The 144,179-nt window shown below is 47.0% G+C and overlaps 1 protein-coding gene across 6 annotated transcripts; it reads left to right on the top strand.

Moving 5' to 3' along the window:
* Positions 1–44,143: 44,143 nt before the first annotated feature.
* LOC134351829 (sodium/myo-inositol cotransporter 2-like) lies at positions 44,144–117,362 on the top strand. 6 transcript variants are annotated; one of them, XM_063058588.1, is made up of 18 exons: positions 44,144–44,296; positions 44,439–44,618; positions 47,283–47,354; positions 47,438–47,542; positions 49,342–49,401; positions 52,213–52,317; positions 56,276–56,381; positions 56,968–57,048; positions 58,340–58,545; positions 58,802–58,937; positions 59,016–59,123; positions 62,770–62,920; positions 83,173–83,341; positions 97,183–97,398; positions 104,922–104,988; positions 106,158–106,208; positions 114,167–114,235; positions 115,331–117,353. In XM_063058588.1, exons 2-18 carry the CDS (start codon positions 44,463–44,465, stop codon positions 115,537–115,539), a joined length of 2,067 nt encoding a protein of 688 aa, XP_062914658.1. In that variant the 5' UTR covers positions 44,144–44,296; positions 44,439–44,462; the 3' UTR covers positions 115,540–117,353. The 6 variants fall into 6 exon arrangements, 5 of the variants coding, with proteins under 5 accessions (XP_062914658.1, XP_062914655.1, XP_062914657.1 ...); XR_010019271.1 differs by lacking the exon at positions 106,158–106,208 and adding an exon at positions 113,805–113,910 and having other exon boundaries at positions 58,802–59,123; positions 115,331–115,410; XM_063058585.1 differs by having other exon boundaries at positions 58,802–59,123; positions 115,331–117,362.
* The last annotated feature ends 26,817 nt before the right edge of the window (positions 117,363–144,179 follow it).

Genomic DNA, 144,179 nt, shown 5'->3' with positions numbered 1-144,179 from the left:
AGTCAACCTGCACAGCAGCTTTTAGTGTCCTATGGACTTGGACCCCAAGATCCTCCTGATCCTCCACACTGCCAAGAGTCTTACCATTAATACTATATTCTGCCATCATATTTGACCTACCAAGATGAACCACCTCACACCTATCTGGGTTGAACTCCATCTGCAACTTCTCAGCCCAGTTTTGCATCCCATCAATGTCCCATTGTAATCTCTGACAGCCCTCCACACTATCCACAACACCCCCAACCTTTGTGTCATCAGCAAATTTACTAACCCATCCCTGCACTTCCTCATGCAGGTCATCTATAAGAATCACGAAGGGTAGGTGTCCCAGAACAGATCCCTGAGGCACACCACCAGTCACTGGCCTCCGTGCAGAATATGACCTGCCTACAACCACTCTTTGCATTCTGTGGGCAAGCCATTTCTGGATCCACAAAGCAATGTCCCCATGGATCCCATGCTTCCTTACTTTCCCAATAAGCCTTGCATGGGGTACCTTGTCAAATGCCTTGCTAAAATTCATATACAAATCTACGGCTCTACCTTCATCAATGTGTTTAGTCACATCCTCAAAAAATTCAATCAGGCGCGTAAGGCATGACCTGCCTTTCACAAAGCCATGCTGACTATTCCTAATCATATTATGCCTTTCCAAATGTTCATAAATCCTGCCTCTCAGGATCTTCTCCATCAATTTACCAACCACTGAAATAAGACTCACTGGCCTATAATTTCCTGGGCTATCCCTACTCCCTTTCTTGAATAAGGGAACAACATCCACAACCCTCCAATTCTCCGGAACCTCTCCCGTCCTGATTGATGATGCAAAGATCATTGCCAGAGGCTCAGCAAACTCCTCCCTCGCTTCCCACAGTAGCCTGGGGTATATCTCATCCAGTCCCAGTGATTTTATCCAACTTGATGCTTTCCAAAAGCTCCAGCACATCCTCTTCCTTAATATCTACATGCTCAAGCTTTTCAGTCCGCTGCAAGTCATCCCTACAATCATCAACAACCTTTTCCGTAGTGAATACTGAAGCAAAGTATTCTTTAAGTACCTCCGCTATTTCCTCCAGTTCCACACACACTTTTTCACTGTCACACTTGATTGGTCCTATTCTCTCACGTCTTATCCTCTTGCTCCTCACATACTTGTAGAATGCTTTGGGGTTTTCCTTAATCCTGTTGGACAAGGTCTTCTCACAGCCCCTTCTAGCTCTCCTAATTTTATTCTTAAGCTCCTTCCTGCTAGCCTTATAATCTTCTAGATTTCTATCATTACCTAGTTTTTTGAACTTTTTGTAAGCTCTTCTTTTCTTCTTGACTAGATTTACAACAGCCTTTGTACACCATGGTTCCTGTACCCTCCCATCTTTTCCCTGTCTCATTGGAACGTACCTACTCAGAACCCCACGCAAATATCCCCTGAACATTTGCCACATTTCTTCCATACATTTCCCGGAGAACATCTGTTCCCAATTTATGCTTCCAAGTTCCTGCCTGATAGCCTCATATTTCCCCTTACTCCATTTAAATGTTTCCCTAACCTGTCTGTTCCTATCCATCTCCAATGCTATGGTAAAGGAAGATAAGAAAGCTCAATGGGATACCTCTAAGTTAAATAAATAAATACAATTATTCTATTGTACTATTGTTCCCGCGTTAACATAAGATGCAAAATTTATCCTGAAGAAGCCATGTTCGGAATACTCTGTAAAGTTCTGCTCACCCTGATGTAGGAAGGATGTCATTACACTTGAAAGGGTGCAACAAAAATTTACGTGCAAGTTACTGGAACTGGAGGGTTTGGGTTATAAGGAGAGGCAAAATAGACCTAGAATCTTTTGTTTATCTGGAGTGAAGGAGGCTGAGGGTGACCTTCTGGAGGTTTATAAAATCTGAGGGGCATAAATAAGGCGTGTGACGTTGGGCAGTGAAGCGCGGAAGATTTAAAAGGAACACAGCCTTATACAACGGGCAGTGTCGCTTGCGGGCTGTGGAGTGAGCCAGGAGCAGAGTGAAGGCCTAAGGGCTTTGGCTCAATGGGCTTAGGCAGAAGCGGGCAAGGGGGCGAAGGTTTGGTTTTCATTTTTTTCTGTTATTTGAGGAGAGGGGGAAGTATGATTGTGAGGGCAGCTTGTTGTTCTCGGTGTCTGATGTGGGAGGTCCTGAAGTCTCCTAGCCTTCTGGACGTCCACATCTGTGCTAGGTGCGCCGAGATGCAGCTGCTAAGGAACCGCGTTACGGAACTGGAGCCACAGCTCGATGACTTTCGTCTGGTCAGCAAGAGTGAGGAGTTGATAGAGAGGAGTTACAGGCAGATGGTCACACCGGGGCCACGGGAGGCAGACAAGTGGGTTACGGTTAGGAGGGGGAAGGGGAAGAGTCAGGTACTAGTGAGTACCCCAGTGGCTGTGCCCCTTGACAATAAGTAATCCTGTTTGAGTACTGTTGGGAGAAGCAACAGTGGCCGTGCCTCTGGCACAGAGTCCGGCCCTGTAGCTCAGAAGGGTAGGGAAAGGAAGAGGAGGGCAGTAGTAATAGGGGACTCGATAGTTAGGGGGTCAGATAGATGATTCTGTGGATGCAGTCCGGAGACCTGGATGGTACTTTGCCTCCCTGGTGCCAGGGTCCGGGATGCTTCTGATCGCGTCCAAGAGATCATGAAGTGGGAGGGAGAGGAGCCAGAGGTCGTGGTACATATAGGTACCAATGACATAAGGGAAAAGGGAGGAGATCCTGAAAGGAGAATATAGGGAGTTAGGAAGGGAGTTGAGAAGAAGGACCGCAAAGGTAGTAATCTGAGGATTACTGCCTGTGCCACGCAACAGTGAGAGTAGGAATGGAATGAGGTGGAGGATAAATGCGTGGCTGAGGGATTGGAGCAGGAGGCAGGGATTCAAGTTTTTGGATCATTGGGACCTCTTTTGGCGCAGGTGTGACCTGTACAAAAAGGATGGGTTGCACTTGAATCCTAGGGTGACCAATATCCTGGTGGGGAGATTTGCGAGGGCTACTGAGGAGACTTTAAACTAGAATGGTTGCAGGGTGAGAATCAAATTGAAGAGACTAGGAGAGAGGAGGTTAGTTCACAAATAGAGAAAGCTAGTAGACAGTGTGTGAGGGAGGATAGGCAGGGGACAGAGATCAGGAGCACTCAGACCAAAGATGTAGGGGACAAGGAAGAAAAAGATAACAAAGTTGTTTGCTCCATTAAGGATAAACAGAGAGTAAGAGGTGGAGAGTTTCTTAAATGCATCTATTTTAATGCTAAGAGCATTGTAAGAAAGGTGGATGAGCTTAGAGCATGTAGTAAAATGGATTCATCAGTGGCTGGATGGGAGACGACAGAGATTAGTGGTGGATAATTGTGTGTCAGATTGGAGGACGGGTTCTAGTGGTGTGCCTCAGGGATCTGTACTGGACTTGGACAAGTCAAGTAAAACATACCAAATTCTTCAGATCTTTTGTTTTGCAGTATCAAATTCTGTGCCAGGCATAAGGATGTGGTCAGTGAAATACCCAGAGAAGTATTGCACAAACCTTCCATTGACTGAACAAATAAATAAATCAATAATGGATCAGAAAACTTGTCTGAAAGGCTGAAGTATCTGTCAGTAACCCTTGGAGCTACAAATTCCTAATGCGACACTATTGTAAGCAACAAGGAAGGACACTGAATGTGACAAAAGAGATTACATGAGGTGCTGGTAAGTCCATAAGATATAGGAGCGGAATTGGGCCATTTGGCCCATTGAGTCTGCTCCATCATTTCATCATGGCTGATCCAAGGTTGCTTATGTACCAAATTCCTCAGGTGCCATCTCTGTGGTGCTGTGAGTAGCACTCAGGAGAAAAATCAGAGCTCTGTTTAAAACTATTCATTTATATTTTCTTTTATAGTTTAATAACTGTGGAAATTTTAACAGAGGTTAATTGGACAGAGGGGTCTGTAAGCAGAAGATCATTTAATAACCTCCAGGAAAGCATCCATACATGGTTCCAAACAAGCATTTGCATCTTGTTAATATTGCATGTTGCTGTTGGTTTAAATGGTAAAAGTGTAACTAGTTATGTGTGTGAACCCCATGGTCATCTGGAAAATAAATGTTCCTTTTCCAAAGGCCGAAGTTGCTTTACACACCTTTCACTGACTGTGCAATGAGCCATATCTTGACTGCACTTTGAACTGTGCTGATTGTATGGACTGAATTCCATTATAAATTACAAACAACCCAACCTCAGCAGTAACAATTCTAAGCCAACTCATGGGGCAATAAACACATTGAAATCTCTAGAACTTCCTTAAATACCTCTTTACTCACAACATGTTTTCTGCTTAATAGCTCAAAATATGCAATCTAAATGTGTATGCATCCATACATTTGCTCTGTTGCAGCAACAATGCTGTCCTGTGTAAGTAAAATCATGTTGTATTGACACTGTCTGGAATAGAGTGTGCAGTTCAGCTGATCTCTGAAATCATCTCAAATGTTCGCTTGTAAACACAACTCTGCTGTAAGCATTTTATTGCAGGGTTAAAAATAAACTATAGTCAGCAAGTGGTTAAATGCACACCCTTCCAAAGGTTGTATAGGCCAGAGAGGGCCTAATTTTCTTTGCTGAACAGGCATTCAGAATTGACGGTGAACTCTGAGATGTTGATCGGCCGTGAGGGGTTAGTTTTTAATGGGTGGATGTGTTAGTGAAATCCATCTGAAAGAACCAATTTACATCATTATTACATTGCCTGAGAACAGAGACACTTTATGGCATCTTAAGGCAGTGCAAGCAGTGGAACACTTTGGAACCAGTTTCAAGATAATAACTGCAAAAAAAATTAGGACTGGACCCTTACCTAAATTGGAGGAATGCTAATTTTGATGTTATTCAACTAGAATTTGCAAATATTGACTGGGAGAGGATGCTTGCAGGTAAAAGAGTATCTGGCAAGTGGGATGATTTAGGGCCAACACTCCTGCTGGAGTGAAGGACAAGTCTAGGACAATCAGGGAACCTTGTTTGATGAAGAATATTGACGTTCTGGTCAGGAAAGATTATGTGGTATATGTTAGCTATAGGCAGCTGGTATCAAGTGAGTCTCATCAGGAATACAAGGGATACTGGAGAACACTTAGGAGGAGAAAGAAGAGGGCATGAGATATCCATGGCAGAAAACCTAAAGGAGAATCCTAAAAGATGTTATAAACATAAAAGGGTAGATAGGGAGAGAGACAGTCCCATTAATGATCATTGTGTTAATCGACTCTCAGTGGCCACTTTATTAGTTAACTCCTGTATCTAAATAAAGTGGCCACTGAGTGTATGAGTGAAACACAAAAAATGAGTAAGTTCTTAAATGAATATTTCCTATCTGCATTTACTCTGGAGAAGGAGAGATGGACATGGAAATTGGTGAGTTCAGCAGAGGAAGAAGTGATGTATTGGACTGTATCAATTTTACAAAGAAGGATGCCAAATGCACGATGCTGGATAAATCACAGAGTCTGGCTGAGTGTATTCGAAGATGTCAAAGAAAGTAAGGGAAGAAATTGTTGGGGCCTGGTGGAGATTTTTGCAAACTTGTTAATAGTGGTTGAGGTATTGGAAGACTGGATGAAGACCAATGTTGTGTCTGTTTAAGAAATACAACAGAGATGAACCAGGGAACTGTAAGTTGAAGATCCTTACATCAGTAGTGGGAAAGTGCATCTCTGAATGCACAGCATGTTGAAGTGGATGGGCTGTAGTAGCAGAGGCCATAAAACATAGAAAACCTACAGCACAATACAGGCCCTTCAGCCCACAACGCTGTGCCGAACATGTCCTTACATGTTGAAGGGACAAAATTCCTTTTTTGTACAGATTGAAAAGTCTAGATTTGGACAAGCTCATCATCTCCCCATCAGAGGTTTTCACTAGTTATGTGTGTGAACCCCATGGTCATCTGGAAAATAAATGTTCCTTTTCCAAAGGCCGAAGTTGCTTTACACACTGACTGTGCGATGAGCCTAGAAATTACCTAGGGTTACCCATAGCCCTCTGTTTTTCTGAGTTCCATGTACCTATCCAGGAGTCTCTTAAAAGACCCTATTGTATCCACTTCCACCACTGTTCCTGGCAGCCCATTCCATGCACTTACCACCCTCTGCATAAAAAGCTTACCCGACATCTCCTCTGTACCTACTTGCAAGCATCTTAAAACTGTACCCTCTTGTGTTAGCCATTTCAGCCCTGGGAAAATGTCTCTGACTATGCGCATGATTAATGCCTCTCATCATCTTATACACCTCTATCAGGTCACCTCTCATCCTCCGTCACTCCAAGGAAAAAAGGCCAAGTTCATTCAACCTATTCTCGTAAGGCATACTCCGCAATCCAGGCAGCACCCTTGTAAATCTCTTCTGCACCCTTTCTATATTTTCCACATCCGTCCTGTAGTGAGGTGACCAGAACTGAGCAGTGTATTCCAAGTAGGGTCTGACCAGAGTCCTATACAGTTGTAACATTGCCTCTCGACTCTTGAACTCAATCCCTCAGTTGATGAAGGCCAATGAACTGAATGCCTTCTTAACCACAGAGTCAACCTGTGTAGCAGCTTTGAGTGTCCCATGGACTTGGACCCCAAGATCCCTCTGATCCTTCACACTGCCAAGAGTCTTAACATTAATACAATATTCTGTCATCATATTTGACCTACCAAAATGAACCACCTCACACTTATCTCAGTTGAACTCAATCTGCTACTTCTCAGCCCAGTTTTGCATCCTATCAATGTCCCGCTGTAACCTCCACACTATCCACAACACCCCCAACCTTTGTGTCATCAGCAAATTTACTAACCCATCCCTCCACTTCCTCATCCAGGTCATTTATAAAAATCATGAAGAGAAGGGGTCCCAGAACAGATCCCTGAGGCACACAACTGGTCACTGATCTCCATGCAGAATATGACCTGTCTACAACCACTCTTTGCCTTCTGTGGGAAAGCCAATTCTGGATCCACAAAGGGATCCCTTGGATCCCTTGTCTCCTTACTTTCTCGATAAGCCTTGCATGGGGTACCTTATCAAATGCCTTGGTGAAATCCATATACACTACATCTATTGCTCTACCTTCATTAATGTGTTTGGTCACATCCTCAAAAAATTCAATCAGGCTCATAGAAACATAGAAAATAGGTGCAGGAGTAGGCAATTTGGCCCTTCGAGCCTGCACCGCCATTTATTATGATCATGGCTGATCCTCCAACTCAGAACCCCGCCCCAGCCTTCCCTCCATACCCCCTGACCCCCGTAGCCACAAGGGCCATATCTAACTCCCTCTTAAATATAGCCAATGAACTGGCCTCAACTGTTTCCTGTGGCAGAGAATTACACAGATTCACCACTCTCTGTGTGAAGAAGTTTTTCCTAATCTCGGTCCTAAAAGGCTTCCCCTCTATCCTCAAACTGTGGCCCCTCGTTCTGGACTTCCCCAACATCGGGAACAATCTTCCTGCATCTAGCCTGTCCAATCCCTTTAGGATCTTACACGTTTCAATCAGATCCCCCCTCAATCTTCTAAATTCCAACGAGTACAAGCCCAGTTCATCCAGTTTTTCTTCATATGAAAGTCCTGCCATCCCAGGAATCAATCTGGTGAACCTTCTTTGTACTCCCTCTATGGCAAGGATGTCTTTCCTCAGATTAGGGGACCAAAACTGCACACAATACTCCAGGTGTGGTCTCCCCAAGGCCTTGTACAACCTCCCTGCTCCTGTACTCGAATCCTCTTGCTATAAATGCCAGCATACCGTTCGCCTTTTTCACCGCCTGCTGTACCTGCATGCCCACTTTCAATGGCTGGTGTATAATGACACCCAGGTCTCGTTGCGCCTCCCCTTTTCCTAATCGGCCACCATTCAGATAATAATCTGTTTTCCTGTTTTTGCTACCAAAGTGGATAACTTCACATTTATCCACATTAAATTGCATCTGCCATGAATTTGCCCACTCACCTAACCTAACCAAGTCACCCTGCATCCTCTTAGCATCCTCCTCACAGCTAACACTGCCACCCAGCTTCGTGTCATCCGCAAACTTGGAGATGCTGCATTTAATTCCCTCATCCAAGTCATTAATATATATTGTAAACAACTGGGGTCCCAGCACTGAGCCTTGCGGTACCCCACTAGTCACCGCCTGCCATTCTGAAAAGGTCCCGTTTATTCCCACTCTTTGCTTCCTGTCTGCTAACCAATTCTCTATCCACATCAATACCTTACCCCCAATACCGTGTGCTTTAAGTTGGCACACTAATCTCCTGTATGGGACCTTGTCAAAAGCCTTTTGAAAATCCAAATATACCACATCCACTGGTTCTCCCCTATCCACTCTACTAGTTACATCCTCAAAAAATTCTATGAGATTCGTCAGACATGATTTTCCTTTCACAAATCCATGCTGACTTTGAGGGCATGACCTGCCCTTGACAAAGCCATGCTGGCTATTCTTAATCATATTATACCTCTCCAAATGTTCATAAATCCTGCCTCTCAGGATCTTCTCCATTAACTTACCAACCACTGAAGAAAGACTCACTGGTCTATAATTTCCTAGGCTATCTCTACTCCCTTCCTTGAATAAAGGAACAACATTTGCAACCCTCCAATCCTCTGGAACCTCTGCTGTCCCCATTGATGATGTAAAGATAATTGCCAGAGGCTCAGCAAACCCCTCCCTCACCTCACACAGTATCCTGGGGTATATCTCGTCTGGTCCTGGTGACTTATACAACTTGATGCTTTCCAAAAGCTCCAGGACATCCTCACATCCTCTTTCTTAATGTCTATATGCTCAAGCTTTTCAGTCTGCTGTAAGTCATCCCTACAATCGCCTAGATCCTTTTCTGTAGTGAATACTGAAGCAAAGTATTCACTAAGTACCTCTGCTATCTCCTCCGGTTCCATACACATTTTTCCACTGTCACACTTGATTGGTCCTTTTCTCATGAACATAGTTGGTGGCCACTGAAAAGGTAATGACTAAACAGAGATCGTCAGCATAGTGTTATGGATGGGAAATTATAGCTTATCAATTTGGATAAGGTCTTAAAAGAAGTCACGAAGAGCTTTGACAAGGACAGGGTGGTAGACATTATCTACAATGATTTAGTAAACACTTTGACAAGGACCTGCATGGTAGGCTTGGCTGTAAGACTGGTTCATAAGGCATCTAGGGTAAGCTAACCAAATGGATACCACATTAACTTGGTGGACTGGAGGCCTGTAACAAGTCGTTTATTACAGGGATCCATGCTGTGACCACTGCTTCTGTCATTTATATTATTGATTTGGATGAGAAAGTAGGCAACATGGTTAGCAAGTTGCAGACAACAGTAAAATTTGTGATAAAGTGAATTTGAAGAAGGTTGACTGAACGTATTGAGGCTTTGGCTCAAGAGGCCTCAGTAAGAGGAGGCTGAAAGACCAGTAAGGTCTATTCAACTTTATTTTCCACACAGTGCAGCTTCGTGGCAGTCAGGCCAGTGGTAAGCTCCTCCTGCTGGAATTGGGAGATCAGGGAACTGTTCAATGTCCCTGCAGCTGCAGATCCTGCGCTAAGGAATTAGGACTGGAGTTGGATGCACTCAGGATCATGCTGAGTGCTGAATACATTATAAATAAAAGAGTCAGTGAGGTGGTCACAGCTAAAGTGCAGGTCGTTGGGTGACCACCAGGAAAGGCAGGGGAGTAACCAGATAATGCAAGGCTCCTCTGTACATGAAGGCTGGGTAGCACCTGAACTGGAGGGAACCTATCTCCTGGCAAGAAGTTTTGCTAGCGCTATTTGGGAGGATTTAAACTAGATTGGCAGGGGGGTGGGACCCAAAGCAGTAGACGGGCCAATGAGAAGCTGTAGGAAAATATTATAGTCAACAAGAGCAAGTTTAGTAGTAAGGTTAACCAGGGCACAGTAAAGGGAGAGGAAAGACTGCTGGATTATATTTCACATATTTCAAGCACATTTCACATGCTTCACAGGTGGATGGATTGGCTCTGAGGACTAGGATATTACGGCCATTACAGAAATATGGCTAAGGAAATAGTTTAGCATGGTCTAGATGGGCCCCAAAGGGCCTGTTTCTATGAGTGTTCTATGAGAAGGGTTGGACTCGTAACTTAGTGTTACAGAATACAGATGCTACAGGCATGAGAGAAGGTGAGGCAAGAGAGGAGGGAAAGTTACCTTTTCGATGAGGAAGGAAATAACAGCGCTTCGAGGGGAAATTCTTAGGGGAATCATTGAGTGAGGCCTTATATGAAGAACCTAGAAACAAGAAGGGAATGTGGTCATTTTGATGGGTCTGTACTGTAAGCCTCACAATATTCAGCAGGAATTAAAGGAGCTGATATGTAGAGTGATTTCAGATAATTATAACAATAATAGAGTAGTAATAGTGGGAGATTTTAATGACTGCAACATTGACTGGGCTATCCTCAATGCAAAGGGTTTGGATAGGGAGGAATTTGTCAAATATATTGAATAAATTGTCCATTATCTTTATATACAAGGCCCTAATAGAGAGGATACAACACTCTTGGTCTCATCTTAGGGAACAAGGTGGGATAAGTGGCTGATGTTTCAGTGGGGGAGAATTTTGGGTACAGTGACCATAATTTTATTGGTTGTTTTTCAAATTATTTATTTATTTATTTATTAAGATACAGGGCGGAACAGTCCCCTTCTGACTCTTCAAGCTGTGGTTACTCCTAGCCTAATCACAGGACAATTTACAGTGATGAATTAACCTACCAATCGTTACATCTTTGGACTGTGGGAGGAAACGCAAACATTCACAGAGAGAATGTACAAACTCCTTACAGAAAGTGACGGGAATTGAACTTAGGTTACTGATACTGTAAAATGATGTGCTAGCCATGATGCTACCGAAGGATAGGATGGGTCCTAGGTTAAGGTCCAATTGTAAGCATTTTCAGGATCTTGCTGAGGTCATTTGTGTGAAACTGTTTGCTGGGAAAGGGACAACTAGCAAGTGGGAGGCTTTAAGAGGTGTGAGAGCAAGAGTTCAGGGGCAGAATGTTCCTGACACGGTGAAGGGCAAGACTAGCAAATTTAGGGAGCCCTGGCTAACAAGAGATATTTAGGCCCTGGTCAGGAAAAGTAAGAAAGCATACATTGGGTTAGGCAATTGGGGATAAGCAATGACTATACATAACTAGTGAAAAATACACAATGGAAATTAAGAGAGCAAAAGGAGGGAATGAGATGGATCTGGAAGCAGGATTAAGAGATTCTATTTGAATATTAAGAGTAATAGGATGCTTATGGTCCCCTTAAAGATTAGTGAGGATGGTCCATGTGTTAGGACAGATAAATCCTAGTCCTAACTGAGTGCATCCACAGACTTAGTGGAGGTCGGGGAAGAAATTGTGAAGCAAATATCAGATATTTGCTTCAGCCACAGATGAAATTCTGGAAGACTAGAGGGTGGCTAATGTACCATTATTTAAGAAGGACAGCAAACACAAGCCAGGGAACTACTAGCCAGTGAGTGTGGTATCAGTTGTGGGTAAGTTACTGTATGGGATTCTGAGGGACAGAGTCTATCAACATTAGGACTGTCAAGGTCTAATTATGTCTGAAATTCTGTATTGCAAATCTCTCAGATTTTCATGAAGAGGCAACCAAAAGAATGGATAAAGGATGTTGTCTATACAGATTTTAGCAACAATTTACAGAGCAGCTTATTCTGGAAGGTTAGATCTCATTGGATCCAGGAAGAGTTAGCTAGCTGGATTTGTATTTGGCACTTGTATTTGCATTTTTTTATCAGTATTACAATGGAGTAAAGGGAACTGCAATAGCAAGAAAGAATAACTAGCCAAAGTTGATTGAAAGGGGACACCAGCAGGGATGAGGGCAGAACAGCAATGGCTGGAGATTCTGGGAACAATTTGGAAGGGGCAGGAGGAATTCATGTCAAATATAATAAGTACTGTATTATATATAAATAAATTAACCAGTGCAAAAAGAGAAGGAAAAAATACTGAGGAAGTGTTTATTGGTTCATTGTCCGATTAGAAGTTGTTAATGCAAAACCACTCAACCAGCTGATCTATCTCACTCCTGTGCACCTCCTTCTTACCATCTGAAATTCAACCAACAATAGTTGTGTCATTGGCAAATTCATAGATGGCATCTGAGCTGTGCCTAGCCACACAGCCATGGGTTTAGAGCAATAGGCTAAGCATGCATCCAACAATGAGAAGATGTTATTTTAGATCCACATAGTCTGTGGTTTCTCAATGAAGAAGTCAAGGATGCAGTTACAGAGGGAGGTACAGAGTACCAGGTTTTGGAGCTTTTTGATTAGAACTGAGGGTATGATTGTGTTGAATGTTGAGATATAATCAATAAAGAGCACCCTGACTATTACTATTACTATTGTCCAAGTGATCCAGATTGAATGGTGAGCTAAAATGCATTTACTCTAGACCTATTGTGGCGATAGGCAAATTGCAGTGGATCCAGGCTCTTTCTTAGATAGGAGTTGATTCTAGCCATGACCAACCTCTTAAAGCACTTCATTGCAGTAGAAGTGAGTGCCGTTGGGAAATAATTATTGAGGTAGCTCACCCTTCTCTTCTTGAGTACTGGTACAACCGTCCCCTTTTGAAGCAGGTGGGAGCCTCCGACTGCAGCAGTGAGAGGTTGAAGATGACCTTGAACTAAATGGTTGGCACAGGTTTTCAGGGCCCTTCCAGGTACACCATCAACTCTGGAAGCCAAACAAAGCACAAAAACAAAAAGAGAAGAAAAGTTAGTAGGAAGCTAGAGGATTTGGAAGCTTTTAAAAACCAGCTAATGGCAATTAAAAAAGCAATAAAAAGAGAAAAGATTAAATGCGAAGGTAAGCGAGCCAATAATATAAAAGAGGATACTGAAGTTTTTTGGTATATAAAGAACAAAAAAGAGGTGAGTGTAGATATTGGACTGCTAGAAAATAATGCTAGAGTGATAGTAATGTGGGATAAGGAAATGGTGGACAAACCCAATAAGTATTTTGCAACAGTCTTCACTGTGGAAGACATCAGCAGTATGCCAGAAATTCAAGAGCATCACAGAGTAGAAGTGAATGTAGTTGCTATTACTAAGGAGAAGGTGCTTGGGAAGCTGAAAGGTCTAAAGGTAGATTAGTCACCTGGACCAGAATACTACACCTCAGGGTTCTGAAAGAAGTAGCTGAAGAGATTGTGGAGGCATTGATAATGATCTTTCAAGAATCACTGGATTCTGGAATGATCGTAGAGGACTACAAATTTGCAAATATCACTCCGCTCTTTAAGAAAGGACGAAGCAAAAGAAAGGAAATTATAGGCCAGTTAGCCTAACCTTCGTTGGCACATGATAAAATAGGCCAAAGTCAGTATGGTTTCTTTAAGGGGACAACATGCCTGACAAATCTGTTGGAATTCTTTGAGGAAATAACAAGCAAGATAGACAAAGGAGAGTCAGTGACTGTTGTTTACTTGGATTTTCAGAAGGTCTTTGGCAAGGTGCCACACACAATGCTGATAAACAAGATAAGAGTCTATAGTATTACAGGAAAGATGCCAGCATTGATAGAAGTTCGTTGACTGGAAGAAAGGAAAGAGTGGGAACTAAAGGGGGCCTTTTCTGGTTGACTGCTGGTAAGTAGTACAGTATGTTCCTCATGAGTTGGTATTGCAACTGCTTTTTTGCATGTTATATGTCAATTATTTGGATGATAGAATTGATGACTTTGTAGCCAAGTTTGCAGGTGATATGAAAATAGGTGGAGGGGCAGATAGTGTAGAGGAATCAGGAAGTCCACAGAAGGACTTTAGACAGATTGGGAAAATGGTAAAAATGGCAGATTGAATAGAATGTAGGGAAGAGTATGGTCATGCACTTTGGTAGAAGAAATAAAGGCGTAGACTATTTTCTAAATAGGGAAAAATTCGGGTATCAGTGGTGCAAAGGGACCTTGGAGTCTTTGTGCTGGATTTCCTGCAAGTTAACCTTTAGGGAGAGTCAGTGGTAAGGAAGGCAAATGCAATGTGAGCACTCATTTTGAGAGAACCAGAATGTGAAAACAAGAATGTAATGCTTTATAAGGCACTGGTCAGACTGCACTTAGGGTATTGTGGGCCTGTTGTCTAAGAAAAGATGTGCTGGCATTGAGAGGGCTCAGAGGAAGTTCACAAGAATAATTCCAGGAAGATAGAAAGCAAAGGGTAGCAGTGAATGGATGTTTCTCGGAATGGCAGGTGGTGACTAGTGGGGTGCCATAGGGCTCGGTATTGGGACCACAGCTGTTTACGATTTACGTCAATGATTTAGAGGAAGGCATTGTGAATAACATCAGCAAGTTTGCTGATGATACTAAGCTGGGTGGCAGTGTGACATGTGATGAGGACGTTAGGAGAATTCAAGGTGACTTGGATAGGCTGGGTGAGTGGGCAGAAACTTGGCAGATGGCGTTTAATGTGAGTAAGTGTGAGGTTATTCACTTTGGGAGCAAGAACAAGAAGGCAGATTATTATCTGAATGGTGTGGAGTTAGGTAAGGGTGAAATACAAAGAGGTCTAGGAGTACTTGTTCATCAGTCTCTGAAGGTGAATGAGCAAGTGCAGCAGGCAGTGAAGAAGGCTAATGGAATGTTGGCCTTTATTACATAGGGAATTGAGTACAAGAGCAAGGAAATCCTTTTGCATTTGTACAGGGCCCTGGTGAGACCACACCTGGAGTATTGTGTGCAGTTTTGGTCTCCAGGGTTAAGGAAGGACATCCTGGCTGTGGAGGAGGTGCAGCGTAGGTTCACTAGGTTAATTCCTGGGATGTCCGGACTGTCTTACACAGACAGGTTAGAGATACTGGGCTTGTACACGCTGGAATTAAGGAGATTGAGGGGGGATCTGATTGAGACATATAAGATTATTAAGGGATTGGACAAGATAGAGGCAGGAAATATGGCAGGCACCATGGGGTGGAGTGGCAATGGCTGATACAAGAGGGATAGTCATGGGGGACTTCAATATGCAGGTAGATTGGGAAAGTCAGTTTAGTGCTGGATCCCAAGAGAGAGAATTTCTAAAGTGCCTACGAGATGGCTTTTTAGAGCAGCTGGTGGCTGAGCCCACTAGGCGATCAGCTATTCTGGACTGGGTGTTATGCAATGAACCAGAATTGACTACAGAGCTTAAGGTAAAAGAACCCTTATGAGAAAGTGATCATAATATGATCAAATTCTCCCTGAAATTTGAGAAGGCAAAGTTAAAGTCAGATGTATCAGTATCACATTGAATTAAAGGGAATTATAGAGGCATGAGAGAGGAATTGGTCAGAATTGACTGGAAAAGAACACTGGCAGAGATGACGACAGAGCAGCAATGACTGGAATTTCTGGAAACAACTTGGAAAGCACAGGATATATACATCCCAAAGAGAGAGAAGTATTCTGAAGGCAAACTGACATCTGTGGCCAACAAGAGAATTCAAAGCCATTATAAAAGCCAAAGAGAGGGCATATAATAGAGCAAAAAATTAGTGGGAAGTTAGAGGATTGGGAAGTTAAAAAAAAAACCAACAGAAGGCAACTAAAAAAGTAACTAAGAAGGTAAAGATGGAATGTGCAAGTAAGCAAGCCAATGATATTAAAGAGGATACCAAAAGTTTCTTTATATACATAAAGTGCAAAAGAGAGGTAAGAGTGGATATCGGACTGCGGGAAAATTATTCTGGAGAGGTAGTAATAGGGGACAAGAAAACAGCAGATGAATTGAGTCTGTGTTAGGAAGGCAAATGTGATGTTAGCATATGGTTCAAGTGGACTAGAATATAAAAGCAAGGACGTAATGTGGAGACTTTATAAAGCACTGGTGAGGCCTCACTTGGAATATCGTCAGCAGTTTTGGGCCTTAGAAAGGACATGCTGAAACTGGAGAGGATTCGAAAGAGTTTCTTGAAAATGATTCCAGGATTGAAAGGCAAACAAGAGAAAATCTGCAGACGTTGGAAATCCAAGTAACACACACAAAATGCTGGAGGAACTCAGCAGGTCAGGCAGCATCTATGGAAAAGAGTAATCAATTGATGTTTTGGGCCGAGATCCTTCATCAGGACTGGAGATAGAAACATAGAAACATAGAAATATAGAAAATAGGTGCAGGAGTAGGCCATTTGGCCCTTCGAGCCTGCAAAGCCATTCAGTATGATCATGGCTGATCATCCAACTCAGAACCCTGTACCAAGCCTTCCCTCCATACCCCCTGATCCCTTTAGCCACAAGGGCCATATCTAACTCCCTCTTAAATATAGCCAATGAACTGGCCTCAACTGTTTCCTGTGGCAGAGAATTACACAGATTCACCACTCTCTGTGTGAAGAAGTTTTTCCTCATCTCGGTCCTAACAGGCTTCCCCTTTATCCTCAAACTGTGACCCCTCGTTTTGGACTTCCCCAACATCGGGAACAATCTTCCTGCATCTAGCCTGTCCAATCTCTTTAGGATTTTATACGTTTCAATCAGATCCCCCCTCAATCTTCTAAATTCCAACGAGTATAAGCCTAGTTCATCCAGTCTTTCATCATATGAAAGTCCTGCCATCCCAGGAATCAATCTGGTGAACCTTCTTTGTACTCCCTCTATGGCAAGGATGTCTTTCCTCAGATTAGGGGACCAAAACTGCACACAATACTCCAGGTGTGGTCTCACCAAGGCCTTGTACAACCTCCCTGCTCCTGTACTCGAATCCTCTTGCTATAAATGCCAGCATACCGTTCGCCTTTTTCACCGCCTGCTGTACCTGCATGCCCACTTTCAATGGCTGGTGTATAATGACACCCAGGTCTCGTTGCACCTCCCCTTTTCCTAATCGGCCACCATTCAGATAATAATCTGTTTTCCTGTTTTTGCCACCAAAGTGGATAACTTCACATTTATCCACGTTAAATTGCATCTGCCATGAATTTGCCCACTCACCTAACCTATCCAAGTCACCCTGCATCCTCTTAGCATCCTCCTCACAGCTAACACTGCCGCCCAGCTTCGTGTCATCCGCAAACTTGGAGATGCTGCATTTAATTCCCTCATCCAAGTCATTAATATATATTGTAAACAACTGGGGTCCCAGCACTGAGCCTTGCAGTACCCCACTAGTCACCTCCTGCCATTCTGAAAAGGTCCCATTTATCCCCACTCTTTGCTTCCTGTCTGCTAACCAATTCTCTATCCACATCAATACCTTACCCCCAATACCGTGTGCTTTAAGTTGGCACACTAATCTCCTGTATGGGACCTTGTCAAAAGCCTTTTGAAAATCCAAATATACCACATCCACTGGTTCTCCCCTATCCACTCTACTAGTTACATCCTCAAAAAATTCTATGAGATTCGTCAGACATGATTTTCCTTTCACACATCCATGCTGACTTTGTCCGATGATTTCACCGCTTTCCAAATGTGCTATTATCACATCTTTGATAACTGACTCTAGCAGTTTCCCCACCACTGATGTGAGGCTAACCGGTCTATAATTCCCTGGTTTCTCTCTCCCTCCTTTTTTAAAAAGTGGGGTTACATTAGCCACCCTCGAATCCTCAGGAACTAGTCCAGAATCTAAAGAGTTTTGAAAAATTATCACTAATGCATCCACTATTTCTTGGGCTACTTCCTTCAGCACTCTGGGATGCAGACCATCTGGCCCTGGGGATTTATCTGCCTTTAATCCCTTCAATTTACCTAACACCACTTCCCTACTAACATGTATTTCCCTCAGTTCCTCCATCTCACTGGACCCTCTGTTCCCTACTATTTCCGGAAGATTATTTATGTCCTCCTTAGTGAAGACAGAACCAAAGTAATTATTCAATTGGTCTGCCATGTCCTTGCTCCCCATAATCAATTCACCTGTTTCTGTCTGTAGGGGACCTACATTTGTCTTAACCAATCTTTTTCTTTTCACATATCTATAAAAGCTTTTACAGTCAGTTTTTATGTTCCCTGCCAGTTTTCTCTCATAATCTTTTTTCCCCTTCCTAATTAAGCCCTTTGTCCTCCTCTGCTGAACTCTGAATTTCTCCCAATCCTCAGGTGTGCCACTTTTTCTGGCTAATTTGTATGCTTCTTCTTTGGAATTGATACTATCCCTAATTTCCCTTGTCAGCCACGGGTGCACTACCTTCCTTGATTTATTCTTTTGCCAAACTGGGATGAACAATTGTTGTAGTTCATCCATGCGATCTTTAAATGCTTGCCATTGCATATCCACCGTCAACCCTTTAAGTGTCATTTGCCAGTCTATCTTAGCTAATTCACGTCTCATACCTTCAAAGTTACCCTTCTTTAAGTTCAGAACCTTTGTTCCTGAATTAACTATGTCACTCTCCATCTTAATGAAGAATTCCACCATATTATGGTCACTCTTACCCAAGGGGCCTCTCATGACAAGATTGCTAATTAACCCTTCCTCATTGTTCAATACCCAGTCTAGAATAGCTTGCTCCCTAGTTGGTCCCTCGACATGTTGGTTCAAAAAACCATCCCGCATACATTCTAAGAAATCCTCTTCCTCAGCACCCTTACCAATTTGGTTCACCCAATCTACATGTAGATTGAAGTCACCCATTATAACTGCTGTTCCTTTATTGCACACATTTCTAATTTCCTGTTTAATACCATCCCCAACCTCACTACTACTGTTAGGTGGCCTGTACACAACTCCCACCAGAGATGGGCAGGTAAGGAGATAAGGTGAGAGAGGGAAAAGGGGATGGGGAATGGTGAAGGGGAGGGTGGTTGGGCATTACTAGAAGTTCGAGAAATTGATGTTCATGCCATCAGGTTTGAGGGTACCCAGACGAAATACAAGGTGTTGCTCCTCCAACCTGAGTGTGGCCTCATCGCAACAATAGAGGAGCCATGGACTGGTGTGTCAGAATGGGAATGGGAAGTGGAATTAAAATGAGTAGCCGCTGAGAGATCCCACTTTTTCTGGCGGATGGAGCGTCGGTGCTCAGCAAAGTGGTCTCCCAATCTACATTGGGTTCACCGACACACAGGAGGCCACATCGGGAGCACCAGATACAATAGGTGACCCCAACAGACTCTAGGGGAAATGTTGCCTCACCTGAAAGGACTGTTTGGGGCCCTGAATGGTAGTGAGGCAGCAGGTGTAGCACTTGTTCTGCTTGCAAGGATAAGTGTCAGGAGGAAGATCAGTGGGGAGGGACAGATGGACAAGGGAGCCGTGTAGGGAGTGATCCCTGTGGAAAGCAGAAAGTTGGGGGGGGGGAGGAAAAGATGTGCTTGGTGGTGGAATCTCACTGGAAATGGTGGAAGTTACAGAGAATTAAATGCTGGATGTGGAGGCTGGTGGGGTGGTAGGTGAGGGTGAGGAACTTTACCCCTGGTGGGGTGGCAGAAGGATAGGGTGAGGGCAGATGTGTGCAAAATGAAAGAGATGTGGTTGGGGGCAGCATTGATGTTGGAGGAAGGGAAGCCCCTTGCTCTGAAGGAGGACATCTTAATTAAAGACATTTAGTTACCTCTCCAAAAACTCAGTGAAGCTAGTCAGACAGGATCTTCCTCTAACAAAGCCATTTTGACTGTTGCCGATTAATCCTGTTTGTCAGAACTTTCCTATAACGTCTCTCCCACTGTTGTTAGGTTAACAAACCTGTTGTTACCTACTTTATCCATGTTGCCTTTCTTTAGTAAATGTGCCACATTTACTGTCCTCCAGTCATAGAGGCACAGAAACAGGCCCTTCAGCCCATCTAGTCCATGCCAAGCCATTTAATCTGCCTAATTCTATCGGCCTACACCCATAACCTATCCTACCCCTCCCATCCATGTACTTGTCCAAACTTTTCTTAAATGGTGAAATCAATCTTGCAAAACACTTGTACTGACAACGCATTCCACACTCTCATGACCCTCTGAGTGAAGACGTTTCCCCTCATGTTCCCCTTAAACTTTTCACCTTTCACCCTTAACCCATGATCTTTAATTGTAGTCCCACCCAACCTCAGTGGGAAAAGCCTGCTTGCATTTACCCTGTCTGTACCCCTCATACTTTTATATACCTTTATCAAATCTCCCCTCAGTCTTCTATGTTCCTGACCTCTTCAATCTTTCCTTACAAATTCAGGTCCTCAAATCCTAGCAAAATTTTTGTAAATTTTCTCTGAACTCTTTCAAGCTTATTTTCATCTTTCCTGTAGGTAGGTGACCAAAACTGCACACAATACTACAAACTTGGCTTCACCAACACTTTATCCAACTTCAAAATAACATCCCAATTCCTGTGCTCAACACTTTGATTTTTGAAGACCATTGTGCCAAAAGCTTTCTTTATGACCCTATCTACCTGTGACACTACTTGCAATGTATTATGGACATGTATTTTGAGATCCCTTTGTTCTGCCACACTCCTCAGTACCCTAATGCTCACCCTGAAAAAACCTACTCTGGTTTGTCCTGTTGAAGGGCAGCACCACATATTTATCTGCATTAATTCCAACTGCCATTTTTTCAGCCTATTTTTCCAGCTGGTCCAGATCCCGCTGTAAGCTCTGATAGTCTTCCTTGCTGCCCACTACATTCCCAATCTTGGTTTCATCCACAAATTTGCTGATCCAGTTAACCATATTATCATCCAGATTGTTAATATAGATGACAAACAACAATGGACCCAGCATTAATCCTTGCAGTACTCCATTAGTCACAGGCCTCCAGTCAGAGAGGCAACCATCTATACCACTCTCTGGCTTCTCCCACAAAATCAATGTCTAATCCACTTTACTACCTCATCTTGAATGCTAAATGATTGAACCTTCTTGATCAGCCTTTCATTTGGGACCTTGTCAAGGGCTTACTAAAGTCCATGTAGACAACATCCACTGCCTATCCTTCATCAACTTTCCTGGTAACTTCCTTGAAAAAGTCTAGAAGATTGGTTAGACATGCACTGTCACACGCAAAGCCATGTTGACTATCTCTAATCTGCTCTTGTCCATCCAAATACTTATATATACATCTTTCAATAACTTCCCATTACTGACATCAGGCTCACCAGCCTATAATTTTTTGTTTTATTCTTAGAGCCTTTCTTAAACAGCAGGACAACATTAGCTATCCTCCAATCCTCTGGTACCTCATCTGTCACTAAAGATAATTTATATATCTCTGCTAGGGACCCTGCAATTTCTGCACTTGCCTCCCACACAGTCCAAGGGAACACCTTGTCAGGCCCTGGGGATTTATCCACCCTAATTTTCCTCAAGACAGCAAAACCTTCCTCCTCTGCAATCTGTACAGGGTCCATGACCTCATTGCCGCTTCCCCTCACTTATATAGACTCTGCGTCCATCTCCTGGGTAACTGCTCCAAAATTACTCTGAAACATACTTCTTTTGAATTACTTTCACTGCAATTTGCAGCATGCAACACCTCTTCAAGCAATGGACTTTTATATCAACTCAACGATCTTCACATCTGAAGATCGACTGAAAAACCCGGACCTGTCAGGCACGTTTGTCACCAAGTTTGGATATGGCCCAAGTGCAGAGCAAGAGCCACTGAAATGGGTCGATAGTTCACAGACTTTAATCTGAACAGAGTTAGAGGGAAAAGAAAACAATAAATGCTAGGCCAAACAGGGCTGTTAACTAAAACTCTCAAATGGAAGCCAACATTAAGGCTGAAAGGAAGAACTAAATATAAAACAAATACCACTAGTCTTCAGAATCAGTTGACTCGACAGTTCAATGTCTCAGGCAAGGCCAAATGCAACCAGGCAGCAAAGCGTCGCTGTGCTGGGTTCAGGTCTCGACAAGCACTACGATGGAAAGAATGGAGTTAAATACGATCACAATGAAATAATAATTAGCTGACACGGGCATATTGACAAGTGTGATTGGCGTATCTGCTGCGCTGCCTGCCGAATCTGTGGTGGTGACAAGGGTATCTTTAAGGTTTATTACTATCGCCAAAAGCAAAGCAGGAGAGAGGGAACCCAACCATAGCGGGGCAAGTCCTCCTCTACCCAGCATCTTATTAGCAATGTGCAGTCTCTGGAAAGCAAAATTAAGCACCTGAGGACAAGATTGCTGTATCAGAGACACCTGGGTTCTGCTCAATTGTATGTTTTACTAAAACACGGCTTTCTTCAGGCACATCAGACTCAACAGTCAAATCAGGAGTCTCGATTTACAAACTTGTCTGAATTGCTGGCTCAGGAAGGGCAAAAGGAGGGGATGTGTGTTTATGATTAACTCTCATTAGCGCTCTGACGTAGCGGTTCTGTCAAACTCGTGTTCCCTGACCTTGAACGGCCAAATGCCATCTGTTCTATTTACCAAGGGCGTTTTCCTCTGTAATCCTGACTGCGTTTTACATACCTCCAATGGCCAACTCTAACCAAATGCTCGCAACACTACTGGATGTCATCTGTAAACAAGAAACAGCCCTTCCCAACTCATTTCAAATCATAGTCTGAGACATCAACCAGGCTTGTTTGAAAAAAAACTCTGCCCAATTACCACCAGCATATAACCTGTTGCACCAGAGGTCCCACAGGCTAGACCAATGTTATACTACCATAAAGAATGACTACTGTTCCTTGCCCAGACTGCGTTTTGGTAAATCAGATCACTTCTGCTACCTACATACAGACGGAGGCTAAAGAGCAAAGCTCCAGTGATTAGGACAACAAAGAGATTGTTACAGAGGAGAGACTGTGGGATTGTTTCGAGTCAGTGGACTCGGCCTTGTTCAAGGACTCATCTGTTGATCTGAATGAATACACCATGGTTCTAACAGACTTTAGTAAAACAGTTGTAGATGAGTGTGTCCTCACAAAATCATTCAGAGACTTCCCCGATCAGAAGCAGGTACAGCAGGCGGTGAAAAAGGCAATTGGTATGCTGGCATTCATAGCAAGAAGATTCGAGTACAGGAGCAGGGACGTACTACTGCAGTTGTACAAGGCCTTGGTGAAACCACACCTGGAGTATTGTGTGCAGTTTTGGTCCCCTAATCTGAGGAAAGACATTGTTGCCATAGAGGGAGTACAAAGAAGGTTCACCAGATTGATTCCTGGGATGGCAGAACTTTCATATGATGAAAGACTGGATCAACTAGGCTTAAACTCTCTGGAATTTAGAAGATTGAGGGGGAATCTTATTGAAACGTATAAAATCCTAAAGGGATTGGACAGGCTAGATGCAGAAAGATTGCTCCCGATGTTGGGTAAGTCCAGAACGAGGGGTCACAGTTTAAGGATAAAGGGGAAGCCTTTTAGGACCGAGATGAGGAAAAACTTCTTCACACAGAGAGTGGTGAATCTGTGGAACTCTCTGCCACAAGAAACAGCTGAGGCCAGTTCATTGGCTATATTTAAGAGGGAGTTAGATATGGCCCTTGTGGCTAAAGGGATCGGGGGGTATGGAGAGAAGGCAGGTACAGGGTTCTGAGTTGGATATTCAGCCATGATCATACTGAATGGCGGTGCAGGCTGGAAGGGCCGAATGGCCTACTCCTGCACCTATTTTCTATGTTTCTATGAACCATGAGATCCAAGAAGCAAATCAGAAGCATTCAAGTCTGGAGACCAATAAAGTTACAAGAGGTGCAGTTATGATGTTTGGAAAGCCGTCTCATGGGGGAAGTAGAAATTCCAGATCAAACTTGAATCAGCAAAGGATGCTGGACAGTTGTGGCAAGGCTTGAATACTCTCATCTCTTATAAAGTTAAATCAAGTGACATGGGAGGCCACAGAGCTTTGGTTCCAGATGAGCACAAAGCCTTCTCTGCTCACTTTGACCATCATAATATAGAGGAACCATTGCGAACTCCCACATCCCCCCATGATCTTAGGATTTCAGTCTCTCGAGCTGACGTGCAGGCTGCCTCCACAGAAAGCATCTGGACTGGATGGCGTACCTGACCACGTGCTGAACACCTGTACTGACCAAGTGGCTGGAGTGTTCACCGAGATCATTAACCTCTCACTTTGGCAGTGTGTGGTACCCAGGCTTCAATTATACTGGTGCCTTAAGAGTGCAGTGACTTGTCTCAATGATGATCATCCAGCAGCGTCTACATCCACAGTGATGAAGTGCTTTGAGAAGTTGGCGATGAAGCATATCAACTCCCACCTGAGAGTTGACTTGGATCCGCTCCAATTTGTCTACTGGAACAACAGGTCACAGCAGATGCCACCTCATTGCCTCTTCACACAATCCTGTAACATCTGGACAGCAAAGGATGCTGTTTATCAACTACATCTCAAAATTTAATACCATATCCCCTTGAAACTAATTAATAAGCTTCAAGACATTAGCCTCAATAACTCCTTGTGCAATTGGATCCTGGATTTCCTCACTTGTAGAACCCAGTTAGTTTGGATTGGTAACATCTCCTCACAATCGATATCAGAACAGGTGCTGTGTGTCTGGCCACTGTGTGCCTAAGCACAGCTCCAATGCCATATTCATTTTTTCGGGCAGAACCATAGTCGTAGGTCGAATCAAAGGTGGTGATGAATCAGCATATAGGAGGGAGATTGAAAATCTGGCTGAGTGGTGCCACAACAACAGCCTCACATGCAATATCAACAAGACCAAAGAACTAATTATAGGCGTCAAGAGAGGGAAAACAAAGGTCCATGAACCATTTTTTCATCAGAGCATCAGAGGTAGAGAGGGTTAGCAATTTAAAATTCCTGGGTGTTACTACCTGTCTTGGTCCCAGAATGTGCAATTGTGAAGAAAGCTGCCAGTGCTTCTACTTCCTCAGGAGTTTGCGAAAATTCGGCATGACATCTAAAACATCGACAAACTTCTATAGATGTGTATACTGACTGGCTGCATCATGCTTGGTATGGAAATACTAGTGCCTTTGAACGAAGATTCCTACAAAAAGTAGTGGATTCAGTCCAGTACATCATGGATGAAGCCCTCCTATCCATTATCAGGGGTCCCCACCACACAGGACATGCTCTCTTCCTGCTGCTGCCATCAGCTAGAAGGTACAGGAGGCCCAGGACTCATACCACCTAGTGCAAGAGCAATTACTAGTCCTCAACCATCAGGCTCTTGAACAAAAGGGATTAACTACACTCCACTTTCCCTGTCACTGACACTTTCCCACAACCAATGAACTCAGTTTCATCTTATATTCTCAATATATATTGCTATTTATTTATATTTGCATTTGTACAGTTTGTTGACTTCTGCACTCCAGTTGGTCTTTCATTGATCTTGTTATAGTTAAAATGCTATTGATTTTTTAAGTATGCCTGCAGGAAATTGAATCTCGGGGTTGCATTTCTTTGTAGGAAATTGAATCTCGGGGTTGCATTTCTTTTTGACGTGCCCTCTACACTTTGCATACTTCTGGAAGGCTCTATACCTACCCTTTCTTTCAACTAAACTCCCAATACACTTTGACCGCCAGAGTTCACTGTTTTTCTGTCTTCACCCTAAACCCTTACTGGGACACATTGCACTGAACTCTCACTGTTTGAATTTCAAAAGACTGCCACTTCCCAAATGTAAATTTACCCATAAGAAGCTGCTTCTAGTCCCCATTTGCCAGGTGCCGTCTAATGATCCTGAAATCAGCTTTCCCCTAATTCAAACAATTTACTTCTGGATCTTCTGTACCCCCTTCTATGTTTGGGCTGTCATCTTGAATCCAGATGAAGGGTCACCATCAGAAATGTCAACTGTCCATTTCCCTCCACAGATGCTGCCTGGTCCATCGAGTTCCTCCAGTGTCTATTTGTGTTGCTCTACATGATAGAATCTGCATTCTCTTATGTTTTTATATTCAAAGTCAAGTCAAGTTTATTGTCATATGCACCATTGCACGTAGGAACAGGTGCAATGAAAACTTAATCCCAGCAGTATCATGGGCACATAGCATAAAAAGCAGCATTCAATGAGTTAAACATAAAGTTTAGGCAATAAAAAGACAATTAGAACCAAAAAATGCCCATTTTAATGCAAAGTGATCGATGTGGCCATATCAGGCTTGTTGGATCGAGAACGGAATTGTTGAAGGGAAGTAGCCATTCTTGAACCTGGTGGTGTGGGACCTTCTGCTTGATAGTAGCTGTAAAAAGGTGGCCCATGTTAGAGTGAATTTTGGGTTGAGGACGTATATATTTAGTATTGACTTTGGCTACCAGTTTTTACATCTGAATATGTATTGTATATTTAATTTGGAGTGCAACTCTGAACAATGGGCTCCTAAAAGCTGAGAATCCCAGTCCAAACAACGCTGATTAAAATTCATTTGGATGTCTGCGGTATGGGTGTGAATCAGGAGGTGTGAAGGTTTTATGTGGTTTCAAAGTAAGCATTGTCCATACATTATAAGTATAGAGTTGTCTTTTGATGTTTGGCACATAAAATATTGAGCCAATGTTGGGCCAGTGAGACCTTTCCACCGAAAGCATCTCCATATGATGCCTGCTGTACCTTGTTTTGTCGAATAAAGAAGCTGCTTTGTATCTACCAGTAAACTCTCTCTGGTGACTTCATTCACTCAACAACATTTGGTGTCAGGAGTGGGATACACTCGTGACCCATCATGTGGCCAGTGATCTTAGCAGTCTAAGTGGGTGAGTATTTTCTAAAATAGTACTCACACTTGGATCTGTTCGGGTCAGTGGTATACAGGAATATGAGGTATCACGAACGCAGAGAGTTGAACTGGCAGATATAAAAGTAGTGCGTACGCGTGCATGTGTGTTTATGTAAATGGGGAAACTTTGTGTGTTAACTTGGTGAGATGGAGCCACCAGTAATGAAGGGTAGATACCGACGGTTCGGGACGCCAGAGCGGGGGCCTGTATATTCGTTCCCTACCACCCTCAGAGTTCAGGATTGGTAGAAAGGATGAACCGAACAATCAAGAATGCCTTAACCAAAGCTATGGCTGAGATGGAAAGACATGAGTTGATGAATTACCAGGAATCCTGATGAGATTGCGCGCAGCCTCGAAATGCACGTTGGGTCTCAGCCCCTGGACTCAGGTTAAAGCATATGACTCACCCTCTTATTGTTCCCACAGACAGAGCAGGGGATCAAGTGTACCCAATAACCATGTAATTACAGAGAGCCTAAGAAAGGAACACCAGCCGGCCAAACCAGACCTGACCACTGATGATGAAAACATACCCACGTGAAAGGTGAAGGCAGAAGACACCGAGAGAGTAGCAGAAACCCGTGAATAGCATGCTAGTGTGATGGTGATGGTACTCTGTAATGAAGACTGGTTACTGAAGATAGATGATTAGTTTAATAGCATAGAACAGAAAAGATATTGGGGAAAATAGATGGGGAGGGATTTAAGTTAAAGCAGAGACAGCAAGTTCCACAACTTAGATGGCATTTCAGACTGAGAAAGATTGCACATGGCATCTGAAGGCAGTCACCCCCAGTCTGAATAGGGAGTGAATACAAATGATCCGGGCCCTTTCAGCAGTCGGGCCAGTGATCAACTGGAGTTCAGAAGGGGGTGCCACCGGGGAGAGGTCCTTGCAGTCATTGACTTAGACACCACTCCAACCCCTTCCTGTACATCGACGAGAGGGCCTGTGAGCCTCATGCACTTACCTTGCTGGTGCCCCTGGAAAAAAAGAGAGTTAGCGACCAGAGAATGAAGGGGTGAAGGCAAGGAATGTGATTAAGCTGCAGTGGACCAACAGGGGACGAGCCGACAGGAATATGAACAAAGCTGCATTCCTAAAGTGTCCAGATTTCTGCTACAATCTCTCTGCTCGGCATTTTGTAGGTAACGATTAGGGATGATAGGGTAGATGTAGAAGCACACAAAATAATTGGGGGGGCGGAATTCCAAGGCAGGGTATTTTTGATGCCCTATTTGAGTAGATCCTCATAGGTTGGCCTTTCCTGGTATCAATTTATGTTTGTCCAGGAGGGCCAAGAGGAGGGACTGTTAGAGTTTTTGGGGTTTAGGACATAAACATTTAGCATTGACTTTGGCTACAAGTTTTCACACCCTGAAAATGTATTGTGCATTCGATTTGGAGTGCGGCTCTGAACAATGGGTTCCTAAAAGCTGTGAATCCCAGTCCAGAGAATCCTCATTGAAATGCTTTTGGATGTCTGTGGTGTGGATGTGAATCAGGAGGTGTGAAGGTTATATGTGGTTTCAAAGAAAGCATTGTCTGTACATTGTAAATATGAAGTTGTCCTTTGATGTTTGGCACATAAAATATCAAGCCCCACGTTGGGCCAGCGAGATAGTCATAGTCATACTTTATTGATCCCAAGAAAAATTGGTTTTCATTACAGTTGCACCATAAATAATTAAATAGTAATAAAACCATAAATAATTAAATAGTAATATGTACATTACGCCAGGAAATAAGTCCAGGACCACTTTTTTGGCTCAGGGTGTCTGACCCTCCAAGAGAGGAGTAGTAAAGTTTGATGGCCACAGGCAGGAATGACTTCCTATGACGCTCTGTGTTGCATCTCGGTGGAATGAGTCTCTGGCTGAATGTACTCCTGTGCCCAACCAGTACATTATGCAGTGGATGGGAGACATTGATGTGGCTTGCAACTTGGACAGCATCCTCTTTTCAGACGCCACCGTCAGAGAGTCCAGTTCCATCCCCATAACATCACTGGCCTTACGAATGAGTTTGTTGATTCTGTTGGTGTCTGCTACCCTCAGCCTGCTGCCCCAGCACACAACAGCAAACATGATCGCACTGGCCACCACAGACTCGTAGAACATCCTCAGCATCGTCCGGCAGATGTTAAAGGACCTCAGTCTCCTCAGGAAATACAGACAGCTCTGACCTTTCTTGTAGACAGCCTCAGTGTTCTTTGACCAGTGCAGTTTATTGTCAATTCGTATACCCGGGTATTTGTAATCCTCCACCATGTCCACACTGACCCCCTGGATGAAAACAGGGGTCACCGGTACCTTAGCTCTCCTCAGGTCTACCACCAGCTCCTTAGTCTTTTTCACATTAAACTGCAGATAATTCTGCTCGCACCATGTGACAAAGTTTCCTACCGTAGCCCTGTACTCAGCCTCATCTCCCTTGCTGATGCATCCAACTATGGCAGAGTCACCAGAAAACCTCTGAAGATGACAAGACTCTGTGCAGCAGTTGAAGTCCGAGGTGTAAATGGTGAAGAGAAAGGGAGACAAGACAGTCCCCTGTGGAGCCCCAGATCTTTCCACCGAAAGTGTCTCCGTATGATAGAGTCCTGCTGAAGGGGTTTGGCCCGAAACGTTGACTGTCCTTTTTCCATAGATGCTGCCTGGCCTGCAGAGTCCCTCCAGCATTTTGTGTGTGTTGCCTGCTGTACCTTGTTTTGTCAAATGAGAATACCTTTATATCTACCAGTTATTTTCTCCAGTGACTTAATTCATGCAACAACAGCCCAGCTGGAGGGATCTTTGCTGAAGGAAGTTGTCTCATGTAGCTCCAACTGATGGTGGGGACGGATGTGTCCATGATATACTGGGCTGAGTCCAGTACTCTCTGCAGCTTCATATATTCCTGGAATCCACGTTCCAATTGCCGTACCAAGCAGCCAGAATATTTCAACAGTATATCTGGAGAAACTTTTTAGAATGCTTGGCCTCTTTAATCTTCTTAGAAAGTAAAGTTCTTTGTGAATGTGTCTATGAGTTAGGCCCAGGACAGACTTGGGAATTCAGGAATTTAAAACTGCTGGCTCTCTCGACTATCATTACCCCAATATAGACTGGTTTATTTTGCTCTTCCTTTCCCTCCACCCCAAAGACAACAATCAGCTCTTTAGTTTTTCTGATGTTCAGTGAGAGGCTGTTGAGGTACCATTCAGCCAAGTCTTGCTCCTGTAAACGGATTCATTACCTGTGCTTTATCCAACAGCATAGTTGTTCTCAGCAAATGTGTACAATTAGCAATCCTTGTTGGTTGAAGTCTGCCAACGAGGAAGTTGAGGGTGCAGCTGCAGAGGGAGGTGCAGTGACCCAGGTCTTGAAGCTTGACGGTGAATTTAGATGGGATGATTATGTTGAATGCCCAGCCTGATGTAAATGTTTTTGTTGTTCAGATAGAAACATAGAAAATCTACAGCACAATACAGGCCCTTCGGCCCAAAAAGCTGTGCTGAACATGTCCTTACCTTACAACTACCTAGGCTTACCCATAGCCCTCTATTTTTCTAAGCTCCATGTACCTATCCAGGAGTCCCTTAAAAGACCCTATCATTTTCAACTCCACCGCCATCGCCGGCAGCCCATTCCACGCACTCACCACTCTCTGTGTAAAAAACCTACCCCTGACATCCACTCTGTACCTACTGCCATGCACCTTAAAACTATGCTCTCTTGTGCTAGCCATTTCAGCCCTGGGAAAAGGCCTCTGACTATCCACACGATCAATGCCTCTTATTATCTTGTATACCTCTATCAGGTCACCTCTCATCCTCCGCCGCTCCAAGGAGAAAAGGTCGAGTTCACTCAACCTATTCTCATAAGGCATGCTCTCTAATCCAGGCAACATCCTTGTAAATCTCTGCACCCTTTCTATAGTTTCCACATCCTTCCTGTAGTGAGGTGACCAGAACTGAGCATAGTACTCTAAGTGGGGTCTGACCAGGGTCCTATATAATTGCAACATTACCTTTTGGCTCTTAAATTCAATCCCATGATTGATGAAGGCCCATGCACCGTATGCCTTCTTAACCACAGAGTCAACTTGCATAGCAGCTTTGAGTGTCCTATGGACTCGGACCCCAAGATCCCTCTGATCCTCCACACTGCCAAGAGTCTTGCCATCAATGCTATATTCTGCCATCATATTTGACCTACCAAAATGAACCACCTCACACTTATCTGGGTTGAACTCCATCTGCCAATTCTCAGCCCAGTTTTGCATCCTATCGATGACCCGCTGTCACTTTTGACAGCCCAGAGCAGGGTAAAGAGCCAGAGAAACCATCGTTGACAATGACCTGCTATTCTTCTGAGTTTGGAGAAATGAGGGCCGACCTGTTGGAAGCCTGCAGTCTTTTGAGGGTGAGGGTTGGGGTTAGGGGCTGAGGGCGGTGTGGGGCTTGGGCTGAACTTCCACTGATGGGAGAACTTTGAATGAGAAAAAATAGTTACAAGGTTAGAGTTTTGTCATTTAAAACAAGATGTATAAGACATTCTTCACAGAGAATACTAAACCTCAGAAATTCTCAATTTCAGAGAATTGTGCAGTTGACATCATTCGATATATTTAAAGATAATAAGTTTTTGAAAGGTGAAGAAATTGATGGCTAAGGGGAATTGAAGCCTGAACTAGACTGGCCATCATTGTATTGAATGACTGGGATGTCTTACTGGGGCGAGTGACCTGCTCTGCCCCTATTTCCTGGTGTTGTTCAGTTTGGTCTTGACTCTGAGTCCACTCCCCACCTACCATGGGTCGTAAACTGGACCATATTATCCTGGACTGGGTTTGGAGCTCAGTGTGGTCACTTTCTCCCTCCACAATGTTTGCTCTCAGTGCCCTGACTCTGCTCACTCATACAGTTCCTCCTCTCCAGCTCCTCCCCGCTCACCCAGCACCCATGTCAGTGTGACAGATTTAACCATGCCTCAGCACTACAGTTCCTGCTGTGTAGATAGATCGCCACCTGACTTTGCCTTCTCCACCTCCATCAACCTCCAGAAAGACCTCCACTTTCAGTCATTTCAATTGACTTCAGTCAGGCTTGTTTGAAGAAATCTCTGCTCAATCGTCATCAGCATATAACCTGCAGCACCAGAGATCACAATATACTCAATCACTGCTATGCTACGATTAAGAATGCCTATAGTTCTATGACTGGACTGCATTTTGGGAAATCTGACTTTCTCCTACCTGTGTATAAACAGGCTAAAGAACAAAGCTCCAGAGATAACGACAACAAAGGAATTGTCACAGGAGTCAGAGGAGCGGCTATAAGATTGCTTTGAGTCAGTGGACTAGGCCATGTTCAAGGACTCATCAGAGGACCTGAATGAATGCATGATGGTTGCCACGGTTTTTGTGAAGAGAGTGGTAGATGACTGTGCCCCCACAAAATCATTCGGACTTCCCTAACCCGAAGTCCTGGATGAACCATGAGATCTGAGGGCCAGCTCACAGGTATTCAGGTCTGGTGACCAGGTAAGATACAAGAAGTCCAGGTATCATCTCCGGAAAGTTATCTCACATGTGAAGTGGTAATTCCAGACCAAACTTGAATCATTGAAGGATGCTCGACAGCTGTCACGGATTGAATGTTATCATCTCTTATAAAGTGAAATCAAGTGACATAGGTGACAACAAGCTTTGTTTCCAGACAAGTTCAATGCCGTTCTTTGACCACAAAAACATGGAGGAACCTTCACAAGGTCCCACAGTCCCTGATAACCCTGTGATTTCAGTCTCTGCTGCCGATGTGAGAGCATCCATCAGGAGGGTGAACCCACTGAAAGTACCCAGTCCAGATGGGGTATCTGACAAAGTACTAGTGCCTGTGCTGATTATCTGACTGGAGTGTTCACAGATAGCTTGCTTCAGAGGTCTGAGGTACCCACTTGCTTCAAACAGGCTTCATTTATACTGGTGCCTAAGAGCATGGCAATCTGCCTCAATGACTATTGTCTAGTAGCACTTACATCCACTGGGAGGAAGTGCTTTGACAGGCTGGTGATGAAATGTATCAATTCCTGCCTAAGTAGCAACTGGATCCACTCCGTTTGCCTACCAGAACAACAAGACCACAACCAGATGCCATTTCACTGGCTCTTCACCCCATCTTGGATCCATACATTCAGGATACTCTTTACTAACTGCAGCTCGCCATTCAATACCACCATCCTCTCAAAGCTAATCAATAATCTTCAAGGCCTTAACACCTCCTGGTGCAATTGGATCCTTAATTCCCTGACTTGTAGACCCCAGTCTCTTCAGATTTGCAACATCTCCTCCACAATCTCTATCAGCACAGGGGCACAACAAGGTTGGGAGCTTAGCCCCTGCTGTACTTGTGACTATGAGTCTAAGCACAGCTTCAATGTCATATTCAGCTTTGCTGATGATTCCACTGTCATGGGCCAAATCAAAGGTAGTGCTGAGTCAGCATATAGGAAGGAGATTGAAAATCTGTCCGAGTGGTGTCACAACAACAATGCCAGCAAGACCAAAGAGCTGATTATTGACTTCAGAAGGAGAAAACTGGGACCCATGAGGCAGTCCTCATGGGAGCGGGGGTGGTTCAGAGGTGGAGAGGGTGAGCAACTTTAAATTCCTTGGTGTTATCATTTCAGAGGATCAGTTCTGGGCCCTGCACATAAGTGACATGATGTAAAAAGCATGGCAGCGCTTCTACTTCCTTAGAAGTTGGCAAAGTTTTGGCATGACATCTAAAACTTTGACAAACTTCTGTGGATGTGTGGTGGTGAGTATATTGACTGGTTGAATCACAGCCTGGTATGGAAACACCAATGCCCTTGAATGGAAAATCTTGCAAAAAGTAGTGGAAATGGCCCAGTCCATCACATGTAAAGCCCTTCCCACAACTGAACACATCTATGTGGAGCACTGTCGCAGGAAAGCAGTGTCCATCATGGACCCCCACCATGCAGGACATGCTCTCTTCTCACTGCTGCCATCAGGAAGAAGGAACAAGAGTCTCAGGACCCCCACTACTGGGTTCAGGGACAGTCATTACCCCTCAACCATCAGGCTCTTTCACTCAACTTCACTCTCTCCATCACTGAACTGTTCCTACAACCTATGGAGTCACTTTCAAGGACTCTTCATCTCATGTTCTTGATATTTATTGCTTATTTATTTATTTTCTTTTTTTATTTGCACTATTTGTTGTCTTTTGCATATTGGTAGTTGGATGATCAGCCATGATCATACTGAATGGCGGTGCAGGCTCGAAGGGCCGAATGGCCTACTCCTGCACCTATTTTCTATGTTTCTATGTTTCTATGTTTTAGATTTACTGTGTATGCCTGCAAGAAAACAAATCTCAAGGTTGTATATGGTGACGCGTGTACTTTGTGTATGGTGACACGTGTACTTTGATAATAAAAAAGAAATATGAAATAAAAAAGAAACATTGGAAATATTCAGCAGTTTAGACAATAGCAGTTCGAGGAAGGTATTTATGATATTTTTGGTGCTGATCTGGAGTGATTTCATACAAGCCTGTGTCAAGTAGGAAGTAAATAATCTGTAACTTGAAGCTTTGAGTTTCTGGAACAGAACTTCAAGCAAACGATTGCAGATGCTGGAATCACATGAACCTTTTTCTATTATGGTCACAGATTGAAATTGAACAGGTTGGACTTTATTTCCTGACACTGACTTTCAGAATGTTATCACTGCTGCTGTTGAGACATAACAGCAGCTTCTTTTGCTAACACCATTTGTATGTCTCCAATTCAAGGTCAATAGTACTTGAAATACTTTAGCTCGAAAGAGAAGTACAAAAGAGTTTGCAGAAAAAATTGCAAGAACCTTCAGTCAGCTGTCTCAAGACAATATCTTCTCTAGTGACCCCAACATGAAAATTTCCAGTCCTATTCATTCAAAATGATTAGACCATAAGACATAGGAGCAGAATTGGGCCATTCAGCCCATCGAGTCTGCTCCGCCATTGCATCATGGTTGATCCCGGATCCCACTCAACCCCATACACCTGCCTTCTCGCCATATCCTTTGATGCCCTGACCAATCAGGAAACTATTCACTTCCAACTTAAATATACCCATGGACCTGGTCTCCATCACAGTCTGTGGCAGAGCATTCCACAGATTAACCACTCTCTGGCTAAAAAAAAAATTCCTCCTTACCTCTCTTCTAATAGGTCACCCTTCGCTTTTGAGGCTGTGCCCTCTAGTTCTGGATACCTGCACCATAGGAAACATCCTCTCTACATCCACCCTATCTAGTCCTTTCTACATTCAGTAGGTTTCAATGAGACCCCCCCAACGTTCTTCTAAATCCCAGTGAGTACAGGCCCAAAGCTGCCCAATGCTTGCAGATATGCAGAAATGGATAAAGGCACTGTGGATACGGCAAAGGCTTTCATTTCTGCCAACATTCTAGTAATAGTACTGAAGACTTGTTTTCCAGAAGTTCCTTTGCCCTTTGCCAAGCTACAACAATGGCATCTACCTGACCTGGAAAATTGCCCAGGTGTGTACTGCCTTGAAGCAGGACAAATCCAATCCACCAATTACCATCCCATTTGAGTGTTTGATCAAGGATAATTGATAACACCATTAAGCAACACTTACTTTAGCAATAACCTGCTCACAAAAGTTGGGGCTCTACCAAAGTCACTTAGCTTCTAACCTCATTACAGCTTTGGACAGGAGAGCTAAGGCGAAGTGAGAGAAATTTCTCTTGACATCAAGACAACATCTAATAGATAATGGCACCAAGGGATCATGGCTTAACTGGGAATAATGGGAATTAGGGATGGGTGCAAACCCTCCACTGGTTAGAATTGTACAGAGAACAGAAGATGGTTGTGGCGGTTGGAAATTAATTAACTCAGCCGTAGGACAGTACTGCAGGAGTTCCTCAGGATAGTGTCTAAGAACCTTGCAATTTCAGCTGCTTCCTTCATCTGTAAGGTTGGACGTAGAGATGTTTGCTGATGATTGCACAATTTTCACCACTATTCATACTCCTCAGATCAAGAAGCAGTCCACAATCAAATACAACAAGTCCTAGATGGTATCCAGGCCTGGGCTGATAGATGGTAAATCACATTCTCACTATACAGGTGCAACGCAGTGATGATATCCAGCAAGAGAAAATCCATCAATCACCCTCTAATGTTCAATGGCATTGCCATCACTGAATCCCCCACTATCTATATCCCGGGGTTGATCATTGACTAGAAACTTAATTGGTGTAGCCAACCAAATACACAATGTGCTTGTAAAGCCAGGTCAGAGCCTAGGAACTCTGCAGTGAGTAACTCACCCCTAACTCCCCAAATCTTGCCAACTTGAAGACTCAAGTCGGAAGTGTGATGAAATACTCTGCACTTGCCCAGATGAGAACAGCTTCAAGGACACTCTAGAAGTACAACAGCAAGCCCGTTCACAGCTAGGCACTCACTCTCTCACTGATGCACAGTAGCTGCAACTTGTACCATCTATGGATGCATGGCAGCAACTCGACACCACTCCTTAGACAAATGCTTCAAACCCACACCCTCTACCAGCTGGAAGGACAAGGGCTGCGATAGCGTGGGACACCACCGGCTGGAAATTGCCCTCCAAAATACACACTATCTGGACTTGGAATATATCACCGTTTCTTCACTATCAGTGAGCCAAAATCCAGGAGCTCCCCCACAACAGCATTCTGATATACACACCTCATGGAATGCAGTTTATTACAATCTTCTCCAGAACAGCTAGGATGACACGTCATGCTGGCTCAGCCTGTGAAGCCCACACCTCTTGAAAGAACAATAAAAGATGGATCCTTTTGCAGTTGGCCTTGAAGAGACGGCTCCCTGTGTTTTAGTGTAGGGATTGTCTCAGTTCTAAACATAAAGATATAGTTTGCAAGATCAGCTGGAATAGAGGCAGGTAAGGAAGGGGATAACATGGCAGTGTGTCACTGTCCTGTTGTCCAAAAGCCTGAATAAAAGATCTTGAGAAAGATTTCACCAGACATTTTACCAGTAATTGTAGCCCTGAGGTCTACAGCCATACCAAGAGTAAGTAGAGGTGTAACTGGTGCCCTTACTGGTTACATCCATGTCCTGGGAATTGATTAATGATTATTTTAACTAAATAGCTTCATAGAAATGTGGCCACTGACTCCCAGAGAAATCAACTCAAACCTCCTCCCCAACCCCAACCCCAACCCCTCATCTCTAACCCCCATATTCAGCTCTGATATCCCAACTTCAACCCATTCCTCTGCACCAGCCTCTCCTACAACCCTAACCTCAGCCCTGACCACTCTACTTCAAACCCCAACCCCAGTTAGGAACACTCATCTTAAATCCTCTACTTAACTCAAGACCACTCAGATCCAACCCTAACTGGCCTTCAACATTATCATGGAAAAGGATAGAATCAGAGAGGACAGGAAAATGTTTAATTGGGGAAGAGCAAATTATGAGGCTATAAGGCTAGAACTTGTGGGTGTGAATTGGGAAGATGTTTTTGCAGGGAAATGTACTATGGACATGTGGTCGATATTTAGGGATCTCTTGCAGGATGTTAGGGATAAATTTGTTCCAGTGAGGAAGATAGAGAATGGTAGGGTGAAGGAACCATGGGTGACAAGTGACGTGGAGAATCTAGTCAGGAGGAAGAAGGCAGCATACATGAGGTTTAAGAAGCAAGGATCAGGTGGGTCTATTGAGGAATATAGGGCAGCAAGAAAGGAGCTTAAGAAGAGGCTAAGGAGAGCAAGAAGGGGGCACGAGAAGGCCTTGGCAAAAACCCCAAGGCATTCTTCAATTATGTGAAGAACAAAAGGATGGCAGAAGCAAAGGTAGGACTGACTAGAGACAAAGGTGGGAAGATGTGCCTGGAGGCTGTGGAAGTGAGCGAGGTCCTCAATGAATACTTCTCTTCAGTATTTACCAATGAGAGGGAACTTGATGACGGTGAGGACAATATGAGTGAGGTTGTTGTTCTGGAGCAGGTTGATATTAAGGGAGAGGAGGTGTTGGAGTCGTTAAAATACATTCGGACGGGTAAGTCCCCCGGGGCCTGACAGAATATTCCCCAGGCTGCTCCATGAGGCGAGGGAAGAGATTGCTGATTCTCCGGCTAGGATCTTTATGTCCTCGTCATCCACGGGAATGGTACCGGAGGATTGGAGGAAGGCGAATGTTGTCCCCTTGTTCAAAAAAGGTAGTAGGGATAGTAGGTAATTATAGACCAGTGAGCTTTACGTCTGTGGTGGGAAAGCTGTTGGAAAAGATTCTTAGAGATAGGATCTATGGGCATTTAGAGAATCATGGTCTGATCAAGGACAGTCAGCATGGCTTTGTGAAGGGCAGATCATGTCTAACAAGCCTGATAGAGTTCTTTGAGGAGGTGACCAGGCATATAGATGAGGGTAGCGCAGTGGATGTGATCTACATGAAAGTTGCCTCACAGGTAGACAGGGCAGTTAAGAAAGCTTATGGAGTGTTAGCTTTCATAAGTCAGGGGATAGAGTTTAAGAGTCACAGGGTAATGATGCAGCTCTATAAAACTCTGGTTAGGCCACACTTGGAGTACTGTGTCCAGTTCTGGTCGCCTCACTATAGTAAGAATGTGGAAGCATTGGAAAGGATACAGAGGAGATTTACCAGGATGCTGCCTGGTTTAGAGAGTATGTATTATGATCAGAGATTAAGGGAGCTAGGGCGAGAAGGAGGATGAGAGGAGACATGATAGAGGTATACAAGATATTAAGAGGAATAGATAGCATGGGCAGCAAGCACCTCTTCCCCAGGGCACCACTACTCAATACAAAAGAACACGGCTTTAAGGTAAAGGGTGGGAAGTTCAAGGGGGATATTAGAGGAAGGTTTTTTACTCAGAGAGTGATTGGTGCATGGAGTGCACTGCCTGAGTCAGTGGTGGAGGCAGATACACTAGAAATTTAAGAGACTACTATACAGGTATATGGAGGAATTTAAGGTGGGGGGTTATATGGGAGGCAGGGTTTAAGGGTCGGCACAACATTGTGGGTCGAAGGACCTGTACTGTGCTGTACTATTCTATGTTCTATGTTCAATTATGACCTCCTCAGCTCCAATCTATAACCACAGCCTTGACCATAACATATAAGAACAGAATTAAGCCATTTGACCCATCAAGTCTGCTTCGACATTTCTTCAAGGCTGATCCATTTCCCATCTCAGTCCCAATCTCTTGCCTTCATCCTCTCACCTGTTCCTCGGTGACTTAGTGAAAGCTGTGACTGACTGTTAACATCACTTCAAGGAATGGTTATGGGATGAAGGAAGAGAGGACTGCCTAAGATTTGTTACACTCCCAGTGCTGGTCAGTGTAGGTGTTTTTATGTGACATCAGTCAATGGCATAGCCCCTTGGGAAAATCTTCCTTTGTGTCAGCTGTCACTGGCCAGCTACAGTGAACGCAATCATAGTCATAGTCATACTTTATTGGTCCCGGGGGAAATTGGTTTTCGTTACACTTGCTCCATAAATAATAAATAGTAATAGAACCATAAATAGTTAAATAGTAATATGTAAATTATGTCAGTAAATTATGAAATAAGTCCAGGACCAACCTATTGGCTCAGGGTGTCTGACCCTCCAAGGGAGGAGTTGTATAGTTTGATGGCCACAGACAGAAATGACTTCCTATGACGCTCTGTGCTGCATCTCGGTGGAATGAGACTCCGGCTGAATGTACTCCTGTGCCCACCCACTACATTATAGAAACATAGAAACATAGAAAATAGGTGCAGGAGTAGGCCATTCGGCCCTTCGAGCCTGCACCGCCATTTATTATGATCATGGCTGATCATCCAACTCAGAACCCCGCCCCAGCCTTCCCTCCATACCCCCTGACCCCTGTAGCCACAAGGGCCATATCTAACTCCCTCTTAAACATAGCCAATGAACTGGCCTCAACAGTTTCCTGTGGCAGAGAATTCCATAGATTCACCACTCTCTGTGTGAAGAAGTTTTTCCTAATCTCGGTCCTAAAAGGCTTCCCCTCTATCCTCAAACTGTGACCCCTCGTTCTGGACTTCCCCAACATCGGGAACAATCTTCCTGCATCTAGCCTGTCCAATCCCTTTAGGATCTTATACGTTTCAATCAGATCCCCCCTCAATCTTCTAAATTCCAACGAGTACAAGCCCAGTTCATCCAGTCTTTCTTCATATGAAAGTCCTGCCATCCCAGGAATCAATCTGGTGAACCTTCTTTGTACTCCCTCTATGGCAAAGATGTCTTTCCTCAGATTAGGGGACCAAAACTGCACACAATACTCCAGGTGTGGTCTCACCAAGGCCTTGTACAACTGCAGTAGTACCTCCCTGCTCCTGTACTCGAATCCTCTCGCTATAAATGCCAGCATACCATTCGCCTTTTTCACTGCCTGCTGTACCTGCATGCCCACTTTCAATGACTGGTGTATAATGACACCCAGGTCTCGTTGCACCTCCCCTTTTCCTAATCGGCCACCATTCAGATAATAATCTGTTTTCCTATTTTTGCCACCAAAGTGGATAACTTCACATTTATCCACATTAAATTGCATCTGCCATGAGTTTGCCCACTCAATTATGTATCGGATTGGAGACATTGACCAAGATGGCATGCAACTTAGACAGCATCCTCTTTTCAGACACCACCGTGAGAGAGTCCAGCTCCATCCCCACAACATCACTGGTCTTACGAATGAGTTTGTTGATTCTGTTGGTGTCTGCTACCCTCAGCCTGCTGCCCCAGCACACAACAGCAAACATGATAGCACTGGCCACCACAGACTCGTAGAACATCCTCAGCATCGTCCGGCAGATGTTAAAGGACCTCAGTCTCCTCAGGAAATAGAGACGGCTCTGACCCTTCTTGTAGACAGCCTCAGGGTTCTTTGACCAGTCCAGTTTATTGTCAATTCGTATCTCCAGGTATTTGTAATCCTCCACCATGTCCACACTGACCCCCTGAATGGAAACAGGGGTCACCGGTACCTTAGCTCTCCTCAGGTCTACCATCAGCTCCTTAGTGTTTTTCACATTAAGCTGCAGATAATTCTGCTCACACCATGTGACAAAGTTTCCTACCATAGCCCTGTACTCAGCCTCATCTCCCTTAGTGATGCATCCAACTATGGCAGAGTCATCCGAAAACTTCTGAAGATGACAAGTCTCTGTGCAGTAGCTGAAGTCCGAGGTGTAAATGGTGAAGAGAAAGGGAGACAATGACTCATAATTAAAGAATAAAAACAGAAATTTCTGGAAATACTCTGCAGGTCAAGCAGCATCTGTTGTGAGGAAAACAGAGTGAACGTTTTAGGTAAATGTAACTTCACTTTTGGGATCTATGTGTTGTGAACAGAGCCATTTCTTACTGTCCTGATGTAGGGTCTTAATTAGAAACTTCCACCATCTCTCTGCCTCCGTAGGTGTTGCCTGACTTGTTGAGTTCCTTCAGCAGTTCATTGTTTGCTTCAGGTTCCAGAGGCTGCAGCCCAGCATTTATCACTCATCCCTGATTGCCCTCGGGAATGTTGGGAGAACTGCTTTCTGGACAGGCAGATGTTGCTATATCTCAAATACTGAGTCAGAGTACAAGAAGAGCAAAGATAGACTAATGACGTGCTGTCATGACAACAACCTTTCCCACGATGTCAACAAAACAAGAGAGACTTCAGGAAGGAGGTGTGGTGCACACTCCTGTTTAAATCATCACCTCAGATGCTGAGGGGATTGGGAGTATCCGGTTACTAGAAGTGATCCTTGATGCAAGCATGTCTTTGCTCCAGCCAAGGAAGCACACCAGCATCTCTACTTCCTCAAGAGAGTAAAGAACCTTGGCATATCTCCTTGCACCACTAAGTGCATCTTATCTGAAAGCACCATGGCTTGGTGTGCAACTGCTCTGCAAGAAACTGCACAGGGTTGTGAACATCACAGAAACTCTGTCTATCTTCCCGTTGCCTTATATAACCAAAGACTCTACTGACCCTGGATATGATCTCTTCTTCCCCTCCCAGCAGACAGAAGGCTCAAAAGCACTTACCATCAGGCTAAGGAACAGCTTCCAATGCCCTGAAGATGGTGGTGACTCATTCACTACAAGATACTCAGCCCCTTATGTAGCTGGTCAGTGGTGATCAATGATACTAATGATAGAAGATTCATACTCCCTCCTGTTGGAGATGGCCGTTGATCAGTACCTTTGTAGTACAAATGTTGTTTCTCAGACTGTGCCAGGGTGTTGCTGTATGCAGGTAGGGTTTGCTTCTTTCTCGGTGAACATCACCGTTTCTGACTTTATGATGAAGCAGGTGAAGGACTCGGTGTTGATGAACTGCTGCAGTGATGTCCCAGGGATAGGACGATTGAACTCTAGAACTCACAACCATCTTCCCTTGTGTGTGGCCTGTCTCCAACCATTGTACAGCACAGGGACCGGCCCTTCAGCCCATAATTAAGCCTGTACACGTCTCATATCCCTCCATTTTCTCCATGCTCCAGGGACTATCCATGCCTCTCCTGCTCTATCAGGTCCCCCTTAGCCTTCAACTCTCCAAAGAAAACAACCCAGGTTAGTCCAATCTCTCCACATATCCTCTCATCCAGGTAGCATCTTGGCATTTCTCTGTGATGTCATTAGTTCAGTTTTACCAAAGCTTTTCAATGCCTCAAAGTTTCCAGCACTTTGATTTTACTTCAGATTTACTGTGTCTGTGCATTTTTTGATCAATTTTCAGTTAATGCAAGGACAAGGACACATAGGCTACAGATTACCAGACCCTAAAACCCAGTGGTGGAACCTCAATCACATTGGTTAACCTTCTAATCTTTTCTGTTTACTGCCATTGGTGGAGAGAAAGTGTCATGAAAACCTGCTCACAATGTTCAGATAAGGTTCTAACCTTTGGTGAGGTCATACTGACTGCAGTGCTTCTGAGAACTCCAACTGTCCATCTGAAAGAAGTCTGATATGGATTGTTTTATGAAGACCACAAAACTATAATACATAGGATTAGGCTAAGTCTGCTCTGCCATTCAATCCCAGCTGATATATTTGTCTCTCTCAACCCCATTTTCCTGTCTTCTCCCCATAACCTTTGACACCCTTATTAACCAAGAACCTATCACTCTCCACAACTCCCTATGGCAATGAATTCCACAGATTCATTATTTCTGGCCAAAGAAATTCCGTCTCATCTCTGTTCTAAAGGGATGTCCTTCTATTGTGAGACTGAGCTCTCTAGTCCTAGATTTCCAGCTACTGGAAACATCCACCCTATCCAGACCTTTAAATATTCGGTAGGTTTCAATGAGGTCTCCTCATCCTTCCAAATTCCAGCGAGTACCAACCCAGGGCCATCTAATGATTATTAGGACAGGCTAGATGCGGGAAGATTGTTCCCGATGTTGGGGAGGTCTAGAACGAGAGGTCACAGTTTGAGGATAGAGGGGAAGCCTTTTAGGACCGAGGTTAGGAAAAACTTCTTCACACAGAGAGTGGTGAATCTGTGGAATTCTCTGCCACAGCAAACTGTTGAGGCCAGTTCATTAGCTATGTTTAAAAGGAAGTTAGATATGGCCCTTGTGGCTACAGGGGTCAGGGGGTATGGAGGGAAGGCTGGGTTCTGAGTTGGATGATCAGCCATGATCATAATAAATGGCGGTGCAGGCTCGAAGGGCCGAATGGCCTACTCCTGCACCTATTTTCTATGTTTCTATGTTTCTAAATGTTAACCCTAAACTGCCCAGAACCATTCTTGTGAACACAGCACATCCTTGCTTAGATATGGAGTCCAAAACTGCTGACAGTATTCCAAATGTAGCTTGACAAAAACCTTAAAAAGACTCATGAAGCTGTATATCACCTGCTGTGAGCTATTCACCGATTCTGGGGCCAGGTGTTGAGACTAATGAGAATTGTAGTGGGGAAGCAGGTCTGATGTGTTTACAACTTCACTCTGGCGACTTCTGCGACAACACTGGTGCCAAGCTGTATGGGCATTTGCCCTTCTCTTGGACTACGGGGAGACCGCTGCATGGGCAACAGCCAGTTCTTTAAATCTTCCTGCCCAGGCTTGCACCCTGGAGAGGACACAGTCCGTGAGAGTTGCAAACCTATGGTCCCCTGGGATTGACAGCTGCCGATGAATGAGTGGGGAGCGGAATACCGCAGGTTACCGTCTTGCTGAGCGATAAGGAGGAGCTGTTAAAGGACTCCAAGGTTCAATTCTCTTTTATACCTTTTTGGTGCTCCCCAGCTATGCATAAACTAACATCAAATGAATGTATCTGACTTAAACTTTAACCCAAAGAGAATTTCTTCCTTTACTTAATAACACCAAAGGTTGGAATTTGATCTTTCAGGATTATAAATGTCCAAATTCATCAGTTGCTTATTATAAGGGCAGCAGCTTCCATTGGTGTGGAAGGATTGCTCTCTCTACGTCTCCCCACTGTGACTCAATGGATACAAGTGGCAAGGCAGAGTAAGCCTAGTGCTCCTGTGTGATGTAATCCTGGCAGCAACTTTACCTCAGGTAAAGGAGGGGAGTCTGCAAGCGCTGACTTTCAGACATAACTTTCAGGTTACACAAGTCATAAGAAATTTTCCTGCATTTGTTAACAGAAAGTTGTGGTCATTTCACTTATAATGAAAATCTATTTTGGTTCCCTTTTAAGACAAGAAGTGACCGAAGGGGAGGTATGGAGACAATAACATGGAGAGATGGGACCATGGTAAAGGCAGGTGGCACACTGACCAATACGATGGAACCTGTGCCAGAAGACATGGCTCTGGAAGTGGCTGACATCGTGGTCCTGGTTTTGTATTTGCTTTTTGTCTTGGCAGTCGGACTCTGGGTAAGTGTTCATTATTGCAGCCAGCTTTCTCTACAGCATGAGTGGAGGATCTGTGTGTGGGGAGACACGTGTACCTAGTTATGTGGAAGGGTATGGGACCTCCCACATTAAGTGATGGTTATGCAGGGGAAGGGTATGGGACCTCCCTCATAAAGTGATGGTTGTGCAGGGGAAGGGTATGGGACCTCCCACATGAAGTGATGGTTGTGCAGGGGAAGGGTATGGGACCTCCCTCATGAAGTGATGGTTGTGCAGGGGAAGGGTATGGGACCTCCCAAATAAAGTGATGGTTGTGCAGGGGAAGGGTATGGGACCTCCCTGATGAAGTGATGGTTGTGCAGGGGGAGGGTATGGGACCTCCCACATGAAGTGATGGTTGTGCAGGGGAAGGGTATGGGACCTCCCACATGAAGTGATGGTTGTGCAGGGGAAGGGTATGAGACCTCCCTGATGAAGTGATGGTTGTGCAGGGGAAGGGTATGGGACCTCCCACATGAAGTGATGGTTGTGCAGGGGAAGGGTATGGGACCTCCCACATGAAGTGATGGTTGTGCAGGGGAAGGGTATGGGACCTCCCTGATGAAGTGATGGTTGTGCAGGGGAAGGGTATGGGACCTCCCACATGAAGTGATGGTTGTGCAGGGGAAGGGTATGGGACCTCCCACATGAAGTGATGGTTGTGCAGGGGAAGGGTATGGGACCTCCCTCATGAAGTGATGATTGTGCAGGGGAAGGGTATGGGACCTCCCTCATGAAGTGATGGTTGTGCAGGGGAAGGGTATGGGACCTCCCGAATAAAGTGATGGTTGTGCAGGGGAAGGGTATGGGACCTCCCTGATGAAGTGATGGTTGTGCAGGGGAAGGGTATGGGACCTCCCACATGAAGTGATGGTTGTGCAGGGGAAGGGTATGGGACCTCCCTGATGAAGTGATGGTTGTGCAGGGGAAGGGTATGGGACCTCCCACATGAAGTGATGGTTGTGCAGGGGAAGGGTATGGGACCTCCCTGATGAAGTGATGGTTGTGCAGGGGAAGGGTATGGGACCTCCCACATGAAGTGATGGTTGTGCAGGTGAAGGGTATGGGACCTTCCACATGAAGTGATGGTTGTGCAGGGGAAGGGTATGGGACTTCCCACATGAAGTGATGGTTGTGCAGGGGAAGGGTATGGGACCTCCCACATGAAGTGATGGTTATGCAGGGGAGATGTCATTTTGTATGAAGCAGTAACTCCACCTATTATTTATACAGCCAGCCTATTTGGTCTAAAATGTCCGGGGCTTCATTGTGAGAAACTATCCCTTGGATGATCATCCAGCACCAGCCCAGTTGGGGTGCCAAAAGGCCCACTGTTCTCACCTCTGTGTCCTGTCGTCCTGCAGCAACCTGGGGGCTCAGTGGATCCAGCCTTGGGAAAAGGAGAAGCAGGGAGCCACTTCTCTGGTGTCATGCAGCAGATAGCTCAGTGCTCCTGAGACCTTGCACTGTGGTGGAAACGGAGCAGGGCAGCTAGGGAGGGTGTTGTTATTCCAGGAGGGATTTCCACTTCCTCGGCTTCTGTTTCTGTTAATTCAATAGACAATAGGTGCAGAAGTAGGCCATTCGGCCCTTTGAGCCAGCACCGCCATTCACTGTGATCATGGCTGATCATCCACTATCAGTATCCAGTTCCTGCCTTATCCCCATAACCTTTGATTCTGCTATCTTTAAGAGCTCTATCCATCTCTTTTTTGAAAACATCCAGAGACTTGGCCTCCATAGCCTTCTGGGGCAGAGCATTCCATATATAATTCCTGAAGGCAGGGAAGGATGTACGTGGAAGATCACCTGGGGTGGAAATTTCATTATGAAGCCTGGTCTAGGAAGGCATCATCTCACCCTTAATAACCACCTGCCTCCCCCACTGAGGGACAGAACCCCGTGGTGTTCATTGGCAAATCTCTTAGTGCTGCAGGGCTGTTCGCACTGGGGCCCATTCGATATTGCAGTTCCCTCCCTTTGGAGCATTGTGCTGAACACTACACACTGGTGACAACTGTACACCCACACCAGCAACGCCACAGAACCTTCACCATGAGGACACAAGTACATGGTCAAGCTGGGAAAGGAGCAATTTCAGAAATAAGCAGGCACCATCCCTGTATCCTACATTGAACAAGCACACACTAGCAAGTGGGCCCATCCTCTTGATAGTTAGCAACTTGGATTGGTTGGTAATCCAAGGACAAGGGTTTCAACAAGCTCTTGTGATGTTGAATCAGACTGCAACTTCCCAAGGTAATTGGATAAGGTTCTGAGACCCTTTTGTCAGAACTGAGAAAAGGAGAAGGCAAATGAGTTTCTAGTAGCAGAGAAGATGGGGGAGGGAATGGTAAAACCAAGGGAATATCTCTAGCTGGGTGAAACCAAGCGATTTAAATCCTGAAAGGATGTCAGGCTCTGAGGCCAGGACAGAGGTGTAGGAAGATGTTCATGTAGACCCTGGGATGGTCCCTTTGGTGAAAATGTCTCAGATGGAATGTCTTTCAGCTTTTCTTCAGATTAGGATGTGTTAAGATGGCAAGGAGTCAGGGTGGGTTGCCATCAAATGCCATGAGCCAGAGGTGGGCGGGGGGAGGCTGCGGTGGAGAAGAGTGTGATCTCACCATCCCTTAATTCTGTCAGTCCATGTACAGGACAAAGAGGAACACAATAAAGGGCTATTTCCTTGCTGGGAAGGACATGGTGTGGTGGCCGGTGAGTACTTTGGATTGTGACTTCACTAAAAGATTGCAGGTTCTCGAGCTATCTCCTCTAACGCTCCTTTCTCCTGCTATTAGATCGGAGCCTCGCTCTTTGCCAGTAATGTGGGAAGTGGTCATTTCATTGGATTGGCTGGGACCGGAGCTGCTTCCGGTATCGCAGTGAGTGCGTATGAATTCAACGTGAGTTCAGACAGCACACATCCTTTCAATGTGATCAATGTGACAGGCTATCAGATTGTTGTTGCTTCCCCTTCCCTTTCCAGATCATCACAGAGACCAGCAACACTGAGAACACCAAGCAGATCGGCCAATATCCTTGAGTCCTGACAAAAGGGTCTCGGCCTGAAACGTCGACTGCACCTCTTCCTAGAGATACTGCCTTGCCTGCTGCGTTCACCAGCAACTTTTATGTGTGATCCTTGGAGAGAAACAGAGTTTAATGTTTCACGGCAACAACCCTTCATCAGAATTGGGAAGATGGAAAACACGCGTGTTTTAAGTGTTGGGGGAGGGGGAAGAGATGAAGGGGGTGCTGTGTCTGGATGTGCACCAAAGCTGACATGATAATACTCGTTTCTCCAGATTCTGTCAGTTTTGCTTCTTTTCTCTTTTCTGACCTCATTGCCATTTTTTAACTTCCTTAGTAAGACACAGGAGACCATTTGGCCCATCAAGTCCAAGCTGTTCCCCTGCAGATTGTTCTGTATCACTCCCATCCTCCACCCAGCCCCCACTGCCCAATGACTCACTCTGTCACATGCCCCTCAACTCCCCACAAATTCTGTCCACAGAATGTGGGAGGAAACCCAGGTACCTGCAAAACCTCTACACAGTCTCAGGGAGAACGTACAGACTCTATAAAGTCAGCACCCAAGGTCAGGGTCAAAGCTGATGATGTGAGACAGCAGCTCTACTAGCTGCGCCACTGTACCGCCCTCGGTAATTGACAACTAAGTCTCTGCCGTATCGCAGACATTCCGAGTAGTCTCTCTACCTCTCTCCTCTCTGCAGCTTAAGCAATACCTGCTTTTTCACTTTTCCAACTCTGATGAAGTATCAGGTTCGAAAAGTTAACTGTTTCTCTCTACATGGATGCTGATTGACCTGCTGAGTATTTCTGGCAAGTTCTCTTTTGAGTGTAGCTAGTGCAGTGAAGTTTATGTAGCTATTTGAAAGATGTTGTTCTTTGAGGAGGTCTTTGTGAAGGTGGTCCTGAATCTGCCAGCTATTTAACTGCCTTAGATGTGAAGCATCGAAGCTGCTGAATGTAGGAAAAAGAAAACTACTTGCCCATCTTTGACTTGTTACCCACTGTCAAATCAGCACAAATAGCTCAAAGAAGCCCCAGTAATGTGCAGGTCCTGTTGTGTCATGAGCCAATTTATACACAGCAATTTCCCACTATTGACCAGTCTTTGTCAGGCTGTGTGAGAAAACTGAGGATCCAACTGTTCCAGTGATTTTTTACATTTGCACCTTGGGCAGTCATCCCATCTAAACTCTTGGTTCCTTTAACCAATCTCAATCTGCAACATTCTTTGTTTATGTGTTAGATTGCCAGCACTGGGTGTGAAATTAAACTTTATGTTTGGCGTGCTAAATTGGCTCATTTCTCTGAGATCATTAAAAACCCAGGGTTACATCAGTCCCTGCTGGGTATGAATACCATTGAGTCCTTGGGCCTCATGTTTCCATTCCTTTCACCAAGGTTATAGACATCTGAGAAATGTTGATACTTCTGCAGCCTCAGGGGGTAAATACTGACAGCCCCAAGCTGATGTCTTGCTGTGTGAACAAGGGCAGGACCCAGGGTGGGTTATCAGGGGAGATGGAGCGTTAGTTTTCGGAGGGCAGTTACTGAGATGAGGGGAAGAGGGGAGGAGGGGAGAATCACAGGGTCTGGTGGTATGGGATCACTCGCGCCTGCTAGACCTTGCTGTGGTTTTTCGGTCATCAACTGTCTGTACTTCTCTCTCCAGGCAATGTTCATTCTAATCCTGCTGGCCTGGCTCTTCCTACCCATTTACGTTGCAGCTCAGGTAACATTTGAACTTCAGATTTGATTCCTGCCATTTTCTTTGACCCCCTCCCCTCACCCCTGCCCCAAATTCAATGTCCTTCCTAATTGAGTTTAGTGGGTTTATATATGTGGACTGGTCAGTTCTCTGTGAAGGATCTGCCCTGCCTGTGAATACTGGCAGGGTGTTTGCAGTGGCCAGGAAGGAGGACAGTGACTCTATCATGGTTTGCCCTTCCAACTGACATGGAATGACTGACAGCTTGCTGGCCTGGTGCAGTGGGAAAAGTAGAGAAAACAATGCTTGGCATCAGCTTCATAACCCTCTGCCACTGGCCTGGGATAGTATAGATTCTGTTGGGTGATAGAGTAGACATAGGAGGATAATGCCCCACTGCAATTTCCTGTGTATGTGTCTGTGGAGTTGTTTGCACATCATGGAAATCGTTCTCAATGTCAGAAAATACAACTTAGTGCAACTTCAGATATCACAGAACTTCTATCCAGTTCAATCCTGTGTCCTTTTAAAGATTTAAATCTCACATTGCTTACCTGAGGGTCGGGTACACCACTCTGGGTTTTGAAGATCTGGACTAATCATTCAGCTGTGCAACTCACATTCAGTTAGTAAACTGCAGTTTAAAGCAAAATGGTATCCAGAGAGCTTTGCCAATGTCCAGAGCTGCCTGTAAACCCTGCTTTGCCAGTGTCCAGAGACCCGCCTGTAAACCCTGCTTTGCCAGTGTCCAGAGAGCTGCCTGTAAACCCTGCTTTGCCAGTCCAGAGGGCTGCCTGTAAACCCTGCTTTGCCAGTGTCCAGACAGCTGCCTATATACCCTGATTTGCAATGTCCAGAGCTGCCTGTAAAACCTGTTTTGCCAGTCCAGAGAGCTGCCTGTAAGCACTGCTTTGCCAGTGTCCAGAGAGCTACCTTTAAACCCTGCTTTGGCAGTCCAGAGAACTGCTTGTAAACCCTGCTTTGCCAGTGTCCAGAGAGCTGCCTGTAAACCTTGCTTTGCCAGTGTCCAGAGAGCTGCCTGTAAACCCTGCTTTGCCAGTGTCCAGAGAGCTGCCTGTAAACCTTGCTTTGCCAGTGTCCAGAGAGCTGCCTGTAAACCCTACTTTGCCAGTGTCCAGAGAACTGCTTGTAAACCCTGCTTTGCCAGTGTCCAGAGAGCTGCCTATATACCCTCTTTGCAATGTCCAGAGCTGCCTGTAAAACCTGTTTTGCCAGTCCAGAGAGCTGCCTGTAAACCCTGCTTTGTCAGTGTCCAGAGAGCTGCCTGTAAACCCTGCTTTGTCAGTGTCCAGAGAACTGCCTGTAAACCTTGCTTTGCCAATGTCTAGAGAGCTGCTTGTAAACCCTACTTTGCCAGTGTCCAGAGAACTGCTCGTAAACCCTGCTTTGCCAGTGTCCAGAGAGCTGCCTGTAAACCTTGCTTTGCCAGTGTCTAGAGAGCTGCTTGTAAACCCTACTTTGCCAGTGTCCAGAGAACTGCTCGTAAACCCTGCTTTGCCAGTGTCCAGAGAGCTGCCTGTAAACCTTGCTTTGCCAGTGTCTAGAGAGCTGCTTGTAAATCTTACTTTGCCAGTGTCCAGAGAGCTGCCTATATACCCTGCGTTGCAATGTCCAGAGCTGCCTGTAAAACCTGTTTTGCCAGTCCAGAGAGCTGCCTGTAAACCCTGCTTTGTCAGTGTCCAGAGAGCTGCCTGTAAACCCTGCTTTGTCAGTGTCTAGAGAGCTGCTTGTAAACCCTACTTTGCCAGTGTCCAGAGAACTGCTCGTAAACCCTGCTTTGCCAGTGTCCAGAGAGCTGCCTGTAAACCTTGCTTTGCCAGTGTCTAGAGAGCTGCTTGTAAACCCTACTTTGCCAGTGTCCAGAGAACTGCTCGTAAACCCTGCTTTGCCAGTGTCCAGAGCTGCCTGTATACCCTGCTTTGCAATATCCAGAGCTGCCTATAAACCCTGTTTTGCCAGTGTCCAGAGAGCTGCCTGTAAACCCTGCTTTGCCAGTGTCCAGAGAGCTGCCTATATACCCTGCATTGCAATGTCCAGAGCTGCCTGTATACCCTGCTTTGCAATGTCCAGAGCTGCCTGTAAACCCTGTTTTGCCAGTGTCCAGAGAGCTGCCTGTAAACCCTGCTTTGCCAGTGTCCAGAGAACTGCTCGTAAACCCTACTTTGCCAGTGTCCAGAGAGCTGCCTGTAAACCTTGCTTTGCCAGTGTCTAGAGAGCTGCTTGTAAACCCTACTTTGCCAGTGTCCAGAGAACTGCTCGTAAACCCTGCTTTGCCAGTGTCCAGAGAGCTGCCTATATACCCTGCGTTGCAATGTCCAGAGCTGCCTGTATACCCTGCTTTGCAATGTCCAGAGCTGCCTGTAAACCCTGTTTTGCCAGTGTCCAGAGAGCTGCCTGTAAACCCTGCTTTGCCAGTGTCCAGAGAGTTGCCTGTAAACCCTGCTTTGACAGTGTCCAGAGAGCTGCCTGTATACCCTGCTTTGCAATGTCCAGAGCTGCCTGTAAACCCTGTTTTGCCAGTGTCCAGAGAGCTGCCTGTAAACCCTGCTTTGCCAGTGTCCAGAGAGTTGCCTGTAAACCCTGCTTTGCCAGTGTCCAGAGAACTGCTCGTAAACCCTGCTTTGCCAGTGTCCAGAGAGCTGCCTGTAAACCCTGCTTTGCCAGTGTCCAGAGAGCTGCCTGTAAACCCTGTTTTGCCAGTGTCCAGAGAGCTGCCTGTAAACCCTGCTTTGCCAGTGTCCAGAGAGCTGCCTGTAAACCCTGCTTTGGCAGTATCCTGGCAATGAGATGAATGTATCTTCTCTCTGCCTGCAGGTGAATACCATGCCTGAATACTTACGGAAACGCTTTGGAGGACAGAGAATCCAACTTTTTATTGCAATTCTCTATTTGTTCATCTATATATTTACAAAGATATCAGTAAGTGAAAAATTTTGAAAAGGCAAACTTGAAAGCCGAAGAAAAACTTGTTGATATCCACAGTCCTCCTGCCCCCAAAGCAGAACACCACTTGTGGGAGATGTGAAGCGATGTCATGTGGGAATGGATGAAGCGCAGCCACTGGTTTGTGCACAGAGACAGAATGAAACAGTGACAATGATCACATCACATGTTTTAACAGTGTTGGGTGTTGGTCACTGGGCATGACTTCCTTGGTTACACTTCCCCTTCCCCCAATATTCTTTGAAATTATTTGTTTCATCTATAAAATGGGTTTTATTCACTAATACATGAAGTATAGCCCATTCTTCTGCACTTAAGTGATTCGATGGACCTGATGTATACTATTTTCTAAGTGGAAAGAAAGTTCAAAAATCAGTGGTGCAGAGGAACTTGTGAGTCCTTGTGCAGAATTCCCTAAAGTTTAATTTGCAGGTTGAGTCTGTGGTGAGGAAGGGAAATGCAATCTTAGCATTTATTTTGAGAGGACTAGAATATAAAAGAAGGATGTAATGTTGAAGCTTCATAAGGCACTTGTGAGGCCTCACTTGGAGTGTTGTGAGCAGCTTTGTGCCCCTTTTCTAAGAAAGGAAGTGCTGACACTGGAGAGGGTTCAAAGGAGGTTCACAGAAATGTTTCCAGGATTGAATGCCTTGTCATTTGACGAGCATTTGATGGCTGTACTGACTGGAATTCAGAAGATTGAGGGGGGATCTCATTGAAACCTATTGAATGTTGAAAGGCTTCGATAAAGTGGATGTGGAGAGAACGTTACTATGGTGGGGAAGTCTAAGACCAGAGGACACAACCTCAGAATAAAGGGATGCCCACTTAGAATGGTGATGAGGAAGAATTTCTTTAGCCAGAGATAGATGATTTTGTGGAATTCATTGCCACAGGTGGCTGTGGAGATGAAGTCATCGGGTATATTTAAGCCAGAGGTTGATAGGATCATGATTAGTCAGGGCATGAGGCAATACTAGAAGGCAGGAAATTGAGGTTGAGAGGGAAATGGATCTGCCATGATGAAATGGCGGAGCAGATTCGATGAGCCAAATGGCCGTATGGTCTTATGATGTCATGGCTTTTAGACACAGAAGCAAGACTACTGTCAACAGAACCCCAGCTGCACAGTGCAGTCCAGTGGCAAAGTAGCAAAATGGGCGAGCTGCAACCTGACTGAAAAAATGTGACCAGCAGTTATTCAGTAATTGTGAACTGAACAGTATGTGAACGGAAAGGCAAACAATTCTTCAGGGGGAATATAATGTTAACTGAGAGTCAAGTAGGAGTGAGCCAAATATATAAAACTAGAGGCTGTTGAAACACTCCTCAAATTGGGCAGTACCCATGGAAAATGAAACTGAGTTAACATATTGTTAGTGCACATACACAGGATTAAGATGACTATTTGTGTGAAGAGTGAATGAAGATTGTGCACGCACACAGGATTAAAATGTCGGCTTGTGCATGTACACAGGATTAAGATGACTGTGAAGAGTGAATGAAGATTGTGCACATACACAGGATTAAGATGACTGTGTGAAGAGTGAATGAAGATTGTGCATGTACACAGGATTAAGATGACTGTGTGAAGGGTGAATGAAGATTCTGCATGCACAGGATTAAGATGACTGTGAAGAGTGAATGAAGATTGTGCACATACACAGGATTAAGATGACTGTGTGAAGAGTGAATGAAGATTGTGCACGTACACAGGATTAAGATGACTGTGTGAAGAGTGAATGAAGATTGTGCACGTACACAGGATTAAAATGACTGTGTGAAGGGTGAATGAAGATTCTGCATGCACAGGATTAAGATGACTGTGAAGAGTGAATGAAGATTGTGCACATACACAGGATTAAGATGACTGTGTGAAGAGTGAATGAAGATTGTGCACGTACACAGGATTAAGATGACTGTGCGAAGAGTGAATGAAGATTATGCATGTACACAGGATTAAAATGACTGTTTGTGTGAAGGGTGAATGAAGATTCTGCATGCACAGGATTAAAATAACTGTTTGTTTGAAGGCTGAATGCCTCTTGGATCAATATACAAAACAGAATAGAATACTGCAGATGCTGGAAACCTGAAATAAGAACAAAATGTTGGAATTATTCAGAAGGCAGGGCAGCAACCATGGAGAGCGAAATAAAGTAAGCATTTCATCAGAACTGGAAATCATTAAGATAGAAAGGAAGTGTTGGGGAAGGAAAGGGCAGCAGGGAATGTGTGAGACGGGCAGCAGACAGGAGAGAAAGTAACAAAAGCCAGGATGTAGAATTCAAGATGGGACGACAGTGGCTAAGGTGGAAAGATGGGCCTGAGGTCTCCGTAGGGAAACAGCATCTAACACACGTATAGATCAGTAAGTGTCAGTAGTAGGGAAGTAGAGGATTCCTAGGGATAGGACACATGAGTAATTGAAAAACTATGGTCTAACTAGGGATAGTCACCATGACCTTGTATGTGGGAAGAAATGTCTTATTAAATTGATGAAGTTTTTGAGGAAGTGATGAAAATGATTGATGAAGGTAAAGCAGTGGATGTTGTTTACGTGGGTAGAGGAGGTGATAGTTGAGACCATGTAAATGAAAAGATGGATGGGTGGTGGTGGTGGAATGAATTAAGGGGATAGGTGGAGGAGATGACTGAATTAGAGGGAATCTGATAGGAGAGGACAATGGACCTTGGAAAAAAGGCTAGGAAGAGGGGAACCAGAGGGAAGCAATAAACAGATGAGAAATGATAACAGGGTAATCAAAATGAAGAATGGAAGAAGAAAAAAAGGGGGGGAGGAGAAATTTCTGGAAGCTGCCTAACCATTGCCTGTTTTTTCAATCCATCGTTGTTTCCTGACCTGCTAGGTTGCTCCAGCATTCTGTGCATGTTGTTTTAAGTTTCCAGCATTGCAGAATTTTTTGGGTTTATAGTTGGAGACATTAATGTTTATGCCATCAGGTTGGTGGATATGGAGGTTTTGAAGAAGGTGCTGAGGTGGTTTTCCAGGATTCTCCCTGGATTAGAGACAAGAGGTATAAGGAGGGCCTGGACAAACTTGGGTTGTTCTCTCTGGAATGGTGAAGGCTGGGGGAGATCTGATAGAAATTGATAAGATTATGAGAGGGATAGATAGAGAGCCAGTATTTTTCATCATGGTTGAGATATCCATTACCAGAGGCTAAGCAGTTCAAAGGAGATGTGCGTGGCAATATTTATTTATTTATTTTCTTTACACAGAGTGGTAGGTTCCTGGGGAGGAGGTGGAGGAAAACACAATCAAGAGGCACATAAATGTGCACCAAGTGCCAGGATATGAACATTGTGTGGATGGAAGTGATTAGTTTAGTGGCACTTGAGTACCAATTTCATTAGTTTGGAGCAGCATTGTGAGCTGAAGAACCAGTTTCAGTGCTGTGCTGTTTTATGTTCTATGTTTGAACACAGCAATACTTCGACAATTCCAGATGATGCACCTGCTTTATATTTGCAAACCTGCTCATCTTAAACATGTTCCAGTTCATTTGGAAGCCAATTCATCTGAAATGTTGCTTCTGCTTTTCTCTTCCCTCGAGTGCTGTCTGGCCTGCTGAGCATTTTAAAATCAATCTATAATCCATGTTACACCCAACAATGTCTAATTCACAGAGCAACAGTCTACTGGATCTGTGAGGGGAAAGGAATCGTCAATGTTTCAGGTTGAAACCCTGCACCAGGACTGGTTTTGACCCAAACACTCAAGAATTCCTTACCACCCATAGATGCTGTTTGATTCACTAAGGTCCTCCAGCACATTAGTTGTTGCTCAGGATTCCAGATTCCAGTGCCTGTAGTATCTTGTCTCTCTAGTGCAGCTCAGAGTGTGGCAGGGTTTGATTTGTGATGACATGATTCTGAATAGTGTGTCTTGTTCTGATGTGTTCTTGTTCAGGTGGATATCTATGCAGGAGCTGTCTTTATTCAACAAGCTCTCCATTGGGATTTGTACATCGCAGTGATTGGATTGTTGCTAATCACCACCCTCTACACTGTTGGAGGTAGGTTTGGCCATCTCCCACAACTTCATGGTGATGATATTTAGTGTCTAACTGCACCATCCTATTGCAGGTACACACCCAGGACCAGCTCCACAAAGTCCCAACTCCAACCTTCTTCTATTTGGCTGCTATCAACTGTAGCTCATGAGTAGCACAGTGACACGGACAGTGGAGTTGCTACTTTGTGGTGCCTGTGAAGCCGGTTCAATCCTGGCCTCTTGTGTTCTCTGTGTGGAGTTTGCACTTTCTCCCTGTGACCATGTAGATTCCACCCCACCCTGCCAACATCCCATGTGACTGTGGGTTGATAGTTTAATTGGCCAGTGTTAATTACCCTGTGGGTGTAGGCTAGTGGTAGAATCTGGAAAAGGTGATTGAAATGTGAGGAGAATAAAACTGGTTAGAGAAGAATTAGTGTAATAAAGGGTTAGCATGAACTCAATGGGTCGAAGAGCTGTTTCCATGATGTATCTGCCTATCATTCCGTGAGCACATTGCCTATTTCCTAAATATTCCCCCATTGGTTGTGATGATGGCTGTTTCCACCAATGAGCAGAAGTTATTTTTGTATTTCTTTATTGGGCAGGTGGGCTGGCAGCTGTAATATACACTGATGCGCTCCAGACTGTCATCATGTTGATTGGAGCTCTCATTCTCATGGGATATGGTGAGTAGCATTCAGCTGACATTCAAAGTTAGAGTTGCAAATCAAATCTTCCTTTGGGCATTGCAGGTAAGGTTTATTGTCTGGCCACAGTTGTCTATGGGTGGGGAGTGGGTGGTGAGCCATTCTGGTGAAGATGCCCCTATGGTACTGTTAGAGTGAGAGTTGTAGAATTAAGACCATTGCTGATAATGGTCTGGTGATGTCCATAACAGTGTACAGCTTGGAAGTGGGTTGGGAGGTGAAGCCAGAGCAGCCTGAGTGAGAGACTGTTCTACATTTTATAGAAGGTACATACTGCAGACAGTGTGTGCTAGTCCTGCCAAACCAGCTTCAAAACTTCCCAGTAGCAGCAGCGAGAGTATTGGTCAGAGCTTCTCGTGGGGCGCCGTGGGAGTGTGAATCAGTCACCGGCTTACTCTTTCACTGAACCACAGTTCTGCATGGCATGAGTTCAGTGAACGCATTCATTAATCTGATGATGATATGGAAGGGGTGATCGGAGGTGGTGCCCTACCTCGGCTTGCTGCAGACTCCATTGATCTGCTCTGATGCCAGTTGGCCCTTCACATGGTTGTTTTGCACCAATTCAGACAGCGTACTTAATGCACAATATGAAAGGCACATTGTTGCAACAACAGCTGGTTACACTGACTTATCCTGGGCACTGGTGCATTCAGGATCTGCTCTGTTCTTGATTTGATGTTCAAGGTGTGAAATGCACTGACAGTATATCTAAAAAAAATGAGACCTCAGGATCAGGTTGAGTTGTCTGGTGTTGAGGCTGAGTCCTTCCAGCAGTTTGCTCAATCCCCTTCCTCCCCAGCATTCACCATTCTCCTGGGAAGGCAATTCCTTCAATTCTTGAGGCATATGCACACGGTCTTTCACTACATTTCATTCCCAAATCCGTCATAATCTACTCCTGCTGACTCTGCACTTCTCCATTAAGTGAAGCAACTCTCACACCGATCCTTTCAAATCTGTTCTTCTGAACTCCAAACAATTCAATCAGTCTCTCCTCATTGGAAAAACTATTCTTTCTAGGAATTAGGTAGGTAAACTTTCATCAATGGCAAATATCTTTTTCCTCTCATTCCTCTAGTATGTAGTTCTGTGACCTGGGTTCAGAGGATGAAGTCCAATTGGGTGTGGAGCATCCAGTCAGAGTGAATCAATCATGCAGAGGAGTTGTAAAATAGGACATCCAAGAATGGCTGATTATTTTACGAAACAGTGTTGGATATACTTCTGGGTTTCTTCAAGTGCAGTGAAACGGCTCTCTGCTTCACAGCTTTCGTTGAAATTGGAGGTTACTCGGGTCTCCAGGAGGCATATTTTCATGCCATTCCAAGTGTCCGTGACCTCAACACCTCCTGTGGCTATCCAAGGAAAGATGCTTTCCACATTTTCCGGGATCCCTTGACCTCTGACTTTCCTTGGCCAGGAGTACTGATTGGAATGACAATCCCATCAATCTGGTATTGGTGCACTGACCAGGTACCATCTCAGTTTGCCTTTCTTCAGTTTTCAAAGCCTGTTGTGGTTCCTGACCTCTTCATGTTGGTATTTGCATGCCCGCTCTGTCTCACCAGCTTAGTGAGCAGTGAGGCTGTATATCCACAAGCCAATCCCACTATTCTCCGTGCCCCCACCCTTTATTCACAGCCCACTGGGGTATGAATGCAGAGACACCCGGTGTGTCCCCTCACCAAGATGATGTTTAGAGATCTTGTTCCACTATGTTAAATCTCAGGTCATCGTCCAGAGGTCCCTATCTGCCAAGACACTCCTACACGCCAAAGCTGGCTCGTTGTTTGCTGCCTGCTTAAAGATTCTGCCCATCTTTATAATGGTTATCCCGGGTATGATCAGTCGAGTGCTATTTACAGGTAAGTGGAGGTACTTGGTGGTTTGCCATGTACCATATTCCTGCAGATCATCTACTTCCATTGTCACTCTCTTTTTAGATCAGGTGGCCTGTGTTGATGCTGACACCTGCCAGAGGATCTGCGGTAACCCAATTGGATGCTCTGACATTGCCTACCCGAAGCTGGTGATGGAGTTACTACCAGGAGGTACACATAACTAGGCCACTTGCATGGAGTTATACAACGTTGAACCAGTCCCTTATTCACTAATGATTCATGCTGGTCCCTTGCTAAGACAGTTCAAAGGTCCATTTATTATCAAAGTATGTACACAGTGTACAGCTCTGAGATTCGTCTTCTCCAGGTAGCCACAAAACAAAGAAAACCACGAAGGTCATTGAAAGAAAGACAGACATCACACCCCCACCCACACATAAAAAAACAAAAACTCATAAACCCCAAATCCCCCACCCCTCTCTTGCACACAAAAAACTAACAGATGGCTCCACACCGAAAAATAGCAGCTAGAACATTGAACCCCAAACCTTCAACCCCCTCCCTCACAAAAAAACCCCAAACTCTCAACCCCCTCCCTCGCACAGAAAACGCCAAACTCTCAAACCCCTCCCTCGCACAGAAAACGCCAAACTCTCAACCCCCTCCCTCGCACAGAAAACGCCAAACTCTCAACCCCCTCCCTCGCACAGAAAAACCCAAATCCTCAACCTCTTCCCTCACACAAAAACCCCAAACTCTCAACCCCCTCCCTCGCACAGAAAACGCCAAACTCTCAACCCCCTCCCTCGCACAGAAAACGCCAAACTCTCAACCCCCTCCCTCGCACAAAAACCAAACTCTCAACCCCCTCCCTCGCACAGAAAACGCCAAACTCTCAACCCCCTCCCTCGCACAGAAAACGCCAAACTCTCAACCCCCTCCCTCGCACAAAAACCAAACTCTCAACCCCCTCCCTCGCACAGAAATCGCCAAACTCTCAACCCCCTCCCTCACACAAAAACCCCAAACTCTCAACCCCCTCCCTCACACAAAAACCCCAAACTCTCAACCCCCTCCCTCGCACAGAAAACGCCAAACTCTCAACCCCCTCCCTCGCACAGAAAACGTCAAACTCTCAACCCCCTCCCTCGCATAGAAAACGCCAAACTCTCAACCCCCTCCCTCGCACAGAAAACGCCAAACTCTCAACCCCCTCCCTCGCACAGAAAACGCCAAACTCTCAACCCCCTCCCTTGCACAAAAAAACCCAAATCCTCAACCCCCTCCTTCGCACAAAAACCAAACTCTCAACCCCCTCCCTTGCACAAAAAACCCAAATCCTCAACCCCCTCCCTCGCACAAAAACCAAACTCTCAACCCCCTCCCTCGCACAAAAAAACCCAAATCCTCAACCCCCTCCCTCGCACAAAAACCAAACTCTCAACCCCCTCCCTCGCACAAAAACCAAACTCTCAACCCCCTCCCTCGCACAAAAAAACCCAAATCCTCAACCCCCTTCCCTCGCACAAAAAACCCCAAACCCTCAACCCCTACCCTTGCAGAAAAAACCTAAAACCCCCAACTCCTTCCCTTGCACAAAACCCGAAATCCTCAACTCCCTCCCTCGCACAAAACCCCAAACCCTCAACCCCCTCCCTTGCACAAAAAACCCCCAAAACCCTCAACCTCTTCCCTTGTACAAAAAATCCCAAACTCTCAACCCCCTCCCTCCCACAATAAACCCCAAATCCTCAACCCCCTCCCTCGCACAAAAACCAAACTCTCAACCCCCTCCTTCGCACAGAAAACGCCAAACTCTCAACCCCCTCCCTTGCACAAAAAACCCCCAAAACCCTCAACCCCTTCCCTTGTACAAAAATTTCCAAACTCTCAACCCCCCCACAATAAACCTCAAATCCTCAACCCCCCTCGCACAAACCCCAAATTCATAACCCCCTCCCTCACACAAAAAAACCCAAATCCTCAAACCCTTCCCTTGCACAAAAACCCTCAGAACCTCAACCCCCTCCCTCGCACAAAACCCCCAAACCCTCAACCCCCTCCCTCACACAAAAAACCCAAACTCTCAAACCCCCCTTGCACAAAAAACCCAAACCCTCAACCCCTTCCCTCGCACAAAAACCCCCAAATTCTGAACCCCTTCCCTCGCACAAAAACCCCAAATCCTCAACCCCTTCCCTTGCACAAAAAACCCAAACCCTCAACCTCTTCCCTCGCACAAAAAATCCAAACCCTCAACCCCTTCCCTCGCCCAAAAAACCCAAACCCTCAACCCCCTCCCTCGCACAAAAAACCACAAACCCTTAACCCCCTCCCTTGCACAAAAAACCCTAAACCCTCAACCCCTTCCCTTGCACAAAACCCCCCAAATCCACAAACCCTCTCTCTCGCACAAAACGCTAACACATCACAGAAAACAATAACAAACCCCCAACCCCAACATGCCAATCGGCAACAAGAAAGAATGGTCCTATTTACATTGCATTTGGCCCATTCCCCTCTCAACCTTTCCTACCCATGTATCTATCCAAATGCTTCATAAATGTTGTAACCTGCCTCCACCTTCCTTTACGTAGTTTGCTCCATATACAGTACTTCTTAGCCTCGGTGTGAAAAACTTATCCCACAGGTCCTCTTTAATCTTTCCCCTCTCGCCCAAAACCTATGTGCTCTAGTTTTAGACTCCCTATTCAGGGAAAAAGACTGTGACCATTCACTTATTTCTGCCCCTCATGATTATATAAACTTCTAGAAGGTCCACCCTTCACTCCAGAGAAAATAGTGAATAGTAAAAATAACAACTTACGATTTAAGCCTGGAAATCCTGTCAACATCCTTGTAAACCTTTCCTGTGCCATCTCTGGCCTGTCATGTCCTTCGTACAGTGTGTTGTCCTGAACTATACACTGTGTACCAAGTGCAGTCTCACCAACGATCTGTAGAATCTTCTAGCAACCTTCCACTCAACCAGAGGATCTCAGGACCTTGAACTCATTGAAACTCCTGGTTCGAGCATTTATTTTCATGAATCCAAAGGTGCCAAAACAATGGGACAAAGGCCTATATGGTCCCTCAGTAACCCTCAGACAGCCTTTGATGGGTACAGTTGTGCAGAGGGTGACAGAGATTAGGAGGTAGGATTAATTGGGGGGAAGGATGAGGCAGGCTGGTAGGTAACCTCAGCAGTGATGATAATGGGTAGTTAGTGAGCACAAACAGGAAGTGGTGGTGATGCTGCAGCCTGTTGGCCAATACCAGAGCTGCCCTTGCCCTCAGTTCAAGATATGGTTTATGGATTCCGTGGACCTCACGTACCTGCAGAATGTCAATAGAGTGGTGGGGCCCTGCTGCACAACCCCCCACCGGATTTTACAATTATGGCCCATGGTCTGTTCTAACATGCAAATAGTTAACCCTGGCTAAATCTCTCAAAAACATTTAACAGTGGCAGCAAATAATCATCACCATTATCTATCTCCTTCCAGAAGAAATTGTCTCCTGGTGAGTTGTAGTGGAAGAGAATTTGATGCTAGGGTGAGTTTGAGGGCTGAAGAGAACCTTATGAACAGAACCTTCTCACTCCCCTCCAACACAAAGACCTCCCTTTCTCCTCCCCTTTTGCTGTAACACATTTGCAGGAAAGGTGCTTTTTGAGTTGAGGAAGGGTGAATGGGAATTCCAGGGAATGAAGCAGAGACTGAGGTTGTCAGTGTGGAATGCTGTCTGGTGTGCTTCGGTCTGTGAATGTGCCCCCAGTACCGTGGATCTTGTTAGTGCTCAGTTCATGAAGGGAGCTTGGTTTAAATCTGTTCCTTTTCTCACCCTTTGATGGCAGGGCTGCGGGGCCTGATGATGTCAGTCATGGTCGCTGCTCTCATGTCCTCCCTCACTTCGATCTTCAACAGTGCAAGCACATTATTTACAATGGACATCTGGCACCACTTCCGGCCCCACTGCAGCGAATGGGAGCTCATGGTTGTTGGCAGGTAGGGAAATGCAAAAAGATTAAATCCAAGAAAAACAATGCCACTTTCTGACGAGCAATAATATAGAACTTCTCATGTTGTTCCTTTCCAAATTGTATTACTGGGTTAAAACACAGTGGGTTACAGTGTTGCTCCTCATAGATTGTTTTCTGGAACACTCAACAGTGCAGCTTCTAACCTGACACAAATTTACAGCCTTTCCTGCTCTTGGGGTGACACTGCCCATATCTCTCAGCCTCACTCACACTCTCACATCACACCTCCAACATCTTTCGCCATCTAGATATCATTCAATGACTTTTAAAAAAGTATAATTTCCAATGAATGAAAATTCCTCAGTGGAGGCAACTTTAGCAGATGGAAGTACATCCTAACTACTGTGAGGTGATGCATTTTGGGAAGACAAATACTGATAATGCCCTCATAAATCAGAGTAGCGGCCAATCAGAGATTGGAAGCCTGAGAATATGTGGCTCACTCAGATTCGTCGATTGTGTAGAAAAGGCAGCAACTCATGGCAGATTGGTGTTTAGAGCAGTGACCAATCTGTGCTCAGGATTGATTGGCAAGAACCAATTAAAATAAGGCAGGGGCAAGCAGAGTGCTGTTGTTGGAGTGGGCAGAATTACAGTGGGACTTTGAGACTTTAGCTCTTCGAGGATGGTTTTATACAACTACTTAATTACCCCTCCCAGGGGTAGATATTGTCTTCCATCAATGTCCTTTATACCTCAGCTCATGTGTAAACCAACTACAGTGCCTATAAGAAGTATTCACCCCTCCCCACTTGGAAATTTTCATGTTTTATTGTTTTACAACATTGAATCACAAGGGATTTAATTTGGCTTTTTTGACCAATTAAAAGAAAAGACTGTTAGTTTCAAAGTGAAGACAAATTTCTAATTATTAAACACAAAATAATTGATTGCGCAACTACTCCCCCCTAAAGTCAGTAATTAGTAGATGCACCTTTGGCAGCAATTACACCCTTGAGTAGTCTGTGCGGATAGGTCTCTATCAGCTTTGCACATCTGGACACTATAGTTTTTGCTCATTCTTCTTTACAAAACTGCTCAAGCTCTGTCAGATTGCATGGGGATTGTGAGTGAACAGACCTTTTCAAATCCAGCCACAAATTCTCTATTGGATTGCACTCTGACTTGGCCATGCCATTTTTAAGCCATTCCTGTGTAGCTTTGGCTTTATGCTTGGGGACACTGTCTTGCTGGAAAACAAATCTTCTCTCAAGTCACAGTTCTCTTGCAGACTGTAACAGGTTTTCCTTCAGGATTTCCCTATATTTTGCTGCATTCATTTTACCCTCTAAATTCACAAGCCTTCCAGGGCCTGCTGCAGTGAAGCGTCCCTACAGCATGATGCAGTCACCACCATGCTTCACAGTAGTGATGGTATGTTTTGATGATGTGTGGTGTTTGGCTTCCAGCAAACATAGCATTTAGTCTGATGGCCAAAAAGCTCAACTTTCTTCCAGCTGACTTCAGTCTCCCACATGCCTTCTGGCAAACTCTAGCTGAGATTTTATGTGAGGTTTTTTTTTCCCCAAAAGTGACTTTCTGTTTGCCACTCACCCATGAAGCTGCAACTGGTGAAGTACCTGGGCAACAGTTACTGTATGTGCAATCTCTCCCATTTCAGCCACTGAAGCTTGTAACTCCTCCAGAGTTGTCACAAGTCTCCTGATGGTCTCCCTCACTAGGCCCCTTCTTGCACGGTCACTCACTTTTGAGGACGGCCTGCTCTGGACAGATTTACAGCTGTGCCAAATTCTTTCCATTTCTTGATGATTGACTTAACTGTACTCCAAGGAATATTCAGTGACTTGGAAGTTTTCTTGTCTCTATCTTCTAACTTGTGCTTTTCAATAACCGTTTTCATGGAGTTGCTTGGAGTGTGTTTTTTTTTGTCTTAATGGTGTAGTTTTTGCCAAGATCCTGACTCATCAGCAGCTGGACTTATTTCTTCTTCTGACATTTAATGGCAGTTGGCAGTCTAACTTAAAGATGCATTACCACCACCAAAGCAGTTGGACCTTCTTCTTCTTCTTCTATTTCCGGCTGTTTAGACGCATCTAGGCATATTTCAGCCCTCCGCAGGATGTATAATTAATTATAGAACTTCAAGGAACTCATTCTCGAGTACAACCTAGTCTCACGTATAAACTGAATAATAGACTCTTCAATCAGATGTTGACTCTCTTGATGGCCAAACAAAGATTTGATACAAAACCAAAATAAGTTTAAGCCAGATAGCCTCAAAAACAAACAACAGGAATTCTGCAGATGCTCTTGAACAAAGTGTTTCTTTCAATTTTGAATCGATTACAGCTCAGCAAAACATGCTGGACTGTCTCTGGACTACCACAGTCATATAATCCAGTAGACAACAGGAATTCTGCAGATGCTGGAAATTCAAGCAACACACATCAAAGTTGCTGGTGAACGCAGCAGGCCAGGCAGCATCTATAGGAAGAGGTACAGTCGATGTTTCAGGCCGAGACCCTTCGTCAGGACTAACTGAAGGAAGAGTGAGTAAGGGATTTGAAAGTTGGAGGGGGAGGGGGAGATCCAAAGTGATAGGAGAAGACAGGAGAGGGAGGGATAGAGCCAAGAGCTGGACAGGTGATAGGCAAAAGGGATACAAGAGGATCATGGGACAGGAGGTCCGGGAAGAAAGACAAGGGCGGGGGGGACCCAGAGGATGGGCAAGAGGTATATTCAGAGGGACAGAGGGAGAAAAAGGAGAGTGAGAGAAAGAATGTGTGCATAAAAATAAGTAACAGATGGGGTACGAGGGGGAGGTGGGGCATTAGCGGAAGTTGGAGAAGTCGATGTTCATGCCATCAGGTTGGAGGCTACCCAGACGGAATATAAGGTGTTGTTCCTCCAACCTGAGTGTGGCTTCATCTTTACAGTAGAGGAGGCTGTGGATAGACATGTCAGAATGGGAATGGGATGTGGAATTAAAATGTGTGGCCACTGGGAGATCCTGCTTTCTCTGGCGGACAGAGCGTAGATGTTCAGCAAAGCGGTCTCCCAGTCTGCGTCGGGTCTCGCCAATATATAAAAGGCCACATCGGGAGCACCGGACGCAGTATATCACCCCAGTCGACTCACAGGTGAAGTGTTGCCTCACCTGGAAGGACTGTTTGGGGCCCTGAATGGTGGTAAGGGAGGAAGTGTAAGGGCATGTGTAGCACTTGTTCCGCTTACACGGATAAGTGCCAGGAGGGAGATCAGTGGGGAGGGATGGGGGGGACGAATGGACAAGGGAGTTGCATAGGGAGCGATCCCTGCGGAATGCGGGGGGGGGGGGAGGGAAAGATGTGCTTAGTGGTGGGATCCCGTTGGAGGTGGCGGAAGTTACGGAGAATAATATGTTGGACCCGGAGGCTGGTGGGGTGGTAGGTGAGGACCAGGGGAACCCTATTCCTAGTGGGGTGGCGGGAGGATGGAGTGAGAGCAGATGTACGTGAAATGGGGGAGATGCATTTAAGAGCAGAGTTGATAGTGGAGGAAGGGAAGCCCCTTTCTTTAAAAAAGGAAGACATCTCCCTCGTCCTAGAATGAAAAGCCTCATCCTGAGAGCAGATGCGGCGGAGACGGAGGAATTGCAAGAAGGGGATGGCGTTTTTGCAAGAGACAGGGTGAGAAGAGAAATAGTCCAGATAGCTGTGAGAGTCAGTAGGCTTATAGTAGACATCAGTGGATAAGCTGTCTCCAGACAGAGACAGAAAGATCTAGAAAGGGGAGGGAGGTGTCAGAAATGGACCAGGTAAACTTGAGGGCAGGGTGAAAGTTGGATGCAAAGTTAATAAAGTCAACGAGTTTTGCATGCGTGCAGGAAGCAGCACCAATGCAGTCGTCGATGTAGCGAAGGAAAAGTGGGGGACAGATACCAGAATAGGCATGGAACATAGATTGTTCCACAAACCCAACAAAAAGGCAGGCATAGCTAGAACCCATACGGGTGCCCATAGCTACACCTTTAGTTTGGAGGAAGTGGGAGGAGCCAAAGGAGAAATTATTAAGAGTAAGGACTAATTCCGCAAGACAGAGCAGAGTGGTGGTAGAGGGGAACTGATTAGGTCTGGAATCCAAAAAGAAGCGTAGAGCTTTGAGACCTTCCTGATGGGGGATGGAAGTATATAAGGACTGGACATCCATGGTGAAAATAAAGTGGTGGGGGCCAGGGAACTTAAAATTATCGAAAAGTTTAAGAGCGTGAGAAGTGTCACGAACATAGGTCGGAAGGGATTGAATAAGGGGTGATAAAACCGTGTCGAGGTATGCAGAAACGAGTTTGGTGGGGCAGGAGCAAGCTGAGACAATAGGTCGTCCAGGACAGGCAGGTTTGTGGATCTTGGGTAGGAGGTAGAAACGGGAAGTGCGAGGTGTGGGAACTATAAGGTTGGTAGCAGTGGATGGGAGATCCCCTGAGCGGATAAAGTCGGTGATGGTGTGGGAGACAATGGCCTGGTACTCCTTAGTGGGGTCATGATCGAGGGGTAAATAAGAGGAGGTATCCGCGAGTTGTCACTGTGCCTCGGCAAGGTAGAGGTCAGTACGCCAGACTACAACAACACCCCCCTTATCGGCGTGTTTAATAATAAGGTTAGGAGTAGTGCGGAGGGAGTGGAGAGCAGAGCGTTCCGAAGGAGTGAGGTTGGAATGGGGACAAGGTGCGGTGAAGTTGAGATGGTTGATGTCCCGTCGGCAATTAGCGATAAAGAGATCTAGAGCAGGCAGAAAACCAGAGTGGGATGTCCATGAAGAAGGGGAGGGTTGAAGACGGGAGAAGGGGTCATCGGTGGGGGTGGAAGAGTCCTTGCCGAAGAAGTAGGCTCGGAGATGGAGACGGCGGAAGAAAAGTTCCGCATCATGGCGAACACGGAACTCGCTGAGGTGTGGGCGAAGGGGAACAAATGTGAGGCCCTTACTGAGAACAGAGCGTTCTGCCTCTGACTGTTGAAGGTCGGAGGGGATGGTAAAGACCCGGCACGGATGAGAGCTGGGATCAGAGGGGGGAGGGGGGAGGCTGGGTGTGTCAATAGAGAGGGGACGGTTGGGTCCTGTGACCCTGTGAGTCACCTGTGAGTCGATTGGGGTGATATACTGCGTCCGGTGCTCCCGATGTGGCCTTTTATATATTGGCGAGACCGACGCAGACTGGGAGACCGCTTTGCTGAACATTTACGCTCTGTCCGCCAGAGAAAGCAGGATCTCCCAGTGGCCACACATTTTAATTCCACATCCCATTCCCATTCTGACATGTCTATCCACGGCCTCCTCTACCGTAAAGATGAAGCCACACTCAGGTTGGAGGAACAACACCTTATATTCCGTCTGGGTAGCCTCCAACCTGATGGCATGAACATCGACTTCTCCAACTTCCGCTAATGCCCCACCTCCCCCTCGTACCCCATCTGTTACTTATTTTTATGCACACATTCTTTCTCTCACTCTCCTTTTTCTCCCTCTGCCCCTCTGAATGTACCTCTTGCCCATCCTCTGGGTCCCCCCACCTTGTCTTTCTTCCCGGACCTCCTGTCCCATGATCCTCTCGTATCCCCTTTTGCCTATCATCTGTCCAGCTCTTGGCTCTATCCCTCCCCCTCCTGTCTTCTCCTATCATTTTGGATCTCCCCCTCCCCCTCCAACTTTTAAATCCCTTACTCACTCTTCCTTCAGTTAGTCCTGACGAAGGGTCTCGGCCTGAAACATCGACTGCACCTCTTCCTACAGATGCTGCCTGGCCTGCTGTGTTCACCAGCAACTTTGATGTGTGTTGCATATAATCCAGTAGGATGTTTTCCTATTATCTTTAAATAATAGTTTAGCCCATAATGCCCCAACCTAAGTCTTGTAAATTTCACCATATCTCTACGACTTAAAAGGTAACAGTTTGAGACCTTTTTAACTAGTTGTTGACTAGAAAAATAATGCCTGCCCCTTAATTCATTTTTCCAATCCTCCTGCCACTTCTTCTCTATACCATTCTTAATCCTACTTCTCAATTCTGTTCTTCCTAGGGGAACTCTAATTTCTACTTGCCAGCTCTGTCAGGAAGACTTCACAATGCCATCTACAATTTCATTTCCCTCCACCCCAGCATGCCCAGGTATCCATGAAAATCTAACTGCACAACCCATCTTCCGTACTCTAAACAACACTAAGAGAATCTCAATAACTATATCAGGACAAGCTTTTGATTTACTTCCTTTTATAGACTCTAAGGCAGCAGCAGAATCCGAACAGATGATAACCCTACATGGTCGAGAGTCTTCTATCCACCACAAGGCCCAGAGGATTGCTAATAATTCTGTTGTAAAGACAGAAACACCATCTGAAACCCAGTGACCAATCTTAACTCCAAGTTGAGACACATACATCCCGAATCCTGCCCTACTGTTCTCTGGGTCTACTGAGTAAAAATCTTCAGATAAGATCCCCATCCAGTATTTAAATATTCATTTGTGATCAATGCTGATGAAATTGCACTGTTTCCTTTAAGCTGAAAAAGGAGGAATAGGTCTACTTCTGGTTCTGGAAAGAGCCAAAAAGGGACAGGTGGCGAGCAAATTTGGTCAGCTATGTCTTCCTCAGTCAGTTTCAATTTCACAGCCCAGTTATTAACCAAATCTAAATTTTACTTTGGCACTCCGAATTCCCCTGCGAAAGACACTTTGATGGACAGCTGTGATTGAATCCATTTAGTTTTACCCAATACTTCAGGCCCAACTGAATTCATCTTAAATACAAAGGCACTTCTCCCATCTCCACACATAATGCCAGGACTGTTGTTGTTCTAAATCTCCACAACAGAGTCTAAGTGCTTTGGATTGCACAGTGTCTAGTTTTCCAAGCACTGCCGTAGAAGTGGAACCATAAGCAATACAACCATAATCTGTAACTGATCCAATCATAGCTAGATATATTAAGTACATAGTTTCCCTCCTTGCTCCCCAGTCGCATCCAGCAATACTTCTCATAACATTTAAAACTTTCTCACACTTTCCAATTGTTTTATCTATATGAACCTTCCAAGTAAGTTTTTCATCAAACCAAACACCTAAAAACTTGAATACCTTGACTCTTTCTAGTGGAGAATCATATAGACAATTCACAATTAGGAATCTTTCTTCTAAAGCCAAAAATCATATATTTGGACTTAGAAGCAGAAATCCTAAAACCCCATTTATTAGCCCAGTTTTCAACTGATCTTAAAGCCTTTTGTACCTGCCTTAATATATACTTGATGTTTCTTCCTCTTTTCCAGATTGCACCATGTCTGCAAACAATGATTTGCCATATCCTATCCCTACCTGATCAAAGGTATCATTTATCATGACGTTAAAAAGAACTGGACTAATGACACTTCCTTGAGGGGTATCATTATCTATTTTAATTGACTTGGACCTTGTTCCGCCTATTCTTACTTGAATTGTCCTTTCCTTAAGGAAATCTTTGATCCAATTAAACGTTCTACCTCTAATTCCTGCATCATAGAGTTTAATTAATAAGCCATCCTTACATAGTGAGTCATATGCTCTTTCAATATCTAAAAATACACTTACCATTACTTCTCTATTTTGAAATGCTTTTTTAATATCATGATCTAAAAGGGCAACAGATTCCATTGTTGATCTTCCAGTTCTAAAACCATTTTGATAGGCAGCAAAATGTCCCTTATTTTCCAAAAAATAAACAAGTCTGTTGGTGACCATTCGTTCCATAGTTTTACAAAGCACTGACGTTAAAGCTATAGGCCAATAGGGACTAGGACTAGACGCATCCTTACCTGGCTTTAAAACTGGAACTACCACCGCATGCTTCCACTCTGCTGGTAATTTTCCTTCTTTCCACACTGAATTAAACAATGCTAGAATTTCTATTAATACAGAGTCATCTAAATGCTTAAGCAATTCATAACACAGTCCATCCCTACCAGAAGTGTTTGAACCTGATTGGACAGCTTCCTGAAATTCCTGAAGGGAGCAAAACAAATTTATGGAGCTGTTATCATCCAATCTCCTGTCCAATTTCCAACTTTCCTTTAACATAATTTCCTTTCTCAAATCACCCAACTCTCCAGAACTGTGTAACGCTTGGAACACCTCTACAAACATATCAGCCTTTTTCTTATTGGTTACAGCTTCAATATCTCCTTCCAGCAAAGCTGGGATAGATGATTTCCTATATATCCCTGACATTCTGTGAATGATCGTCCATAGCTGCTTTATAGGTGTCTCAGGGCCCAGGGTTCCACAAAATCTTTTTCAACTATCCCTCTTTGCATTTTTAATTACTTTCCTTGCTACTGCTCTTTCCTTTTTCTACTTCATAACATTATCTAACACTGGGTACTTTCTTAATTTCCTGTAAGCTTTATTTCTATTTCTCACTGCTATATCACAATTTTTATTCCACCACGGAACTAATGCTAGAGCCTTAAGTACAATCCGTAGCGGAATAGTCAACTGAGCAACTTTATGAATTATAGAACAGAGGGATCCATTCCAATCATCTATGGAGCCCTCGCTATTAATCTCTTCTATTATATCCACAGCTTTCTCCTGGTATTCATCCCAATGGGCCAAAGAAAAATTATACCTAGCAGACCTCTCCTCAACTTCTACTATCAAATTTCTACCAAATCTACATAATATAGGATAGTGATCACTTCCTAGTGTGTATCTGTCCATAACATCCCATCCCCCAACTCTACAAGTTTGAGGAAGTGATAGATAATTCTAAGTGACTACAAGTATTCTTTACAATATTAAATCTTGTAGGCCTTCCGTCATTTAGCAGTACCATGTTGTATTTGTCTAGAAACTCCGCTATTACTGCTCCATTACTATCTTTACTTTCACTACCCCATATAGGATTATGGGCATTGAAACCTCCAATCCAGATTACTGGGGATCTTACCTTATTCATAATTTCATCCAAATCTGATAACATCATATTACCTGGATTATAAAAGTTAATCAAAGTAATTTGACCACGAGAGCTCCAAACCTCCACACCCACAATTTCAAGGTTAGATTTAAAATCAAGTCTTCTCAACTGGAGTCCTGTTTTAATGAAAGTTGCACACCCTTCACCAGATTTACCTGTTCTATCAGCTCTCAAACTATCCAGGGATCACAAAATCTAAATGAGGCTTTAACCATGTCTCCTGTATACAGGTCAAATCAGGCTTGTCTTTAAAAGTTGCAACAAATCTTTTTAATTCTTGACCATTTGGAGATAAACTTCTTGCATTCTATTGTAATATTAAAAACATCCAAATACTAATTATTGGCCTCTTTATCCACATAAAGCTCCTCCGTACTCTCTGATCCCGACGGCTGGGAAGTATCCAGTGATTGCTTGTCTGTCATATACTCATGTAATTTTTCCAGCGAAATCTGGTTTATATCAAGGAATCTCTCTACATCTCCAACAACTACTTTCATCATATCCAACCTCTTAGCTGTAGCTTTAGCCCCGACCAGTACATCAACAACAAACGCCAAAAAAGACTCTTTAGTCATCACCATGCCTGAAGGAACCATAGTCGGAGAACTCAGAATGAATTGACTCCCCATCATTCCAATCTTTTCTTTACTTACCCTTTGCTCTCTATCAAAGGATTTACTGCTTCAGCATATGATATTTTTTGTTGGATACTAACATCCTAAATCTGCTTTGCCTTACTAAAATACTCACATCCTCTGAACACCGCTATAAGGTCCCCTCCACAGTTACTGCATTTAGGCACTGCTGCCTTACATGCTTTAATATCATGATCCTCTCCACCTTTCATACATCTTCTTTTACCTCGACACAAACCAGCAACATGTCCAAATCTCTGGCAATTATAACAGTGTAAGGGAGGCCTAATGTATTCTCTAACTTGATAAGGCATGTTCCCAAGACAGACTCTAGTTGGAAGAGCATCACCTGCAAAAACCAGAAGAACAGGGGAATCCCAATTACCACCTTCCATCGATTTTAATCGTTTGGCTTCAATCACTCGACCACCTTTAATATTGTCCAAAATTTCCTTCTCAGTCATGCCAGACCAAATACCATACACTACCCCCTTAACTCCCTTCCTTTCGGAGTAATACACTCCACTTTCACAACCTATTTTCCCACCACTTTAGTACTGTTATATTGGTCAATATCTTTGCAACAAATTTTCAGCAATCCATTAGACAAAATCTTGGCCTGGAATCCTTTACCTATTTAGTTCTCTAATACTGCTGCCACTTTCAAAGGATTAAGGGCTCTAAATCCTCCTTCTCCTTCCTTCTGACCTTTAATTTTATACAGAACTATAAATTCCTCCAATTCACCCATTTTCCTCAGTTTGTTGTCCCCCATTACTTCAGGTCTTGCACTTGAGTAACCCTTTTTTTGGCTGCCCTTACTTCTGGAGTATTCCACCGTTTCCCACCCTCCCCCTTCAATCTCAGCACCCCCCCCCTCCTTTTTGCAGCCATAGGCTACAAACTAACCCTTTCCAAACTACTAGGCTCCTCCACACCAAAGTCCCCACCCACTCAATCAATAACCCCCAAGATCAACCCCCCACACTGTGTCCAGTTGGACCTCTAAAGCAAGATACCTCTGTATCTTGTTTCACGGCGGTTGGCATCCAGCTTAATGGTGCATTACCGCCACCCTCTGCTCCAGAATGTGCTCTAGACATACATTCTAAATCCCTTCACCCAATCGCGCGCACACACACACACACACACACACACACACACCCCTACACTTCACCCTCCCATCTTTGACCATCCTAGTATCCTATTCCTGTTTATTCGTCATATTCTATAAAAAACCCCTGTACCCCTTAAAAACGCTAAAAATACCCGGACTTGTGCTCTCTCACCCATGCCCAGCAACCCTTTTAATGTGAATTCCTGCATCCCCAGCTCCCTTAATTTATTTCTCATCATCTCTGTCTGTATCCCATACTTCCTGCAACTCAGAACTACATGATCTACTGACTCCTCTTCCTGACATTCCTCACACAATCCTGTCTGGTGTTTCCCTATCATTTCAATGTTTTGTTTAACGCACAATGCCCCAGCTTTAACCTAGTCCACACAGTTTCCTCTCTTCTGTTTCCATTACCTACCCGAGTAACTGCAACACTCTTTTGTATTTGATATAAATGCCTCCCTTTCCCCTCCCTGTCCCATCTTTCTTGCCACATTCGGTTGACTTTTTCCCAGATTACACACTTAACCTCTGCTTTACTGATACTAATGTGCATTTCCACATTTTCTTTCTTTAACGCCCTCTTTGCCAACTCATCCACCCTCTCATTCCCCTTCACCCCTACATGTGCTGGAACATGTAGGGTTTTACCTGACCTCCCTGATTTGCAATTCTTGTAACTAACTGAAGGACTTCATAAAGTACATCTTGCCGACTGTTTGTGTGAAAAGACCTTAAACTTGCTAGAACTGAGGATGAATCTGAACATATCAATGCTTTGGCTTGTCTGGCTTTCTGCACCCATTGCAACGCAACCAACACTGCCAGCATCTCCACTGTAAACACCCCTAACTTATTAGATGTTCTTCTGCTGATTCCAATTTCTTTTGCTGGTATTACCACCCCATTACCACTCCTGTTTCAGGTTCCTTCGCACCATCCGTATAAATGTGAGTATAATCACTATACTTTTCCATCACATGACAGTTAAATGCATTTACCAAATCTGTTTTATATCTTTCTTTCCTTTTTACCTCTAACAAATGCCAGTCTATGTCAGGCCATACAAGGTACCAGTGGATATAGGTAGGTCACTGTTTGCGGATGATGGGGCCTTGTGGAAAAGAGGCAGGAACATGGACCATATAATCAGGAAACTACAAGAAGCAATTGATGAAGTGGTGGAGTGGGGTTATGATTGGGGATGTAGATTTTCAGTAGACAAAACTCAAACTGTATTTTTTTACCAGGAAAAGGGTTGAGGTAGGGAAGAAGTTAAGGATGTATGGGGTTGAATTAGAAAGGGTTGCATCATTTAAATTTCTGGGAGTTATATTTGATTCACGATTAACATGGGCAGACCATATCAGGAAAGTTGAGGAGAAATGTAAAAAAGTAATAAATGTGATGAGATGTTTGACTGGTAGGGAATGGGGAGCAAGTTGTTCAGCTTTGAAGAGAATGTATGTGGCTTTAGTAAGATCTGTATTGGATTATGGAAATATAGTATATGGATCAGCAGCTAGGTCTCTTATAAGGAAACTGGATGTGATTCAGGCTCTGGCCTTGAGAGTGTGCAGTGGGGCTTTTAAAACGTCACCAGTGTCAGCACTACAGGTAGAAATGGGAATAATGCCTTTGGAACTAAGAAGGATGCAACTGATGGCAAACTACTGGGCTAACTTGCAGGGGCACAATGATTCTCACCCTACTAAAGGAGTGTTGCAGGAGTGCTGGGAAAATGGGAGGTTTCAGAGGGATACCTTTAGTCGGGTAGGGAATGATATTGCGAAAGAATGTGGAGTATTTGATCTGAGGATAAGTCCTTCAGTAGTTTATCCGGTTGTAGCTCCATGGAAGCTTGTATGGCCTGACATAGACTGGCATTTGTTAGAGGTAAAAAGGAAAGAAAGATATAAAACAGATTTGGTAAATGCATTTAACTGTCATGTGATGGAAAAGTATAGTGATTATACTCACATTTATACGGATGGTGCGAAGGAACCTGAAACAGGAGTGACAGGGTTTGGGGTGGTAATACCAGCAAAAGAAATTGGAATCAGCAGAAGAACATCTAATAAGATAGGGATGTTTACAGTGGAGATGCTGGCAGTGTTGGTTGTGTTGCAATGGGTGCAGAAAGCCAGACAAGCCAAAGCATTGATATGTTCAGATTCATCCTCAGTTCTAGCAAGTTTAAGGTCTTTTCACACAAACAATCGGCAAGATGTACTTTATGAAGTCCTTCAGTTAGTTACAAGAATTGCAAATCAGGGAGGTCAGGTAAAACCCTACATGTTCCAGCACATGTAGGGGTGAAGGGGAATGAAAGGACGGATGAGTTGGCAAAGAGGGCGTTAAAGAAAGAAAATGTGGAAATGCACATTAGTATCAGTAAAGCAGAGGTTAAGTGTGTAATCTGGGAAAAAGTCAACCGAATGTGGCAAGAAAGATGGGACGGAGGGGAAGGGGAGGCATTTATGTCAAATACAAAAGAGTGTTGCAGTTACTAGGGTAGGTAGTGGAAACAGAAGAGAGGAAATTGTGTGGACTAGGTTAAGGCTGGAGCATTGTGCATTAAACAAAACATTGAAATGATAGGGAAACACCAGACGGGATTGTGTGAGGAATGTCAGGAAGAGGAGTCAGTAGAACATGTAGTTTTGTGTTGCAGGAAGTATGGGATACAGAGAGAGATGATGAGAAATAAATTAGGGGAGTTGGGGATGCAGGAATTCACATTAAAAGGGTTGCTGGGCATAGGTGAGAGAGCACAAGTCCGGGTATTTTTAGCGTTTTTAAGGGGTACAGGGGTTTTTTATAGAATATGACGAATGAACAGGAATAGGGTACTAGGATGGTCAAAGATGGGAGGGTGAAGTGTAGGTTTGTGTGTGTGTGTGTGTGTGTGTGTGTGTGTGTGTGTGTGTGATTGGGTGAAGGGATTTAGAATGTATGTCTGGTGCACATTCTGGAGCAGAGGGTGGCGGTAATGCACCATTAAGCTGGATGCCAACCACCGTAAAACAAGATGCAGACAGACAGACAAAAGGTTCAGTTGGAATTTGGGGGGAGTGTGTGGTCGTGGTCGTCGGGCTGGTTGTTGTGCTGGCTTTGGCTGGGCCTTGATGCGTGAATGTGGTTTGGAACTTGTTGAGGAAAGGAGAGTGGGGAAGGAATGGGAATTGCTGGGAGGGGGTTGTGTGGGTCTGGTAATGGTGGACAAGATGAGGGGGCGTTGAGGGAAAGGAAGTGGAGAAGGAGTGGGATAGGGATTTGGGATCAGCGGTAGGTAGCTGGGGAGAGATGGATTATTGTGAAAGGAGAAATAAAGGGAATGAGGAGATAGTGAGGGGATGGCTGAATGAAAACAGACAAAGGGAATAAAAGAATAAGAAATGACAGTGGAGAGAGCTCTGAAAGTGAGGAAGATGAACAAGTTCAGAGAGAAGGTGTTGTCATAATTAGGTTTAATGAGAAGGCTCAGGGACATGAAGAAAATTAATCTGTTTGTGCTAACAACAACTTTGGCAAATAAGATAGGGGAAATAGTATTTGCAAAAGTCCTTAATGATGGCAACTTATTGGTAAGACGTGTGAATGAGGAACAACTTGAGAAAGCACTCAAGCTAAAAGAGATAGGAAAATGCAAGGTGGAAGACACAGGGAGGGTGGGAGCACACAGTAGTGGTTGTAAAGGAGTGATCACGGGGGTACCAATGAGTATAAATATGGAGGAGTTAGAGGAATATCAAAGGAGGGAAAGTAATGAATGTTCAAAGACTGAAAACAACAAAGGAGGGAGTGAAAAAGGAAAGTGAATCTGTATTGATTGAATTTGAAGAAGAAAGAGTGCCAAGGAAAGTGTTCCTGGGTTTCATGAGTTATCCAGTAAGGGTGTATGTGCCAAAACCACTGAGGTGATATAATTGTCAAAGGTTTGGACACGTGGCTAAAAACTGTAAAAGGCAGAGGAGATGTGCTAGATGTGGGGGTGATCATGAATATGGAAAGTGCGGAACAGGAGTTCAACCAAAATGCTGCAATGTGGAGGAGCTCATAATGTTGCATATAGTGGGTGTGAGGTTGTGTGATGGGAGAATAAAATTCAAGAAATGAGAGTGAAAAGAAAGATCACTTATGCAGAAGCTGTAAGAATATCAAGAGAACAGAATAATGCTCCTAATGAACAGGGAGCAATAGGGATACGTGAAATGCAACAAAGAACAAATGACAGGATTTATGTAGACAAAAAGGCTCTAGTAACACTCATTGCAGGAGTGATTAATAGTACGGCTGAGGTAAAGTCAAAAAGTGACAAAATTCAGCTGGTGGTAAAAGCAACAGTAAACCATTTAGGGTTAGTAGGTCTGACATGGGAGGAAGTCAAGCCAGGAAGTGTCATGAGTTGGTTAGTACTAATTATGGTGGTCATGAGTTGGTTAATACTAATTATAGTGATTCTTTTACAATGGAATGCAAGGAGCTTACTGGCAAATGGCCAGGAATTCAAGCACTTTATTAAAGAAATGGTTGTAAAACCGGATGTAGTGTGTATTCAGGAAACTTGGTTGAAACCTACTTTAGACTTTGTGGTATATGGGTATACAATGACAAGGAAAGATAGAAATCTAGGGGGAGGAGGGGGTGGTGCTATGTTAATCAAGCAAGGTATACCATATAGGGTACTGGAAAAAGGAGATGATCAGGAATACATAGTGGTGGAAGTGTGGGAGAGAGGGGAGAGAGTGGTTATAATTAGCTACTACAATCCATGTAAAAGGTTGGATTTGGACAGCCTATTAAGGATACAAGGACAAAACAGACATAAAGTAGTGTGGTGTACAGATTTCAATGCTCATAGCACAATATGGGGGGATCAGATTACAGATCCAAATGGAAAGGTAATTGAAGATTTGATGGAAGAAAGGGATTTGGTGTATATGAATGATGGTAGAGGCACAAAGATAGACATAACAACAGGAACTGAGTCAGTGTTAGATATTACGTTAGTGTCTCATACCTTGGCTGGTGTTAGTAACCGGGGAGTTTGGACTGCTTCAACAGTAGGCAGCGATCACTACCCAGTTTTATGTTCAGTGGGTGAAAGAGTTGAAGTAAGACCAGGTGGCGGAATCCCAAAGTGGGTGTTTGGAAAAGCAGATTGGGGTAAGTTCCAGAAGTTGAGTGACGAAGGGTTGACAAAGATTGATATTTCTGGAAATGTAGATGAATTAAACAGTCAGGTGACTTCAGCAATTATTATGGCAGCAGCAGGATCTATACCCAGGAGTAAAAATAGGATGAATAGGAAACTGGTACCATGGTGGACAGAGGAATGTTGTCAGGCTGTAAAAAACAGAAATAGAGCATTCAGGCTAGTTAAAAGAACCCATAATATGCAGCATTTGGTTCAATATAAGAAAGCACAGGCAGTGGTGAGAAGAACTATACTTCAAGCTAAAAGGGCAAGTTGGAGGAGTTTTTGCGACAAGGTAGGAAGAACAACACCTGTGGGAGAGATATGGGGAATGATTAAGAGGATGGGAGGAGATAGAAGGGAATGGGAATATCCAGTAATGATATCTGAGGAGGAAACTGCAGTCTCCAGTAGGGATAAGGCTGAGGTCATGGCCAAGTAATTTGTACTGATACACAGTTCAGAAAATTTGTCTGAAGAAGGGAGAAGGAGAAGGGAAAGAACAATGAGTCAACGCCCAGGTGTGTTAAACAGGAGGGAATGAACAGATGATATAATTGATGATCCATTTACTTTAGCAGAAATGGTGAGAGCAATAAAGAGATCGAGACCAACCTCCCCAGAGAAAGATCTGATATGCTCTGTGATGCTAAAAAACCTAGGAGAAGGAGCGCTCTTGAAGTTGCTGCATTTTTATAACAGAGTGTGGGAGGAGGGAAGATTACCAAGTGCATGGAAAGAAGCAGTAGTAATTCCAATAAGGAAGCCTGGCAAGGATCCATCAAAACCCACTAGCTACAGACCAATTGCATTAACATCAAATATATGTAAGGTAATGGAAAGGATGATAACAGAAAGGTTATCATATGAGCTTGAGAAGAGGGGAATGCTAGCAAGTTATCAGAATGGTTTTGGAAAGGGACTCAGTGATAATGTTGGAGACTGAAATAAGAATGGCCCAGGCAAATAAAGAATCGGTAGTTGCAGTGTTTTTTGACATTGTAAAAGCCTATGATATGATGTGGGAGGAAGGATTATTAACTAAACTGCACAAGATGAGGGTTGGTGGGAGAGTTTTTAATTGGATTAAAGATTTTTTGTTTGGTAGAAAAATTCAAGTTTGGATTGGGTCAGAATTATCAAAACAGTACATAGTGAGAAATGGCACACCTCAAGGTAGTGTGATTAGCCCGTTACTTTTCATCATTATGATTAATGATGTCTTCACAAAGGTACCAGTGGATATAGGTAGGTCACTGTTTGCGGATGATGGGGCCTTGTGGAAAAGAGGCAGGAACATAGAGCATATAATCAGGAACCTACAAGAAGCAATTGATGAAGTGGTGGAGTGGGGTTATGATTGGGGATGTAGATTTTCAGTAGAAAAAACTCAAACCGTATTTTTTACCAGGAAAAGAATTGCGGTAGGGAAGAAGTTAAGGATGTATGGGATTGAATTAGAAAGGGTTGGATCATCTAAATTTCTGGGAGTTATATTTGATTCACGATTAACATGGGCAGACCATATCAGGAAAGTTGAGGAGAAATGTAAAAAAGTAATAAATGTGATGAGATATTTGACTGGTAGGGAATGGGGAGAAAGTTGTTCAGCGTTGAAGAGAATGTATGTGGCTTTAGTGAGATCTGTATTGGACTATGGAAATATAGCATATGGATCAGCAGCTAGGTCTCTTATAAGGAAACTGGATGTGATTCAGGCTCAGGCTTTGAGAGTGTGCAGTGGGGCTTTTAAAATGTCACCAGTGTCAGCCCTACAGGTAGAAATGAGAATAATGCCTTTGGAACTAAGAAGGATGCAACTGATGGCAAATTACTGGGCTAACTTGCAGGGGCACAATGATTCTCACCCTACTAAAGGAGTGTTGCAGGAGTGCTGGGAAAATGGGAGGTTTCAGAGGGATACCTTTAGTCGGGTAGGGAATGATATCGCAAAAGAATGTGGAGTGTTTGATCTGAGGATAAGTCCTTCAGTAGTTTATCCGGTTGTAGCTCCATGGAAGCTTGTATGGCCTGACATAGACTGGCATTTGTTAGAGGTAAGAAGGAAAGGAAGATATAAAACAGATTTGGTAAATGCATTTAACTGTCACGTGATGGAAAAGTATAGTGATTATACTCACATTTATACGGATGGTGCAAAGGAACCTGAAACAGGAGTGACAGGGTTTGGGGTGGTTATACCAGCAAAAGAAATTGGAATCAGCAGCAGAACATCTGAAAAGTTAGGGGTGTTTACAGTGGAGATGCTGGCAGTGTTGGTTGCGTTGCAATGGGTGCAGAAAGCCAGACAAGCCAAAGCATTGATATGTTCAGATTCATCCTCAGTTCTAGCAAGTTTAAGGTCTTTTCACACAAACAGTCGGCAAGATGTACTTTAGGAAGTCCTTCAGTTAGTTGCAAGAATTGCAAATCAGGGAGGTCAGGTAAAATTTCTATGGGTTCCAACTCATGTAGGGGTGAAGGGGAATGAGAGGGTGGATGAGTTGGCAAAGAGGGCGTTAAAGAAAGAAAACATAAATGCACATTAGTATCAGTAAAGCAGAGGTTAAGTGTGTAATCTGGGAAAAAATCAACCGAATGTGGCAAGAAAGATGGGACAGGGAGGAGAAAGCGAGGCATTTATATCAAATACAAAAGAGTGTTGCAGGTACTAGGGTAGGTAGTGGATACAGAAGAGAGGAAACGGTGTGGCCTAGGTTAAGGCTGGGACACTGTGCATTAAACAAAACATTGAAAATGATAGGGAAACACCGGACAGGATTGTGTGAGGAATGTCAGGAAGAGGAGTCAGTAGAACATGTAGTTCTGAGTTGCAGGAAGTATGGGATACAGAGAGAGATGATGAGAATTAAACTAAGGGAACTGGAGGTACAGGAATTCACATTAAAAGGGTTGCTGGGCATGGGTGAGATGGGTGAGAGGGCACAGGTTAGGGTATTTTTAGCTTAAGGGGTACAGGGTTTTTTTTTATAGGATATGACGGATAAACAAGAATAGGTTACTAGGATAGCCAAAGATGGGAGGATAAAGTATAGGTTCGGGTGTGTGTGTGTGTGTGTGTGTGTGTGTGTGTGTGTGTGTGTGTGTGTGTGTAATGTATGTCTATTGCACACTACAGAGCAGAAGGTGAGAAGGTGGCGGTAATGCACCATTAAGCTGGGTACCAACCGCCGTATAAAACAAGACACAGACAGACAGACAAAAGGTTCAGTTGTTGTTCAAACTAAACAACAATGGGAATGAAATGTGATCTAAATAACTTTTGTTTAGATTGAGGACACGCAGTCCTCTTTTATTGTCATTTAGTAATGCATGCATTAAGAAATGATACAACATTCCTCCGGGTGATATCACAAAAACCCAGGACAGACCAAGACTGAAAAACTAACAAAACCACATAATTATAACATATAGTTACAACAGTGCAACAATACCATAACTTGATGAAGAACAGTCCATGGCACAGTAAAAAAAAAGTTCAAAGTTTCTCGGAAGTCCCACATCTCAGGCAGATGGGAGAAAGAAGAAAACTCTCCTTGCCATGCCAGACCACAGTCCGACTCTGAGTCACCCGAAAACTTCAAGCTCTGATCAGCCCTCCGACACCGAGTACCGAGCACCATCTCTATCTGAATGTTTTGACCTCAGCCTCGGTCGCCAGCAGCAGGCAAAGCTGGGGATTTTGGGGCTTACCCTCCGGAGAATCTCGATTACACAGTAACAACAGCAGCGAACCAGGCATTTCAGAAATTTCTCCAGATGTTCCTCTGCTTCTCACGTCTGTCTTCATTAAATCAGAATTGTCCATGGCCTCTATTTAACAGATACGATATAATTTCACCGGAGAGCTGCGCATGCTGCATCGCGCTGCCATCTTCTCCTCCCACCTAGGACTTTGACCATGGAATGATTGTTGGTACCGGATGTGGTGGTTTGAATATCTCAAGAACTTCTGATCTCCTGGGATTTTCACGCACAACAGTCTCCAGAGTCTACAGAGAATTGACTGAGAAACAAAAAACATCCAGTGAGTGACAGTTCCATGAGCAAAAACACCTTGTTAATGAGAGAGATCAAAGGAGAATGGTCAGACTGGTTCAGGCTGACAGGACAGTGACAGTGTTTGAATTTATCTGGGATAATTGATCCATGCCAACCTGTTATTACAAAGCCTTTCTTTTGAATTTCTTTTGAAATATTTATGAGGGAAAGAGATTGTTGTCTCGGCTGGCACCGGGTAGAAGCCAGGCTGTTGTGTGCCATTGCTCACTGTGCTTCTGTTTGCACTGCAGGATCTTCGTGCTGGTGCTGGTGGTGCTGTCCATCCTGTGGATTCCTCTGGTGCAAATCAGCCAGGGTGGCCAGCTCTTCATGTACATCCAATCCATCAGCTCAAACCTGCAGCCACCGGTGGCAGTGATCTTCATGGCTGGCTGCTTCTGGAGACGGACCAATGAGATGGTGAGTGCTTTACATTTCACAGATAATATTAAATGTCTCTTGGGAAGATGGGGAGAACTGGAGCAGAATCATGGCTACACTCACTCTGTAGACAGCAGTGGGAGCACTGGGAGCCGTCCAGCCCAACTTCTCCATCTGGGAAGACAGTAACCAGAAAGCTGCACACATAAAAGTTGCTGGTGAACGCAGCAGGCCAGGCAGCATCTCCAGGAAGAGGTACAGTCGACGATTCGGGCCGAGACCCTTCGTCAGGACTAACTGAAAGAAGAGCTACCAAGAGATTTGAGAGGGGGAGGGGGAAATCCGAAATGATAGGAGAAGACAGGAGGGGGAGGGATGGAGCCAAGAGCTGGACAGTTGATTGGAAAAAAGGGATATGAGAGGATCATGAGACAGGAGGCCTAGGGAGAAAGAAAAGGGGGAGGGGGGAAAACCAGAGGTGGGCAAGGGGTATAGTCAGAGGGACAGAGGGAGAAAAAAGAGGGAGAGAAAAAGAATGTGTGTATATAAATAAATAACTGATGGGGTATGAAGGGGAGGGGGAGGTGGGGCATTAGCGGAAGTTTGAGAAGTCAACGTTTGTGCCATCAGGTTGGAGGCTACCCAGATGGAATATAAGGTGTTGTTCCTCCAACCTGAGTGTGGCTTCATCTTTACAGTAAGGGAGGCCGTGGATAGACATATCAGAATGGGAATGGGATGTGGAATTAAAATGTGTGGCTACTGGGAGATCCTGCTTTCTCTGGCGGACAGAGCGTAGGTGTTCAGCGAAACGATCTCCCAGTCTGCGTCGGGTCTCGCCAATATATAGAAGGCCACATCAGGAGCACCGGGTGCAGTATATCACCCCAGCCGACTCACAGGTGAAGTGTTGCCTCACCTGGAAGGACTGTCTGGGGCCCTGAATGGTAGTGAGGGAGGAAGTGTAAGGGCATGTATAGCACTTGTTCTGCTTACAAGGATAAGTGCCAGGAGGGAGGTCGATGGGGAGGGATAGGGGGGAATGGACAAGGGAGTCGCGTAGGGAGCGATCCCTGCGGAAAGCAGAGAGAATGGGGAAGGGAAAGATGTGCTTGGTGGTGGGATCCCGAAGGAGGTGGCAGAAGTTATGGAGAATAATATGTTGGACCCGGATGCTGGTGAGGTGGTAGGTGAGGACAAGGGGAACCCTACTCCTAGTGGGGTGACAGGAGGATGGAGTGAGAGCAGATGTGCATGAAATTTGAGAGCAAAGTTGATGGTGGAGGAAGGGAAGCCCCTTTCTTTAAAAAAGGAGGACATCTCCTTCATCCTGGAATGAAAAGCCTCATCCTACAAGCAGATGCGGCGGAGACAGAGGAATTGAGAGAAGGGGATGGCATTTTTGTAAGAGACAGGGTGGGAAGAGGAATAGTCCAGATAGCTATGAGAGTTAGTAGGTTTATAGTAGACATCAGTAGATAAGCTGTCTCCAGAGATAGAGACAGAGAGATCTAGAAAGGGGAGGGAGGTGTCGGAAATGGACCAGGTAAACTTGAGGGCAGGGTGAAAGTTGGAGGCAAAGTTAATGAAGTCAATGAGCTCAGCATGCGTGCAGGAAGCAGCGCCAATGCAGTCGTCGATGTAGTGAAGGAAAGGTGGGGGATAGATACTAGAATAGGCACGGAACATAGATTGTTCCACAAACCCAACAAAAAGGCAGGCATAGCTAGGACCCATACGGGTGCCCATAGCTACACCTTTAGTTTGGAGGAAGTGGGAGGAGCCAAAGGAGAAATTATTAAGAGTAAGGACTAATTCCGCTAGACAGAGCAGAGTGGTGGTAGAGGGGAACTGGTTAGGTCTGGAATCCAAAAAGAAGCGTAGAGCTTTGAGACCTTCCTGATGGGGGATGGAAGTATATAAGGACTGGACATCCATGGTGAAAATAAAGCGGTGGGGGCCAGGGAACTTAAAATCATCGAAAAGTTTAAGAGCGTGAGAAGTGTCATCAACATAGGTAGGAAGGAATTGAACAAGGGGTGATAAAACAGTGTCGAGGTATGCAGAAATGAGTTCGGTGGGACAGGAACAAACTGAGACTATAGGTCTACCAGGACAGGCAGGTTTGTGGATCTTGGGTAGGAGGTAGAAACGGGAAATGCGGGGTGTGGGAACTATAAGGTTGGTAGCAGTGGATGGGAGATCCCCTGAGCAGATAAAGTCAGTGATGGTGTGGGAGACAATGGCCTGGTGCTCCTTAGTGGGGGTCAGGATCGAGGGGTAAATAAGAGGAGGTATCCGTGTGTTGTCGCCGTGCTTCGGCAAGGTAGAGGTCAGTACGCCAGACTACAACAGCACCCCCCTTATCAGCGGGTTTAATAATAAGGTTAGGATTAGTGCAGAGGGAGTGGAGAGCAGAGCGTTCCGAAGGAGTGAGGTTGGAATGGGAACAAGTTTCGGTGAAGTCGAGACGGTTGATGACCCGTCGACAGTTAACAATGAAGAGATCCAGAGCAGGCAGAAGACCAAAGCGGGGTGTCCATGAAGAGGAGGAGGGTTGAGGACGGAAGAAGGGGTCATCGGTGGGGGTGGGAGAGTCCTTGCCGAAGAAGTAGGCTCGAAGACGGAGCCAGCGGAAGAGTTCAGCGTCATAGCGAACGTGGAGCTTGCTGAGGTGTGGGCGAAGGGGGACAAAGGTGAGGCCCTTACTGAGGACAGAGCGTTCTGCCTCAGAGAGTTGAAGGTCAGGGGGAATGGTAAAGACCCAGCACAGATGAGAGCTGGGATCAGTGGGGGGAGGGGGAGGGATGCTGGTGGTGTCAGTGGAGAGGGGAGGGTTGGAATGAGAGGAAGAAGGAGCCTCTGAGGGCCCAGGAGTAGATGATGGAATGTGAGGGAACCAGAAACCAGAACCTGAAAGCTGGATGTGTTTTATTTGTTCACACAACAGGCTTCATGCAGCCTGGTAATCACTTTCCAGCAAGCAAAACTGTTCAGATTGTGGGACATTACTTCTGATATACATGCCAGGTATTGGCAGTGCCACTTATACTGGTAACCCTTCCACCTCCTTCCATCACCTGGCTGAGCTTGTTCTAACATGGAACACTTTCTTTAACTTTACCCACTTCATCAAATCACAGATATATCTCTGGGAACTCACATGGGCCTGTGTTTTGCTTGTTTCTTTCTAGGATATGTGCAATATCCTTGTTTCAAAAATGGATAAACCCCCTCTCTTATCTGGTACACTGATTATTATATTGCAACACCTTCATGCTCTCATACAGAATTTCAATTTGCAATTATCTTTGCTGCCTGTTTCTATCCTGCTCTCACTGTCATGTGGCAACACACACAAAATGCTGCAAAAACTCTGCAGGCCAGGCATCATCAATGGAAAAGAGTAAGTAATTAACGTTTTGGGCTGAGACCCTTCATCAGGACAGTTCTGATGAAGGGTCTTGGCCCAAAATGTCAACTCTTTACTCTTTTCCACTGATGATGCGTGGCTTGCTAAGTTCTTTCAGCATTTTGTGTATGTTGCTTGGATGTCCAGCCCCTGCAGATTTTCTCGTGTTTGGGCTCACTGTCATGTAGTCTCTTCCTTCCTTGATGTCTCCATCATAATTTCAGGAGGTAGAGATTAGTACAAGACTTCCACAGGCACCTTGACCAAGCTTCTTCTAAGCTCCATTCATTAACCCATTTCTTACACTCCTACTGTTTATTATGATGATGAGATCGGTGTATCTGAGATGCCCCTCACACCATAGAACAAGGCCTGATTAGGGACAGTCAATACGGCTCTCTGTGGGTATGTTATGTATAACCAATCTTATACTGGTCATAAACATCATGAAAAAAGCGGATCAGCTTAGAGAGTGGATCAGTACTTGGAACTATAATGTTGTGGCCATTACAGAGACTTGGATGGCTCAGGGTAGGAATGGTTACTTAGAGTGCCAGGCTTTAGGTGTTTTAGAATAGGACAGGGAGGGAGGCAAAAGAGGTGGGGGCATGGCACTGTTGATCAGAGATAGTGTCATGGGCGAAGAAAAGGAGGAAATCATGGAGGGATTGTCTACTGAGTCTCTGTGGATGGAATTTAGAAACAGGAAGGGGTCAATAACTCTACTGGTTGTTTCTTATAGACCACCCAATAGTAACAGGGACATTGAGGAACAGATAGGGAGACAGATTCTGGAAAGGTGTAATAAATTCAGGGTCGTGGTGGTGGGAGATTTTAATTTCCCAAATATTGATTGGCGTTTCCCTAGAGTGAGGGGTTTAGATGGGGTGGAGTTTGTTAGGTGTGTTCAGGAAGGTTTCCTGACACAATATGTAGATAAGCCTACAAGAGGAGAGGCTGTACTTGATCTGGTATTGGGAAATGAACCTGCTCAGGTGTTAGGTCTCTCAGTGGGAGAGCATTTTGGAGATAGTGATCACAATTCTATCTCCATTACCATAGGATTGGAGAGGGATAGGAACCGACAAGTTAGGAAAACGTTTAATTGGAGTAAGGGGAAATATGAAGCTATGAGGCAGGAACTTGGAAGTATAAATTGGGAATGGGTGTTCTCAGTGAAATGTATGGAAGAAATGTGGCAAATGTTCAGGGGATATTGTCATGGCGTTCTGCAAAGGTACATTCCAATGAGACAGGGAAAGGATGGTAGGGTATAGGAACTGTGGTGTACAAAGGCTGTTGAAAATCTAGTCAAGAAGAAAAGAAAAGCTTACAAAAGGTTCAAAAAACTAGGTAATGATAGAGATCTAGAAGATTATAAGGTTAGTAGGAAGGAGCTTAAGAATGAAATTAAGAGAGCCAGAAGGGGCCATGAGAAGGCCTTGGCGAGCAGGATTAAGGAAAACCCCAAGGCATTCTACAAGTATGTGAAGAGCAAGAGGGTAAGACATGAGAGAATAGGACCAATCAAGTGTGACAGTGGAAAAGTGTGTATGGAATCGGAGGAGATAGTAGAGATACTTAATGAATACTTTACTTTAGTATTCACTAAAGAAAAGGATCTTGTCGATTGTAGGGATGACTTTTAGTGGATTGAAAAGCTCAAGCATATAGACATTAAGAAAGAGGACGTGCTGGCTCTTTTGGAAAGCATCAAGTTGGACGAGTCTCCGGGACTGGATGAGATGTAACCCAGGCTACTGTACTGAGCCTCTGATGATGATCTTTGCATCATCAATGGGGACAGGAGAAGTTCCGGAGGATTGGAGGGTTGCGGATGTTGTTTCCTTAGTCAAGAAAGGGAGTAGAGATAGCCCAGGAAATTATAGACCAGTGAGACTTACTTCAGTGGTTGGTAAGTTGATGGAAAAGATCCTGAGAGGCAGAACTTATGAATATTTGGAGAGGCATAATATGATTAGGAATGGTCAGCATGGCGTTGTCAAAGGTAGGTTGTGCCTTACGAGCCAGATTGAATTTTATGAGGATGTGACAAAACACATTGATCAAGGTAGAGCAGTAGATGTAGTGTATATCAAGTCAAGTGACTTTCTATTGTCATTTCCACCATAATTGCTGGTACATTACACAGTAAAAATGAGACGACGTTTTTCAGGACCATGGTGCTACATGAACAATACAAAAACGACACTGAACTACGTAAAATAACACAAAACTACACTAGACTACAGACCTACCCAGGACTGCATAAAGTGGATTTCAGCAAGGCATTTGATAAGGCACCCCATGCCTTATTGAGAAAGTAAGGAGGTATGGGATCCAAGGGGACCTTTCTTTGTGGATCCAAAACTGGCTTGCCCACAGAAGGCAAAGTGTGGTTGTAGATGGGTCATTTTCTGCATGGAGGTCGGTGACCAGTGGTGTGCCTCAGGGATCTGTTCTGGGACCCCTTCTCTTCGTTATTTTTATAAATGGCCTGGATGAGGAAGTGGAGGGATAGGTTAGTAAATTTGCTGATGACACAAAGGTTTGGGGTGTTGTGGATAGTGTGGAGGGCTGTCAGAGGTTACAGCGGGACATTGATAGGATGCAAAATTGGACTGAGAAGTGACAGATGGAGTTCAACCCAGATAAGTGTGAGGTGGTTCATTTTGGTAGGTCAAATATGATGGCAGAATATAGTTTTAATGGTAAGATTCTTGGCAGTGTGGAGGATCAGAGGGATCTCGGGGTCTGAGTCCATAGGACACTCAAAGCTGCTGCTCAGGTTGACTGTGTGGTTAAGAAAGCATATGGTGCATTGATCTTCAATCATGGGACTGAGTTTAAGAGCCGAGAGGTAATGTTACAGCTATATAGGACCCTGGTCAGACCCACTTGGAGCACTGTGCTCAGTTCCAGTCACCTGACTACAGGAAGGATGTGGAAACTACAGAAAAGATGCAGAAGAAATTTACAAGGATGTTGCCTGGATTGGGGAGCATGTCTTATGAGAATAGATTGAGTGAACTTGACCTTTTCTCCTAGGAGTGGCGGAGAATTAGAGATGACCTGATAGAGGTGTATAAGATGATGAGAGGCCTTGAGCGTGTGAATAGTCAGAGGCTTTGTGAAATGGCTAACAGAAGAGGGCATAGTTTTAAGGTGCTTGGAAGTAGGTATAGAGGAGATGTCAGGGGTAAGTTTTTTACTCAGAGTCGTTAGTGCGTGGAATGGGCTGCCAGAGACAGTGGTGGAGGCAGATACGATAAGGTAGTTTAAGAGACTCTTAGATAGGTACATGGAGCTTAGAAACATAGAGCGCTATGTGTAACCCTGGGTAATTTCTAAAGTAAGTACATGTTCGGCACAGCATTGTGGGCCGAAGGGCCTGTATTGTGCTGTAGGTTTTCTATGTTTCTATATTTCTATGTTTCTATGTTATAGAGTATTTCGAGGAGATTACCAGAAAGGTTGATGAAGGCAAGGCAGTGGACATGGTCTACATGGACTTTAACAAAGGCCTGCGTGGGAGCTTGATTCAGAAGGTTCAGTCACTTGGCATTGAGAATGAAATAGCAAATTGGATTCAATATTGGCTCAGTGGGAGAAGCCAGAGTGTGGCAGTAGATGGTTGCCTCTCTGACTGGAGGCCTGTGGAGTGTCACAAGGATCAGTGCTGGGTCTGTTGTTGTTTGTCATCTATAGTATTGATTTGGATGATAATGTGGTAAACTGGTTCAGCAAATTTGACACCAACATTTCGGGCATAGTGGACAGTGGGGAAGGCTCTCAAAGCTGGAAAAAACGGTAGATGGAACTTAATTCAGACAAGTGTGAGCAGTAGTGGTGTTATGCTGAAGTTTTATAAGATGTGGTTGAGACCAAAATTGGAATATTATGTACAGTCTGGTCAATAAGATATAAGATTGAAAGAGTACAGAGAAAATTTACAAGAATATTGCTGGGACTTGAGGACCTGAGTTACAGGGAAAGGTTGAATAGGCTGGGACTTTACTCCCTAGGGTGCAGGGAAATCTGATACAGATATATAAAATTATGAGGGCTTTAAACAGTGTAAACGCAAGCAAACTTTTTCCACTGAGGTTGGGTAAGACTAGAACTAGAGGTGACAGTTTAAGGGTGAAAGGTGAAATATTTCTGGGGAACCTGAGGGGGAGCTTCGTCACCCTGGGGTGGTACGAGTGTGGAACAAGCTGTAGCAGAAGTGGTGGACGCTGATTCGATTGCAATATGTCAGGCAGGTTTGCATAAGAATGTGGATGGAAGGGGTACAGGAGCAAGTTAATGAGACTATAACAGTTCAACACAGACTAGATGGGTTGACAGACCTGTTCCAGTGCTGTTGTGCTCTCTAGATTGATTATTACACAGGCTCCATGGCTCACAATGTCACTACTGAACACTGTGCTTCATTCCACAAATCCTTTTCAGCCTGCATGAGATCCATTTGGCAGATGAATACATGGCAGAGGTATTGGTGAAGGGGGCAGGGTTTCAGATTTCTGTGTCATTGGAATCTCTTCTGGACAACGTTGATCTGTACAAAAGGGACAGGTTACACCTGAGCGAGTGTCCAATATTCTTGCAGCCAAATTTGCAAGAGCTGTTGGGGTGGGTTTAAACTAGCTTGTCAGGGGGTGGGAACTAGAGTAAAAGGTCAGAGGATGGGGCAGTCAGTGTACGGGTAGCTGCATCAGAGAGACTGCAAGGGAGGATGGGGAAGTCACTGTACGGGTAGTTGGAGCATTTTGAGAGTCTGCAAGGGGAGATGGGGGGTTGGTTTATGGGTAGTTGCAGCATTTAGAGAGTCTTGAAGAGAGGATAGCAATTGATAGGGCAAAATTGTAGTCAGTAGGATGTGTTGAAGTGTATTTATTTTAATGTGAGAAGTATCGGGAACCAGAGTGATACATTTAGAGCACAGGTCAGTACATGGAAATACAATGTTGTGGCCACTACAGAGAGGCTGTCACAAGGGCAGGAGTGATTTCTGGATGTTCCAGGCTTTAGATGTTTCAAAAAGATCAGCGAGATAGAAGTGGGTGAGTGAAATTGTTAATGAGGGAGTATAACAGCCTCAGAAAGGGAGGATGTCGTGGAGGGGTTATCTTCTGAGTCAGTGTGGGTGGAAATCAGAAATCGGAAGGGAGTAATCATTCAACTGGGAGTATTCTATAGACCAACAACACCCCTCCCCACCAACAGCAACAGCAACAGACTCCGAGGACAGATCAGCAGGCAGATTTTGGAAAGGATGCAAAAATAGCAGGGTTGTTGTCACGGGTGACTTTAGCTTCCCGAACATTACCTGGCACTTCCTTAGTGTTGAAGGTTTAGAAAGAATGGAATGTGTTAGGTTTACCCAGGGAAATGTGTCTTAGGAAAATTAGAGGCCGTGGTGAATTGATTAGGGAAAACCCCGAGGTGTTGTATACATGTGTGAAGAACAGGAGAATGACTAGAGTGAGGGTGGGACTGGTGAGGGATAGCAGAGAAAACATGTGCCAAGAGTCGGAGGAGGTGGGAGAGGTCCTCAATGAACACTTTGCTTCAGTATTCACCTGCGAGAGTGATCTTCACAATTGTGCGGACAGTGTAAAACAGGCTGATATACTAGAACATGTCGATGTTATGACAGAGAAAGTGCTGGAACTTCTGAAAAACATCGGGTTAGATCAGTCCCTGGGGCCAGACAGGATTACCACAGGGTACTGTGGAAAGTGAGGGAAGAAATTGCTACATCTTTGGTGATGATCTTTGCATCCTCACTGGACACAGGAATGGTATCAAATGGTTGGCTTTTTCTTTTGTTCAAGTAAGGGAGTAGGGATAACCTGAGAATCATAGATCAGTGAGACTTACTTTTGTGGTGGGTGAATTATTGTAGAGAATTCTTAGAGACAGGACTTACAAGCATTTAGAAATGCATAGTCTGATTAGAGATTGTCAGCATGGCTTTGTGAGGGGCAGATCATGCCTCATGAGTTTGATTGAATTATTTGAAGATTTGACAAAGCACATTGATGAAGGTAGAGCAGTGGATGCAGTGTATATGGATTTTAGTAAGGTGTTTGTTAAGGTTCACCATGGTAGACTTATTCAAAAAGTCAGGAGGCATGGGATCTAGGGAAACTTGGCTGTGTGGATACAGAATTGGCTTGATGATAGAAGGCAGAGACTGATAGTAGGTGGAGCATATTCTGCCTGGAGTTTGATGACCAGTGGTGTTCCACGAAGATCTGTTCTGGGACCCAGGGTCTTTTCAATAACCTTTTCACAGAGTTGCTTGAAGTGTTCTTTTGTCTTCATAGTGTAGTTTTTGCCAAGATACTGACTCACCAGCAGTTGGACCTTCCAGATACAGGAGTATTTTTACTACAGTCAATTGAAACACCTTGACTGCACACAAGTGATCTCCTTTTAACTAATTATGTGACTTCTAAAACCAATTGGCTGCACCAGTGATGATTTGAGGATTTGATGATCAGAGGGATAAGAAGGTAGACAGAGGAGGTGGTGTGGCTCTACTGGTATAGATTAGATTAGATCTATTTTCGAGATCCGGTAAGACACTGAGCCCCATGATACACATGCGGTACCGCCATTTTAAATCAAAAGAATGGCATCAAATCAATAAAAAGATGTGACATAGGATCGGAAGATGTTGCATTCTTGTGGGTTGAGTTAATATACTGCAAGGGTAAAATGACTCTGATGGAAGTTATAAACTGGGCTTCAAACAGTAGCTGGGATGTGAACCACAAATTACAATGGGAAATAGACAAGGTGTGTCAAAAGGGCAATGTTATAATAGTCATGGGAGTTTTAACATGCAGGCAGATTGGGAAAATCAGGTTGGTAATGGATCTCAAGAGAGTGAATTTGTTCAATGCCTATGAGATGGTTTTTTAGAGCAGTTTGTCATTGACCCTACTAGGGGATCAGCTATTCTAGATTGAGTGTTTTGTAATGAATCGGTGGGAACTAGGGAGTTTAAGGTAAAGGAACCCTGAGGAGACAGGGATCACAATATAATTGAGTTCAACTTGAAATTTGTTAGGGAGAGAGGAAGGTCTGGCATAGCAATATTTCAGCGGAGTAAAGGAAATTACAGTGGTATGAGAGAGGAAAGGGTCAAAGTAAATTGTAAAACGATGCTGGCAGGGATGACAGCAGAATAGCAACAGCTTGAGTTTCTGGGAAAAATGAAGAAGGTGCAGGATAGATGTATTCCAAAAACAAAGAAATACTCAAATTGCAAAATAGTACAACCGTGGCTGACAAAGGAAGTCAAACCTAATGTAAAAGCAAAAGAGCGGCATACAACAAAATAAAAATTTGTGGGAAGACAAAGGATCAGGAAGTTTTAAAAACTTACAGAAAGCAACTAAAAGAATCATTAAGAGGGAAAAGACAAAATATGAAAGGAAGCTAGCAAACAATATCAAGGTGGGTAGTAAAAGCTTTTCCAAGTATGTAAAAAAATAAGAGAGATGAGAGCGGATAGACCACTAGAAAATTAGGCCGGAGAAATAAATATGGAGGACAAGGAGATGGCAGATGAAATAAATGAGTATTTTACATCAGTCTTCATTGTGGAAAACACTAGCAGTGTGCAAGGTGTTGGGGGATGTGCAGGAAGAGAAGTGGGTACAGTAAGAGAGAAGGAGCTCAAATAGCTGAAAGAGCTAAAGGTATGTAAATTGCTTGGACCAGATGAACTGCACCCTTGGGTTCTGAAAGAGCTGAAGGTGTGTAAATTGCTTGGACCAAATGAACTGCACCCTTGGGTTCTGAAAGAGCTGAAGGTGTGTAAATTGCTTGGACCAGATGAACTGCACCCTTGGGTTCTGAAAGAGCTAAAGGTGTGTAAATTGCTTGGACCAGATGAACTGCACCCTTGGGTTCTGAAAGAGCTAAAGGTGTGTAAATTGCTTGGACCAGATGAACTGCACCCTTGGGTTCTGAAAGAGCTGAAGGTGTGTAAATTGCTTGGACCAGATGAACTGCACCCTTGGGTTCTGAAAGAGCTGAAGGTGTGTAAATTGCTTGGACCAGATGAACTGCACCCTTGGGTTCTGAAAGAAGTAGCAGTAGAGATTGAGGAGGCATTAGTAATGATCTTTCAAGAACAATTGGACTCTGGCATTGTTCTGGAGAACCGGAAATTTGTAAATGTCATTCCACTCTTTCAGAAAAGAGGGAGATAGCAGAAAAGAAATTATAGACCAGTTAGCCTCACCTGTGTTGTTGGGAAGATGTTGGGGTCAATTGTTAAGGATGAGGTTATGGAGTACTTGAGAGACACAGGACAAGATAGGACAAAGTCAGCATGGTTTCCTGAGGGAAACTCTTGCCTGACAAACCTGTTGGAATTCTTTGAGGAGATTACAAGTAGGATAGAAAAAGGAGATGTAGTGGATGTTGTATATCTGGATTTGCAGAAGGCCTTTGACGAGATGCCACACAATAGGTTTCAATAAGTAAATTTAACGTTAGAGAAGTGTATACAATATACATCCTGAAATTATTTTTTTTCGCAAACATCTATGAAAACAGAGGAGTGCCCCAAGGAATGAATGACTGTTAAAAAGTTAATTTGCTTACCAAGTTAACAGCCCATGGTATTACAAGAAAGTTACTGGGATGATTAGAGATAAGGAAAAAGCAGTGAGTGGGAACAAAATGATCCTTTTCTTATTGGCAGCCAGTGACTAGTGGTGTTCCACAGTGATCAGTGTTGGGATCACTTCTTTTTGTGCTGTGCATCAATGATTTAGTTGATGGAATATATGGCTTTGTTGCCAAGTTTCCCGGTAATGTAAAGATTGGTGGAGGGGCAGGTAGTGTTGAGGAAATATGAATGAAATATGATTTTGGAAAATGATAGAAGAAATAAATGTGCAGACTATTTCCTAAATGGGGAGAAAATCCAAAAAACCTGAGATGCAAAGGGACTTGGGAGTCCTTGTGCAGAACACCCTAAAGGTCAACTTGCAGGCAGAGTCGGTGGTGAGGAAGGCAAATGCAACGTTAGCGTTTATTTCAAGAGTCTGGAATACAAGAGCGGGGATGTGATGCTGAAGCTTTATAAGGCACTGGTGAGGCCTCACTTAGAGTATTGTGAACAGTTTTGGGCTCCTCATCTTAGAAAGGATGTACTGGCATTGGAGAGGACTCAGAGGAGGATCACAAGGATGATTCTAGGAATTAAAGGGTCATCATACGAGGAACATTTGATGGCCCTGGACCTGTACTCGCTGGAATTTAGAAGGATTGGGGGGGAGGGGGGAATCTCATTGAAACCTTTCGAATGTTGAAAGCCCTAGACGGAGTAGATGTGGAAAGGATGGTGGGGGAGTCTAGGAGAAGAGGATACGGCCTTAGGATAGAGGGGTGTCCATGTAAAACAGAGATGCAGAAAAATTTCTTTCACCAGAGGGTAGTGAATTTGTGGAATTTGTTGTCACATGCAGCTGTGGAGGCCAGATCATTGAGTGTATTTAATGCAGAGATTGATAGGTTCTTGATTGGCCATGGCATCAAAGGTTAAGGGGAGAAGGCCGGGAAGTGGGGCTGAGGAGCAGAAAAGAGGATCAGCCATGATTGAATGCTGGAGCAGACTCGATAGGCCAAATGGCCTAATTCTGCTCCTGTGTCTTATGGTCTTATATTAAGGCATGAATACTTATGCAATCAATTATTTTGTGTTTTATATTTGAAATTAATTTAGATCACTTTGTAGCGATTTGTTTTCACTTTGACATGAAAGAGTCCTTGTCTGTTGATCAGCGTTTAAAAAAAAGCCATATTAAATCTATAGTGATTCGATGTTGTAAAACAATAACTTCTAGGGGGTGTGAATACTTTTTATAGGCACCCTTTATAGATTGATTGTATGTCTATAAAGTGATGCGAGGCACAGGAGTGTCTGTACATAAGATGACTGATAAAGTAGTGGTGGATGGAGTGTGGAGGGGTGGGTTAGTGGGTGGAGGTGTTGAGTGGTCTTACTGCTTGAGGAAAGTAACTGCTTTTGAGTCTGGTGGTCCTGGCGTCGATGCTATGTAGCCTCCTCCCTGATGGGAGTGGAGCAAGCAGTCCATAAGCAGGGTGGGTGGGATCCTTCATGATGCTACTGACCCTTTTATGGCACCTTCTGTATATCTGTCCTTGATGGAGGGAGGTTAATGACAGCCAGGGCAGCTCCACTACTCTCCTCTGCTGCAGAGAAGCACCCTGCAACTTTGTGCTGTGCACTGATGGTAAGTCCCAGATAGCCTGCAATCCATTGGTGTCAAGATGTGAGCAATAACCTGAGCCCTGGATCTCTGGTATTCAGCCATTTTAGTATTTGTGAAGTTTGAACACAATCCTGTGAACCTGTGAATATCTCTCTGACTGTTTTCTGTTTGTTTCTGTTTGTTTCTGTTTGTATACACAGGGTGCATTCTGGGGACTCCTCCTAGGGATCCTGGTGGGCTGCTTTCGAATGATTTTGGATTTTATTTACCCCGAGCCTATGTGTGGTCAACCTGATAACCGGCCGCTGATCACCAAATATGTTCACTACCTGCACTTCTCCATTCTCCTCTCTGTCTTCACACTGATCACCGTGGTAGTCGTCAGTCTTTGCACCGCACCCCCGGAGCCTGACAAGGTTAGGGACTTTGATTTATTTGCATTCATTCAAACAATGAGGGCTTCACAGACTGAGCCAGCATTCAATTGCCCATCCCTAATTTGCAGATTTTCTCTTGTTCAAGATCCAAGACTCCTGTACCTTCCTCTGGCAACAGTGAGCAAGAGGGAGAGGGAGACCGGCCAAACGCAGGCAGACAGCGCTGAACATCTGCAGAGATTTAGACACCACCTCTTAAGTTCTAGTGAATAAGATCCCTGATCATTACTGGATTGTACTCTTAACAGGATGGGCACAAATTGCGGATATGTTTAAACTGCACAATACTTTGTGATGCTGGCTGGCTCTCCTGGCAAAGGGTGGAGCCCTATTGGAAATGTTTAGTGTCTAGGCAGGGTGACTAACCGGCATAATGCACTAATGGACCAGCTAGCGTAATAATGAGATCCTCACACTCATCCATAGGAAGCCAAACTACACGTTGGAGAACCAGTCCACTGTTTCAGTGGCTGATGGAAGTTTGGGGAGGGTAATGAAGTGGGCTGCCTTGGAGAACTCCTCCAAGGATCATTGTGGCCCCATGATTAAATCCATGGTGATGTGGGGCATCGAGGGGCCAGCAGGGGCCACAGAAAGCCAGAGGGCCATTGGTTGTAGGAATTAGACGGTGCACTGAGGGCAGGTGGGGACATCAATGATCAGGATGGGCCACCAGAACTGGCGTTGCAAAATATCCAGAGTCCACTGAGCTCCCGGATGGCCTAGAGGGGCGAGTTTGACTACCGGAGCACAGCTGCCAGTAGACTGTCAAGTGTGTCGGCTGGGGTAGGCTGGATCTGGTTCTCAAGACCCCAGATGATTGGGGCAAGGATCTGGGAGGATGGGACAGTGGGCTGAGGGTCAGTCTCTGTTTCAGTGGGGTCAAACTGTAGTGACAGGGTATCTGTTTTTCTGTTCTTGGACCGGGTTGGTAGGAGATGGTGAAGTTGAATTGCTCAAAGAAGAGGGCCCTGACATGGGTCGAGCTGGTGGGTCTCTTGTATGGGTATGAGGTTCTGGTGGTCAGTCCAGGTCAGGAAGAGCTTAGTGTTTCCCATCAGCCAGTGTCTCCATTCCTCCAAGGCCCATTTAATAGAGAGTAGATCCTTGTCTCCAACTACATAATGGCATTGTGTAGGGTTGAACTTGCACGAGAAGGAGGCACAAGGGTGTGTCTTCCCATCCAGTCTTCACAGGCAGAGGATGACTCAGCACCTAAATAAATATGTCCACAAAAAGTCCAGAGGAGTTTGGATGGCAGAGAACGGCCGAGGTGGTTAAGCACCCTCTGAAGTCCTTGAGAGCGTGGTCGATGGCAGCAGACCAGGTTATCCATGCGGGAGATGAGTGAATTAGTGATTTGGCTGTGGTTTCTGATGAAATACCCAAGAAACACTGCAGCTGTTTGAGGAATTGCAGTCAGAACAATTCAGTGGTGGTGCCCGCTTTGTCTGGTTCCATGGTTATACCTTGCGGTAAAAAGACGTAACTCAGGAAGAAAATGACTGGGCTGTGGAACTGGCATTTGTCTAACTTGCAGTACAGTTGGTTCTCAAGGAGATGCTGAAGGACTGAACGGACATGACAGACATGGTCTTGGGGGGCCTTGGAGAAGATGAAGATATCGTTGAGGTAGATGAACACATACCTGTGTAGCATGTCTTGGAGAATCTTGTTAATAAAGGCTTGAGAATGGCTAGACTGTTGGAAAGCCCAAAAGGCATCATCAAGTATTTGTAGTGGCCAGTGGCTGTTATGAACGAGTCTTCTGCTCTTCCCCCTAGGGGACGCAGATCAGGTTCACACACCCCATGCATCCACTTTAGCGAAGATCTGGGCACCGCAGAGTGTTTCAAGTGTGCTACCCATAAAGGAGAGAGGGTAACGGTTTTTAGTGGTATCTTAGTTAATGCAGTCGATGCAAGGACAAAGACCCCCATCTTTCTTTTGGACAAAGAAGAGTCAACTGGGATGCGCTAATGAATCTGTGCTTTAGTGCCTCAGCAATGCAGTCATTCTGGCGCAGTCGCTTTGTCTGGGAGGTGGCAGGGTGCCAGCTTCCCTCTAACTGAAGGCACTGGCTAAATCACGATACCTCTGTGGGAGATTGGTGAGGTTGAGGTTCCCTCCATCTCCGTAAAGTTGTGGGGTCTGGTCAAATGAGGTGGTCTGGCAACTCAGCAGTGAACTGGATGACCAGGCATTGTGAGGGGTGTGAGTGGAGTGCCAGGAGTAACCCAAGATGAGAGGGGTGTTGGGAGAGTCAAGCATGAGGAATTGGATGGACCCATGGCTCTCTCCGATGCTCATGTGCACTGGCTGTGTGCACGCTCTGACTTTCTCAGACCACGAGGGATGTCCGCCAGTGGCCGTGTTGTTGAAGGTGTGAGAGATAGGTTCAGAAGGGAGTCTGAGCTGCACACAGTGTGCAATCAGGAAGTTGTCTACTGCACTGGAAGCTACTGTGTGTGTAGAGCTGATGGAGTGTGGAGAAGGACAGAGGGAGTGGGAAGGGATTTAGGGCTGGAACACCTTGCCAGATAGGAGACCACTCGTCTCTGATAGACGCCATTTTCCGGACCCAGTAGGCATTTGGTATGTTGGTGTTGCTGCTCTTGAGGGGTTGGGGGGTGTTATGAAGGGAGCTCTCCCTAGCTGCATGAGCTCTGCAGGCATCGGTGAGGAGGATCCTGCAGCCTGAAATAGTTCTGGGAATGAAACTGGGGGTCTGGCTGATGATCTGCATGGAGAACTAAAGTAATGAGGCTTTTGAGGTCGATGGACATTTCCCCGATACACAGATCACCTTTCAAGCACTCCAAGAAGCCATGACAGTAATGGGCCAGCTGCACTCTGGCACGAGGGTCCTGAAGTGCATGGTGTAATCCAGCTCAGAGCGTGAGCCTTGATTAGATTATGAGAACACTCAGTCCTCTTTTATGGTCATTTAGAAATGCATACATGCATTAAGAAATGATACAATGTTTCTCCGGAGTGATATCACAGAAAACAGGACAAACCAAAGACTAACACTGACAAAACCACATAATTATAGAACATAGAACATAGAATAGTACAGCACAGTACAGGCCCTTCGGCCCACAATGTTGTGCCAACCCTCAAACCCTGCCTCCCATATAAGCCCCCATCTTAAATTCCTCCATATACCTGTCTAGTAGTCTCTTAAACTTCACAAGTGTATCTGCCTCCACCACTGACTCAGGCAGTGCATTCCACGCACCAACCACTCTCTGAGTAAAAAAAACCTTCCTCTAATATCCCCCTTGAACTTCCCACCCCTTACCTTAAAGCCATGTCCTCTTGTATTGAGCAGTGGTGCCCTAGGGAAGAGGTGCTGGCCATCCACTCTATCTATTCCTCTTATTATCTTGTACACCTCTATCATGTCTCCTCTCATCCTCCTTCTCTCCAAGGAGTAAAGCCCTAGCTCCCTTAATCTCTGATCATAATGCATACTTTCTAAACCAGGCAGCATCCTGGTAAATCTCCTCTGTACCCTTTCCAATGCTTCCACATCCTTCCTATAGTGAGGCGACCAGAACTGGACACAGTACTCCAAGTGTGGCCTAACCAGAGTTTTATAGAGCTGCATCATTACATCGCGACTCTTAAACTCTATCCCTCGACTTATGAAAGCTAACACCCCATAAGCTTTCTTGACTACCCTATCCACCTGTGAGGCAACTTTCAGGGATCTGTGGACATGTACCCCCAGATCCCTCTGCTCCTCCACACTACCAAGTATCCTGCCATTTACTTTGTACTCTGCCTTGGAGTTTGTCCTTCCAAAATGTACCACCTCACACTTCTCTGGGTTGAACTCCATCTGCCACTTCTCAGCCCACTTCTGCATCCTATCAATGTCTCGCTGCAATCTTTGACAATCCTCTACACTATCTACAACACCACCAACGTTTGTGTCATCTTCAAACTTGCCAACCCACCCTTCTACCCCAACATCCAGGTCGTTAATAAAAATCACAAAAAGTAGAGGTCCCAGAACAGATCCTTATGGGACACCACTAGTCACAATCCTCCAATCTGAATGTACTCCCTCCACCACGACCCTCTGCCTTCTGCAGGCAAGCCAAATCTGAATCCACCTGGCCAAACTTCCCTGGATCCCATGCCTTTTAACTTTCTGAATAAGCCTACCGTGTGGAACCTTGTCAAATGCCTTACTAAAATCCATATAGATCACATCCACTGCACTACCCTCATCTATATGCCTGGTCACCTCCTCAAAGAGCTCTATCAGGCTTGTTAGACACGATCTGCCCTTCACAAAGCCATGCTGACTGTCCCTGATCAGACCATGATTCTCTAAATGTCTATAGATCCTATCTCTAAGAATCTTTTCCAACAGCTTTCCCACCACAGATGTAAGGCTCACTAGTCTATAATTACCCGGACTATCCCTACTACCATTTTTGAACAAGGGGACAACATTCGCCTCCCACCAATCCTCCGGTACCATTCCCGTGGACAACGAGAACATAAAGATCCTAGCCAGAGGCTCAGCAATCTCTTCTCTCGCCTCATGGAGCAGCCTGGGGAATATTCCGTCAGGTCCAGGGGACTTATCTGTCTTAATGTATTTTAACAACTCCAACACCTCCTCTCCCTTAATATCAGCATGCTCCAGAACATCAACCTCACTCATATTGTCCTCACCATCAAGTTCCCTCTCATTGGTGAATACTGAAGAGAAGTATTCATTGAGGACCTCGCTCACTTCCACAACCTCCAGGCACATCTTCCCACCTTTATCTCTAATTGGTCCTACCTTCACTCCTGCCATCCTTTTTTTCTTCACATAATTGAAGAATGCCTTGGGGTTTTCCTTTACCCTACTCGCCAAGGCCTTCTCATGCCCCCTTCTTGCTCTTCTCAGCCCCTTCTTAAGCTCCTTTCTTGCTTCCTTATATTCCTCAATAGACCCATCTGATCCCTGCTTCCTAAACCTCATGTATGCTGCCTTCTTCCACCTGACTAGATTTTCCACCTCACTTGTCACCCATGGTTCCTTCACCCTACCATTCTTTATCTTCCTCACCGGGACAAATTTATCCCTAACATCCCGCAAGAGATCTCTAAACATCGACCACATATCCATAGTACATTTCCCTGCAAAAACATCATCCCAATTCACACCCGCAAGTTCTAGCCCTATAGCCTCATAATTTGCCTTTCCCCAATTAAAAATCTTCCTGTCCTCTCTGATCCTATCCTTTTCCATGATAATGCTAAAGGCCAGGGAGCGGTGGTCACTGTCCCCCAGATGCTCACCCACTGAGAGATCTGTGACCTGACCCGGTTCATTACCTAGTACTAGATCTAGTATGGCATTCCCCCTGGTTGGCCTGTCCACATACTGTGACAGGAATCCATCCTGGACACACTTAACAAACTCTGCCCCATCTAAACCCCTGGAACTAATCAGGTGCCAATCAATATTAGGGAAGTTAAAGTCACCCATGATAACAACCCTGTTATTTTTGCACCTTTCCAAAATCTGCCTCCCAATCTGCTCCTCTGTATCTTTGCTGCTACCAGGGGGCCTCTAGAATACCCCCAGTAGAGTAACTGCTCCCTTCCTGTTCCTGACTTCCACCCATATTGACTCAAAAGAGGTTCCTGCTACATTACCCACCCTTTCTGTAGCTGTAATAGTATCCCTGACCAGTAATGCCACCCCTCCTCCCTTTTTCCGCCCTCTCTATCCCTTTTAAAGCACTGAAATCCAGGAATATTGAGAATCCATTCCTGCCCTGGCGCCAGCCAAGTTTCTGGAATGGCCACTACATCATAATTCCATATATGTATCCAAGCTCTTAGTTCATCACCTTTATTTCTGATGCTTCTTGCATTGAGGTACACACATTTCAGCCCTTCTACCTTACTGTCTTTACACTGTTTATTCTGCTTCTCTTTCCTCAAAACCTCTCTGTATGTTAGATCTGGCTTTACTCCATGCACTTCTTTCACTGCTCTTTCGCTCTGGATCCCATCCCCCTTATAACATATAGTTACAGCAGCGCAAAGCAATACCATAATTTGATGAAGAACAAACCATGGGCACGGTAAAAAAAAGTCTCAAAGTCCCCAAGTCGATTGACTCCCAAGTCCCCGATAGCAGGTGGCAAAAGGGAGAAACTCCCTGCCATAAACCTCCAGGCACCGTCAACTTGCCGATACCTTGGAAGCAGCCGACCACAGCCGACACTGAGTCTGTCCATCCGAAAGCTTCGAGCCTCCGACCAGCCCCTCTGATACAGCCTCCCAAGCGCCATCCTCTGCTGAGCACCTTCGACCTAGCCCCGGCCGCTGAAACACGCAAAGCCGAGGATTCGGGGCCTTCTGCTCCGGAGATTCCGGTTACTACACAGTAGCAGCGGCAGCAAAACTGGCATTTCAGAAGTTTTCCAGATGTTCCTCCGTACTCTTACGTCTGTCTCCATCAAATCAGAATTGTGTACGGTCCCCTACTTGACAGATTACAGATATCATTCACCGGAGAGGCCACGCACACTGCCATCGCGCTGCCACACTGTGTGTCCGACAGAGTGATCAGCAGCACTGGGGCTCCACAGGGGACTGTCTTGTCTCCCTTTCTCTTCACCATTTAGACCTCGGACTTCAACTACTGCACAGAGTCTTGTCATCTTCAGAAGTTTTCGGATGACTCTGCCATAGTTGGATGCATCAGCAAGGGAGATGAGGTTGAGTACAGGGCTACGGTAGGAAACTTTGTCACATGGTGTGAGCAGAATTATCTGGAGCTTAATGTGAAAAAGACTAAGGAGCTGGTGATAGACCTGAGGACAGCTAAGGTACCGGTGACCCCTGGAGTTATTTCCTGGCATAATTTACATATTACCATTTAACTATTTATGGTTTTAGTACTATTTATTATTTATGGTGTAACTGTAATGAAAACCAATTTCCCCCGGGATCAATAAAGTATGACTCTGACTATCTTCTCCTCCTCCTTCAAGTGAAGTATCAGAACCATTGCCTCCTTTCCACCTCCTGGGTGGTTGAAAACCTGGTGCATCTCAGTGGCAAGATCCTTATATTTTTTGCAAATGGGGTTTTAATGCCCTAATTAGCAGTGGCCCAGGTCTGGGCCCACCCAGTCAAGAGAAGGATGAGGAAGGTGATCTTGGCTGTCTATATGAAGTTTGCATGTTCTCCTGAGACCCTTGTGGGCTTTCTTCCACGTGCTCCACATGAAAGATCCTGTTCACCTTCAACTTGTATATGAGCTTGTCAAGTTCCATACACATTCTTTCTGACTCTGTGGTCACAAGGAGAAAATCTTCAACTCTTCCCCTGGGGAGGAGTCACACACACATTTCACTGGTTAACTGGAAATTCAGATGAAAGGCATTCCTTCACCACTGACTGCTTATTGTCAGCTCTATCATCAGCAATATCATTGTCCATTGTGTTATAACTACTCTTCCTTAATCTTACAGATTAGCCGTTTGACCTGGTTCACCCGTTTCGATGTGACCAATTCTGAGGCAAGCCAGAGTGAAACAGGTAAGTCAGTCTTGGGGCACCCACAAGCCTGAGCTGAACCACCTTTACAAAAGGTAGGAGTTCACCTTGACATTTGACTGGCATACGTTAGGGCTTAATAACAACTGCCACTGAGCTTTTCCCTGAGCAATTTAACACCAGTCTGATGCCTGATGTCACATGGAGAGCTCGCACACTCACACTTCAATCTACCCCACTCTGTTGTGTCTATAACACCAGAACCCTGGAATATTGAGCTGGTAGTCCTGCGCCTTCTGTAACTATGTCTCACTAATGGCTACAATATCATAACTCCATGTGTTGATTCATGCCCTGATCTCATCTGCCTTCTTGCATTGAAATATACACAGCTCAGGACACTAGTTACACGATGTTCTACCTTCTGATTCCTGACTTTGTCTGGGGTCTTAACAGCATCTATCTCCACAACCTCTCCACTAACTGTTCTGGTACTCTGGTTCCCATACCCTACAACTGTAGTTTAAACCCCACCGTGCAGCATTAACAAACCTTCCCACAAGAATATTAGCCCCACTCCAGTTCACCTCTTCTGTACAGGTTCCACCTCCGCTGAAAGAGAGCCCAATGATCGAAAAATCTTATGCCTTCTCTCCTACACCAACTCCTTAACCACATATTAAACTGTATAACCTTCCTAACTCTGGCCTCACCAGCACGTGGCGCGGGTAGCAATCCTGCGATCACAACTCTGGAGATCTTGCCCTTAACTTAGCGCCTACCTCCCTATGCAGAACCTCGTCACACTTCCTAACTATGTCATTGCTACCTATATGGACTACGACTTCTGGATGTTCACCCTCACATTTAAAAATGCTGAGGACTCGATCAGAGATGTCCTGGACGCTGACATCTGGGAGGTAACATACCATCCGATAATCTCATTCTCATCCGTAGAAACTCCTTTCTGTTCCGCTAACTAATGAATCCCCTATTATCACAGCTCACCTCTTCTTCCCCCTCCCCTCCTTCCCTTCTGAGCTACAGAGTCACTCTCAGTGCCAGAGACTCACCCACTGTGACTTTCCTCTGTTCGGTCCTCCTCCAACAGTATCCAAAGTGATATACAGTACCTGTTGTTGAGGGGGACAGACACAGGGATACTCTGCACTAGCTGTTTAACCCCTTTCCCCTTCCTGACTGTCGCCTAGATTTCTACGTAAGAAATAAAGTGGATGAGCTTGAGGCACAGTTGGAAATTGGTAAGTGTGATGTTTTGGGAATAACAGAGACATGGCTTCAAGTGGACAGGGCCTGGGAAATGAATATTCAAGGGTATACGTCCTATCGAAAGGACAGACTGATGGGCAGAGGGGGTGGGGTGGCTCTGTTGGTGAGGAATGATATTCAGTCCCTTGCGAGGGGCGACATAGAATCAGGAGACATAGAGTCAGTATGGATAGAACTGAGAAATTCTAAGGGTAGAAAGACCCGAATGGGAGTTATCTACAGGCCCCCAAACAGTAGTCTGGATGTAGGGTGTAAGTTGAATCAAGTGTTAAAATTGGCATGTTGCAAAGGTAATGCTACAGTTATTATGGGGGATTTCAACATGCAGGTAGACTGGAGGAATTAGGTTGGTACTGGGCCCCAAGAAAGGGAGGTTGTGGAGTCCCTTTGAGATGGATTCTTAGAACAGCTTGTACTGGAGCCTACCAGAGAGAAGGCAATTCTAGATTTAATGTTGTGCAATGAACCGGATTTGATCAGGGACCTCGAGGTAAAGGAGCCATTAGGAGGTAGTGACCATAATATGATATTTTAATCTACAAATTGAGAGGGAGAAGGGAAAATCAGAAGTGTCAGTATTACAGTTGAACAATGGGGACTATGGAGCCATGAGGGAGGAGCTGCTCAAAGTTGACTGGAAAGATACCCTAGCAGGGATGACAGTGGAACAACAATGGCAGGTATTTCTGGGAATAATGCAGAAGGTGCAGAATCAGTTCATTTCAAAGAGGAAGAAAAATCCTAAGGGGAGTAAGGAGAGGCCATGCTGACAAGGGAAGTAAAGGACAGTATAAAGATAAAAGAGAAGAAGTATAACATAGCAAAGATGAGTGGGAAGCCGGAGGACTGGAAAACTTTTAAAGAGCAACAGAAGATAACTAAAAAGGCAATACGGGGTGAAAAAAATGAGGTACGAAGGTAAACTAGCCAAGAATATAAAGGAGGATAGTAAAAAGCTTCTTTAGGTATGTGAAAAGGAAAAAAATAGTTAAGACCAAAATTGGGCCCTTAAAGACAGAAAAGGGTGAATTTATTATGGGGAACAAGGAAATGGCAGACTAGTTGAACAGGTACTTTGGTTCTGTCTTCACTAGGGAAGACACAAACAATCTCCCAGATATAATAGTAGCCAAAGGATCTAGGGTAATGGATGAACTGAAGAAAATTTATATTAGGCAGGAAATGGGGTTGGATAGATTGTTGGGTCTGAAGGCTGATAAGTCCCCGGGACCTGATGGTTTGCATCCCAGAGTACTTAAGGAGGTGGCTTTAGAAATCGTGGACGCATTGGTAACCATTTTCCAATGTTCTATAGATTCAGGATCAGTTCCTGTGGATTGAAGGGTGGCTAATATCGTCCCACTTTTCAAGAAAGGAGGGAGAGAGAAAACAGGGAATTATAGACCGGTTAGCTTGATGTCAGTGGTGGGAAAGATGCTGGAGTCAATTATAAAAGATGAAATTATGACCCATTTGGATGGCAGTAACAGCATAGGTCCGAGTCAGCATGGATTTACGAAGGGGAAATCGTGCTTGACTAATCTTCTGAAATTTTTTGAGGATGTGTGATTTTTTTAAATTTTTTAACAATTTTTTAACTGTGTGTCAGATTGGAGGACGGTGTGTAGCGGTGTGCCTCAGGGATCTGTACTGGGTCCAACATTGTTTGTCATATATATTAATGATCTGGATGATGAGGTGGTAAATTGGATTAGTAAGTATGCAGATGATACTAAAATAGGTGGCGTTGTGGATAATGAAGTAGGTTTTCAAAGCTTGCAGAGAGATTTAGGCCAGCCAGAAGAGTGGGCTGAAAGATGGCAGATGGAGTTTAATGCTGAAAAATGTGAGGTGCTACATTTTGGTAGGACTAATCAAAATAGGACATAAATGGTAAATGGTAGGACATTGAAGAATGCTGTAGAACAGAGGGATCCAGGAATAATGGTGCATAGTTCCCTGAAGGTGGAATCTCATGTGGATAGGGTGGTGAAGAAAGCTTTTGGTATGCTGGCCTTTATTAATCAGAGCATTGAGTATAGGAGTTGGGATGTAATGTTGAAATTGTATAAGGCATTGGTAAGGCCAAATTTGGAGTATTGTGTACAGTTCTGGTCACTGAATTATAGGAAAGATGTCAATAAAATTGAGAGAGTATAGAGGAGGATTACTAAAATGTTGCTTGGGTTTCATCTCCTAAGTTACAGAGAAGGGTTGAACAGGTTAGGTCTTTATTCTTTGGAGTGTAGAAGGTTGAGGGGGGACTTGATAGAGGTGTTTAAAATTATGAGGGAGATTGATAGAGTTGACGTGGATAGGCTTTTTCCATTGAGAGTGGGGGAGATTCAAACAAGAGGACATGAGTTGAGAGTTAAAGGACAAAAGTTTACGGGTAACATGAGGGGAAGCGTCTTTACTCAGAGAGTGGTAGCTGTGTGGAACGAGCTTCCATCAGAAGTGGTTGAGGCAGGTTTGATGTTGTCATTTAAAGTTAAATTGGATAGATATATGGACGGGAAAGGAATGGAGGGTTATGGGCTGAGTGCAGGTCGGTGGGACTAGGTGAGAGTAAGAGTTTGGCACAGACTAGAAGGGCCGAGATGGCCTGTTTCCGTGCTGTAATTGTTATATGGTTATATGTAACTATGAAAATGGACAAGGGAGAGCCAGTGGATGTAGTGTACTTGGACTTTCTGAAAGCATTTGATAAATAGGAGATTAGTGGGCTAAATTAGGGCACATGGTATTGGGGGCAGAATACTGAAATGGATTGAAAATTGGCTGGCTGACAGAAAACAAAAAGTAGCGATTAATGGGTCCCTTTCGGAATGGCAGGCGGTGACCAGTGGGGTACCGCAGCTGTTTACAATATACATTAATGATTTAGATGAGGGGATTAAAAGTAACATTAGCAAACTTGCAGATGACACAAAGCTGGGTGGCAGTGTGAAATGTGAGGAGGATGTTATGAGAATGCAGGGTGACTTGGACAGGCGGGTGAGTGGGTGGCTACATGGCAGATGCAGTTTAATGTGGATAAATGTGAGGTTATCCACTTTGGTGGTAAGAACAGGAAGGCAGATTATTATCTAAATGGAGTCAAGTTAGGAAAAGGGGAAGTACAACAAGATCTAGGTGTTCTTGTACATCAGTCACTGAAAGCAAGCTTGCAGGTATAGCAGGCAGTGAAGAAAGCTAATGGCATGCTGGCCTTCATAACAAGGGGAATTGAGTATAGGAGCAAAGAGGTCCCTCTGCAGCTGTACAGGGCCCTGGTGAGACCACACCTGGAGTACTGTGTGCAGTTTTGGTCTCCAAATTTGAGGAAGGACATTCTTGCTATTGAGGGAGTGCAGCGTAGGTTCACGAGGTTAATTCCCGGGATGGCGGGACTGTCATATGTTGAAAGATTGGAGTGACTGGGCTTGTATACACTGGAATTTAGAAGGATGAGAGGGGATCTGATTGAAACATATAAGATTGTTAAGGGATTGGACATGTTGGAGGCAGGAAGCATCTTCCTGCTGATGGGTGAGTCCAGAACCAGAGGCCACAGTTTAAGAATAAGGGGTAGGCCATTTAGAACGGAGTTGAGGAAAAACTTTTTCACCCAGAGAGTGGTGGATATGTGGAATGCTCTGCCCCAGAAGGCAGTGGAGGCCAAGTACCTGGATGTTTTCAAGAAAGAGATGGATAGAGCTCTTAAAGATAGCGGATCAAAGGTTATGGGGATAAGGCAGGAACTGGATACTGATTGTGGATGATCAGCCATGATCACAGGGAATGGGGGTGCTGGCTCGAAGGACCGAATGGCCTATTCCTGCACCTATTGTCTATTGTCCTGTACATCGGGTGTAACTACCTCTCTATATGTCTTATCTACACCATCCCCCCCAGCCTTCTGAACGATCCGGGGTCCATCTAGTCCCAGCTCCAACTCCTTAATATGTAGTGGTAGAAGCTGCAGCTGGATGGACTTCTCACAGTTGTAGTCATCAAGGACACTGGAGGTCTCCCTGCCTTCCCATATCCTGCAAGAGGAGCATTCCAACATCCTCTTTGGCATCTCTACTGCTCTAACTGGGAACACAGAAAGAAGGAAGAACAATAAATTGCTTTGGAAAAAACTCTCAATACTGTTTTTAAAATTTCTCTTGCTGAAGCCTGTCCTAGCTGAAGCCTTGAAGAGCTAAAGCCTAAAAACTCTCCACTCTAACTTGGACCACTCCGACAAAAGTCACTCCGCTTGTCCCTGCCTTACTTTAATTTGGTCTTGCCGATCAATTCCAATCACTGATTGGCCACCGCTCAAAGCACCAAACTGCCATGAGTAGCTGCCTTTTCTACTCAGTCGGGGAACCTGAGTGGAACTATGTCTTCTCAGGCTTTCAATCTCTGATTTGCTGCTGCTCAAAGCTCCAAACTGCTGCAAGTTGCTACGGGGGGTGGGGGGGGGGCGGTGGTAACTTTACCTATGGTTTTTTTTCCATCTCTCATGGAAACTTCTAAGAGCTAAAACCTAAAAAATCTCCACTCTAAATCTGACCACTCAAACCATGGCTGCTCTGACAATGGTCACTCCATTTGTCACTGCCTTACTTTAATTTGGTCTTTGCCAATCAATTCTGAATGCTGATTGGCCACTGTTCAAAGCACTAAACTGCCGCAAGTCACTGCCTTTTCCACTGAATTTGCAAACCTTTAGTGAACTACATCTTCTCAGACTTCTGATCTTCGACTTGCTGCTGCTCAAATCTCCAAACTGCCATGAGTTGCTGCCTTTTCTACTCAGTCAGCGTACCTGAGTGGTGCTACATTGTAAATGGAAATGAATATTGTTCAGTCATTAGTGAACTTCCCTCTTCTGACCTGATGATGGAAGGAAAGGCATTGATGAAGCAGCTGCAGATGGCTGGATCCAGGACAGTGCCTTGAGAAATCCTGCACTGGATGAAATCCTGGGACTGGATGATTGATATTAGACAATCACAACGCAAAAAGTAAAAGCCCTTTCAAGTATGTAAAAAAATAAAGGGACGTGAGAATAGATATAGGACTGTTAGAAAAGGAGGCCAGAGAAATAATAACGGCGGCGGGGAGCGGGGAGGAGATGGCAGATGAACTAAATGAGTATTTTGCATCAGTCTTCACTGTGGAAGACACTAGCAGTGTGCCAGATGTTGGAGGGTGTGAAGGCAGAGAAGTGAGTGCAGTTACGATTACAGGGGCCAAGGTGCTCATAAAGCTGAAAGACCTAAAGGTACATAAGTCACCCGGACCAGATGAACTGCATCCTAGGGTTTTGAAAGTGGTAGCGGTCAAGATTGTGGAGGCATTAGTATTGATCTTTCAAAAATCATTGGATCTGGCATGGTGTCAGAGGACTGGAAAATTGCAAATGTCACTCCACTCTTTAAGAATTCTTTGAACGGATTTCAAACAGGATAGATAAAAGGGATGCAGTAGATGTTGTATATTTGGACTTTCAGAAGGCCTTTGACAAGGTGCCACACATGAGGCTGCTTATCAAGTTATGAGCCCATGGTATTACAGAGCATTGGCTGATCGGTAGGAGGCAGTGAATGAGAATAAAATGATCCTTTTCTGATTGGCTGCCAGTGACTAGTGGTGTTCCGTAGGGGTCGGTGTTGGGACAGTTTCTTTTTATGCTGTATTTCAATGACTTAGACGATGGAATAGATGACTTTGTTGCCAAGTTTGCAGATGATATGAAGATTGGTGGAGGGGCAGACAGTGTTGAGGAAATAGGCTGCAGAAGGACTTGGACAGATTAGGAGAATGGGCAAGAGAATGACAAATGAAATACAATGTTGGAAAATGCAATCATGCACTTTGGTAGTAGAAATAAATGTGCAGACTACAGTATTTTCTAAACAGGGAGAAAATCCAAAAATCTGAGATGCAAAGAGACTTGGGATCCTTGTACAGAACAACCTAAAGATTGACTTGCAGGTAGAGTCGGTGGTGAGGAAGGCAAATGAAATGTTTGCATCCATTTCAAGAGATCTAGAATACAAGAACAGGCATGTGGTGCTGAGGCTTTATAAGGCACTGGTGAGGTCTCACCTTGAGTAGTTTTAGGCTCCTCATCTAAGAAAAGATAAGTTGACATTGGAGAGGGTTCAGAGGAAGTTGACAAGGATAATTCCAGGAATGAAAGGGTTATCATACGAGAAATGTTTGATAGCTCTGGGTCTGTACTCCCTGGAACTTGGAAGGGTGTGGGGGGAGATCTCATTGAAACCTTTCAAAAGTTGAAAGGCCTAGACAGAGTAGATGTGGACAGGATGTTTCCCATGGTGGGGGAGTCTAGAACAAGAGGGCACAGCTTCAAGATAGAGGGGCGTCCCTTTGAAATAGGAATGCAGAGGAATTTCTTTAGCCAGAGGGTGGTGAATTTGTGGAATTTATTACCACAGGCAGTTGTGGAGGCCAGGTTGGGTGTACTTAAGGCAGAGCTTGATACGTCTTTGAATGTATATGGCATTAAAGGTTACAGGGAGAAGGCCGGGAAGTGGGGCTGAGGAGGGGGTTGAATGACAGAGCAGTCTCAATGGGCCAAATGGTCTAATTCAGCTCTTATAGTCTTAACTCATGGTCCTTGTTAAATCAGACTCCATCATTGGTGTGTTGTCCCCTTGATACCCACTAACTTCAGTTTTGACAAGGACTTCTTGATTTCAAACTCAAATAAACTGTGCTCAGTTCTGGTCACCTCACTACAGGAAGGATGTGGAAACCATAGAAAGGGTGCAGAGGAGATTTCCAAGGATGTTGCCTGGATTAGGGAGCATGCCTTATGAGAATAGTTTGAGTGAACTCGGCCTTTTCTCCTTGGAGCAATGGAGGATGAGAGGTCACCTGACAGAGGTGTACAAGATGATGAGAAGTATTGATTGTGTGGATAGTCATAGGATTTTTCCCAGGGCTGAAATGGCTAACACAAGAGGGCATAGTTTTAAGGCGCCTGGAAGTAGGTACAGAGGAGATGTCAGAGGTAAGTTTTTTATGCAGAGAGTGGTGAGTGCGTGGAATGGGCTGCCAGCGATGGTGGTGGAGGTGGAAACGATAGGGTCATTTAAGAGACTCCTGGATAGGTACATGGAGCTTGGAAAAATAGAGGGCTATGGGTAAGCCTAGGTAGTTGTAAGGTAAGGACATGTTCAGCACAGCTTTGTGGGCCAAAGGGCCTGTATTGTGCTGTAGGTTTTCTATGTTTCTATGTTTAAACTCTGGAGTTTAGCACTTTGGTCTATGTTTGGACTAAGGCAGTGATGAAATCTGGATCTGAGTGGTCCTGGTGAAGTTCAAAATGGGCATCAGGGAGCCAATTTCTGATGACCCTTGCTTTTAGCACCATTGATGATAGCTTTTGTCAGTTTCAATCAGATGATGGAAATTAGACAATACTTTGTCCTGATTTTTGAGAAAATGTAATTTTCCCTTGGGTGGAAAGGCTGAGCACTGAAGGCATGGTTTTGGTTTACAAGCAGCATTATGGTACTGGAAAACTTCCACAATTATCAACTGCATGTTTCTTACATTAGGTGCTCCAAGTCTTGGGGAGAAACGGACTGAAGGAGATAACAAGAACCATGAGGGAATCAGCAAAAGAGACCAATTTACCCTGTCAACAGATAAGAAGTGGTTGAGGCAGGTTCGATGTTGTCGTTTAATGTTAAATTAGATAACTATATAGACAGGATGGGAATGGAGGGTTATGGGCTGAGTGCAGGTTGGTGGGACTAGGTGAGAGTATGAGTTCGGCACGAACTAGAAGGGCCGAAAAGGCCTGTTTCTGTCCTGTAATTGTTATATGGTTATACGGTTACTTGGTAAGCAGCTTCACTCACATTACTTTAGCACATAATGCAGAAGGATCGTAACAGATATCCACTGTCTCATCCAGAACAATGTGAAGAAATTAAGGTTGACTCAGAGGAGATCACCAACACGTGCCATGTCAGCGTCTCCGCAGGTAAGGAATACTCTGCAATAACATCTTTCTGTTAAAAGGCAATGTACTAATGCTGTCTAATCAATTTCTACCATTTACATCATTGTAGTATGACCTTGACTCTGAAATTCCAAATCATTTTTAGCCTGGTTTAAGTGTGAGTTTACTGGAGATGTGTTTCATGGCACTAAGTTTGCTGTTGTTCCACCAGCTCTCCTGTCCTGTGGGGTAGTAGGATTTCCTGGAGTACGTTTTCAGTGCATTAGTGCATCAGAATTTAATGGTATGGCTGCTGCGGCTACACTGATGAAATTTGAGGCCTCCTTCGGCATTAACTGTGCACACAATGCAGCTCGTGAAAATCTAAGTGAGGAATGTACTCTCAAAGAATCCCTTTTACTGAAGTGACTCTCTATCACCCACTTTATTTCATAGTTTGTCAATAAATACATGATTTTTGGAATTCAGGCAGTGGTGGAGTCAGTTATGCTGTAAGCCTTAAGGGATTGCATTTTTCACCGGATTTGTCTGGTCATAAGAAACTTACATCCTTCGAATTGATATTTTGTCGCTGAAACACAAACAACAGTGCAGGAAGAGTTCACCCAGTCGGGTAGCCTCTGTGGAAACCATTCGTAATTTCAGGTTGAAGACAGCCTTCATTAAAACTGCAATAGAGAAGCAAGCTAGGCTAAGTTACTGAGATGGAAGGGGAGGACAGTGGTTGGGAAGCTCCTTTGTATCAGGACAAACCATTTGTAGATAATATTCCTCAGTTGTATATCCTGGCCTGCTCAGCACATTCCAGTGAGCCAGACTTTACAAACTTATCCAGACCTCACAACACTAGCAGTCCATTTGATAAAGAGATTATAGTACTATCATTCCCTTTGTTGCAGCCACTGACCTCCGCCACCTTCTCTGTACTTAGACTGACTTGCTTTCTCTCTTTCTCAGTTCTTTGGCCCAAAACTTTAACTGTCTTCTCTTTGCACAGATGCTGGCTGAGTTTGTCCAGCATTTCTGTTTGTGTTTCAGATTCGAGCATCAGCTTTTGTGCTTTTGTGCTTGGCCAGTTGGACAACTTTCTCTAATAAGTTGTATTCTCTCTCCCAGGTGAATTGAAGCAAAGATCAAAACTGGTTTCCTTTCTGCTGTGGTTCTGTGGGATGGATAAGAGGCAAGAAGCAGAGAGTCCTGAACCAACTGAAACTCCAGACCACACACAATTGCACACAGAGGAATCCCACAAGCATTATATCATTAATGCTAATTTAATTGTCTGCTTGAGTGTTGCTGTATTTCTCTATGCTTACTTCGCTTAAAATAATCAAATGATGTAATATTTCTTACACTTATACCACAGCAAAATTGTTACAATTCTAAAAAGGACTAAATTCATTTTTTCCATGGAAAAAATAATGGGAAACTTGCCTTTTATGTCTCTGCACAGCCACCAGACAACACAGGCAAAGAACTATTGTAAATTAGGTAATTCAGGGGACGTGATGGACTAAGTGCCCAGACCATTCTCCCATAAGCAGCTGTCTGATGGTGACCAGATGATCCATTAATAAAGCCATAATCATAGAAAAGTACAGCACAAAATGGACCCTTTGGCCCATCCAGTCTGTGCCATACCATTTAAACTATCTATTCCCATCAACCTGCACAGGGACCATAGCTCTCCATATCTCTACCATCCATCTACCTATCCAAACTTCTCTTAAACATTGAAATCAAGTTCACATGAACCACTTGTGCTGCCAGCTCGTTCCACACTCTCACGACCCTCTGAGTGAAGAAATTTCCCCTCATGTTCCCCTTGAACTTTTCATCTTTCACTCTGAACTCAATACCTCTGGTTGTAATCCCACCCAATCTCAGTGGGAAAAGCCCTCTACCCCTCATAATTTTGTATACCTCTGTCAAATCTCTTCTCAATTTTCTATATTTCAAGGTAGAAAGTCCTAACCTATTCAATTATTCCTTATAACTCAGATCCTCCAGACCTGGCAACATCCTTGTAAATTTTCTCTGTAACCTTCCAATCTTATTTACATCTTTCTTGTAGGTAGGTGACCAAACTTGCAGATAATATTCCAAATTAGGCCTCACTAATGTCATATACAACTTCAGCATCCCATCTCCTGTACTCAATACTCTGATTTATGAGGGCCAATATGCCAAAAGCTTTCTAAATGACCCTATCTACCTGTGCCGCCACTTTCAATGAACTATGGATCTGTGTTCCCAGATCCTTTTGTCCCTTTGTTCTACCGCACTCCTCAGTGCCCTACCGCTCATTGTGGAAGACCCATCATGGTTGGCCCTACCGTAGTGCAACACCTTGCACGTGTCTGCATTAATTTCCATCTACTATTTTTCAGCCCATTTTGCCAACTGGTCCAGATCCTGCTGCAACTTCATGAGAGCCTTCCTTGCTGTCCAATACACCCCCAATCTTAGTGTCACCCACAATTTTTGCTGATACATTTAACCACTTGATAATCCAGATCATTGATATAGATCTGTTCTGGGACCCCTTCTCTTCGTGATTTTTATAAATGACCTGGATGAGGAAGTGGAGGAATGGGTTAGTAATCTGCTGAGGACACAAAGGTTGGAGGTGTTGTGGATAGTGTGGAGGGCTGCCAGAGGTTACGGAGGGACATCGATAGGATGCAAAACCGGCTGAGAAGTGGCAGATGGAGTCCAACCCAGATAAGTGTGAGGTGGTTCATTTTGGTAGGTCAAATATGATGGCAGAATATAGTATTAATGGTAAGACTATTGGCAGTGTGGAGGATCAGAGGGATCTTGGGATCTGGGTCCATAGGACACTCAAAGCTGCTGTGCAGGTTGACTGTGTAGTTAAGAAGGCATACGGTGCATTGGCCTTCATCGACCATGGGATTGAGTTCAAGAGCTGAGAAGTAATGTTACAGCTGTATAGGACCCTGGTCAGACCCCTCTTGGAGTACTGTGCTCAGTTCTGGTCACCTCACTTACAGGAAGGATGTGGAAACTATTGACAGGGTGCAGAGGAGATTTACAAGTATGTTGCCTGGATTGGGGAGCATGCCCTGTTAAAACAGGTTGATTGAACTCAGCCTTTTCTGCTTGGAGTGATGGAGGATAAGAGGTGACCTGATAGAGGTGTATAAAATGATTAGATTAGATTATGAGGACTCTCAGAGCTCGTTTATTGTCATTTAGAAATGCATGCATTAAAAAAATGATACAATGTTCCTCCAGAATATATCACAAAAAAAAAGGACAAACCAAGACTAAAACTGACAAAATCACATAATTATAACATATAGTTACAACAATACAAGGCAATACCATAATTTGATAAAGAGCAGACCATGGACACAGTAAAAAAAAAGTATCAAAGTCCCAACAGCCTCATCATCTCACGCAGACAGTAGAGGGGAGAAACTCTTCCGGCCGTGAACCTTCAAACGCCGACAACTTGCCGATGCAGCACCATTGGAAGCACCCGACCGCAGCCGACTCTGAGTCCATCCAAAAACTTCGAGCCTCTGACCAGCCCCTCCGATACAGCCCCTCCGAGCACCATCCTCTGCCGAGCACTTCGACCCCACCCCGGCCGCCTAACAACAAGGAAAGCCGAGGATTCGGGGCCTTCCCCTCTGGAGATCCCGGACCACACAGTAGCAGCAGCAGCGAAGCAGGCATTTCAGAAGCTTCTCCAGATGTTCCTCCATGCTCTCACGTCCGTCTCCATCAAATCAGGATTGTGCACAGCACCCTACTTGACAAATAAGACATCACCACCGGAGTGGCTGCTGCGAGCTGCATCGCACTGCCATCTTCTCCTCCCAACATCCCAATCAATGAGAGGAATTGATCATGTGGATAGTCAGAGCCTTTTTCCTAGGCTGAAATGGCTAACACAAGAGGGTACAGTTTTAAGGTGCTTGGAAGTAGGCACAGAGAAGATATCAGGGACAAGTTTTTTACGCGGAGAGTAGTGTGCATGTGAAATGGGCTGCCAGTGATGGTGGTGGAGGCGGATACGATAGGGTCTTTTAGGAGACTCCTGGATAGGTACGTGGAGTTTAGAAAAATAGAAGGCTATGGGTAACCCTAGGTAATTTCCAAAGTAAATACATGTTCGGCACAGTATCATGGGCCGAAGGGCCTGTTTAAGGCCTACATGCAGAAGGCCTCTTTGCCTTCTGTGGGCAAGCCAATTCTGGATCCACAAAGCAAGGTCCCCTTGGATCCCATGCCTCCTTACTTTCGCAATAAGCCTTGCATGTGGTACCTTATCAACTGCCTTGCAGAAATCCTTATACACTACATCTATTGCTCTACCTTCATCAACGTGTTTAGTCACATCCTCAAAAAATTCAATCTGGCTTGTAAGGCACGACCTGCCATTGACAAAACCACCTATTCCTAATCGTATTATGCCTCTCCAAATGTTCATAAGTCCTGCCTCTCAGGATCTTTTCAATCAACTTACCAACCACTGAAGTAAGTCTAACTTTTCTATAATTTCCTGTATCTATATCTATATCTACACCCTTTCTTGAATAAGGGAACAACATCTGCAACCCTCCAATCCTCCGGAACTTCTCTTGTCTCCATTGATGATACAAAGATCATTGCCAGAGGCTCAGCAATCTCCTCCCTCACCTCCCACAGTAGCCTGGGGAACATCTCGTCCAATCCCGGTGACTTATCCAACTTAAGCTTTCTAAAAGCTCCAGCCCATTCTCCTTCTTAATGTCTAAATGTTCAAATTTTTCAATCCGCTTTAAATCATCCCTACAACTGCCAATGTCCTTTTCCATAGTGAATACTGAAGCAAAGTATTCATTAAGTACCTCTGCTATCTCCTCCGGTTCCATACACACTTTTCCACTGTCACACTTGATTGGTCCCATTCTCTTACATCTTAGCCTCTTTCTCTTCACATACTTGTAGAATGTCTTGGGGTTTTCCTTAATCCTGTCCAGTAAGGCCTTATCACGACCCCTTCTGGCTCTCCTAATTTCATTCTTAAGCTCCTTCCTGCTGGCTTTATGATTTTCTAGATCTCTATCATTACCTAGTTTTTTGAACCCTTCGTAAGCTTTTCTTCTTGACTAGATTTTCAACAGCCTTTGTACACCACGGTTTCTGAAACCTACCATTCTTTCCCTGTCTCATTGGAACGTACCTGTTCAGTAACTATACACAACTCTACACAAATATCCCCTAAACATTTGCCACATTTCTTCCGTACATCTCCCTGAGACCATCTGTTCCCAATTTATGCTTCCAAGTTCCTGCTTGATAGCTTCATATTTCCCCTTACTCCAATTAAATGTTTTCCTAACTTGACTGTTCCTATCCCTTTCTAATGCTATGGCAAAGGAGATAGAATTGTGATCATTATCTCCAAAATGCTCTCCCACTGAGAGAACCAGACCAGGTTCATTTCCCAATACCAAGACCAAGTACAGCCTCTCCTCTTGTAGGCTTATCTACATATTATATCAGGAAACATTCTTGAATACACCCAACAAACTCTACCCCATCTAAACCCCTCACTCTAGGGAAATGCCAATCAATATTTGGAAAATTAAAATCTTCCACCACCACCACCACCACCCTGTTGTTATTACACCTTTCCAGAATCTGTCTCTCTATTGGCTCCTCGATGTCCTTGTTACTATTGGGTGTCTATAAAAGCACTGAGTAGAGTTATTGACCCCTTCCTGTTTCTAACTTCCACCCACAGAGACAATCCCTCCATGTCTTCCTCCTTTTCTGCAGCTGTAACACTATCTCTGATCAGTAGTGCCACACCCCCACCTCTTTTGCCTCCCTCCCTATCCTTTCTGAAACATCTAAAGCCTGGCATTCTAAGTAACCATTCCTGCCCCTGATCCATCCAAGTCTCTGTAATGGCCACAACATCATAGCTCCAAGTACTGATCCAGGCTCTAAGCTTATCCGCTTTGTTCATGATGCTTCTTGCATTAAAATAGATGCATCTCAAACCATCGGTCAATATGTGGAAAGTGAAAATCACCTACTATAACATTATTATGCTCCATGCAACAGTCCACGATATCTCTACAGATTTGCTCTTCGAAATCCCTGACTGTTGGGTGGTCTGTATTTCGTCCCAATAACGTGGTCATAGCTTTCTTATTGCAACACACATCAATGTTTGACGGGATGATTTTTCCAATCTGCCCTGACTGTGACATTTCCCCTGACCAGTAATGCCATTCCTTCTCTAACCCCTCCTGCACTGTTGCATCTAAAACAACGTAACCCCAGAATATTCAGCTGCCAGTCCAGACCCTACTGCAATCAAGTCTCACTAATGACTACAACATCATAATTCCAGGTGTTGATCCATAGCCTACCTTTCCAATATCTTGCATTGAAAGTTTATGTGAAGTGAAGCAAGAGACTTGAAAGGTCTGACTGGCTCTGGAAAGCAGAGGATGATGATGGGCAAAACAAATTGCTGGAGGAGCTCATTGGGTCAGGCTGCATCTACAGAGGGAATTGAAGAGTCAACATTTTGGATTGAGACCTTCACCTGGACTAGAAGAGTAGAGAGGAGGTAGCCTGTATAAATAGGTAAGGGGAAGGACTGAGACCAGTTGGCAGGCGGATCTAGGTAGATCCAGGTGAGGGGTGTGATAGGAAGGTGGAGGAGAGGAGAAAATGGAAATAGTGTTAAAGGCTGGGAGGCGATGTGTTGGTAAAAATGGGCTTTAGATGATGAAATTTCATAGGAAGGGAAGGTGGAGCATGGGACTAGATAAGAGAGCAGGAAATGGCAGATGGGATAAGTGAGGGGAAGGAACCCAGTGGGAGAAATGCAGGCATGATGGGCAGATGGAGTGAGAGAATGAGGGGAAAAAACAGGAGGCTGAAGGGTGGGGTGGGGTGTGAGCATGAGGAACTGTGAAGTTCGATTAGAGAAAGCAGGTTACCTGAAATTGGATAATTTCTGGACAAGATGGAGCCGAGATAAGAGGAGATATGTTTTGTAAGGCAGAAGCTGGCAGAAATAATACACCTACCAAGGTAGTTTTGTTGTAAATCTTGGGTGAGAAATAGAAATGGGTAAAGTGGGGTTGGGGAATGTTCAGGTTGGAGGCTGGAGAATCTTAACCAGAGCATTACATTGACAAGGGATTTTCGCCCACAGATCTACTGCTCAGTGGATGTCCTTTTTGCTTCTCACACCTTTGCCTAGTCTGCCTTTGGACAACAGAGCAACAAGCTGAGAGAGTTGGAGGGAGGGGAGAGTCACAGGTGGGAAGGAATGATCAGGGAAGAGTTACAGGGCAGAGGATTAGATAGATCAGACAGAGTTAGAAAGATTGGACGCAGTTATAAACAGAACAAGAGGAATAATTTTATATACAAAGGCAATCAAATGATTACAATATTACAGCAAGACACAATATAGAGGACTTCATAAAACACACTATGTAGTTTCAAACAATACACACGAACCCCTGCGCTGCTCATTGGTCCCGTTGTAATCATAGACATTGTATGCTCCTTCTCCAAAAGAGGGGCAGCCAGTTAGCTTGGCAGAACCCGTCACAGCGTGTTGTCTGGATGGCCAGCAGCAGTAACCAGACATCAGGAGCTGAAGGCTAAAGTGCAATCAAACCTTCAGGAGCAGCCGGCTCCGATTTTGAAAACAAGGGTGTAACCGTTCACACTCCATATACATGAGGAACACTGACCACTCAGGCCACAGAAATGGAAGGTTGCCCAACCATATACAATAAAAAAAGGATCAAGCTCTGCCTTAAATACACCCAACAGAGGGAGAGGTGTGCGGAACTGGAGGGTTGTGGGGTATTGGAGGGCTGTGGGGAATTGGGGGTGTGGGGAATTGGAGGGCCGTGGGGAGTAGGAGGGTTGTGGGGAATTGGAGGGTTGTGGGGAATTGGGGGTGTGGGGAATTGGAGGGCCGTGGGGAGTAGGAGGGTTGTGGGGAATTGGGGGTGTGGGGAATTGGAGGGGTGTAGGGAGTGGGAGGGGTGTGGGGAATTGGAGGGGTGTGGGGAATTGGAGGGGTGTGGGGAGTGGCAGGGGTGTGGGGAATTGGAGGGGTGTGGGGAGTGGGGTGTGGGGAGTGGGAGGGGTGTGGGGAGTGGGAGGGGTGTGCAGAATTGTAGGGGTGTGGGGAGTGGGAGGGGTGTGGGGAATTGTAGGGGTGTGGGGAGTGGGAGGGGTGTAGGGAATTGTGGGGGTGTGGGGAATTGGACGGTGTGGGGAATTGGGGGGTATGGGGAATTGGAGGGGTGTGGTGAGTGGGAGGGGTGTGGGGAATTGGAGGGGTGTGGGGAGTGGCAGGGGTGTGGGGAATTGGGGGTGTGGGGAATTGGAGGGTTGTGGGGAATTGGAGGGGTGTGGGGAGTGGGAGGGGTGTAGGGAATTGTGGGAGTGTGAGGAATTGGATGGTGTGGGGAATTGGGGGGTGTGGGGAATTGGAGGGGTGTGGGGAGTGGGACAGGTGTGGGGTGTGGGGAGTGGGAGGGGTGTGGGGAATTGGAGGGGTGTGGGGAGTGGGAGGGGTGTGGGGAATTGGAGGGGTGTGGGGAGTGGGAGCGGTGTGAGGAATTGGGGTGTGGGGAGTTGGAGGGGTGTGGGGAGTGGGAGGGGTGTAGGGAACTGTAGGGGTGTGGGGTGTGGGGAGTGGGAGGGGTGTGGGGAATTGGAGGGGTGTGGGGAGTGGAAGGGGTGTGGGGAATTGGAGGGGTGTGGGGAGTGGGAGGGGTGTGAGGAATTGGGGTGTGGGGAGCTGGAGGGGTGTGGGGAGGTGGAGGGGTGTGGGGAGTGGGAGGGGTGTAGGGAATTGTAGGGGTGTGGGGAGTGGGAGGGGTGTGGGGAATTGGACAGTGTGGGGAATTGGAGGGGTGTGGGGAGTGGGAGGGGTGTGAGGAATTGGGGTGTGGGGAGTTGGAGGGGTGTGGGGAGTGGGAGGGGTGTAGGGAATTGTAGGGGTGTGGGGAGTGGGAGGGGTGTGGGGAATTGGACAGTGTGGGGAATTGGAGGGGTGTGGTGAGTGAGGAATTAAATTTGTGTGGGGAATTGGAGTTGTGTGGGGAATTGGGGGGTGTGGGGAATTGGGGGGTATGGGAATTGGGAGGGGTGTGGGGAATTGCAAGGCTGTGGGGAGCGGAAGGGGCGAGGGAAATTGGAGGGGTGTGGGGAGTTGGAGTGGTGTGGGGAGTTGGAGGGGCTGGGGAATTGGGGGTGTGGGGAATTGAAGGGGTGTGTGCAGTGGGAGGGGTGTGAGGAATCGGAAGGGTGTGGGGAACTGGATGGATGTAAGGAGTGGGAAGCGTGTGGGGAATTGGAGGGGTGTGGGGAATTGGAGAGTTGTGGGGAGCGGGAGGAGTGTGAGGAATTGGAGGGCTGTGGTGAACTGGAAGGGTGTGAGGAGTGGGAAGGGTGTGGGGTGTGGGAGGGGTGTGAGGAATTGGACGGGTGTGAGGATTGGGAGGTGGGTGGGGGAGTGGCAGGGGTGTGGGGAATTGGCAGGGTTGTGGAGAGTTGGAGGGGTGTAGGGAGTGGGAGGCATGTAGGGAGTGGGAGGAGTGTGGGGAATTGGAGGGGTGGGAGGAATCGGAGCTTGTGGGGAGTGGGAGGGGTGTATGAAATTGGAGGGGTGTGGGGAATGGGGAATTGGAGGGGTGTGGGGAACGGGAGGGATGTGGGGAATTGGAGGGGTGTGGGGAGTGGCAGCAGTGTGGGGAATTGCAGGGCTGTGGGGAATTGGAGGAATGTGGGAAGTTGGAGGGGTGTGGGGAATTGAAGGGGTGTGGGGAGTGGGAGCGGTGTGTGAAATTGGAAGGGCGTGGGGGATGGGAGGGGTGTGGGGAATTGAAGGGGTGTGGGGAGTGGGACAGGTGTGGGGTGTGGGGAGTGGGAGGGGTGTGGGGAATTGGAGGGGTGTGGGGAGTGGGAGGGGTGTGGGGAATTGGAGGGGTGTGGGGAGTGGGAGCGGTGTGAGGAATTGGGGTGTGGGGAGTTGGAGGGGTGTGGGGAGTGGGAGGGGTGTAGGGAACTGTAGGGGTGTGGGGTGTGGGGAGTGGGAGGGGTGTGGGGAATTGGACAGTGTGGGGAATTGGAGGGGTGTGGGGAGTGGAAGGGGTGTGGGGAATTGGAGGGGTGTGGGGAGTGGGAGGGGTGTGAGGAATTGGGGTGTGGGGAGCTGGAGGGGTGTGGGGAGCTGGAGGGGTGTGGGGAGTGGGAGGGGTGTAGGGAATTGTAGGGGTGTGGGGAGTGGGAGGGGTGTGGGGAATTGGACAGTGTGGGGAATTGGAGGGGTGTGGGGAGTGGGAGGGGTGTGAGGAATTGGGGTGTGGGGAGTTGGAGGGGTGTGGGGAGTGGGAGGGGTGTAGGGAATTGTAGGGGTGTGGGGAGTGGGAGGGGTGTGGGGAATTGGACAGTGTGGGGAATTGGAGGGGTGTGGTGAGTGAGGAATTAAATTTGTGTGGGGAATTGGAGTTGTGTGGGGAATTGGGGGGTGTGGGGAATTGGGGGGTATGGGAATTGGGAGGGGTGTGGGGAATTGCAAGGCTGTGGGGAGCGGAAGGGGCGAGGGAAATTGGAGGGGTGTGGGGAGTTGGAGTGGTGTGGGGAGTTGGAGGGGCTGGGGAATTGGGGGTGTGGGGAATTGAAGGGGTGTGTGCAGTGGGAGGGGTGTGAGGAATCGGAAGGGTGTGGGGAACTGGATGGATGTAAGGAGTGGGAAGCGTGTGGGGAATTGGAGGGGTGTGGGGAATTGGAGAGTTGTGGGGAGTGGGAGGAGTGTGAGGAATTGGGGTGTGGGGAGTGGGAGGGGTGTAGGGAACTATAGGGGTGTGGGGTATGGGGAGTGGGAGGGGTGTGGGGAATTGGACAGTGTGGGGAATTGGAGGGGTGTGGGGAGTGGAAGGGGTGTGGGGAATTGGAGGGGTGTGGGGAGTGGGAGGGGTGTGAGGAATTGGGGTGTGGGGAGTTGGAGGGGTGTGGGGAGTGGGAGGGGTGTAGGGAATTGTAGGGGTGTGGGGAGTGGGAGGGTTGTGGGGAATTGGACAGTGTGGGGAATTGGAGGGGTGTGGGGAGTGGAAGGGGTGTGGGGAATTGGAGGGGTGTGGGGAGTGGGAGGGGTGTGAGGAATTGGGGTGTGGGGAGTTGGAGGGGTGTGGGGAGTGGGAGGGGTGTGGGGAATTGGACAGTGTGGGGAATTGGAGGGGTGTGGTGAGTGAGGAATTAAATTTGTGTGGGGAATTGGAGTTGTGTGGGGAATTGGGGGGTGTGGGGAATTGGGGGGTATGGGAATTGGGAGGGGTGTGGGGAATTGCAAGGCTGTGGGGAGCGGAAGGGGCGAGGGAAATTGGAGGGGTGTGGGGAGTTGGAGTGGTGTGGGGAGTTGGAGGGGCTGGGGAATTGGGGGTGTGGGGAATTGAAGGGGTGTGTGCAGTGGGAGGGGTGTGAGGAATCGGAAGGGTGTGGGGAACTGGATGGATGTAAGGAGTGGGAAGCGTGTGGGGAATTGGAGGGGTGTGGGGAATTGGAGAGTTGTGGGGAGCGGGAGGAGTGTGAGGAATTGGAGGGCTGTGGTGAACTGGAAGGGTGTGAGGAGTGGGAAGGGTGTGGGGTGTGGGAGGGGTGTGAGGAATTGGACGGTGTGAGGATTGGGAGGTGGGTGGGGGAGTGGCAGGGGTGTGGGGAATTGGCAGGGTTGTGGAGAGTTGGAGGGGTGTAGGGAGTGGGAGGCATGTAGGGAGTGGGAGGAGTGTGGGGAATTGGAGGGGTGGGAGGAATCGGAGCTTGTGGGGAGTGGGAGGGGTGTATGAAATTGGAGGGGTGTGGGGAATGGGGAATTGGAGGGGTGTGGGGAACGGGAGGGATGTGGGGAATTGGAGGGGTGTGGGGAGTGGCAGCAGTGTGGGGAATTGCAGGGCTGTGGGGAATTGGAGGAATGTGGGAAGTTGGAGGGGTGTGGGGAATTGAAGGGGTGTGGGGAGTGGGAGCGGTGTGTGAAATTGGAAGGGCGTGGGGGATGGGAGGGGTGTGGGGAATTGAAGGGGTGTGGGGAGTGGGACAGGTGTGGGGTGTGGGGAGTGGGAGGGGTGTGGGGAATTGGAGGGGTGTGGGGAGTGGGAGGGGTGTGGGGAATTGGAGGGGTGTGGGGAGTGGGAGCGGTGTGAGGAATTGGGGTGTGGGGAGTTGGAGGGGTGTGGGGAGTGGGAGGGGTGTAGGGAACTGTAGGGGTGTGGGGTGTGGGGAGTGGGAGGGGTGTGGGGAATTGGACAGTGTGGGGAATTGGAGGGGTGTGGGGAGTGGAAGGGGTGTGGGGAATTGGAGGGGTGTGGGGAGTGGGAGGGGTGTGAGGAATTGGGGTGTGGGGAGCTGGAGGGGTGTGGGGAGCTGGAGGGGTGTGGGGAGTGGGAGGGGTGTAGGGAATTGTAGGGGTGTGGGGAGTGGGAGGGGTGTGGGGAATTGGACAGTGTGGGGAATTGGAGGGGTGTGGGGAGTGGGAGGGGTGTGAGGAATTGGGGTGTGGGGAGTTGGAGGGGTGTGGGGAGTGGGAGGGGTGTAGGGAATTGTAGGGGTGTGGGGAGTGGGAGGGGTGTGGGGAATTGGACAGTGTGGGGAATTGGAGGGGTGTGGTGAGTGAGGAATTAAATTTGTGTGGGGAATTGGAGTTGTGTGGGGAATTGGGGGGTGTGGGGAATTGGGGGGTATGGGAATTGGGAGGGGTGTGGGGAATTGCAAGGCTGTGGGGAGCGGAAGGGGCGAGGGAAATTGGAGGGGTGTGGGGAGTTGGAGTGGTGTGGGGAGTTGGAGGGGCTGGGGAATTGGGGGTGTGGGGAATTGAAGGGGTGTGTGCAGTGGGAGGGGTGTGAGGAATCGGAAGGGTGTGGGGAACTGGATGGATGTAAGGAGTGGGAAGCGTGTGGGGAATTGGAGGGGTGTGGGGAATTGGAGAGTTGTGGGGAGTGGGAGGAGTGTGAGGAATTGGGGTGTGGGGAGTGGGAGGGGTGTAGGGAATTGTGGGAGTGTGAGGAATTGGATGGTGTGGGGAATTGGGGGGTGTGGGGAATTGGAGGGGTGTGGGGAGTGGGACAGGTGTGGGGTGTGGGGAGTGGGAGGGGTGTGGGGAATTGGAGGGGTGTGGGGAGTGGGAGGGGTGTGGGGAATTGGAGGGGTGTGGGGAGTGGGAGCGGTGTGAGGAATTGGGGTGTGGGGAGTTGGAGGGGTGTGGGGAGTGGGAGGGGTGTAGGGAACTGTAGGGGTGTGGGGTGTGGGGAGTGGGAGGGGTGTGGGGAATTGGAGGGGTGTGGGGAGTGGAAGGGGTGTGGGGAATTGGAGGGGTGTGGGGAGTGGGAGGGGTGTGAGGAATTGGGGTGTGGGGAGCTGGAGGGGTGTGGGGAGCTGGAGGGGTGTGGGGAGTGGGAGGGGTGTAGGGAATTGTAGGGGTGTGGGGAGTGGGAGGGGTGTGGGGAATTGGACAGTGTGGGGAATTGGAGGGGTGTGGGGAGTGGGAGGGGTGTGAGGAATTGGGGTGTGGGGAGTTGGAGGGGTGTGGGGAGTGGGAGGGGTGTAGGGAATTGTAGGGGTGTGGGGAGTGGGAGGGGTGTGGGGAATTGGACAGTGTGGGGAATTGGAGGGGTGTGGTGAGTGAGGAATTAAATTTGTGTGGGGAATTGGAGTTGTGTGGGGAATTGGGGGGTGTGGGGAATTGGGGGGTATGGGAATTGGGAGGGGTGTGGGGAATTGCAAGGCTGTGGGGAGCGGAAGGGGCGAGGGAAATTGGAGGGGTGTGGGGAGTTGGAGTGGTGTGGGGAGTTGGAGGGGCTGGGGAATTGGGGGTGTGGGGAATTGAAGGGGTGTGTGCAGTGGGAGGGGTGTGAGGAATCGGAAGGGTGTGGGGAACTGGATGGATGTAAGGAGTGGGAAGCGTGTGGGGAATTGGAGGGGTGTGGGGAATTGGAGAGTTGTGGGGAGCGGGAGGAGTGTGAGGAATTGGAGGGCTGTGGTGAACTGGAAGGGTGTGAGGAGTGGGAAGGGTGTGGGGTGTGGGAGGGGTGTGAGGAATTGGACGGGTGTGAGGATTGGGAGGTGGGTGGGGGAGTGGCAGGGGTGTGGGGAATTGGCAGGGTTGTGGAGAGTTGGAGGGGTGTAGGGAGTGGGAGGCATGTAGGGAGTGGGAGGAGTGTGGGGAATTGGAGGGGTGGGAGGAATCGGAGCTTGTGGGGAGTGGGAGGGGTGTATGAAATTGGAGGGGTGTGGGGAATGGGGAATTGGAGGGGTGTGGGGAACGGGAGGGATGTGGGGAATTGGAGGGGTGTGGGGAGTGGCAGCAGTGTGGGGAATTGCAGGGCTGTGGGGAATTGGAGGAATGTGGGAAGTTGGAGGGGTGTGGGGAATTGAAGGGGTGTGGGGAGTGGGAGCGGTGTGTGAAATTGGAAGGGCGTGGGGGATGGGAGGGGTGTGGGGAATTGAAGGGGTGTGGGGAGTGGGAGCGGTGTGTGAAATTGGAAGGGTGTGGAGGATGGGGAATTAGAGGGGAGTGGGGAATGGGAGGGATGTGGGGAATGGGAGGGGTGAGGGGAGTTGGTGGGGTGTGGGGAGTGGGAGGGCTGTGGGGAATTGGCAGGGTGTGGGGAGTGGCAGCAGTGTGGGGAATTGCATGGCTGTGGGGAATTGGGGAGTGTGGAGAATTGGAGGGATGTCGGGAATTGGAAAGGGTGTGGGCAATTGGAGTAGTGTGGGGAGTGCGAAGGGTTTGGGGAGCGGGAGGCTGTGGGGAATTGGAGGGGTGTGGGGAATTGGAGGGGTGTGGGGAGTTGGAGCTGTGTGGGGAATTGGAGGGGTGTGGGGAATTGAAGGGGTGTGTGGAGTGGGACGCGTGTGGGGAATCCAAGGGGTGTGGGGAACTGGAGGGAAGTAGGGAGTGGGAAGGGAGTGTGGAATTGGGGGGTGTGGGGAATCGGACTGTGTCGGGAGTAAGAAGGCTGTGGAGAATTGGAAAGTTGGGCTGAGTGGTAGGGGTGTGGGGAATTGGAGGGGTATGGGGAGTGGGAGGGGTGTGGGAAATTAGAGTGGAGTGGGGAATTGGAGGGGTGTGGGGAGTTGAAGGGGTTTGGGGAGTTAGAGGGGTGTGGGGAATTGGAGGAGTGTGGGCAATTGGAGGGGTGTGAGGAGCGGGAGGGGTGTGGGGAGTCGGAGGGTGGTGGGGGAGTGGCAGTGGTGTGGAGAGTTGGAGGGATGTGGGGAATCAGAGGGGCGTGGGAGGGATATGGCGAGTTGGAGGGACGTGGGGAAATGGAGAGGTGTGACGAGTGGAAAGGGTGTGGGGAACTGGAGGGGTGTGTGGAATTGGAGGGGTGTGTGGAGTGGGAGGTATGTAGAGAATTGTAGGGGTGTGGTGAGTGGGAGGGGTGTGGGGAATTGGACAGTGTGGAGAATTGAGGTGTGGGTGGAATTGGAGGGGTATGGGAAGTGGAAAGGGTGTGCGTATTTGGAGGGGTGTTGGAAATTGGAGGGGTGTGGGAAGTGCGAGGGGTGTGGGGAATTGGAGGGCTGTGGGGAATTGGAGGGGTGTAGGTAATTGGAGCAGTGTGGGAAATTGGAGGGGTGTGGGGAGTGGGAGAGGTGTGGGGAATTGGAGGGAAGTAGGGAGTGGGAAGGGTATGTGGAATTGGAGGGGTGTGTGGAATCGGACGGTGTCGAGAGTAAGAGGGGAGTGGGGAATTGGAGGGGTGTGAGGAATTGGAGAGTTGTGGGGAGTGGGATGGGTGTGGGGAATTGGAGGGCTGTGGCGAATTGCAGTGGTGTGGGGAGTGGGAGGGGTGCGGGGAATTGGAGTGGAGTGGGGAATTGGAGGGGTGTGGGGAGTGGGAGGGTTGTGGGGAATTGAAGGGGTGTGTGAAATTGGAGGGGTGTGGGGAATTGGAGGGGTGTGGGGAGTGGGAGGGGTGTGAGGAATTGGGGTGTGGGGAGTTGGAGGGGTGTGGGGAGTGGGAGGGCTGTGGGGATTTGGTGGGGTGTGGGAAATTGCAGGGCTGTGGGGAGTGGGACGGGTGTGGGGAATTGGAGGGCTGTGGCGAATTGCAGTGGTGTGGGGAGTGGGAGGGGTGCGGGGAATTGGAGTAGAGTGGGGAATTGGAGGGGTGTGGGGAGTGGGAGGGTTGTGGGGAATTGAAGGGGTGTGTGAAATTGGAGGGGTGTGGGGAATTGGAGGGGTGTGGGGAGTGGGAGGGTTGTGGGTTGTGGGGAATTGAAGGGGTGTGTGAAATTGGAGGGGTGTGGGGAATTGGAGGGGTGTGGGGAGTGGGAGGGCTGTGGGGATTTGGTGGGGTGTGGGAAATTGCAGGGCTGTGGGGAGCGGGACGGGTGTGGGTAATTGGACGGCTGTGGAGAATTGGAGGGGTGTGGGGAATCGGAGGGGTGTGGAAAGTGGAAGGGGTATGGAGAATTGGAGCAGAGTGAGGAATTAGAAGGGTGTGGGGAGTGGGAGTAGTGTGGGGAATTGGGGGGTGTGGTGAGTGGGGAATTCTAGGGCTGTGTGGAGTGGGAGGGGTGTAGAGAATTGTAAGGGTGTGTTGAGTGGGAGGGGTGTAGAGAATTGTAAGGGTGTGGGGAGTGGGAGGGGTGTGGGGAATTAGACGGTGTGGAGAATTGCAGCAGTGTGGGGAATTGGAAGGGTCTGGGGAGTGGGAAGGGTGTGGGGTATTGGGGGTGTGGGGAATTGGAGGGGTGTGGGGAGTGTGAGGGATGTGGGGAATTGGAGGGGTGTGGGGAGTGTGAGGGATGTGGGGAATTGTAGGGGTGTGGCAAGTGGGGAATTCTAGGGTTGTGCAGAGTGGGAGGGGTGTGGGGAATTGGACGGTGTCTGGAATTGGAGGGGTGTGGGGTGTGGGAGGGATGTAGAGAATTGTAGGGGTGTGGAAAGTGGGAGGGGTGTGGTGAATTGGATGGTGTGGAAAATTGGAGGAGTGTGGGGAATGTAGGGGTGTGGGGAGTGGGAGGGGTGTGGGGAATTAGACGGTGTGGAGAATTGCAGGAGTGTGGGGAATTGGAGGGGTGTGGGGAGTGGGAGTGGTGTGTGGAATTGGAGGGCTGTGAGGAATTGGAGGAGTGTGGGTAATTGGAGGGGTGTGGGAAATTGGAGGGGTGTGGGGAGTCGGAGGGGTGTGGGGAGTCGGAGTGGTGTGGGGAATTGGGGGGTGTGGGGAGTGGGAACGGTGTGGGGAATTGGAGGGATGTGGGGAGTGGCAGGTTGTGGGGAATTGGAGGGTGTGGGGACTGGGGAATTCTTGGGGTGTGTGGAGTGGAAGGGGTGTGGGGAATTGGATGGTTTGTGGAATTGGAGCGGTGTGGGGTGTGGGAGGGACGTAGAGAATTGTAGGGGTGTGGGGAATTGGAGGGGTATGGGGAGTGGAAAGGGTGTGGGTAATTGGAGGGGTGTGGAGAGTTGGAGTGGTGTGGGGAATTGGAGGTGTGTGCCAATTGGAGGGGTGTGGGGAATTGGAGGGGTGTGGGGAGTGGTAGAGTGTGGGGAATTGGGTGGTGTGGGGAATCGTAGGGGAGGGTGGAGTGGGAGGGGGGTGGGGAATTGTAGGGGTGTAGGAAATTGTAGGGGTGTGGGGAATTGGAGAGGTGTAGGGAATTGGGGGCTGCGGGGAATTGCACGGGTGTGGGAAATTGCTGGGCTGTGGGGAATGAGAGGGCATGGGGAATTGGAGGGGTGTGGGGAATTGCAGGGGTGTGGGGAGTTGGAGGTGTGTGGGGAGTGGGAGGGGTGTGGTGAATTGAAGAGGTGTGTGGAGTGGAATGGGTGTGTGGAATTGGAGGGGGGTGGGGAATCGGACGGTGTGAGGAGTGAGAGGGGAGTGGGGTCTTGGAGGGGTGTTCAGAATTGGAGAGTTGTGAGGAGTGGGGGGAGTGTGGGGAATTGGAGGGCTGTGGAGAATTGGAAGGCAGCGGCGAACTGCAGTCGTGTGGGGAGTGGGAGGGGTGCGGAGATTTAGAGTGTAGTGGGGAGTGGGAGGTGTGTGGGGAGTGGTAGGGGTGTGGGTAATTGAAGGGGTGTGGGTAATTGGAGGGGTATGAGGAGTGAGAAGGGTGTCGGGAATTGGAAAGGTGTGGGGAGTGGGAAAGGTGTGGGGTATTTCGGGGTGTGAAGAATTGTAGGTGTGTGGGGAGTGGGAGGGGTGTGGGGAATTGGAGGGGTATGGGGAGTGGAAAGGGTGTGGGTAATTGGAGGGGTGTGGGAAATTGGAGGGGTGTGGGGAGTGGGAGTGGTGTGGAGAATTGGAGGTGTGTGCCAATTGGAGGAGTGTGGGGAGTGGGAGGGGTGTGGGGAGTGGCAGAGTGTGGGGAATTGGGTGGTGTGGGGAATCGTAGGGGAGTGTGGAGTGGGAGGAGGGTGGGGAATTGTAGGGGTGTAGGAAATTGTAGGGGTGTGGGGAATTGGAGAGGTGTGGGGAATTGGGGGCTGCGGGGAATTGCAGGGGTGTGGGAAATTGCCTGCCTGTGGGAAATGGGAGGGCATGGGGAATTGGAGGGGTGTGGGGAATTGCAGTGGTGTGGGGAGTTGCAGGTATGTGGGAAGTGGGAGGGGTGTGGTGAATTGAAGAGGCGTGTGGAGTGGAATGGGTGTGTGGAATTGGAGGGGGGTGGTGAATCGGACGGTGTGAGGAGTGAGAGGGGAGTGGGGACTTGGAAGGGTGTGCAGAATTGGAGAGTTGTGAAGAGTGGGGGGAGTGTGAGTAATTGGAGGGGTGTGGGAAATTGGAGGGATGTGGGGAGTGGCAGGGTGTGGGGAATTGGGTGGTGTGGGGAATTGTAGAGGTGTGGGCAGTGGGAGGGGGTAGGGAATTGTAGGGCTGTAGAAAATTGTAGGGGTGTGGGGAATTGGAGGGCTGTGGAGAATTGGAAGGCTGTGGCGAACTGCAGTCGTGTGGGGAGTGGGAGGGGTGCGGGGAATTGGAGTGGAGTGGGGAATTGGAGGTGTGTGGGGAGTGGGAGGGGTGTGGGAAATTGGACAGTGTGGAGAATTGGAGGGGTGTGGGGAATTGGAGGGGTATGGGGAGTGGAAAGGGTGTGGGTAATTGGAGGGGTGTGGGAAATTGGAGGGGTGTGGGGATTGGGAGGCGTGTGGGGAATTGGAGGGGTGTGGGGAATTGGGTGGTCTGGGGAATCGTAGGGGAGTGTGGAGTGGGAGGGGGGTGGGGAATTGTAGGGATGTAGGAAATTGTCGGGATGTGGGGAATTGGAGAGGTGTGGGGAATTGGAGAGGTGTGGGGAATTGGGGGCTGCGGGGAATTGCAGGGGTGTGGGAAATTGCTGGGCTGTAGGGAATGAGAGGGCGTGGGGAATTGGAGGGGTGTGGGGAATTGCAGTGGTGTGGGGAGTTGGAGGTGTGTGGGGAGTGGGAGGGGTGTGGTGAATTGAAGAGGTGTGTGGAGTGGAATGGGTGTGTGGAATTGGAGGGGGGTGGGGAATCAGACGGTGTGAGGAGTGAGAGGGGAGTGGGGACTTGGAGGGGTGTTCAGAATTGGAGAGCTGTGAGGAGTGGGGGGAGTGTGTTGAATTGGAGGGCTGTGGAGAATTGGAAGACAGCGGCGAACTGCAGTCGTGTGGGGAGTGGGAGGGGTACGGGGATTTGGAGTGGAGTGGGGAGTGGGAGGGGTGTGAGTAATTGGAGGGGTGTGGGTAATTGGAGGGGTATGAGGAGTGGGAAGGGTGTGGGGAATTGGAAGGGTGTGGGGAGTGGGAAGGGTGTGGGGTATTGGGGGTGTGGGGAGTGTGAGGGATGTGGGGAATTGTAGGGGTGTGGGGAGTGAGAGTGGTGTGGGGAATTGGGGGTGTGGGGAGTGGGGAATTCTAGGGGTGTGTGGAGTGGAAGGAGTGTGGGGAATTGGACGGTTTGTGGAATTGGAGAGGTGTTGGGTGTGGGAGGGACGTAGAGAATTGTAGGGGTGTGGGGAGTGGGAGGGGTGTGGGAAATTGGACGGTGTGGAGAATTGGAGGAGTGTGGGGAATTGGAGGGGTATGGGGAGTGGAAAGGGTGTGGGTAATTGGAGGGGTGTGGGTAATTGGAGGGGTGTGGGAAATTGGAGGGGTGTGGAGAGTGGGAGTGGTGTGGGGAATTGGAGGGGTGTGGGGAGTGGCAGAGTGTGGGGAATTGGGTGGTCTGGGAATCGTAGGGGAGTGTGGAGTAGGGGGGTGGGGAATTGTAGGGATGTAGGACATTGTAGGGGTGTGGGGAATTGGAGAGGTGTGGGGAATTGGCGGCTGCGGGGAATTGTAGGGGTGTGGGAAATTGCTGGGCTGTGGGGAATGAGAGGGCGTGGGGAATTGGAGGGGTGTGGGGAATTGCAGGGGTGTGGGGAGTTGGAGGTGTGTGGGGAGTGGGAGGGGTGTGGTGAATTGAAGAGGTGTGTGGAGTGGAATGGGTGTGTGTAATTGGAGGGGGGTGGGGAATCGGACGGTGTGAGGAGTGAGAGGGGAGTGGGAACTTGGAGGGGTGTTCAGAATTGGAGAGTTGTGAGGAGTGGGGGGAGTGTGAGGAATTGGAGGGCTGTGGAGAATTGGAAGGCAGCGGCGAACTGCAGTCGTGTGGGGAGTGGGAGGGGTACAGGGATTTGGAGTGGAGTGGGAAGTGGGAGGTGTGTGGGGAGTGGGAGGGGTGTGGGTAATTAGAGGGGTATGAGGAGTGGGAAGGGTGTGGGGAATTGGAAGGGTGTGGGGAGTGGGGAGGGTGTGGGGTATTGGGGGTGTGGGGAATTGGAGGGGTGTGGGGAGTGTGGGGGATGTGGGGAATTGGAGTGGTGTGGGGAGTGTGAGGGATGTGGGGAATTGTAGGGGTGTGGAGAGTGGGAGGGGTGTGGGGAATTGGACGGTGTGGAGAATTGGAGGCGTGTGGGGAATTGTAGGGGTGTGGGGAGTTGCAGGTATGTGGGAAGTGGGAGGGGTGTGGTGAATTGAAGAGGCGTGTGGAGTGGAATGGGTGTGTGGAATTGGAGGGGGGTGGTGAATCGGACGGTGTGAGGAGTGAGAGGGGAGTGGGGATTTGGAGGGGTGTTCAGAATTGGAGAGTTGTGAGGAGTGCGGGGAGTGTGGGGAATTGGAGGGGTGTGGGAAATTGGAGGGATGTGGAGAATTAGAAGGCAGTGGCGAACTGCAGTCGTGTGGGGAGTGGGAGGGGTACGGGGATTTGGAGTGGAGTGGGGAGTGGGAAGTGTGTGGGGAGTGGGAGGGGTGTGGGTAATTGAAGGGTATGAGGAGTGGGAAGGGTGTGGGGAATTGGAAGGGTGTGGGGAGTGGGAAGGGTGTGGGGTATTGGGGGGTGTGGGGAATTGGAGTGGAGTGGGGAGTGGGAGGTGTGTGGGGAGTGGGAGGGGTGTGGGTAATTGAAGGGTATGAGGAGTGGGAAGGGTGTGGGGAATTGGAAGGGTGTGGGGAGTGGGAAGGCTGTGGGGTATTGGGGGGTGTGGGGAATTGGAGGGGTGTGGGGAGTGTGAGGGATGTGGGAAATTGGAGGGGTGTGGGGAGTGTGAGGGATGTGGGGAATTGTAGGGGTGTGGCAAGTGGGGAATTCTAGGGTTGTGCAGAGTGGGAGGGGTGTGGGGAATTGGACGGTGTCTGGAATTGGAGGGGTGTGGGGTGTGGGAGGGATGTAGAGAATTGTAGGGGTGTGGAAAGTGGGAGGGGTGTGGTGAATTGGATGGTGTGGAAAATTGGAGGAGTGTGGGGAATGTAGGGGTGTGGGAAATTGCTGGGCTGTAGGGAATGAGAGGGCGTGGGGAATTGGAGGGGTGTGGGGAATTGCAGTGGTGTGGGGAGTTGGAGGTGTGTGGGGAGTGGGAGGGGTGTGGTGAATTGAAGAGGTGTGTGGAGTGGAATGGGTGTGTGGAATTGGAGGGGGGTGGGGAATCAGACGGTGTGAGGAGTGAGAGGGGAGTGGGGACTTGGAGGGGTGTTCAGAATTGGAGAGCTGTGAGGAGTGGGGGGAGTGTGTTGAATTGGAGGGCTGTGGAGAATTGGAAGACAGCGGCGAACTGCAGTCGTGTGGGGAGTGGGAGGGGTACGGGGATTTGGAGTGGAGTGGGGAGTGGGAGGGGTGTGAGTAATTGGAGGGGTGTGGGTAATTGGAGGGGTATGAGGAGTGGGAAGGGTGTGGGGAATTGGAAGGGTGTGGGGAGTGGGAAGGGTGTGGGGTATTGGGGGTGTGGGGAGTGTGAGGGATGTGGGGAATTGTAGGGGTGTGGGGAGTGAGAGTGGTGTGGGGAATTGGGGGTGTGGGGAGTGGGGAATTCTAGGGGTGTGTGGAGTGGAAGGAGTGTGGGGAATTGGACGGTTTGTGGAATTGGAGAGGTGTTGGGTGTGGGAGGGACGTAGAGAATTGTAGGGGTGTGGGGAGTGGGAGGGGTGTGGGAAATTGGACGGTGTGGAGAATTGGAGGAGTGTGGGGAATTGGAGGGGTATGGGGAGTGGAAAGGGTGTGGGTAATTGGAGGGGTGTGGGTAATTGGAGGGGTGTGGGAAATTGGAGGGGTGTGGAGAGTGGGAGTGGTGTGGGGAATTGGAGGGGTGTGGGGAGTGGCAGAGTGTGGGGAATTGGGTGGTCTGGGAATCGTAGGGGAGTGTGGAGTAGGGGGGTGGGGAATTGTAGGGATGTAGGACATTGTAGGGGTGTGGGGAATTGGAGAGGTGTGGGGAATTGGCGGCTGCGGGGAATTGTAGGGGTGTGGGAAATTGCTGGGCTGTGGGGAATGAGAGGGCGTGGGGAATTGGAGGGGTGTGGGGAATTGCAGGGGTGTGGGGAGTTGGAGGTGTGTGGGGAGTGGGAGGGGTGTGGTGAATTGAAGAGGTGTGTGGAGTGGAATGGGTGTGTGTAATTGGAGGGGGGTGGGGAATCGGACGGTGTGAGGAGTGAGAGGGGAGTGGGAACTTGGAGGGGTGTTCAGAATTGGAGAGTTGTGAGGAGTGGGGGGAGTGTGAGGAATTGGAGGGCTGTGGAGAATTGGAAGGCAGCGGCGAACTGCAGTCGTGTGGGGAGTGGGAGGGGTACAGGGATTTGGAGTGGAGTGGGAAGTGGGAGGTGTGTGGGGAGTGGGAGGGGTGTGGGTAATTAGAGGGGTATGAGGAGTGGGAAGGGTGTGGGGAATTGGAAGGGTGTGGGGAGTGGGGAGGGTGTGGGGTATTGGGGGTGTGGGGAATTGGAGGGGTGTGGGGAGTGTGGGGGATGTGGGGAATTGGAGTGGTGTGGGGAGTGTGAGGGATGTGGGGAATTGTAGGGGTGTGGAGAGTGGGAGGGGTGTGGGGAATTGGACGGTGTGGAGAATTGGAGGAGTGTGGGGAATGTAGGGGTGTGGGGAGTTGCAGGTATGTGGGAAGTGGGAGGGGTGTGGTGAATTGAAGAGGCGTGTGGAGTGGAATGGGTGTGTGGAATTGGAGGGGGGTGGTGAATCGGACGGTGTGAGGAGTGAGAGGGGAGTGGGGATTTGGAGGGGTGTTCAGAATTGGAGAGTTGTGAGGAGTGCGGGGAGTGTGGGGAATTGGAGGGGTGTGGGAAATTGGAGGGATGTGGAGAATTAGAAGGCAGTGGCGAACTGCAGTCGTGTGGGGAGTGGGAGGGGTACGGGGATTTGGAGTGGAGTGGGGAGTGGGAAGTGTGTGGGGAGTGGGAGGGGTGTGGGTAATTGAAGGGTATGAGGAGTGGGAAGGGTGTGGGGAATTGGAAGGGTGTGGGGAGTGGGAAGGGTGTGGGGTATTGGGGGGTGTGGGGAATTGGAGTGGAGTGGGGAGTGGGAGGTGTGTGGGGAGTGGGAGGGGTGTGGGTAATTGAAGGGTATGAGGAGTGGGAAGGGTGTGGGGAATGGGAAGGGTGTGGGGAGTGGGAAGGCTGTGGGGTATTGGGGGGTGTGGGGAATTGGAGGGGTGTGGGGAGTGTGAGGGATGTGGGAAATTGGAGGGGTGTGGGGAGTGTGAGGGATGTGGGGAATTGTAGGGGTGTGGCAAGTGGGGAATTCTAGGGTTGTGCAGAGTGGGAGGGGTGTGGGGAATTGGACGGTGTCTGGAATTGGAGGGGTGTGGGGTGTGGGAGGGATGTAGAGAATTGTAGGGGTGTGGAAAGTGGGAGGGGTGTGGTGAATTGGATGGTGTGGAAAATTGGAGGAGTGTGGGGAATGTAGGGGTGTGGGGAGTGGGAGGGGTGTGGGGAATTAGACGGTGTGGAGAATTGCAGGAGTGTGGGGAATTTGAGGGTTATGGGAAATTGGAGGGGTGTGGGGAGTGGGAGTGGTGTGTGGAATTGGAGGGCTGAGAGGAATTGGAGGAGTGTGGGTAATTGGAGGGGTGTGGGAAATTGGAGGGGTGTGGGGAGTCGGAGTGGTGTGGGAATTGGAGGGGTGTGGGGAATGGGAGGGGTGTGGGGAGTGGCAGGGTGTGGGGAATTGGGTGGTGTGGGGAATTGTAGGGGTGTGGGCTGTGGGAGGGGGTGGGGAATTGTAGGAGTGTAGGAAATTGTAGGGGTGTGGGGAATTGGAGAGGTGTGGGGAATTGGGGGCTGTGGGGAATTGCAGGTGTGTGGGAAATTGCTGGGCTGCGGGGAATGGGAGGGGTGTGGGGAATTACAGGGGTGTGGGTAATTGCAGGGGTGTGGGGAGTTGGAGGTGTGTGGTGAGTGGGAGGGCTGTGGGGAATTGAAGGGGTATGTGGAGTGGGACGTGTGTGTGGAATTGGAGGGGTGTGGGGAATCGGACGGTGTGAGGAGTGAGAGGGGAGTGGGGAATTGGAGGGGTGTGCAAAATTGGAGAGTTGTGAGGAGTGGGAGGGGTGTGGGGAATTGGAGGGCTGTGGAGAATTGGAAGGCTGTGGTGAACCGCAGTCGTATGGGGAGTGGGAGGGGTGCGGGGAATTGGAGTGGAGTGGGGAATTGGAGCTGTGTGGGGAGTGGGAGGGGTGTGGGGAATTGGAGGGGTGTGGGGAATTGGAGGGGTGTGGGAAATTGCAGGGGTGTGGGGAATTGGAGGGCTGTGAGGAATTGGATGGGAGTGGGTAATTGGAGGGGTGTGGGAAATTGGAGGGGTGTGGGGAGTGGCAGGGGTGTGGGGAATTGGGGGGTGTGTGGAATTGGAGGGGTGTTGGGAGTGTGAGGGGTGTGGGAAATTGGAGGGGTGTGGGGAGTGGGAGGGGTGTGGGTAATTGGAGGGGTGTGGGGAGTGGCAGGGGTGTGGGGAATTGGGTGGTGTGTGGAATTGGACGGGTGTTGGGAGTGTGAGGGGTGTGGGAAATTGGAGGGGTGTGGGGAGTCGGAGGGGTGTGGGGAGTCGGAGAGGTGTGGGGAATTGGGGGGTGTGGGGAATGGGAAGGGTGTGGGGAGTGGCAGGGTGTGGGGAATTGGGTGGTGTGGGGAATTGTAGGGGTGTGGGCAGTGGGAGGGGGTGGGAAATTGTAGGAGTGTAGGAAATTGTAGGGGTGTGGGGAATTGGAGAGGTGTGGGGAATTGGGGGCTGTGGGGAATTGCAGGTGTGTGGGAAATTGCTGGGCTGCGGGGAATGGGAGGGCTGTGGGGAATTGCAGGGGTGTGGGGAATTGCAGGGCTGTGGGGAGTGGGAGGGTGTGTGGGGAATGGGAGTGGAGTGGGGAATTGGAGGGTTGTGGTGAATTGGAGAGGTGTGGGGAGTTCGAGGGGTGTGGGGAGTTGGTGGTGTGTGGGGAATTGGACTGGTGTGGGGAGTGGGAAGGGTCTGGGTAATTAGAGGGGTGTGGGGCATTGGATGGGTGTGGGGAGTGGGAAGAGTGTGGGGAATTGGATGGATGTGGGGAGCAGCAGGGTGTGGGGATTTGGGGGCTACGGGGAATTGCAGGGGTGTGGGAAATTGCTGGGCTGTGGGGAATGGGAGGGGCGTGGGGAATTGGAGTGGTGTGGGGAATTGCTGGGGCGTGGGGAGTTGGAGGAGTGTGGGGAGTGGGAGGAGTGTGGGGAATTGGAGGGCTGTGGAGAATTGGAAGGCTATGGCGAACTGCAGTCGTGTGGGGAGTGGGAGGGGTGTGGGTAATTGGAGGGGTGTGGGGAGTGGCAGGGGTGTGGGGAATTGGGGGGTGTGTGGAATTGTAGGGGTGTTGGGAGTGTGAGGGGTGTGGGAAATTGGAGGGGTGTGGGGAGTCGGAGCAGTGTGGGGAGTCGGAGAGGTGTGGGGAATTGGGGGGTGTGGGGAATGGGAAGGGTGTGGGGAGTGGCAGGGTGTGGGGAATTGGGTGGTGTGGGGAATTGTAGGGGTGTGGGCAGTGGGAGGGGCTGGGGAATTGTAGGAGTGTAGGAAATTGTAGGGGTGTGGGGAATTGGAGAGGTGTGGGGAATTGGGGGCTGTGGGGAATTGCAGGTGTGTGGGAAATTGCTGGGCTGCGGGGAATGGGAGGGGTGTGGGGAATTGCAGGGGTGTGGGGAATTGCAGGGGTGTGGGGAGTTGGAGGTGTGTGGTGAGTGGGAGGGCTGTGGGGAATTGAAGGGGTGTGTGGAGTGGGATGGGTGTGTGGAGTGGGACGTGTGTGTGGAATTGGAGGGGTGTGGGGAATCGGACGGTGTGAGGAGTGAGAGGGGAGTGGGGAATTGGAGGGGTGTGCAAAATTGGAGAGTTGTGAGGAGTGGGAGGGGTGTGGGGAATTGGAGGGCTGTGGAGAATTGGAAGGCTGTGGCGAACTGCAGTCGTATGGGGAGTGGGAGGGGTGCGGGGAATTGGAGTGGAGTGGGGAATTGGAGCTGTGTGGGGAGTGGGAGGGGTGTGGGTAATTGGAGGGGTGTGGGGAATTGGAGGGGTGTGGGAAATTGCAGGGGTGTGGGGAATCGGAGGGCTGTGAGGAATTGGATGGGAGTGGGTAATTGGAGGGGTGTGGGAAATTGGAGGGGTGTGGGGAGTGGCAGGGGTGTGGGGAATTGGGGGGTGTGTGGAATTGGAGGGGTGTTGGGAGTGTGAGGGGTGTGGGAAATTGGAGGGGTGTGGGGAGTGGGAGGGGTGTGGGTAATTGGAGGGGTGTGGGGAGTGGCAGGGGTGTGGGGAATTGGGTGGTGTGTGGAATTGAAGGAGTGTGGGTAATTGGAGGGGTGTGGGAAATTGGAGGGGTGTGGGGAGTCGGAGTGGTGTGGGGAATTGGGGGGTGTGGGGAATGGGAAGGGTGTGGGGAGTGGCAGGGTGTGGGGAATTGGGTGGTGTGGGGAATTGTAGGGGTGTGGGCTGTGGGAGGGGGTGGGGAATTGTAGGAGTGTAGGAAATTGTAGGGGTGTGGGGAATTGGAGAGGTGTGGGGAATTGGGGGCTGTGGGGAATTGCAGGTGTGTGGGAAATTGCTGGGCTGCGGGGAATGGGAGGGGTGTGGGGAATTGCAGGGGTGTGGGGAATTGCAGGGGTGTGGGGAGTTGGAGGTGTGTGGTGAGTGGGAGGGCTGTGGGGAATTGAAGGGGTATGTGGAGTGGGACGTGTGTGTGGAATTGGAGGGGTGTGGGGAATCGGACGGTGTGAGGAGTGAGAAGGGAGTGGGGAATTGGAGGGGTGTGCAAAATTGGAGAGTTGTGAGGAGTGGGAGGGGTGTGGGGAATTGGAGGGCTGTGGAGAATTGGAAGGCTGTGGCGAACCGCGATCGTATGGGGAGTGGGAGGGGTGCGGGGAATTGGAGTGGAGTGGGGAATTGGAGCTGTGTGGGGAGTGGGAGGGGTGTGGGGAATTGGAGGGGTGTGGGGAATTGGAGGGGTGTGGGAAATTGCAGGGGTGTGGGCAATTGGAGGGCTGTGAGGAATTGGATGGGAGTGGGTAATTGGAGGGGTGTGGGAAATTGGAGGGGTGTGGGGAGTGGCAGGGGTGTGGGGAATTGGGGGGTGTGTGGAATTGGAGGGGTGTTGGGAGTGTGAGGGGTGTGGGAAATTGGAGGGGTGTGGGGAGTGGGAGGGGTGTGGGTAATTGGAGGGGTGTGGGGAGTGGCAGGGGTGTGGGGAATTGGGTGGTGTGTGGAATTGGACGGGTGTTGGGAGTGTGAGGGGTGTGGGAAATTGGAGGGGTGTGGGGAGTCGGAGGGGTGTGGGGAGTCGGAGAGGTGTGGGGAATTGGGGGGTGTGGGGAATGGGAAGGGTGTGGGGAGTGGCAGGGTGTGGGGAATTGGGTGGTGTGGGGAATTGTAGGGGTGTGGGCAGTGGGAGGGGGTGGGAAATTGTAGGAGTGTAGGAAATTGTAGGGGTGTGGGGAATTGGAGAGGTGTGGGGAATTGGGGGCTGTGGGGAATTGCAGGTGTGTGGGAAATTGCTGGGCTGCGGGGAATGGGAGGGCTGTGGGGAATTGCAGGGGTGTGGGGAATTGCAGGGCTGTGGGGAGTGGGAGGGTGTGTGGGGAATGGGAGTGGAGTGGGGAATTGGAGGGTTGTGGTGAATTGGAGAGGTGTGGGGAGTTCGAGGGGTGTGGGGAGTTGGTGGTGTGTGGGGAATTGGACTGGTGTGGGGAGTGGGAAGGGTCTGGGTAATTAGAGGGGTGTGGGGCATTGGATGGGTGTGGGGAGTGGGAAGAGTGTGGGGAATTAGATGGATGTGGGGAGCAGCAGGGTGTGGGGATTTGGGGGCTACGGGGAATTGCAGGGGTGTGGGAAATTGCTGGGCTGTGGGGAATGGGAGGGGCGTGGGGAATTGGAGTGGTGTGGGGAATTGCAGGGGCGTGGGGAGTTGGAGGAGTGTGGGGAGTGGGAGGAGTGTGGGGAATTGGAGGGCTGTGGAGAATTGGAAGGCTATGGCGAACTGCAGTCGTGTGGGGAGTGGGAGGGGTGTGGGTAATTGGAGGGGTGTGGGGAGTGGCAGGGGTGTGGGGAATTGGGGGGTGTGTGGAATTGTAGGGGTGTTGGGAGTGTGAGGGGTGTGGGAAATTGGAGGGGTGTGGGGAGTCGGAGCAGTGTGGGGAGTCGGAGAGGTGTGGGGAATTGGGGGGTGTGGGGAATGGGAAGGGTGTGGGGAGTGGCAGGGTGTGGGGAATTGGGTGGTGTGGGGAATTGTAGGGGTGTGGGCAGTGGGAGGGGCTGGGGAATTGTAGGAGTGTAGGAAATTGTAGGGGTGTGGGGAATTGGAGAGGTGTGGGGAATTGGGGGCTGTGGGGAATTGCAGGTGTGTGGGAAATTGCTGGGCTGCGGGGAATGGGAGGGGTGTGGGGAATTGCAGGGGTGTGGGGAATTGCAGGGGTGTGGGGAGTTGGAGGTGTGTGGTGAGTGGGAGGGCTGTGGGGAATTGAAGGGGTGTGTGGAGTGGGATGGGTGTGTGGAGTGGGACGTGTGTGTGGAATTGGAGGGGTGTGGGGAATCGGACGGTGTGAGGAGTGAGAGGGGAGTGGGGAATTGGAGGGGTGTGCAAAATTGGAGAGTTGTGAGGAGTGGGAGGGGTGTGGGGAATTGGAGGGCTGTGGAGAATTGGAAGGCTGTGGCGAACTGCAGTCGTATGGGGAGTGGGGAGGGGTGCGGGGAATTGGAGTGGAGTGGGGAATTGGAGCTGTGTGGGGAGTGGGAGGGGTGTGGGGAATTGGAGGGGTGTGGGGAATTGGAGGGGTGTGGGAAATTGCAGGGGTGTGGGGAATCGGAGGGCTGTGAGGAATTGGATGGGAGTGGGTAATTGGAGGGGTGTGGGAAATTGGAGGGGTGTGGGGAGTGGCAGGGGTGTGGGGAATTGGGGGTTGTGTGGAATTGGAGGGGTGTTGGGAGTGTGAGGGGTGTGGGAAATTGGAGGGGTGTGGGGAGTGGGAGGGGTGTGGGTAATTGGAGGGGTGTGGGGAGTGGCAGGGGTGTGGGGAATTGGGTGGTGTGTGGAATTGGAGGAGTGTGGGTAATTGGAGGGGTGTGGGAAATTGGAGGGGTGTGGGGAGTCGGAGTGGTGTGGGGAATTGGGGGGTGTGGGGAATGGGAAGGGTGTGGGGAGTGGCAGGGTGTGGG

Source organism: Mobula hypostoma, chromosome 9, assembly GCF_963921235.1.
Source record: "Mobula hypostoma chromosome 9, sMobHyp1.1, whole genome shotgun sequence".
NCBI lineage: Eukaryota > Metazoa > Chordata > Chondrichthyes > Myliobatiformes > Myliobatidae > Mobula > Mobula hypostoma.
The sequence above is the reverse complement of the archived record's forward strand: the minus strand, read 5'-3'. Positions and strand labels throughout refer to the sequence as shown.

Excerpts from the sequence above, each read along its gene's own strand:
- LOC134351829 (XM_063058585.1), top strand. The coding sequence starts at position 44,463 with ATGGAGACAATAACATGGAGAGATGGGACCATGGTAAAGGCAGGTGGC. Across the intron at positions 58,546-58,801 it reads GGTATTGGTGCACTGACCAG|GTCATCGTCCAGAGGTCCCT; the intron begins GTACCATCTCAG and ends GTTAAATCTCAG. Across the intron at positions 62,921-83,172 it reads GAGCTCATGGTTGTTGGCAG|GATCTTCGTGCTGGTGCTGG; the intron begins GTAGGGAAATGC and ends TTTGCACTGCAG.